The sequence below is a fragment of the Homo sapiens genome, chromosome 9 (assembly GCF_000001405.40).
Source record: "Homo sapiens chromosome 9, GRCh38.p14 Primary Assembly".
Taxonomy (NCBI): Eukaryota; Metazoa; Chordata; class Mammalia; order Primates; family Hominidae; genus Homo; species Homo sapiens.
Genome location: NC_000009.12, coordinates 21,694,094 through 21,801,004, shown reverse-complemented (window position 1 = coordinate 21,801,004; position 106,911 = coordinate 21,694,094). Strand labels below are relative to the sequence as shown.

The 106,911-nt window shown below is 38.2% G+C and overlaps 1 long non-coding RNA gene and 2 pseudogenes across 1 annotated transcript, besides 4 other annotated features; 1 reads left to right on the top strand and 2 right to left on the bottom strand.

Moving 5' to 3' along the window:
• Nucleotides 33,018-102,956, top strand: LOC107987026 (uncharacterized). Its single transcript, XR_001746563.3, has 3 exons — nucleotides 33,018-33,180; nucleotides 97,868-98,088; nucleotides 101,396-102,956. It is a non-coding gene; the product is annotated as an uncharacterized LOC107987026 (long non-coding RNA).
• Nucleotides 40,480-40,624: an enhancer, noted in NCBI's record as "145 bp 9:21760452 sequence used in MPRA reporter constructs". NCBI's record gives its function as "activates a minimal TATA-containing promoter with rs11384803 allelic activity by MPRAs in C283T melanocytes {active_cell/tissue: C283T}" and the evidence as "EXISTENCE:reporter gene assay evidence [ECO:0000049][PMID:36423637]".
• Nucleotides 40,548-40,551: a transcriptional cis regulatory region, noted in NCBI's record as "rs11384803 or 9:21760452 MPRA-significant variant associated with a GWAS melanoma risk locus at 9p21.3". NCBI's record gives its function as "allelic transcriptional activity by MPRAs in C283T melanocytes {active_cell/tissue: C283T}" and the evidence as "EXISTENCE:reporter gene assay evidence [ECO:0000049][PMID:36423637]".
• Nucleotides 80,106-80,250: an enhancer, noted in NCBI's record as "145 bp 9:21720826 sequence used in MPRA reporter constructs". NCBI's record gives its function as "activates a minimal TATA-containing promoter with rs10811596 allelic activity by MPRAs in C283T melanocytes {active_cell/tissue: C283T}" and the evidence as "EXISTENCE:reporter gene assay evidence [ECO:0000049][PMID:36423637]".
• Nucleotide 80,178: a transcriptional cis regulatory region, noted in NCBI's record as "rs10811596 or 9:21720826 MPRA-significant variant associated with a GWAS melanoma risk locus at 9p21.3". NCBI's record gives its function as "allelic transcriptional activity by MPRAs in C283T melanocytes {active_cell/tissue: C283T}" and the evidence as "EXISTENCE:reporter gene assay evidence [ECO:0000049][PMID:36423637]".
• KHSRPP1 (KH-type splicing regulatory protein pseudogene 1) lies at nucleotides 100,932-105,831 on the bottom strand (annotated as a pseudogene).
• On the bottom strand, nucleotides 101,481-101,693 carry RN7SL151P (RNA, 7SL, cytoplasmic 151, pseudogene; annotated as a pseudogene).

Here is a 106,911-nt window from a genome sequence, read left to right as displayed (position 1 = left end):
CTACTATAACTTGCAGGTTAGGGCTCAAGCATTTGCTCTTGAAGATGTGATGTCTGTGAAGAGGAAATTCTTCTAAAGTTTGAATTTCATGTAAACTTACATGTGACAAAATATTATTCTACTTTTGATATTTTCTCAACCACTTAAGATTGTAAAAAAGCATTCTCAGTTCAAAGCTGTACAAAAACAGGTGGAGAGCTGGGTTTGGTCGAGGTCTTGGGCCATTGTTTTCCGCTCAGGGTAGTGCCTGAATCAGACGACCCCTTGCTACCCAGACTTGGATAACCCTTGGGCAGTCCTGTGGGACAGTGCTTTCTTTAGTGCAGTATCTTTGAAAAGGTAGGCAGTAATATTTTTGCCTTATTTCCAAATTTTGGGTCATGTTTTTTCTTAACAAGCCCTAAAATAAAAGGAAGACAAAATTTTCAATAATTTTGAATACGCAAAAATTTTCAGTGGTCTCCCTTTTTGATTACTATGTCAACAAGACAAGGAGAGTCGGTCTATTTGTGAACATAGATTTTGCCCTGCCCTTCTGTTCTTATCCTATAAATCCCCCTCTGTTAACCTGTACCCTTGCTTTTCTAAAGATAATTATCAAGAACTAGGTCACCTTACAACAATTCTGATTATGAAACAGTATAAGGATTCCAACAGCTTCTCCCTTTTTGATAATCTCTCATAAATGTCTTCCCAACTTCTAGGTCCTAGCCAACAAAGTACTGAAATGGTTATCACCAGTAGCTGACTATGTTGGGTCTTGAGCAGTGGTTCTTCAGTGTCCTACAGTTCCCTTTTACTAAACATGTTATTTTTGAAGTCGTCTCCAAACCATTCCAGAATCATCAAATCTTCAGGAGGAAGTATTCACACAAATGCATGAAATGTATCACCTCAGCCAACCATATCAGCTTTCCCACTGAATTGTTATATTTCTGCCCCTGACCAGTATGTCTGTCCTGGATGGGTACTACAAAATGGGCCCAAGCTGGCTGGTAACCCATCCTCATCTGAAGGTATTAAAGCTGGCAAGTTGTCATGGCCTAAGAAACTCACATAACTCCCCACTACCTTGTAGATATTTGGGCCAAAATAAAAATTCTAAATAACATGGAGGTGTGCTTAGAGATCCCCAATGGTGTGTGAATCACATCTTTTTACAATACACCTGTATCACAGCCACAATGAGTAGGGACATTTTGGCCACTACTTTTGACAATGGATTAGATTCCCACATTGGAAGCTTTGTGAAAAAGCTAAAGTTCTATTAGCAAGCAGCCACTCTAGATTTAGCAGAACATTGTTGAAAAAATATCTGGGGGAACAATAAGTAAACTAATTATAATAATGACAGTAATACATTTTAAAAATTATTGCATCTTCAGATTCTCAGCCAGGCAAGCCTATGCCAGCATGAAGAAGCCAAAGATGTCTGAACTGGTATAAATTCAGGTTCAAAATCCACAACATCATCGTTGTGCACAGTGTGGTCATTGGGAAGAAAAAAGTTAAACTCAGAGACTCAATGCCCTTAATAAAATTGTATCCAAAGAAACTTCTCCACAGGCAATTATCAGAATAATCAACTTCTCTTTATCCTGCCCAAGAAGGAAAAAAAATGTACTGAAAAGAAAATAGTGGCTAGTGTTTATTAAGAAGCAAAAGATATGCAAGTATGTACCAGGCCAGTCCTAAGGTACCCTTCTGAAAAAACATTGAATATAATTGGATAAATGTATAAGAGATTTGTCTGCAATCCAAGTTCTCTTAACACTCTTGATTGTAAATAACTGAACAAATTATTGATCTAAAAAATACAGCTATGTGTCTTTACCCTGACTCTGCAGTATAGACCATGATACAACATAAACATTAACATTTTAGTAACTAGAGACTTAGATATTTTTGTCATAGAAGGCCTAATTGAACCTTTCTAAATTTCTTATAGGTTAGTATGTGACTATTACTCTAAAACTTTAAGGAAATAAGAACAAAAAACAAAGAGAAGTGTTCCATTCTCCCATTATCATAGTGATAAAACAAAATAAGTAGTATGTCACAAGTGAAGAAAATATTACTGAAATCTAATATTAAAAATGCATTTATTGCAGGTACTTTATAGAGGGAATTGCAAGTGATATACTAGGTTTCTCAAAAAATATTTACATCACATTTTAGGTGGCAATTCCTTATAATGACCTTTAATGAAAGTGGAGAGTCCAGTTATAAAGTGTAACCTGGCATCTGTGTTTTTGGTTGAGGGAAGAACCCCATGCTTTAAAATGAGTTAAGTAGGGTCAGTTTTGACAGTCTGCTTTAAAGTTGGTATGCTCCAGATAGTTGGAATTAGCCATATGTTTCTTGTTGCAATAGAATCAAGTTCTCCTTCAGTTTTCTTTATTCGTTCCTTCTATTCAAAGTCCCTTTTACCCTAGAAATATCCTTCATTGCAAATCACCTTGTCTTGTCTTCAAAGTTCACTTCAAATTGTATCTCCCCTATCATTTCTGAAACTCTACTGAAGATGACTTAAGTTGCATATAATTTGGATTTTTTGAAGTAAAATCTCACCATTTTTTCACTTTTCTTAGATTAATGCTGCACATTAAAAGCATATTCAGGTTAACAGAATGGCCATCTACCCTGGACTCCCAGGATCTTCACATACCTATTATAAATAATAATAGGTATTATTATTTCTGTTATAGGATAAGCAAAGTGTAAGATTAAGCCCTGAACCCTATACCTCCCTCAGTGAAAGAGAGAGTATGTTCAATCTTGATCTGAAGAGACATGATTCTCAGCTTCTGTGCTTTGTATAGAAAAGGGCCAAAAAGTAATAGATACCCAGATGTATTTTAATATCACAGATGCAACATAATCTCTGCTTAGCGTGTCAGGATCTAAAGCTATGATGAAAGACCCATATAATGAGCTCTTATGTGACCCACTGCTCTTTATTCCACTTTAAAAACTTAAGGCAGGAAATAAGTCTAAAAGCATTGCTTTTCTTCTCTGGCAAATCCATATGTTGTCTGTACATACAATCCTAAAAACAAATTGGGAACAAAGTCATATTTGTCTTCTGAGCATCTTCAAGAGCAACAACAAAACAGCTAATATTTATTAAGAGCCACATATTCTTCATTTAATCCTCACAGATATTAATGTCATTGCTATTAATGTAATTTCCATTTTACAGAGGAGGAGAGAGAGAGAAGTTGAATTGCTGTAACTTCATCTTTTCTGCTTATTTGCCTCTCCCCAAAGCTTCCTTGTCCGTTTGGAATCTTCAGGACTTCCCTCTCTCTAGCCCATCAAAATGTCAATCAAACCTATCAAACCTGTTAAGTTGCCAAAATCACCTTAAAATGTTACCTCACCCAGGGGTTTATGAATTTTACAGGTATTAAGCCTTAAATTGAGATAATTAAATTCTAGGTAGGATGTGATGTTTGAGAAAGGACAAGTGTTGGTGTTATTATCACTATCATTGCATGAGGAACATGAGGCTCAGAGCATTTAAGAAGTCTTCTCAAATTTATATAACTAAAGTAATTGAGATTCAGTCCTGAATCTGTCCTAATTGCAAAGTCTAAACTCTTGATTAATTATTATTTTTTCCACTGTTGAGATTCAGATAACAACACCCCAAAAAGGAAGTCCTCAGAAGCAGCCTCAAAAGCGAAAGTTTTTCTCTGACCTTCTCCTGCCTGTCTTTCACGCCCATTATCCCCCTGATGCTACCATAGAAACTAGAATCCTTCTTCCCCAAGGTGGATAATAGAAACCAGAAGATCTTTTCCCTAAAGCCAGCCGTAAAACCTAAACATATTTCTCTAACCTTCCCTCTGCCTTTCTGTGTGAAGGGTAAGAACCAAAAGATATGCGAATATGGCCATGAAGAAATTGTCTGACCTATCTTGTTTGACTGTGGGTTATAATACCCCCATTCCAGAGAGAGACCTGACTCATACCCATAAGGAAGGAATCCTACACAGAGAGGCCAAGAAGAATCTAGACAGACAGCTTTGCTGGGTTTCCCCACTCAGTCTGTTAGCAGTATGTCATGCCCTTTTTGTCCAATCATATTTCTACATGGCTGTCCATACTTTGTTGAACCTGTGGAATATAAATCATTAAGCCAAGGGAAAAAATGACTAAGCCAAGGGAAAAGTCAAGCCGGGAACTATGTTAGACAAACCTGCTTCCCGTTTTATTCCTGGAAGAGATAGCTACAAATATAAGAAGCTACATACCTCCCTCACAATTTGCCCAAGGAAATTCCTTGTGGACGAAAGACAGACAGAACTCAAAGTAATCCCTCTGAGGCTCACCTGAGACAAATGCATATCTGATTGCTTTCTCTGCCCTATTGTTTATGTAAAAATGCAGATTCACTGAACCAGACTAAATTGTGTATGCAGTGGAAGGCCGATCGTGGACCTGAGGCTGTGTCACCGATGCATCCTTAACATTGGGCAAAATTATCTTTCGAAAGTGACTGAGACCTGTCTCAGATATTTTGGGTTAACAAAGCTAATCATAAAAATGGAAAATTTTCCCTGGATCTTTGGGTCTTCATTCTGAAGGCTCCCATGTGTTCACATGAAATAAATTTGTATGCCCTGTCTCCAACGGGAAAGTTTCTCTACACCATCATGTTCTGGTCCTTAAACTTAGTGCTAAGAGGGAAAGATGTATGATCTATATAGTCTCTGAGCCCTTAAGAAACTCCTGATCTGGTGAGAAGAGTCAGAAAGAGAAGTCAAATATTATAAAACAATGTGATAAGGGTAAATTTAGATACTGTGAAAACACAGAGCTGGGCATCTTTTAGAGTTTTCCTGGAGAAAGTGAGTCTTAAGGGATGAGCTAAGAAATTAGAGAGGTGAGGGGTGTGTGTGTGTTGTTAGCGGGGAAGTTGGGTATGAAGGAAATTGAAGTGCAGGAGACAGTCATTTAGATAATGAATCATGTGGTCCATTAATACTAAGAAAAAATAAATTCGATTAGATTTGATTAAGAAGTTGTTAATGACCTTTATCCTGAGCAAAAACAAAAATTTGTTTCAGAGCCAGAAAAATAGGATGAAGGAAATGCCAAAGACAATGAGATGCCATTAAAATGACTTTGCTATTAGAAGGTGGTCTCTTCCATCTGGCTCCACCATCCTCTGATCATCCCTGTGACTTTAGAGTTGTGACCTCTTGGAAACATTAAAAGCAACCCATGATGATGGTGGTGGTAACTTCTATCTACCCAAATCAGGCAATAAAGAAAGTGAGAAAGAATTAATCACAAAATCACTTTGATGGTGTAAACTTGAAGTCCCTGGTTGATGCAACAGTTATAAAAAACCTCAGAGGTCCCCCTGCAACACAGATGGAATCACTGAGGAAGCAGATCGCTCTCAGGACCTATGTCTGGTCTCACTCACATCTCTGACCTATATAGCCATATTGTGAGCATAAACACTTGACCCACAAAGCTCTGCTCGTCCAAATTGTAAGTGATTCCCTACACTTGGATCAGGAAGGAGTGACCATCAGCCTGGTTTGGCTGGGATAGTCCTGGTTTATACCTACTGTAGATCAATTAACAAGTTTTAATTATTTTTAGTGTTCCCCTTTTCCCTCTCAAATGTGTCCCAGTTTAGAAGATATATTTTATGGTCACTCTAGGTAAGTGCCTTTCCACCATGGGATGGTTTTGAATTAAATATAGAAATGTCGAAATAAAGCAAACATAGCATTTGTGCTAAATTTAAAGAAAAACTCTGTTTCTTATTTAAAACTTTATACAGTATATAAAATACATAGAATTTCAGAGGTTATCCTCATAATTCCAATTGAATATGCAATTGATTTTAAGTTTGATTTTAAGCTAAAAGGCAAAAATAATTTGACTAAGTTTCCGTATATTATCAGATTATATAAGGTACTTTGATTTGTTATATTTCCTGAGTATAAATAATTTTATTTCAAGCATTATCTGAGTTCTCGGAAACATTTTGTTTATAGGTATTGTAAATTTGTCCTGTCAGACATTTGAAATGCTTAAAAATTAAAGTCAAATTTTTGAAAAACTGTTTAAAATATTTAATCGAATATAATTAAAGTATTGAGGAAAATTATTCTGTTCAATTTAGAAATGTTAATCCAAAAATAGCTAATACAGTAATCAATAAAAAAGTAAAGGTGATATTTCTCATTATACTCAACTTGTAAACAGTATAAAAAGATTTGTAAGTTGAACAGAAATGCTTAAGGAAGACTTGTTTTTAAATTTTCTGACTTTTAATACAATTTAAAACCCAAATAGCTTTTAAATACTTCTTCACACACAGAGCTCTCACCCTTATTTTACTCCGGAATTTTTTTTTTCAAATACCCAATACAAAATTCACATGGACTATTGCCTCAAGAGCGAAACTCTGGCAAATTGGAGAGAGTGTGAACAGCCTGTGGGTGAGGAAAAGAAACAACAAACCTGTACTTCATAAAGTCTGGATGAAAAGGGAGGAGATACTGGGAGATGAACAGCAGAGGATAGGTAGTCAATGGGGTATTTTTTTTTTCTTTTACTAAGGAGAGAGTTTTGAGCGTGTTTGTAAGCAAGTGAAAAGAAGTTCACAAAGAAGAAAAAATGGAAGACACTAAGAGAGGTATGGCTAATGGCCCAAGATCCCAGAGGAATGGGATCAGAAGCTCTGACAGAAATCATAGTCCTCTATTAGAATGGAGACATGGGGCTGGAAGAAAGGAGGTAAGAATGGGGCCTCTAGATAGTTTAAGAGTAGGTGCTGTGAACCTAAGAAAGACGACTCTTGATGGTATAATTTTCTTAACAAAGTAAGAGATAAGGGTTGCATAATGAGTTTGAGAAAAGATGACAAAGATTTGACCATGTCAGATTAGGGACCATGAATTAGAAATGGTACCAATCTGCAAGGGCGTGTAATTTTTTCTGACAGCCCTTCACCCTTGTCTGATCAGATAGGACCTCAAGGAATTGAGGATGTTGGGGAAGTATAAGTTTATCTTATCAATCAAAGAAATCCAGCCCTGTGGGGAACAATGAAGCCATGAAGGACCTGGATGATGGGGGAAGGTGGAGGATCAAGGGGGTGGAGGATCAAGGGACTGGAGGACTTAAAGGAGTCTAAGAGCCATGAGGGTAGGGTGAGGGAATGTGAAAGAGGGAAGGAGAGGAGGTCCTGGAGGGAGATATCGGAGCTCAAGGTTTTAGAAGAGTAATAAGTTCTAAAGGTTATGGAAAGATCCAAGAAGTGAGCAAGTGAATTAGTCAGATGGGGGAAAGGGGGAAGGTGGTTTGTTTTTTTTTAAATCTCCATGTGTGTATTGTCTACATTCATATTACATCTCCTAGAACTGTGGCAGATAGGACTTGGGGTAAGACGAAGACCATGATACAAGGTCCAGCTGTTGGAGGGGCTGGTAAATCAAAGCCACAGGGATGATCAGAGGATGGTAGAGCCAGATGGAAGAGACCACCTTCTAATAGCATTAGTTTTTCTAGAGGCCATGGAAGCAAACCAACCTGGAGTTGGCAATGAGAAACCAGGAGATTGCTACCCTTCATCACAGTCCCCTAGTATGTAGGGAATGGAAAAATAACAACCTCCTTAAGAGAAAGCTGTAGAGTGAAAGGATAGGCAGATTTCAGTAAAGGAAAATAGATGGAAACGGTGACTTAAAATGAGGGTGAAGTATAAAGAGGCTTACTAATTACTAAACTAGCACTTCATAAGAATGCAGTGGGAAATGTATTTGTAAAGTACTGAGGGAAAGTGGAAGAGGAGTATTTTTTGCTTGCTATATCTTTCTTAATTTTATTGTTAATTGACAATAATTGTATATATTCAGGAGACATATGTATATATATATATATCCTGAATTGTATATATTCAGGAGATGTTATATATGAACATATATGCACATTATAGAATAATTAAATCAAACTGACATATTTTCTATCTCAGATACTTAGCATTTCTTTATGTAAGAACGTTTAAAATATACTCTTTTAGCAATTTTGAAATATATAAAACATTATTCTTAATTATAGTCACCATGCTGTGCAATAGATCACAGACTTATTCCTTCTGTCTAACTGAAACTTTGTGCCCTTTGATCAACATCTTCCCTTTCCCCATTCAAATAATCACTACCTCCAAATCTCCAGCTTCTGGTAGGCACCGTTCTACTCTCTACATCTATGAGTTTGACTTTTTTAGATTCCATATATAAGTAAGATCATGCAGTACAGTATTTGTGTTTCTCTGCCTGGCCTATTCTACTTAGCATAATTTTCTCCCGGTTCATCCTCATTGTCACAAAGGGCAGAATTTCCTTCTTTTCCTAAAGGTTGAATAATATTCAATTGTGTATCATCTTTATCCATTCATTCATAATGGACACTTAGGTTGATTTCACGTCTTGGCTATTGTGAACAATGCTTCAATAAACATGAAAGTGCACATATCTCCTTGACATACTCATTTCATTTTCTTTGGATGTATGTCCAGAAGTGGAATTGCTGGATCATATGGTAATTGTATTTTTGTTTGTTTAAGGAAACTTTGTACTGTTTTCTGAAGTGATTATACTAATTTACCTTCCTACCACTGTGCACAAGGGTTCCCTTTTCTCCGCATCCCCCTCCAACACTTGTTCTCTTTCATCTTTTTGATAATAGCCGTTCTAATAGAAATGACTTGATATCTCATTGTGATTTTAATTTGCATTTCCCTGATGATTGATGATGTTGAATAGTTTTTCATGTATCTGTTGGCCATTTATCTTCTTTTGAGAAATGTCTACTTTGGTCCTTTGCCCATTTTTTAAATCAGGTTGTTTTCTTGCTACTGAATTGTTTTAGTTCCTTATATATTTTGGATATTAGGCCCTTATCAGAAGACAGATTTGCAAATATTTTATCCGAATTCTTGGGTTGTTCCTTTACTCTATTATTTCCTTTGCTGTCCAGAAGATTTTTCTGTTTGATACAGTCTCATTTGTCTATTTTTTCTTTTATTTCCTATGCTTTTTATGTTGTATCCAAGAAACCACTGTTCAGACCAGTATCACAGGGCATTTCCTCTACGTTTTCTTTTAGAAATTTTACAGTTTTGGGCTTTACATTTAAATCTGAAATCTATTTTGAGTTTATTTTTGTATATGGAGTGAGATGAGGGTCTAATTTCATTCTTCTGTGGGTGGATATCCAGTTTTTCCAACGCTGCTTATTGAAGAGACTGTCATTATACCCACTGTGTGTTCTTGAAATCTTTGTCAAAACTACATTGACCACAAATAGGAGTTTATTTCTGAAATTTCTGTTGGGTTCCACTGTTCTATATGTCTGCTTTTATGCCAGTACCATGCTAGGATTTTTAAATTCTTGTTTTTCCTTTTATTTTTAGTTGGCACAAAATAATTGTATGTATTGTGGGATACAGTGATATTTTGGTACGTGTATATCATGTTGTTTAGGAAAAACTCTCAAACCATTTTTCCTGTGCTCTCACACCATAACAATCAACACAGGAGACTTCTGTGATCCAAAAATATGTGTTTATTTTCCCCCTCCAGCAAGCAAGCAGTCAATTCTGCAGGAGGACCCAGCTGGGTGTCCTCTAATTTAATTCCAACTATCTACCCAGATAAATCATCAGATCCCACAGGTTAGGAGCTTACTCCCACAAGCCCATCCCCTCCTTCCCCCCGGTTGCAAGTCCAGGCTTCTGGAACTTCGGACTGACTGGCTTCAAATTGGGGTTCCCGTGAACCTCCTCCCCCCACCTTTGGGTTCGATTAATTTGCTGGAGTGGCTCACAGAACTCAGGGAAACACGTTTACTGATTTATTATGAAGGGTATTTGAAAGGATATGAATAAATATCCAGATAAAAAGATACATAAAGTGAAGTCTAGAAGGGTCCTGAGCACAGGAACTTCTGTTCCCATTCAGCTGGGGTGCACCACCTTCCTGGCACGTGGATGAGCTCTTCATTTCATATCATGGAGATATGGCGGTCCTGTTGTACTGGTGATTGTTTCAAGTGGCTGGACTGATGAGTAGGCATGGAGTATTGGTGATCATCTAAGAAGCATCTTATCCAACTGTGAAAATATCTCTGGAGCAGAGGTGTGCAAAGGGAAATATGATGTTGCTGAGGGCTTCCTAGAGCTCCCCAAAAGTCATGTACCAGATACACAATTTTTTCCTAGACCATCTGACAATAATTGCCACAATTAAGTTAAAGCATTAGACACAAATCTTGCTCGTAAAGTAATATATTCCCATCAAGCTCATTTATCTCTTTATTTAAAAGTGTCGGCCGGGCACGGTGGCTTCCGCCTGTAATCCCAGCACTTTGGGAGGCCGAGGCAGGTGGATCACCTGAGGTTGGGAGCTCGAGACCAGCCTGACCAACATGGAGAAACCCCGTCTCTACTAAAAAATACAAAAATTAGCTGGGCATGGTGGCGCATGCCCGTAATCGCAGCTACTTGGGGGGCTGAGGCAGTAGAATCGCTTGAACACGGGAGGCGGAGGTTGCAGTGAGCTGAAATTGGGCCATTGCATTCCAGCCTGGGCAACAAGAGCAAAACTCCATCTCAAAAAAAAAAAAAAAAGTGTTAGTTTATAATGCACTTAAAGAGGAAGCAACAAGTTGTCTGTTCTGTGTGTCATGAGTGGATTATATTATGTTCACTGATCCAGCCCATCCTCTCCCTCCTCCCCTCTCTTCCCTTCACCTTCTACCCTCTTTTCCTCTCTTCCTCAGGTTACTTATAAGGGCAGCCATCACAGATTTGCTACAACTGAACTGACAAACTCAAAGGACACTTCAAAACAGATTTCAATTGAATTTTGTCTTGAGATTCTTCATTTTTCTTTCCTTGTCATGTTGGCCACAATTTGGTATCCAGTTATCTCAAATAGAGTGTAATTCATAGGTTCATGATATAGTTATGTTCATTAGATGAATGAATAAGTGAATGACTAAATGAATGAATGAATGAAGAACACATTATTATGGTTTTAGTTTTAGCAAAAGAGGAAGTTCAGAAATGCTAAGGAACCTGAACACCAGGGGGCATCAAAAGTTTGCTTTCTTTTTTTTTTTTCTCAAACCTGCCTTTTAAAATAGTCTAAAACTTGAGTCATATTGGCTTCATAAGAGAAAGTGCGAGAGAGAAAGGGGGAAGGGAAAGAGAGAAGTTATAACTTAAAGGTTAATTCTAAAGTGGTAAGTGTACTCTACTGCAGTTTACTTAAGTTGCTTCTACAACAGTGCACGTGGTTTTTCTCATAGTTATATACCAATGACCAGCAGATGACACCACTTCTTATGACCAGCAGATGGCACCACTTGACCTTATGGGTCAAGGAGTACAGTTGTAGGACCAGATTTTGGAGGATAAAGAAACATATATAGGGGATGAAATCTTTCACAAACTTTCTGTAGAAAAACTACTAAAGTAAAGTAAATATTAAGTAGAGAATTAATCCCTGTAGGTCTCAAATACCTTAATTTTTAAAAGGTAGAATTTTAACCAGAGGTATATTGTTCATTTTGAAACAGATAACTAAAATGTTTTTACATGTCAAGTTTAAGCCTCAGAAAAGGTGAGCTGTAATTGATAGAAATAATTTGGATTTCACTGTGTACTTTTAGAATATTCCTTTATCAGATTTTTCAATGACCAATTAATTCACAGATATTAGCCAAAAGAAAGACAGTTGCACACAGACACAATACTGTTAGATTACTGATTAATAGCACTAAATGATTTCCTCCATTGTCCTTGGCTATATAATTTAAGTGTCAACAGAGTACTTCAGGTTCCCTTATGCACTATCAGTTATTTACCTTTTCTAAACATTTAACTACTTTAGTTGGATACTTATAATCAGATAAAAACCGGAACAATGTCTGTAGTTAGAGTACTTGTAGTGCAAAGGAAAATGCAGACCCACTGGTTTTTGAGAGTGACAGCACTTGACCCGAAGCTTTAAACGTGCTTGTGAAACTTCCATCTGGGTGAAGGAGTAGAGGCCAGACTAGCACTTAGTTTCTTTTTAGATCTTCCATACCTTAGTCACGCAGATAAGTAGTAACTGCTTGAATGGGAATAAAAAGCATTCCGTCGGATTTCTGTGTATAATGAAAAGTCCCTGTCTTTGGCTCTTTGATTTCCCACATGAAGCTCAGCTTGGATATTACTACGATAAGAAAGAGCTCTAGAGAAAACAAAAGGGCATATTTGCTTAAATTGCTGTTTGCATCAAAAGAAACTGCTTAATGGGGTTATCGGTAGGTCAGACTGCACCCTGTTTTCACCAAGGCTGAATCAAGACCAGATGAATTCAGGAGGGCTGGGTGGGATTAGAGTCCTTAAGTGGCAGTATTTTAATAAAATTCTTCTTGGCAAAACTATCTCTGAGCTTTCTATTTTATTAGCAACTGAAAGATACATAAGAAAGAGATTGGAAATACTGAAGTGATCAACTACTAGGAAATGAACCTTAGGTTTAATTTTATTTCCACACAAAAAAACAAAACAAAACAAAACCACTGTGCCATATGGGAGAAAACATGATAGAGAAGCAAGGTCTAGACCCATACTCTCTGACTCTACACTATTTGGTGTTGAAGCTTATGACACTCAGCTTCAGTTTCTTCATCTGTAAAATTAGGGTGATTATCCAGGGTTTGTGTGAGAGTTCAAGTTAATACTTGTAAAGCACTTGGAACATGGTAAGTACTGAATGTGTTAATTATGATGATGATGATGATGGTATACTAGCTACTGCATGAGGTGCTGAGAATAGAGATTGAAAAGATACTGTCTCTGCCTTTGGGGAACTTAGAGTCTTTTAGGAGGAGTAAAGAAAATAAATAAGAGCCAAATGTTATAGATATAATAAGGACGTTATATACAGTTTTGGGATAGGGGGTGACAAGGTAGGGTATGGTGAGTTTGGCCTGGGTAGGGGTGAGGGATGCCTTGAAGAAAGGCCCTTGAGCTGAACTGTGCAATATGTATTTGCAGGCAAGAAAAGGGAACAAGGAAGGGCTTTTGGACATGTAGTGAAGGCAGGGCTGGGCAACATGTGTTGAAGGGCACCAAAGTAGGAACCAGTGTGGTACATTCAAAGAGCTGCCGTTCTTGGAATGTGGTTAGAGCACAGGGTGTGAGTATAAGGGGGCAGAGTGAGAGATGAAGCCTTTCGGGCGGACATAGGTCAGAGTCTAGCATTGGAAACAGGAATCCAAGGGTTAATTTGGAAATTAGATGAGGTTTGTTTCGCTCATTCATTCATTATTTATTTATTTATTTATTTATTTATTAGAGGCAAGGTCTCACTGTATTACCCAGGGGGACCTCAAACTCCTGGGCTCTGGGAACCTTCCTACGTCAACCTCCCAGGTAGCTGGAATTACAGACATGTGCCACCGTGCATGGCTAGTATTTTTAAAAAATAAGCTGTCAACATTTACAACTTAGAAACCTCTACATGAAAAAATAGGGATTTCCAAGCTTTCTAGAAAATTTGGAGTGTCTTCCAATATCATTCTCTAATTCCAACACAGTATCAGTGGATGACATGCGCACTGCCCAGTTTGTCCCTGGCCTCTTCGTCTCACATTCAGTCCCAGCCTTGCCTCTAGTCCCACGAGCATTGGTGTTTCTGACCTTTACATAGCACCCTAAAGACTTCTGATATTATTCTACAGGGCACGCAGAGCATTAAAATATTTTAAGAAGGAGGTTCTACTGGAGGAGGGATTGAAGGACAAGATGGTAAATTGTTTTCATGTTTTAACAAAAGTTCTATCATGAGCAATGACTGGACACATACGAGGGCAATTGAGTATCATTGGATTTTACTATTAAATTTCATTAGAAAATATAATCTATTCTTTGAAAATTGGAATATTTAATCTTATTATGGAAGAGTGACCAATCTTCTAGTCAATCCTGTATTATTCTTATTTTTTAGAGTAAGCAAAAGGTCTAAAATTTTAAGAGGAAAGCCCATCCTTCTTTGGCAGCTCCTTTAAGGATCAACAGATAGTCCTCTTGGAACTGATAATGAAATATAATCCAATCTTAACATACCTGGAAAAGGGCTAAAGGGAATGCATACCTACATTTCAACAGGGGAGGAACTGGTACAAAACAACAGTTACTAAGAGGCAACAAAGAATTTCTGGCAGAGTGGGTTTTGCTATCTAAAACCTGCTTTTTCTAATAGAGGCAACTTCTCATCTCCAGATACTCCGTGACTTTCAGGAAGAAAGGCATATAACTTAAATTGAAGTGATAGATAATATAAACCCATGGCCTTTTTGGCTTTTGGGTCAGGCCCCTGTGAAGTTAGCAAAGGCAGCAGAAGCAGCTATGCTTGCATCAGAATGCAGAATGATGCTCATCCTCAGGAAGCATTTCACACCCACTTCCTTTCCATCCATGGAGTAAGGGGACAGGGAAGTTAATTATGAGAAGGGGGATAAACTAATCCTATACTCATTCTCTGGCCTTCTATAAAAACACTGGTTGGTTTTTAGCAGGAAAGTTATGCCAGTTATATTAGGATTCTCCAAAAAAACAGAACCAGTAGGATGTGTGTGTGTGCATGTGTCAAGTGTATGTCACATATGAACACATGTGTATGTGTGTAAGTGTATGTCACACACATGTACTTATATACATATGCATGTATATATCTATATCTATATAGTTGTAGGGGCTAAGTGTGAACTTTGTGGGGCAGGTTGACAGTCTGGAGATTCCGGGAAGAGTTGATGCTGCAGTCTTGAGTCTGAAGACAGTCTGGTGGCAGAATTCCTGCTTTCTTAGGAGACCTCAGTCTTTTTTCTTAAGCCTTCATTTGATTGGATGAGGCCCACTTATGTAATAGATGGTAATCTGCTTTATTCAATCTACTGATGTAAATGTTAATCACGTCTAAAAAGAACCTTTGCAACAACATCTAGACTGGTGTTTGACCAGAGTACTGGGTGCCATAGCCTAGCCAAGATGACACATAAAATTAGTGACCACGTTGGGGCCCAGACTGGTCTGCATGATATAGGCTGGAGAGGAGAGGAAGACCCTGCTACTGAGCTATGCTCATCTCTGAGAAAACAAATTTTATCTTGCAAGTTATATCTGATATTCATTGAACAAACGTGGAACACCTGCTATGTGCAAAGTTCTTTGCCAATTATTCTCTGCTTTTAGTGGGTCTTCTGCTGTTGTAAATCGAAGGAAGAGTACAGATGCAGACAGACACCCTGGGAAGCAACTTAGTGTGGTGGAAAGGCACTGAGTTGTAGAGACAAGAGTACCGGTTTTGGCTGTGTGACTTTGTGCAAGTTTTCACCCTTCAAAACTCATTGGTGATTCCACTTTATCAAGATCTGCAAACTGTCTAAGCCTTATATTTATCTATAAAACCATCATCATCATCAGCAGCAGCAGCAGCATCATTGCCCCAGGATTTAACCGAATAAAACATGTAACAATTTCTGATATATTACGAGTCACCAACAATTGTTCTTTGTCTTCCTTCTCTATCACATTGCTAAGTAAAAAGGGGTGTGAGAAACTATGATATGAGAGGCAGAGTGAGGGAAATGGCACCAGGCATGATGTTTGTGTCTTAAGTCTGAAGGTAGACTGGAGGCAGAAAATTGGAACCTTTAATCAGGTGTACCCCATAGTCAACTGGCCAGCTGACTATACAGGGCAGGTCTGTGGTGCAGGTGAGGCTTCATATTTATCTATTATTTGGTAAAAATGAGGTGCTGTTCCTGAAATCTAGAATCATGATGGTATGACTATACACATTTCAGAATGATTCTCACCCTTTTCAATCCCTTATGTCACAATCTCCATTTATAGTTTTGAGTTTTGAATTTTAAGCCATGTTCTAAAAATTCCGAAGTTCAACTCTTAGAAAATCCCAAGTAGTCTAAGAGTGTTTTACACCAAAATAGTCACAAGATTATGTTAGACAAGTTAAAATACATGCATTTTAGTATATACTTTGCACAACCTCTCTGAAATGTCTTGTTCAAAAACAGAAAACTCAAAGCTGCTCAGATGTTTGTTATGGTCTCTTAGTTCGATAACTGAAAGTGACAGGCTATACTTTTTCCAAAGGCTCCCACACCAATTTGTGGGTTGGGCTAACATCATATTGCTTTGCTCTCACTGCATTCTCTGGCATGTGTGTGTTCTACAGAATACCTATATTAGGTCCACAGATGTCCAGTGAAAAGAAAAAGAAAAGTTTATGGTTTTTGATGCCTTATTAAAAACATGCACAACAGGTTTTCTAGTCTGTATAAGATGGGAAAAGAGATGGTAAGGGGAATCACACACATTATCTTAGTCCTTCAAAGGTGAATTCATTGCTTCACCCGGTGATTTGATTGAAGTGGACATTATTATTTTAAGTTGAACATCAGTTTCTAGTTAATAGTACCTGCACATACTATCACTAGTGGTAGATAACAATGGGAAAGCTGATACTGGTATCTCTGTAACTTTGTTAGAGTTTTGGGCAAGTGAGCCAAACCAAGTTCTACCCCCAAGTAGATCTTCACTTATCCTCAGAGACACCAAGGTGATAAGACTGGAGAGGAGCAGGTCATGATTAGAGAATAATTATGAAGGGATGACATTAACTACATTTGGTTGGCTCAGCTGTTCATAACTGTGGGTGCAGATCACACAGATAAATGCATAGCTGATTAAGCTGGCATCCCACTCTTACTGGTGCTGTGCCAATCTGGGGGCCATTTCCAAACAAGAACATAAGAATTCAACTCAAAGGAGTCAGAGTTGTATAAATTCCAGACTATCATACATGGGAAATACAGACTTCAAAACAAGATACTTAGAGAAGGAATTGGAAAAATTAGAGATTGATAAAGATGGAGGTACAGTAAGAAATAAAGTAAAAAAAAAAAAAAAGGCTTTTTGGCACATTTCCATTACCACCTTGAGCATACAAGAAGTCCTCTGCATATGCCCATTGAATGAATGAATTGAAAGATGTCCCTCTCCTCCTGCCAAAAGAAAAGAAAAGAAAAGAAAACAGAAGGACAAAACTCACAAGGCCCTAAGAGCAATTCCAGAGAAAAACAGAAAGAAAACGAAGTTATCTGAAGCTCAGATAAGAGGGGAAATAAGAGTTGAAAGAAAAGCTTAAAAATTGGAAGAAAAGCAAGAGGTTTGATTCAATTGAAGGACTCAACAAGCTTTTCCTCCCCAAATTCTTGCTACATATAATGGCATGATATAGAGCTAAGTATATTTTATGAATTATTTTATTTATTTCTCAAAGTAATATAAGATGTCTACTCATATTATGCCCATTGTACAGATGAGATCACAATCAAGTCTGGACCAAGTCTGTGTGAGACCAGAGGTACACTTGTAGCTATTGTCCAAGATTGGACAGTAAATTATATGACACCCTAGCTGTAGGGTCCACTTGAATGAATAAGACACAGATTTTGGCCTCTAAGGAGCTTATACTCTACTAGAGGAAGTCAACCTGAAAACAAATAATTTTAATTCAAAGCAGAGTGACATGAGAGTGTACTTAAGGAGCAAAGTGGGAGGTTTATGGCCCAGAGAAGAAGCACTTAATTCTGATTTGTGGGTGGGTTTAAACAACCAGTGTTAGGGAAGAAATAAATGAGAATGTAGTTTTCCCCACCAATTTTTTGTGTGTGTGTCCTAGAAACAATTCCTGAAAAGGGATCTTACAGCCGGACAGACTGATTAGAGGTGAATATATTCTAACCTCTGCCTTACATAGAAATTAAATCCTAGCAAACCCTGTATAGGTTTAAGGAAGTAAATTTCTATTCCCACGCAAGGCAGCAGGTACTTCCTAGTCATTTCAAATCATGATCACTTTAAGGAAAACCAAAAACGCTGACTGGAATTTAAAAAAAAGAACTTTCAGCTGGAGGCCTGTGAAATCTTTCCTAAATTTTTGTTTAAATTGTTATAAATTTGATGCTGAATCATACTTTATTTACAAAAACATCCTGTGTCCCAGTGAAATCTTTCTTTATGCCATTTCCAATTAGACCCACTTTCTTAAAAATAAATTTGTAACACAGTTTTTTTAAAAGAGAAATCTCAACTAGCAGATGTATATTATATATATTATCAAATAAAATATAATGTCATGTATAAAATACATAAATTTTCTCCTTCAACATAGAAATGCCTCTTAATATATTAAAATTATTCCTTTATAAATTATATCTATATAATTTGTCTCAGCGTAGCATTAAAGATGGTTAATGTAATCTAGTGTTTTGCACTTTCTAGAAAAAAAAAATCCCATTAGGAGAAATTCAAAATGTTTTACAAATATGCCAGGGAGTAGGTTTTAATCATTGCCCTTCTCTTCACCTGGACAGGAAGTGAAAACAAGACTGTTGGTTGAAATGACTTATGCAAAGGTGAGAAGCACTAACAAAGTTTAGCCCTGACTCTGCTAACGCCGTCATTCTGTCCCAGAAGCCATGTCATCTAACTGCTGGTCAGTCATGAAGAAAGCATTTCTGGAGCCTCACCCCTAAGTGAATTTGCTTGGCAATAGGTAGAGGGGATAAATTAGTGACTTCCTTTTACCTACTGAACAACTTGCTGAGTATCTTGTACTTAACCCAGGTCACTGAGATACAATCTAAGAAAAAAAAAATCAGCACATTCCAAAGAGAATGAAAGCAGTTTCTATTCCAAAGATAAATCAATGGAGTTGTCACAGGTGGAAATTAGTTTCTGTGTATTTGTTGTTTTCTTCTTCTGTCTCAGGTCTCTTTGATTATCGCTGAAGACTTATAGGAAAAGCCCCTAAAATATTTAAATGATTATATATTGGAAAATTTTTTTAAAGAATATTGATTCTTAGGAATGAGCTAGATAAGAGGACTAGTTTGGAGAGATTAATCAGCATTTGGGGTTTACTGAAAATGTCACCACAATCCAGCGGCCCCAAACTATGCAAGACAAACCAGTATATTATTTCTCTAAAAGGAATCTAAACTGAGTGTATACACACGATGACACTCAGATTTACCTTTGTTCTTGAGTGAAAGCAAAAGAGATTGGTATGTCATCTGTTAACAATGTTCAAGTTAGAGAATTCCCTGCAGGATTTTATTTATGAAAAGGTAAAAAAAGGTTGTTACACATTTTTTTCTAACCTATGTCTCTGCAATCAAGGAAAGTATGATTTTCTATAATTTGATTGTAGTTATTTCTTTAGTGTAGGAGTGTTCACCTACAGTAGAGTGCAGTGTGTTCACCAGGTAAATGAGAACATATGATAATAATCTTTGTCCCAACAGGCACGGTAGAGCTGATAGTTCCTGGAAGCTGGTGGCATTAACTCTCTTTAATCAAGGTATAGGTGAAACTGGTTTATTAGGAATGATACTAGGATGTGGAGTGCTGATCCTTGTTTTCCCAGGTGCTTTTTAGACTAAGTAATCCTCAAAGAGTTAGAGAAATACTACAGAATTTGGTAAAGCACTACAGAGATATGTTTTCTACACATTTAGCTTTTTTGGAGTGGAAAAGATTACAGAAAATTCCTTCTTTTAAAAATAATTTGAGCAATATTTCAATCATAATATAGGACAGCATGAAAAAAATAATCTATAGTTCTATTTTCATGAGGTCACATTGCATAGGTTTGAATTCCACCTATTCCCTTTTGTAGCTGAGTGAACTTGAAAAAACTTATTAAGCTTCTTTGCACTTCAGTTTCCTCACCTATAACATAGAGATATTAATAGTAGCTAACGAATGAGGTTGTTTCAGGATTATATTAGATTAAATATACAAAGTACTTAGAACAGTGCTTGACACATCGTAAGTGCTTAGCAAATATTAGCTACTACTATTATCAATTTTGAAATGAATATATTAAGAACGTAGCTCCTTTTTAAATTATACTTTAAGTTCTAGGGTACATGTGCACAACGTGCAGGTTTGTTACATATGTATACATGTGCCATGTTGGTGTGCTGCACCTATTAACTCATCATTTACATTAGGTATATCTCCTAATGCTATCTCTCCCCTCTCCCCCCACCCCATGACAGGCCCCGGTGTGTGATGTTCCCCGTCCTGTGTCCAAGCGTTCTCATTGTTCACTTCCCACCTATGAGTGAGAACATGCAGTGTTTGGTTTTTTGTCCTTGCGATAGTTTGCTGAGAATGATGGTTTCCAGCTTCATCCATGTCCCTACAAAGGACATGAACTCATCCTTTTTTATGGCTGCATAGTATTCCATGGTGTATATGTGCCACATTTTCTTAATCCAGTCTATCATTGATGGACATTTGGGTTGGTTCCAAGTCTTTGCTATTGTGAATAGTGCTGCAGTAAACATATGTGTGCATGTGTCTTTATAGCAGCATGATTTATAATCCTTTGGGTATATACCCAGTAATGGGATGGCTGGGTCAAATGGTATTTCTAGTTCTAGATCCTTGAGGAATCGCCACACTGACTTCAACCATGGTTGAACTAGTTTACAGTCCCACCAACAGTGTAAAAATGTTCCTATTTCTCCACATCCTCTCCGGCACCTGTTGTTTCCTGACTTTTTGATGATCGCCAAGGAATGTAGCTCCTTTTAATCTTAATCCAAATTCTATATGTGTTTATGGGGTGTAATCTCTGTACACATGCAATTTTAAACTTATTTTTTCTTTTTTCTGCATAAATATCTTTTTGATTTGGCTATATAGACTTCATGTGTTACTTTTAATAGCTCCATCAAGTTGTTGCATCATTTCCTGCAATAGTGCAAGAATGCCACATACCTTTTATAGTATTATAACGATACTTTTGTTGTAATATGTACAGGTTGTTCCTACTATTATTTTATTATATATGCAAGACGGCACTCAGATTTACCCTTGTTTTTGAGTGAGGCAAAATATAATTATATTTCATAACTGTAAAGTAATATCACAAGGAACATGTTGGAAAATTTATATTAATTCTATTGTTTTTTGCTTAAGGAACATAATTGCTAAAGATAAAATGTGAACTTTTAGAAGAATGACATTTCAATAAAACTTTCTAAAATGGTTGCCCTAAGTTACAATATCGTATTATGTGAATATTTTACAGCATGTCATCACTAGAATTTGTATTATTATTTGATAGATATAAACAAATGTTTATATCTCTTCTTGTGTGAAGTCTTGCTCATATCATTTGACCACTGAACTCTTGAAATTCTTTTCTTTTCTTTTTTATTGAGACAGAGTCTCACTCTGTCATCCGAGCTGAAATGCAGTGGTGCAATCATGAATCACTGCAGCCTTGATCTCCTGGGTTCAGGCAATCCACCCACCTCAGCCTCCAAGTAGCTGAGATTGCAGGCATGTGCACCCACACCTAGCTAATTTTTTAATTTTCTGTAGAGATGGGGTCTCCCTACATCGCCAAGGCTGGTCTTGAACTCCTGGGAGCAAGCAATCCTCCCAGGTTGGCTTCCCAAAGTGTGGAGATTAAGGTGTGAGCCACCTTGCTTGGGCGGAATTATTTTCTTATACACTTAAATTTAGATATGAACCCTTTTTTTTTTACATCTGATGAAAATAATTTTCCCTTCCATTGTAGTTTTTTGATTTACATAATTGTGATTTTTCAAATCTTTACGTATTTGAAAATTTTTCTTTGAATCTTTTTTATTATATCTGGTTTCATCCAGATAAAATTATCTTGTTCTTCTATTTTTTCTTATAAATGAATTCTTAACTTTGCGGTTTATTGTGATATGCCATATAAGAATGATTGAAAAAAAAAAGTTGCAGACCATCACGTTGAACATCTGGTATTTGGTTTTATGAGATAATAATTATAAGAAATACAATAGGATTCTACTCACTGTAGAAGCTGAGAGCAGAAGGCAGATTTTTTGAAGGGAATGTCTCTTTACTTTCCTTATTGCATTAGATCTCCCTGATCCAAACAACAAGCTCTGAGAAAGGGAAAAAAAAATCTATGCCCCAAATAGAGCAGAGTTTAGAACTAAAGACAATGCTGGCATCTCATTGTCTCCTTAGGTTAGGTGATCTAATTTATCTTTTCGTTTTATGAAATTAATCTCAAGCGAACACACTGTTCACACTTTTAAGTTAAGGGATGCTTAATGTGCTTAGTGCAAGCTAGAAATATTGATTTCTTAATGTAACACTTAAACACATATATTATTGCATCAATTCCTGGCAGAAACTATTTTAACTCTTTGAACTAGTAAAAAAGGAAAGTCCTGTTTGTGGTTAAAAATATGAGTGCATTTAGTAACACTTCCGGCCTGGTAAAATTACAATCCAGAAATGCTAACAAAAAATGTTGCCTTATTTGGTTACTTCACTTTAGCACAACAAAACCTTGTCTTTGGTTCTTTAAGCAGTTAACTTCAGTACCTCAAATGTTTCTTAATCTAGGTGCTGAAAATGAAAAGATACATAAGAAAAGATTTCTGCTGGGGCAATTTAAAGCTTAGTGCAGACAGATACAGAAAATTGATTGCAACATAATTTGGTAAATCTTAAGAACCAGACCATTTAACTGCTTGTGTCAAAGATTTTAAAGGAGACTCACAGTTTACAGTTAACAGTAGAGGGGCTATTATCCTATCTCCCTTTTGACACTGCCCCCAGCTCAACTTAAAAGGGCTTCAGAACCTCCCAGGCTCCTTTCACACCACCTCAAGCACCTAGCTCCTCAACCTGCTTCATCATCACATACCACCCAAGGATCCTATCCCAAGAAGGAGGATATACTTAGAATTAATTTTCCACCTTTCCTTTAGAGGCGATGGAACTAATCATCATGTTTCATACTCCTTTTGGCCTCAGTCACCATAGAAGTCCAAGCATTCCAGGTCACCACAGGAACTCTCCTCCATATGTTTCTGTATATCCCTTGATCTGACTCAATCTCCCATTCCTTCCAAAACTGCAATCCCTTCCAATGCAGCTGCTAGAATTCAGGGCTTGGGAAGCACAGTCTCTTTTATTTTCCAACTCTTCTTTGAACAACACCTTCACCTTCTTGCTCTAAGCCCTGGCTCACCACCCAACCCAACCCATATCCTGTTTACCTTCAGCCTTTGCAGGGGGTGGTGGTTTTTGCTCCCACACCCTATGCTTCCAGGTCCTGGAGGTGGGGATAGGAATGTTCCTTATTTCTCATTGTTTTTCTTCTTTCAAAAACCCTTCATCTCCTATCTTCCAAGCCATTCCACTTCATGATGGAAGATTTTAGCAGCTGGCTCATTGCATTTCCTTCTACCATGACTCCTGTCATCATATTTAATGACTTCAAAATTTATGTATGTCATTATTTTTCAAATTTGGCTGCACATTTTTATTACCTCATGATGTTTTAAAAATCCTACCTGTGTTCAGTTCATCCCCCAAGCCAAACAGGTACTGATTTAATTTAGTCAAGGTAGGATTTAGCCACTAGATTTTGTTTTGCTCTAAAAAAAAAAAAAAAAAAAAAAACCCCACAACACCTATGATCTCAATATGCAGCAGGGTTCAGCACTACTTACTTAGATCAGTTTCTCAGTAAGCCTTTTCAATTATTTGACCTTCTGACTCCAACATCTCTTTCTTTCCCCAACCCCATCATGTTCACCCTAGTCATACCCTAGAGTTTGTCATTATAAGTAGCCTCCAATATCTAGTTTTTCATCATTCCACTTTCTGATATTCACAGCATCTCTTTCTGACTCCTCTCTTAAGTACAACATCATTCAAGTAATCCATGGACCCACTCCCAGTCTTTGTCCTAATCATCTCCCTCGCTTTTCTTTACCTTTTTCCCTACTCGTCTTAGATTCCATGGTTTGTCACTATAACTCTTCTCTATGTACCCTCAACTCTTTTGTCCTTCTCTCTCTCCATTATATTTGCCTAGCAAAACCCAAACCCTGGTTATATTTAACTCTGCTTAATCTATATCTGCATTCAGGCAGCTAAATGGGATGAGAGAACAACACACACATTTACTTTACATTTTGGCCACAAATCTCTGGTGGGTCCTCAGCACTTCAATAAATTTTTTATAGTAGAATTCTCTGGTCAGTTCTTTGTCCAGACAACTGTTTGATATCTTCCCCCCTTTTTAAACCTCCAACATTCCCTCCTTGTCTTCACTCTCAGCTGATAACCTAGATTTTTATTTCATAAGAAAATAGAAGTAAGCAGAAGAGAACTACTTCCTTTTCCCTTTACCAAATCTACCAACCTCCTTGCTCCACACCCAAGTGTTCCATCTTCTCTTTGGTCACAGACGATAAACAGCTCCTGCAGCCTGGCTTCTCACCCCCTTCCACCTGTGCCAGGGCTTTACTCCTCTAATCATCTTTTTTCTCCTGAACATGACTCTCCCTTCTTACTGTAGATCATTCCCATCAGCTTACAAATAGACCCCCATCTCAGCAAAACAAACCCAATCCTTTCCTAGACTTCTGGTTGCACTCTAGCTCCAGTTGCATTCCTCAACTCTTCTTCATAGCAAGTTTCTTGAGACTTTTCTGTACTCGCTCTCACTTTCTCACTTCTCATCTCTTTAGCCCACTCAAGTTGGGATTTAGTCCTCATCACTCTCCTGAAATTGCTCTGTCAAAATCACCAGCAATCTCCCTGTTGCTAAGAGCAGCAGTTAATTTTCAATCTTCATTTTATGCAGCCTCACAGCAGATTTGGCACAATCATCATCCACCCTGAAGCATTTTCTTCTCGAGCCCTTCTGGATACCACTATCTCCTAGTTGTTGTTCCATCACACAGCTGTTGCATCCTGGTTTTCTCTGCACACTCTACCTTTCTCAATATTAGAGCACTCCAGCTTGATGTTCTTGCTTGGTCCTGCCTTCTTCACTGCCTGTACTCACTCCCTAGACCATTTCATCCAGGCACATGGCCTCACACAGCATCTTCATGCTGATGATAATCCCCCTCCGTCCTTTCTCCTAAGCTCTAGGTTTAAATATCCAATTGCCTAGTAGGTACATTCATTTGTGTATCTAAGAAGCATAACATGTTAAAACCAAAATTTTTTTTTCTTCTCACATCTGCTCTTTATATGGATTCCCCTTGGCTTATCCATCCCCTAAACTGCACAATCAAATGTCTAGGCACTATCCTTTTTCTTTATTTTCTCAAATTTGACTTTTTTCCTTCTCTTTTCCTTCCTTCCTTCCTTCCTTCTTTCCTTCCTTCCTTCCTTCCTTCCTTCCTTCCTTCCTTCCTTCCTTCCTTCCTTCCTTCCTCTCTCTCTCTCTTTCTTTCTTTCCTTCTTTTTTTTCTTAAAGCTCTTACTCTATCACCCAGTCTGGAGTGCAGTGGCATGGTAACGGCCCACCACAGCTTTATCTTCTCGGGCTCAAGCAATCCTCCCACCTCAGACTCCCGAGTAGTTGAGACTACAGGTATGCACCAGCACACGTGGTTATTTTTTTCTATTTTTTGTAGAGATGGGGTGTCTTGCTATGTTGCCTGGGCTGATCTTGAACTCCTGGGCTCAAGCGATCTTCCTGCCTCAGGCTTCGTAAGTGCTGGGATCATAGGCAAGAGCCATGGTGCCTGGCTCACATTTGGCATATCTATCATCAACAAGTCTTGTCACCTCTACTTCAAAAAGTGCCTTGAATTTGTTAATTCTCACTGTCTCCACTTCTATCATTTTGGTCCACACTATTATTATATCTGAGTGTTGTATTAATCTCCTAACATGTCTTCCTATTTCTGTTCTTGCATGCTTTCAATCAATTCTTCACACAGCAGCAGATTGTTTTCAAAATATAAATTTGGTCAATTAACCTGGTTTAAACCGTCCCATAGTTTGCTGTTACACTGAGAACATGGTAAGTCCTTACTAATGCTCACAAGGCTGTTTGTGATCTGGCCCCTGACCCACCTTTCTGATGTCATCTTTACCAGCCCTCCCTTACTCCAAGCTGGCTGAATTTGCTTCCTGCAGTGCACCAAGCTTGCTCTATCTTTTGGGTCTTTGTACTTGATCCTTATACAGCTTATTCCCTTATTTCATAGAAGAGATACCTTCCAATTCCGAGATCTCCCTTATCTAAAGTGAGGCCAAGGCTGCACATTTTATATTCTCTTACTTTCTGATATTTCCTCCATATTACTCATTTCTCTTGCTAGAATGTAAGCCTCCTGAGGTTAGAAATTTTATGTCTTGCTTATAGTAGCATCCCCAATGCTTACCTGAGAGATCCTCCGTACATATTTGTTCAATGAATTAATAAAATGTTATCACTAAAACTGATGTTAATATTCATGAAAAGAGATTACCTTACTGATGTTACCTCATTATTCATTGAAAACAAACATGAAACTATTCATGTGTTCATGTGCCACCTAAAACCATCTTGCCTAATTTTGAATGGCACTCCAGATGCAACACTTTGATTAGCACTATTTTCTATCCTGTGAACATTTCTACCCAGGGTTTGTTGGCCCTGATTGGTTCAATCAGGCATGGGTACCTGGCCAAAGGACAACCAATTTATTATGGTTTGATTATCAACCGGATTTGAAACTGACCAAAACATGCATTATTACCTAGTTAGGCTGAAGCTTGCTTTTGGGTATGGTGGAATACCTAGCAAATGACTATCATTACTGTCTTATTTATAATATTAGAAAACTTAAATTATCTTGAATGTCCAATATAAGAGGACTGGGTAAATACATAGAATGAGATGCTATATGGCCAGTAAAATGATTCGATTAAAGACTTTTGAAAGATATGCGTACTATATACTGTGTATTTTGAGTGAAAAAAATCAGAGAGCACAATTATTTATGCAGTATGACTTTAGTTTTATTAGTTTTTTCTTTTTGTATATATAGTTTCACAAAGAAAAAAAAACCTAAAATTTAAAAGGGCTTCTTTTTTCCTGGATGCTACCAATGAGGACTCTAGGAACATCCCATTGTAGGTGGTTTTATTGCTTCCATATAGTTTTATAAATAATTTCAAATTAATTTAATTAGAATAAAAATTATGTTATTTAGAAACTTTCCATAAAAAGAGCATGCTAAAATTTTATGCATTGTTTAAAACTAATTTATATTCTTGCATTATATGTGCATTGTATATAAAACTATATATAAAGTATTATATTATTATATATGGTTATGCAGTATATATTTATATCAAGTAACAGGTTAGAATGGATTGTATATATTATTTCTACACACACACATGATTTCATAGTTTAGTGAATTATTTGGCAACACTTGAGCTACTACTTCAGTTCAAATTCTGAAGAGTGTTTTATGGTGATTCCTTTAAATAATTGCCAAACATTTGCTTTTTTTCTAAAGAAACTACAATAAAGATAAATAAGTCTAAGTGCAATTATATCAATTTATGAGAATTAAAAAGTTAAAGTCCTATTGTTTAACAGTCAAACTGTGGAGTGATGAGAGCTTCATGGTAATATTATCATTCATTTTATAAATTCAAACATATTCTGGTTAGATTATAATGACCTCCTCTTTAACCTCTAGATACTGCATGCATATAAAGTAGAAAACTCAGCTGTTACACAGTAAGCCTCTAAGAGCAGTTTATTAGAATTCAAATATTAAGGCTGAGGACTGACAATTATGTGGAAGAACAGCCTAAAGATGATGTGTAAGAGCATAATAAACATAAATTTAAAGTTGAGAAGTGAAAGTAATGGGCTGAGTTTGTATTTAATTAGGAAGGCTTTCAGTTTCTCTAAAATCCAGGCTCAGCCATAATTCTTTTGTTCATTTATTTGACAGATATTTATAGAGCATCTGCTGTGCCAACTGCTAAGATTCCAGTGGTGAAAAAGAGAAATAACTCCTACCTTTTTGAAATAGACTGTATGCTAGTCAATAATTACACAATTTATCAGAAAATTATAATTATAATCCATATGAAGACACTGAAGTGGAGTAACATCCAGTCTGAGGTGAGATGTAGAGTCTCAAGGGATCTTTCCTTAGAGAGGAATATTTAAAGCTTCTCAACCCTATTGACCTAAAGCACTCTGGCAGGGGGTGAAATCTCTTTCTTTATAGCCTAGTTGGAAACTGATTGTACAATTAGACACTGACATGCTCAAAATTTCTTACTTCAATTTCCTTTATGCTATAGCACAGAATACTGAGTTGAAGAAGAGGAATGAGGACAAAGTCAGGGACTTGCCAACCAATGAGAAAGTCCCCAATGTCATGGCCCCAAAATGCCATTGATGCCTACTGACTGTTCTAAATAAACAAACAGAAACATTTCTAGGGGGAGATGCTGGGTGAAAGGACAGGGAGAAGGGGAAAGACTAAGGGTTTAGAAGAAAATCAGTTTCCATTGTTTTCAGACCCCTATTACGTGCCAGCAGTATTGCATGTATAATATCTAATATTTGCAAGAATTCTGAAGCACAGATATTGTCGCAATTTAAAGGTGAGGAAACAGGCCAAGAAACCTTGAAGGACTTGCTCAGGGTTACTTAGCAAGTACATTATAGATCTGTGATTAAAATTTAGGCCTTTCAAACTCTATACCTAGCATAATTTATATATTCTTCAGCACTAGTAGCAGAATATATACAAAGGTGAGAAATGAGGAGAATAACTACTGAAGGCCGTGCAGATGTATTATAATTATGCTAAAAATGCAAGAATTGAAAGTGCTAGCAAATAAAACCATCTAATGCGATCTCAATTTGGAACTGCCTAATTTGCTTTATTGCTGGGAACTCATAGCTCTTCCAACTGCAGTTTTTTTCTTCACTCCCCTTTACCTCAGTCCTTCCAGGAATTGGTTCACCAAGAAGCTTAATCTATTCTGTGATATGGGCCACTGTAGATTGACTTTTTGGTCTCAATTCTTCATTGTCCCATGACAGGTTTATCTTATTCCCTCTCTTGCCTTGCTCTCATGTGAGTGAAGTGTATTTTTCCTACTCTTTGACTTTGGGCTTAAACATATAACTTGCTTTGACTATTGGATGTTAGTGAAACAGAGACTAGAAATGTGCCTGAATGGTTCTGCTTGGCCTCCTGGGCTGAAGCATTCCACCATCAGAAGCACTTGCCCTGGATAGCAGGTTCCCCATCAGTCTAGCCTCAGAACAAAAACCTTGGAACAGACTTGAAGTGAACCTGCAGTCAAGAGCCAAGTCCAGCCAACCCACAGCTTGAAAGAGAGCCTCAATTAGCCAAACCATATCAGTTACAGATCCACAAGTGTAAGAATAAATGTTGTTGTAAGATGCTGAGTTTGGGGGATCATTTGTTATGCAGCTATATTGTGGCTCTAGGCAACTTATATAGCCATGATGTCCACATAAAATTACTGGAGACATACAAGAAGAAAAATACTTTATTATTTCTGAGTCATCCAAGACAGGAAAGCAATGAAGGGCTGTGACTAAGAGATTTGAATAGATGGCCTGAGCACATACGAAAGGACTGTTTCTGAATGCTTATTTGCTGGACTAGGGGAGCTTCAGAGTAAGTGGTGGAGGGGAGCCCTGCCAGTGTGAGAGCTCTTTCCCAGCCAGACTCTTAAGCTTAGCCCTAGGAGACAACCAGAAGCTGGCTGTCAGTAGAAATAAGTTAAGGAAGAAAGGATTAAGGCAATGGTTGTCTTGGCTCTCTGCTCTGCTGCCTTACAAATAAGATTAGTAAATTGCTAAACATAGTTTTTGTGTAACTAGTTGACTTCATTTCATTTCCCTACAGAATAGTGTATTCAGCCAAATAGGGCTTAGGCTTCATTGTATTTATCAGTATATACTTTGCTTATGAAGTAAGCTAGAGATTAAAGTCACTGGAACAAAGCACTAAAAATGAAAGTGCTTGAGGCAATTTTAGTCTCAGTCTAGATCATTGCCTGGTGAAGGATTTATCACAGAAATAACTAATTTAAAAATATGCAGGTGAGGTTTTACTGTAATATTTAATAAAAACACACATGGGGCTTATCATGAAGTATGCTAGTGTGATGTGTCTGTCACCCCTAAGGAATCTGGCATCAACATTAAAGCTCTGTTATATGATGCCAAAAACACTAATATGAAGTAGTTTACTTGAAGAGATATAACTACCTAATTTATAGAGTACACATCAGAAAACAGCACTTTAGCTCAAAAACATCCACATTTTATTTCCAGTTTTAAGTTATTTTCTGATAGACTTAAACCATTTTCTGATGGACTTCGTCACTTGGGTAACTCTCTTTTGTTGACTTCTTTAGTTTTTGTACTTCTTACATGGAAAATTGTACTAGAATTGTGAGGTTTTTTTTTTTTTGGCCACTTGAGCTACATGGTCTTAATCCATTCTTGCACTGCTATAAAGAAATACCTGAGTCTGGGCAACTTATAAAGAAAAGCAGTTTAATTAGCTCATGGTTCTGCAGGTTGCACAGGAAACACAGTGGCTTCTGCTTGGCTTCTGGGGAGGTCTCTGGAAACAATCATGATGGAAGGTGAAGGGGAAGCAGGCACGTCTTACATGGCTGGAGCAGGAGGAAGAGAGAGAGGGAGTAAGTACTACACACTTTTTCGGGGGTGGGAAGATGGAGTCTCACTCAGTTGCCCAGGCTGGAATGCAGTGGCACAATCTCCACTAACTGTGGAGGCTGTGAGGCTGGCTCACTGCAGCCTCCACCTCCTGGGTTCAAGCGATTCTCCTGTCTCAGCCTCCTGAGTAGCTGGAATTACAGGTGAGCACCACCATGCCCGGCTAATTTTTGTATTTTTAGTAGAGATGGGGTTTCACCATGTTGGCCGGGCTAGTCTCGAACTCCTACCCTCAAGTGATCCCCAACCATGGCCTCCCAAAGTTCTGGGATTTCAGGCGTGAGCCACCTTGCCCAGCCAACACACTTTTATTTTTTTTAATTTTTTTAATTTTTCTTTTTTGAGATGGAGTCTTGCTGTGTTGCCTAGGCTGGAGTGCAGTGGCACAATCTTGGCACACGGCAACCTCTGCCTCCTGGGTTCAAGCATGTGCCACTGTGCCTGGCTAATTTTTGTGTTTGTAGTAGAGATGGGGTTTCAACATTCTTGAACTCCTGACCTCGAGTGACCCACCTGCCTCGGCCTCCCAAAGTGCTGGGATTACAGGCGTGAGCCACCACGCTTGGCCTGCCAACACACTTTTAAACAACCAGATCTCACAAGTACTCACTCACAAGAACAGCACCCAAGGTGCTAAACTATTCATGAAGGATCAACCCCACGATCAAATCACCTCTCACCAGGCCCCTCCTCCAACACTGGGGATTACAATTCGACATGAGATATGGGTAAGGACAAATATCCAAACCACATCATATGTGATATTTATCTCATGGTTGTGAAATAAGGGATATTTTGCAGAAAAATTCCTTTATTATGAGCAGGTTAAGTTTTTAGATTTTAAGGTCGTATGCTGTATGACAATATATGCAGTCAACCAGTGCCATACATCCATTTGGAAAGATGAGGATAGAAGAAATAATTTCATCTTAAAAAGAAAAACAGGAACTTTGTCAGATTGCCTTCTTCCTAGTCCAAACTATGAGACTGCCTTTAAACAAAGTATTTGTTTATTGAGGTAATTAACTCCATCTAAGGCTCAAAATTTTACATCTAATATTCAGGACTATTATAGTACTTGCTTGTATTAGTTACCTACTACTGCTGTAACAGATGATCATAAACTGAGTGGCTTGAAACAACACACATTTATCTTTCAGTTTTGCATGTCAGAAACCTGATGTGGGTCTAAGTGGACTAAAATCAAGGTGTTGGCTGGACTGTCTTCCTTCTGGAGGGTCCAGAGGAAAATCTGTTTCCTTGCCTTTTCCAGCTTCTGGAGGCTGCCTAATTCTTCAGCTTGTGGCTTCCTTCTATCTTCAAATTTAGCAATAGCCAGCCGAGTCCTTCTCACATTGTGTTACTGTGACACTGACTATTCTGCCTCTCTCTTCCACATTTAAGAAACCTTCTGATTATATTGGGTCCATCCACATAATCCAGGATAATCTCGCCATTTTAAGACCAACTGATTAGCAATCTTACCTTCATCTGTTACCCTGTTACCCTGATCCCTAATTCCCCTTTGCCATATAACGTAACAGATTCACAGGTTTGGGGTTTAGAATTTGGACATCTTTTGGAGGCCATTATTCTGACTACCACACTCCCCTTGTATGGTTGTTATAAAAATTAAAAATGAGATAATGCATATATAAAACTGGCTACAGCAAGTATTCAGTAAGTGTTAGTTAATATTATTGTTGCTTTGTAAAGCCAGAGTTTCAGGTGTGTTACAGCAGATTGAATGCTCACCAATCACAAATACTACAACCCTTCACACTTAGATAAATATTCAAGGAGACTGGATTTTGAAAACTCCAAAATCTTACTAAGACTCTGCTGCTAGGCATTTGGAAATCTCAATATATGCCTAGTGCATAAAGGATGGGATCAGGTAATTGGGAAATGCTATGATTTGCAAAACATGGCCTTCATTGATAGGACAGTCATCTAGAAACAAATAGTTGTACGTTTTTCAGTGCCCAAAAGGATCAAGAAATAAAATGGTACTCAATCTAAGTTGGTGTTTGATAGCCACAGGAGACAGAGAAATTTCCCAAGTGATTAATGTACTTCCAAGTGGCCTGCTTGCTTTACATCAGGGCCTCTCCCAGTAGATAAAGAAGGTAGACTCCACTCACAGTAAAACATATCTTGATGGCTGGGATCCAGCCAAAGGCAACCCCAGACCCAACTGGGTAAACAGAATACACAATAGGAAACTAAAGTACAGGTTCAATACTGAACCATAGAGCAAATAAGCCAGATTCTGGGCTAAGAAAGCATCCTGGTGGATTCGTTCTGTATCTTGACCAAGGCTTCCAGAGAGAGTTGCCTGCAGGACCTCAGCATCTGTTGCCCTGTGCCACTTCAGATTTCTGCTCTCCCCATTCTGGTGCAGCATTCCTTGACCACCCCAGCTACAATTCAAGCCAGCCTCAATCCAGCTTGTGTCACTACTTTGGAAGGGGTAAGTCATAAACTGACAGCATCTACATGGGGCTAATTCTGAAGACTCATGAAATACAAGAGCTGCGGAGTCATGGCTTCTTTCACCTAGATTTTAAAAGATTTCTCAGACAGCCTTGGTGCTCAGACAGAGACTTGTCATGAGGCAGAGCCACTACAGAAAGTTCCACTAGGGCAATACCTCCTGGAGTCACGGAGGTCAGGTTGCTGTTGAGACTCCACAACTGTAGAGCCACCATCATGGAACTCCAGCCTGGGAGGGCTGCAGACAGGAGAATCCAACATGCAAAAGCTGCTGTGTGGGCTGTCCCCAGCATAGTCATAGGGGTGGGACTGCCCAAGGCCTTGGAAGCCCAACTCCTACCCGAGTGTGCACAAAGGACATTGAGTCAAAAAAGATGATTCTACTGCTTTAAGATTCAACATTGCTTACCCTGTTGGGTTTTTTACTTACCTGGGATCAGTTTCTCATTTCTTCTTGCCTACTTCTTCCTTTTGTAATGAAATGGCTATCCTATGCCTATCTCACCATTATGTTTTGCAATTATATAGCTTATTTTTATTTCACAGGCTCACAGCAGTAGAGGAATTTGCCTCAGGATGAATTGTGCCTTGAGTCTCACATATACCTGATTTAGACTCTGGACTTTTTCTGAGTTGATGCTAGAGCACATTAAGACTTTGAGGTTATTGGGATGGAATAAACATATTTTGCATGTGAGAAGAACATGAATTTTAAGGGCCAGGGGCTAAATGCTGTGGTTTGAATGTATCCCCCAAAAAGCATGTGCTGGAAAGTTAATTTCCAGTGCAACAGTGCTGGGAAGTGGGTCCTAATGACAGGTGATTAGGCCATGAGGGTTCTGCCCTCATAAACAGATTTATGCTGTTATTGTGGGAGTGGGTTCATTATAAAAGGGTGAGTTTAGTCCCCTTCCCTTGCTCTGTCTCTCACTCTCTCGTCGTCTCACCTTCTGCCATGAGGTGACACAGCAAGAAGGCCCTTTCAAGATGCCAACCCCTTGCCATTGGACTTCCCAGCCTTCAGAACTGTGAGAAATGTTTCTTTTTATTTAATTTATTACCCAGTGTCTGGTCTGCTGTTATGGTAGCACAAAACAAAGACAGTTATTAGTTTAGCAAATAGTTATAACCATTGTGCATATATTTGTATATGCTGTGGGGTCTAAGGGAAAAGTGGTGGAAAGAGTACAGGTTTCATTTATAGATCAATTGTATTTAAATTTCTTCTAAAAATTATGACTTGTGACCTGGCACAAGTTGCATACCTCTGTGAGCCTTAGGTTCTTTATCTATAAAATTATACACAAGATTGTAAGGATTAAATGACATAACATGCTAAAGCACCCAGAATGGCCTAGCACATAGTGGAAACTCAATAAATGATAAATGTATACCAATTTAGCATCTGAGGGTAAAGTTTCCTTTTTACTTTCCAACTACTTAACCAAGAATGAAGACCTTTGTCCTCGTGGAGAAGAAAGCACTCTTTGTAGAGCTATAGCAAGCTCTGTGAAGTGAGCCTCCAACTCCAAAGGTTCCCTGAACCTCCCTAAAGCCAACTCACAATATCACATTAGTATTCATCCTGTTTGAAATTCACCGAGCTTCCTGAGCCTTTGGATCAAATTAAAAAATTTGATCCACAGTTTTTAGTCAAATTTGAACATTCTTCAGCTAATATGTGTGTACAGATATAGATATACACATATTGAAATGCATTGTCTTTCTTCTTTGCTGAAACACTAATTATACACATTAGACTTGTACTGTCCCACAGATCCTTGAAGTTTTGTTAGATTTTTTCAAACTTTTTTCTCTCTCTTTGTTTAAGTTTGGATGTTTTTATTAAGTAGTCTTCACACTCATTAATCCATTATTTCTATTGTATCTAATCCATTGATAATCTTATTAAATGATTTTTAAATTTCGGATGTTAAATTGTTTTAGTTCTAGAATTTTCATTTGTTTTTGTTATTCTTTTCAGTTTACAAATCTCTCCCAGAATTTCTCCCCTTTTCATCAACTGAAACCATATTTGAAATAATTGTCATGATTATTTTAAGGTTCTTTTATGGACCAGCATTGTAGACCTATTTCTGTTAACCAACTTTATCGTTTTATGGACACATTTACTTGTTTCTTTACATTACCAATACTTTTTAATGGCATTTGGGATATCACAGATAATACATTGTAGAGGTTCTGGATTATACCATATTTCTTTAAAGGGTGTACTGGGAAACTTTTTCTATAAAGGGATATATGGTAAATATTTTAGGCCTTGTAGGCAACCTTTGGTTATTGGTATTTCTTCCCTTTCCCTTCCTCTTCCTTTTCTTCTTCCCCAACACTTCCTCTTTCTTTTCTTCTTCCTCTTCTCTTTCCTCCTCTCCTTCCTTCCTCCTCCTTCTCCACCCTTTAAGAATGTAAAAGTCTTCCTTATCTTGAGGGTCATACAAAAATAGGCCATGGGTTTTAGTTTGCTAACTCTCACACTAAATAGAGGTCGTTTTATTCTAGCAGATAGCTAAATTATAGGCAGATGATTTTGAACTTGTGGGGTTTGGTTTCACAATTTGCTAAGTTAAGCCTGTTTTAGTTTTGTCTCAAGTTGAAGAGCAAATAATCCCTTAGTCCTGGAATGTGGTCTTTACTTCATATGTGTAACCTTTCTGGAATTTCAATGGAAAACTCACAGTGTTTTCTAAGCCCCTCTAATTTGGTTGAACTTGAACTCTAAACTGTTTCTCTGCAGTAGGTAGCAGCTGAAATATATGATCGGTTTTTCATCCTTTCAATGTTTTTTCTGTGGTTTTCCTCCCGGCTTCCCTGGAGTTGCTCCCGTGCACAAGCAGTCAGCCAAGGATTTTAGGGGATATTATTATGCAACTTTTGAGGCTTCCCCTTCTGTGACTCCTCCATCTTCCCCTTCTGTGATTCCATTTCCTGGAAAGGAAATTCCTAATTTGACTTCAATAAGAAGGCAAGTTTCATTTTGTTTTAGTTCTATATTCTAAATATTGCGGGGACCAGAGAGGGCCTCTGGGGAAAAACTATAAAACCCATGTGACTCTCTAATTTCAAGGATTAATTCACCACTAGTTTCTGTCTGCTTTTGATCACTCTTTAGTGCCTTTAAATTTTTGTTTTTAAAATACTTTGTACACAATTTATAATTGTTTTCTGAGGATGGGTTCATCTGATACAAGATATTCTGTTATTGTCATACTGGAAGTCACTGCAATCATAACATTTGAAATTCCATTACAATTTTACAAAGAAAGAATAAAAACTATATACTGAAAGAAGCAGGAATGATGATCAAGGGGTTTAGACAGAGTGTTACCTGGTCTGAACTGTGTTTTAGATTCATCTGTCTGGTGGAAGAGTGAATGATAATTTAAAAGAAAAGTGAGAATTCAATGCAGAGAGTCCAGTTAGGGGAATATTGCAATAATTCAGCTGAGTGATATCAAGGGCTAGGAGGTAGATCTATATGACAAAATTTGGACTTGAGCAATATTTAGGAATTACAATTGACTGAATCCAGAGATTGACTAGATGACAGGGGTGAGGTCTAGCATGCTTCCCAGATTTTGTTTTGGTGCCTAGTAGCTAGGGGGAACCATCAAGGACACAGGGAACATAGGAGGGTAAACAAGTTTAGGGGCAGAAAAGGTGAGAAATTTGTATTGTGTCACACATACACATCCAGGATAGATCTATAAATAAGACAGATGCCAAACTCTTTACTCAGCATAGATTTGCTTTGAATATTTTTAGAAAAAATGAAACAAAACTGTAAACAGTATTTCATAATAATATATTGATTACCAGGGCTTCACATTCATTATCATTTCCCCTAGTACTGTTGGGTTTCTAAAATATATTCCTGGCATATTAATACTGATCAGGACATAATTCAAACATTCATTTTTAATATTTTTGTTTCCTTCCATCCCCTGTAACATTCATTATACGATGAAGTAAGATTGGTCTGATAGGAATTGTTGGTATGGGACCATTTTTCAGTATCTTTCTCTTATCAATAACTTGTACAGATACAGAACATATATTACATATTTTTTAAAGCACCACATAATAAACATTGACAACCCTCCTATGCCATGAATAGATTAATATTCTATGTTCTTTTGGTAATTCTTAAGATAGAATCTAGCTATGTAAATCCATTAAGTTTTTTGTTTGTTTCAATTATTATTACATAAAATACATAAATTGTGCATACCTCTTAGAAAATATATGTCGCATAGAGTATATTCTTTTTGCTGTATAATTCAAACTACTTTGCACTCAAATTTTCTCAATCTGAACTTTTTCAAATTATGCTAAGGAATTTAATATTTATACACAGATCTTTTATAGAATGTTAAATATATAAACCTTGGATTTCTTCCTACTTGTGGGGGTGGCTAACTAAACTCTGAATGAAGATGGTTATTTCACAAAAAATACTGTGAATTGAGCTTACAGCTAGAGGTGACTTAAAAAATTAAATGGCTTCTCAGCACTGAAAGACTAGTTAATACTAATAAAATCATTGAACAAGAAAGACTCTGAATCATTTATTTTTTAGTCTTTGATAAAAACAAAGCTCTATGCTTAAATTCCTGGAATCATATTTGTTTTGTTTTGTTTTGAGACAGCATCTCGCTCTGTTGCCCAGGCTGGAGTGCAGTTGCACCATCATGGCTCACTGCAGTCTCAATCTCCCCGGCTTAAGTGATCCTCCCACCTCAGCTTTCCAAGTATCTGGGACTACAGGTGCATGCCACTATGCCTGGCTAGCTTTATATTTTTTTGTAGAGACAGGGTTGCACCATGTTGCCCAGGCTGGTCTCAAACTCCTGGGCTCAAGTGATCTACCCATTTTGGCCTCCCAAAGTGCTGGGATTACAGGTGTGAGCCACCAGGCCCAGCGTGGATTATATTTTTGGTTTTTAATAAATACCCTTACTTTCAGGCTATCATCTTAATTCCTCGTATCCATTGACCAGCTTCCTTTTTTTTCTTTCCCCTTTGCATTCAATCAATCTACGGTAATTGACCCTTTAGCAATGTCCTGATTCCCTCCAGTCCTCCCTGTGTCCTCAGCTACTATCCTAGTCCAAATTGCAACTACTTTTCATAGCCTCTTACCTGGTCTCCTTACATCCTAACTCGCCCCTAATTCATTGGTCACATTGTTGCCAGTGGTGTCCTTTCCAAACTTAAAGTGTAATAATTATAAAATAAAAAAAAAGAAGACCTTCAATGGCTATTTTCCTTAGGAAAAAAAATTACAAATTCCTTAATATGGCTTGCAATTTTCACCCCAATATGACCTTGTGTTTCATACTCATCTCATATCCCCTTCACCCTGTCCATTTGAATTTCAACCATTCTAAGTTTCTGTCAGTTCCATGTTGTTCCACCATGCTCTCATTTGCACTAGTAAATGAATGCTTTCGTGAGTACTTCAAACCTCCTTCTACCTCTATTCCTTCTTTTCATGACTAATTCCAACTCACTCACCCTTCAGGCACTTTTGAGGTGGCACTTCTTCCAGAAGTCCTTTTCTTTACTTTTCCTTGATACTAGAATATCCTGAATTTCCTCTGTCATAATATAACCCAAACTTTGTCATAACTTCTTCTCTAATTAGCTGACTGATTCCATACTGCAAGCTCCATAGGAGCAGAAACAGCGTCTTACCGTCTCTGGTTATCTAGCATTTAGTAGATTCTCAATAAATATTGTATGCAAATTGTCCCCTCTTTTAAAAAATCTCTTGAAGACAAACCTTTTACTATTCTACCAGATTTAAAGACTTAGATTCAGAAATTAGATTCTTAGACTTAACTTGAATCCCATTTGTACTGATTTGAGCCTCATCTGAATCTCCCTGGTTTCAGTGGGAAAAGGGGAGCCTCCTGACATCCCACCATCATTATCTCTTTTAATTATATCTAAAGAGGCTGAAAAATTTGGGGAATGTTTGCCAAGTGAGAGTATGTAGACTATTTTTCCTCAATGGACAATTGATCAGCATCTTTCAAAAATGTCCATTGAGAATTATGACTTGGTTAAAATGCCAAGTCATGGTCGACTAGGCTGAGATCCATACACACCAACTTGTGTCTGTAGTGAAAAATCAGAAAGAATCCCACTTAAAATTCAACACTGAAAGCAACTTTGAAAACAGCAGCTGAATGAGAGCAGGGTTTATTCATTCTGAAAGCCACAGTGGTATCCCAACACTTTCACTCATGGTGATTCAGGCAAGAAGCCTAGTGGATTTGACGTTAGCCACATGAAAGTGTCATCACAGCTCTGCTTCTTGTGGTAGGGGCTAAAAAAGAGCAATTCAAAACAGAAATAGAAATAACAAGAGCAATAGAAATATGGTTGATGAAGCCTGCGTGGCTGAGATGGAAAACTTGCATTTGCAGCTACAAATTTAGAACGGTTGCAAAGTACACAAAACTCTTCACTCTTAGATTATCCTGTTACCAGGAATTGACTAGACAGGTATAGAGCAGTGTGGGGTATAGAAACAATAAACAACAAGGGTTAGAAATATAAAAATTCAGGACACAAGTGAAGGGCAAATCCAGACTAGTACTGACACAGATCCCTACTGTGGCCACAGCTGCTTAAGAACATCACCTACACATTTGAAAAAGAATTGATTGTTAATATCGGAGCACATAGCAGTTATATTTTATAACTTCTTTTTAATTTGTTATATATTTGTATGCTTGAGAGACTCTTAAAACAACTCAAAGACTCTTATGAAAAGATTTCCAATGGTCTTGAAGAAAATTGGAAACGCCAGTCGGTCATCAATTTATTATGTTCATTACATTTAGATATTCCTGAAACTTCCTGAGATTGATGAACTGTTTCAATTTTCTTTCAGATTTTGTATTTAAATTGATCGTCTTTCAAGTATTTCACATAGATGGGTATGTTTAGCCTCTGTACTCCAAACCAGTTGCCAATAAAACATGAAAACAAGGACAGATTTGAAAACTGGATGTGGAAATAAAACTCTAAAAGTGATAGTCCCGGTTCCCATATTCCATCCCCACCCCAACCGCTGCCACAGTCTAATTCCCGCACCATCTTTCTGATAGGTAGCGGTAAATGGAATCCAAGTTAAAAATTTAGGAAAATGTAAGCATGTTTTTGTTTTATTCATAGCCCTCCCACTACTCAAAAAAAGTGAAACCTCTAAATAATTAAGACAATGTGCTGCATTTTTTCCTGCTGATGGACAACATTAATTCCTTATGATAGAATAAAAAGTCTGAAGTATTTTAGGGGAAATTCTCCATAAGCTTTTAAATAAAGTGTTTGTCAATGAAACCTTACCTCTAAAAGTTTGTTTCCTCTAATGAAGGGGCATAATACTGCTCTGTACAAGAAAATGCTAGCATATATATACATATATATATATACACATACATACACATACGCAATACATATACATATACATATGCATATACATATGTAGTAGCTTGTTGAATGAGCATCCTTTAAGACAGTGAAAAAGATGGCTATCTGCTTGGGAAAATAGAGCATTTAGGATGCATGATATATAGATATAGATATTGTGTAATATATTATATATTATATATGTCATATAATATAAATAATATATATTATATAAAATACATTATGCATAATTAAATATTATATATCTATATATGTATTTATATGGACATATCTATATATCTATGTATATTATATCAATATAAACATATTGATATATATAAATATGTTGATATATATAAATATGTTGATATATATAAATATGTTGATACAAATACACATGCATGTATATATATATTTAAACAGATTCTCAGGGTCCTAGTAATGGTGATGGCTGACAGACATCTTGAATGGACACAATCATCCCTCTGAACCTATCTAGAGGTGACATCCAGCCTTACCTCCCTGAAGTACAAACAAGTGCCTTTCAGGGTTAGAGACTAGTGCAGAAGGGAGTCCTGTGGCTAGAAATGAAGGTGCTCTGTCAGCTTTTTACAGGTAAGGAATGCTTGGTCCTTGTTTTCAGCAGATTTCCCTCCACCATGGTGACTGCCTGGATAGAGAATAGCTGAAAGCATGCGAATTAACCAAAGAGCAACTGCTGCCCTTGATGTTCAAGTAAGCTTTTCTAAGATACGCTTCCTATCACTCAGTACTAACCCACTCAAAGTGGATTCAAAATATTTTCTCCACAATTGGTTGTTCTAGAGCTTTATTTTAGCTATCATATTTTATATAGCTTTCATGTCTGATTTTAGTAGTTCTCTTGAAGAAAGGTATACAATTTAGAGATCACATTAAAGGAAAGACTTTTACCTGGGTATTGGAAGGGGAAATGTATCCAAAGAAACAAGAAGGGGATAAATATTTATGCTTCATTTACTGATGTCTAATCATGTGTCTGTGGAGCAGAAACCTGAGATTCCTGATATTTGGCTTATGAGCTTTGGGTTCCCCAGTGGAAATCTCATACAGCAATTTTTTAAAAAAGGTTTGGATCAGAGATCCCTTATGAAAAGTTGATAAGTATAATAAACCCTCTCCCCAGAAAAAAAGGGGATCCCTTAAAATTCACTGGTGGGCCCTAATTTAGAAATCTATTCTATCAAGTGTAAAGGAAATAAAATGGTATAGTTAAATCTTGGTAGCATAGTTATTCTTTCTTGTCCAAGCACGATAATCTAGGTTGAGCTTCTGCAAATATGAACTTCTATAATAATCGATCTGGCCTGCTATAACAAAATACCCTATACCGGGTGGCTTAAATAACAGAAATGTATTTTCTCACAGTTCTGGAGGGTGGTAGTTCAAGATCAGGGTGCCAGTACATCCTGTTTCCTCCTGGCTTGTGGAAGGTGCCTTCTTGCTATGTCCTCACAGTGGGGAAGATCGGAGAACTGAAGCAACACAGTAAAGGCAAGTAAGGGCAAGCAGCCCTTTGTAAAACTTGTTGATGTGATTTTTTTTGCCTCTTGCAGAAATACATTGAGAAAACCTGCTTCTTTAAATCCAGACTTTGACAAAGTTTATAAACAAAAGCCAAGAACTATCTGTGATTAGTAATAAGGTCCCTGAATTAAAAGAGGATGACCTATCACAGATTAGACTGTGTAGACAGGAAAACACTAGATTATGCAAGAGAGGGAACAGATGAGTCTAGAACTATTTTCTTGGCCTCAGTGGTCAAGATTTATCAGCTCTTTCTTAGGGAGGCATGTGTAGACATATCTTTTAGAGTTAACTGAGTGAAAGAATAAATGATAAACCATTTTTGGATTTTATTTTATTTTTCATTTTTTATTTTTGAGATGGAGTCTCTCTGTCACCCAGGCTGGAGTGCAGTGGCGCAATGTTGGCTCACTGCAACCTCCGCTTTCCAGGTTCAAGCGATTCTCCTGCCTCAGCCTCCCAAATAGCTGGGATTACAGATGTGTACCACCATGCCTGGCTAATTTTTGTATTTTTAGTAGAGACGGGGTTTCACCATACTGGCCAGCTGGTCTCAAACTCCTGACCTCAAGTGATCTGCCTGCCTTGGCCTCCCAAAGTGCTGGGATTACAGGCATGAGCCACTGCACCTGGCCTTGGATTTTATTTATAATGTAAATGTTTTCTCATTTTTTTACTGCTCTTTTTTTGTTGCCATCAAAAAGTTTTTAAGTTAATAAACAATTTTAGTAGTCACATAAGTGTGCTGAGGTTAGGTAGACCAGAATGGAATATGAGAATTATGACTCAGGTTTCTTGAGTAGGTAAAAATTTGTTAGGAGTACCTCCAATAAATATCTGTCTTTAAAAGTCTAATTTATTTCCAAGCTATAGGTTGCATTTAGAAGACTGGGACTCCAATTCTGGGCTCTCTCTCTCTCCCTCTCTTAACTTCCCAGTGCCTAATTCTCCACAGCACAGGAACACTTATATATTTCTGGGACAAAGGCAAATATATGCAGGCTCCTCAGGTTAACACTGGAATGAGATCTCCTGACAGGAAAAAGGAAGCCAACGTGTTTTAGCAATCGCTTTTCCATAATAAACTGTAATGCTTTTGCAGAAGGTGGGTCCTGACACAAGGCTTTTTGAGGATTAAGTAGATTTTAGTCATCAAGCTTGATTCCAGCTAGGGCTTTGATATGTTTTCTTTATGTCAGATAATATATGTTTTTTTTTTAAAGAAGTATGATTTCTCTAGGGCAGATGTTTGATGGAAATTTATGGGCAAATTAGATCATCACTGAACTGATTTATTCTCTTGGTGTGTAACATTTAAATATTGATTGTGAGAGTCTCTGCCTTCAAAGAACTTATAGGCTAGTTATTGAGACACACAGCAAATTACAATATAATGTTGAAAATGCTATCAGTGCAATGGGAATCCATAGCAAGGGGTGCCTCAGTAAGATACTTGGGGGTAGGGGATAGGAAGACTGCAGCTTGGGCAGCATCTGTGTTGTCCCGGTAAAGGGAAAGTTATTAGTAGGTGAAGGACCTTAAGAGTGAAGCTAACACAGCCTTGGTGCTGAGGTGAAGGGTGCACACAACTAATACCTAATGATATGTGATAAGAAGCGCAGTGAGAAGTGTGGATCAGATTAGATACCTGGAAAATAGTGGAGAACCAGAAATTATTGAAAGATTACTGTTGATCCCAGTGCTCTTCAGTATAGCTTCAATGCACTTTCAAGGAGATCAGTGTGCACATCAACTTCCTTCGTTTGCCTGCACAGAGACTTTCATCTGAGTGGGCCAAAGTTAGACTCAACCATTCAGGGCCTGAGATTCATTTCTTAAGACCAGTGCTGTTCAAGAGAAATATAATATAATGCATGCCATGTGAGCTACATATGCAATTTTTTTTTACCAGTCACATTAGAAAAATAAAAAGAAACAGGTGAAATTAATTTTACTAATATACTTCAACTCAATAGATCAAAATATCTCAACAAGTAATCAACATAAAAATTGAGATGTTTTGCTTTTTGATACTGATATATTTTATATATATGTAGATATATATATAGGTATTTATACTGTCTCCTAAATCCAGTGTGAAGTTTTACACTCACAGCACATCTCAATTCAGATTATTCACACTTCAGATACACAATAGCAACATGTGGCTGGGGGTTACTGACAAATTAAAGCTACCCAGACCACTCCCTGCACAAGAGTATAACTGTGTTTTGGTTCATCTCTTCACCAGTTAAGGATGCCGAATCCTATGATGTCCTAGAAATCATTCTGTTACTCAGGCATTTACTCATTCATTCATGCCCTTGTTCTTAGAACAAACATTTATTGAGCACCTCCTATATGTGAAATACTTCACTGTGAGAAGGGGAACATTGACCATAAAAATGAATAATACCATCTAGTATCAGAAAGAGAGGCGGAAACAAATATTCACAAGATGTTATGACAACAGTAATAAGTGGAGCAGTGAAGCAGTGATTGTCCATGGAATAGGAAGTGGATATGCCAGAGTTTATGCTGGGGTAGGGGTGGGGAAGGGGAGTTGTGGGTGTTTCAAATTAAACTCATACCCTGGAAATTTCAACCTCACAAGAGAGAACCATTGTTGCCTCACCCATAGAAAGCCCCTTCTCATATAAAACCCCACTGAGACAGCATTACTGATAGGATCATGCCAAATCCCAGGGGTGCTAATGTGCAAAGAAGGTTGCAGGACATTGAATTAAGAGGATATGCAAATTTCTATGGGACACTGGGGGGATTCTGAAGGACTTCATTGAAAAGGTGGTATTTTTGTTGCATTTTGAAGGATAAGTTTATCAATTTAAAGAAGAGCATTCTAGGAAGAGGATACAAAGAATACAATGTGCAAAGGCACGTAAGTGGGGAAGGAGGAAATGTATTATGTTTAGTAAACAATAAAGATTCATATAACTGCATCGTAGGGTGGTGTGTGTGTGTGTGTGTGTGTGTGTATGTGTGTAAAGTGGGTTAGACATGTTTGATAATATAGTTTGGGACTATATTTTGATGAGTAATGTGTACTCCATTAAAAAGTTCTCACCCTGTGTTTTAGGGAATTAACATTATTTCTCCCCACAATCAATACTTTCTTCATAGTCAAATTCAAATTTCAGGAAAATCCTTGATTAGAATTATATCTCTTTGGCTTCTCTTCTACCCCTATCTCTTTTTTTCTGGACAACTGAATTTTCAGACATTAATATGAACCAGTGACTGAAAAACATTTCCTCTGTCAACTAATTTATCTTCTTACTGAATGAATAATCAAATTCAATTGGATTAAACAAGCTGTAATACCACTGTCAAAAGCCATTAGCAATATAAGAGCTTCAAGCCATAAAGAACTATTTTTGTATATCTTAGAGTTTTCTTCATGAAAGGAAAAACTCAAACTAAAGGAAATAATGTGTGTCATTACAAGCTCTGAGTCCTTTAGGGTCTTCTCATCAGCTCTGTGGTTTATTTATTTTTTCTTTTCTTTTTGTCAAGATTAAGAGTAGTGCTGTCTACTTGATTATCTCAAAAGTACAATGTTTTCTTGGCAGGATTAAAAACCTGGATGTATCAAAGCTTGCACATTATTCGAATTTTGAAATAAAAAACAATGAGGGGACATAATGAAAACCAAGGAGGAGGGGTGGGGAACTTGATACCCCCTTCTTCCTTTTGAGAGATCATTTTATCCACTTCCTGGAGCTATTGTACCTTCCCTGAAAGAATGACACCTTACATTTCCTAAATTTGTATCTCGGCCAATTTCCTGCAGATATACAGGTAGAGAGGTTGGCTACTGTAATTGACAAGATGTCAGTGACTCATGGGACTGTCAGGAATACAAAACATTGGCAAAGCTACATAAAAACTGTAAATGAGCCATAAATGGACCTACACTTAAACAATCCTACTGCCACTTTCAACTGATCATTTTTCTTTAAAAAATACTATTGCAGACTAAAGCGATGCATGATGTGTTCTATTTAATAACTTTACTAAAATCCCAAGAAACCAGAGGCTACTTACGCCTGCCTGGTGCATTTTCCAATATACATACCATCACTGCTACAATGGTCAATCAAGCCAGATAGACAAAATGAAATATAAACCCTGATATGGCTTGGCTCTATATCCCCACCCAGATCTCATGTCGAATTGTAATTCCCAGTGTTTGGGGAGGGACCTGGTGGGAGGTGATTGGATCATGGGGATGGATTTCCTCCTTGCTGTTATCATGATAGCGAGTGAGTTCTCATAAGACCCGTTTGTTTAAAACTATGTAGCACTTCCCCTTTCCTGCTCTCTCTCCTACTCCTCCATGTAGCACATACTTGCTTCCCCTTCACCCTTCCGCCATGATTGTAGGTTTCTTGAGGCCTCCCAACCATGCTGCCTGTACAACCTGCAGAACTGTGAGTCAATTAAACCTGTTTTCTTCATAAATTACCCAGTATCATGTAGTTCTTTATAGCAGTGTGAGAATGGACTAATACAAACCCATACCACATTTTCCCTTCTCTTTTGAACCTGATCATCTCAGTCACATGATGATCCTGGGTTGAAGTAAATGAAAGTAGAAAAAAATACATAAGAGAGTTTTACTGCCTCATAAGACTTCATTTCAAAAACTGCTAGAGGGCAATATTAAGAATAACAAGGGTGTATCAATCAGGCACTCTTGCTCTCCAGTGCCTCTGAAAGATTTTCTCTCTTGTGAAGTTTAGGCATAAGGATGTGAACTCTAGCCTTAACTGAATCCTCTTGTATTAGAGATTTGGGTAAATCCCTCAAGTTTAATCTTGACCTTTGTTTGGAAAATAAATGGTGGGTCTCCAGTGACAACTTCTGAGAGCTCAGTTTACAAGGAGCTCTGTCAAGGATCCTTAAACACTACACATTTATTTCTTGTGAGAAAATGCTTTAACTCATTGAAGCACAGGGGAAATAAGTTGTTGATAGACCTTCTTCTTCCAAACTGTGTCATGGCAACAACCCTAGACAGGAATCTTGCTTAAACAGCTCTGTTTATCTTCCCTGCCCTGCTCAGCACTGGAATCTTGAGCATAATGGTCAGTTAGAATTTTTCTGACTTGGCTTCTCATCTTTGATGCCTAAAGGGACCTCCTATACTCTAGACTTTATGAACAATACAAGAGTTTTAGTTGAAATAATTGAAACTGGACATTGGGATGGAAACTGTATAGAAGTTATCGTACCTTAAGCATAATTATTTATAAACTCTAAATAAAATAATTGTAGGTATCTGTCAAAATTTCTAACCCTTCCTTTCCAACAGTTAGCCAAGTGTGTGTCCAGTTTGGTTTCACTTGGGATTCTTTTCCTTTGTTATCTATAGCCCATTTATCTCCATAATTCTTGCTGTCCCCAACTGACCTTCATTAAAATGGTCATTTCTTTTTATACCTGTTTGTTAGCAACAGCAAAAAAAAAGAAATCTTGGTTATTGAATTATTTTACTTAGATCTTGAAGTGTATTGAAGGAAGGTGGTGGTCCCTCACACTGTTGGCCTCAAGACCCCTCCAGAATGATTTGCCTTTCTGTCTCTCTGGATCTACTGTTTTTTGCCACTCTTGGGCATCATCTGACTGCTATCTTCCATTCAGTCTGTTCTGTCTGCAATCTCCGTAATAGTAGAACTAGGCGGAATTGTTAATTCTGTTCCCTTTGGAAGGAAGAAAAACTTCCAGACTGAGTTTGAATTGAAAAGTGGATCTTGTACTTGGTAGAGAAATGGACGCCAAGATGGCTTCTATGTAAATACTATCAAATTTCTTCCTGCACTGCTGGGGATATTCAGGGCTATTATTTTTTAAAAAATCATATGTGACATCTGCAGTGTCACAAAGCATTTTAAAGAACATCCAGACATACTCCCCAGAAGCTCTTAAAATGTATAAAAGAATTTAATAGACATATTCTGATACTTTAAGAAGAAATGCATGGAGCATGAAATCCAGCAAACTTCAATAATCAATCAACACAAATACATTTATTGAACACCTGTATCATACTTCCATTGACTTGCCTATATCCTATTAGCAATGATGGATTATATACAAAGAATTATTTTTGCTGTTTGTCATATCATCATTTGTCATATAAGGTGATTTTCATGCAGTTCATGCACACTTTAAAAATGCTTACTATTCAGGTTCTGTCAGATAAATATGGCACAATAAAGAAAACATTTAGAACACTGATAGCAGAGCATATATTTTTAAGATAAATTAGAAGCAAGTGTGTGTGAGTGTATACCTTTTAATCAAGAAGGCCTTGATGTTTCCCTCAGCTTGACTAAACTTGACAGGCTTCTCTCAGATTCTGAGCCCCTGACTTCTTTTTTTCCTAGAGCATTTACAAAAGAAAAAATTGTAATTGTAAATCCTTTCTCTGCCCCTTTGAGATGTAAATATTTTTAAAAGCCTCTTGCCTGTTGTACTACTCAGGGAAGTCTTTCTCAAGTTGCTGGGAGCCAACCCTTTGAAATGTAATCATCATGAAAAATAGCACCCCTGTCTACCAGTCTCTAAGGGAGAGTAGGAGCCTAACTTCAATGGGTGCCAATTAGCCAGCAGAGATGACCTAATCACAGAGAAAAGTATTTTGCAAACTCAGTGTGCTTCACACAACCCAGTGATCAACCTGCCCCCATCCTCCAGTGTTCTCTAGTTCCCTTCCACTAGCTCATACCAGTCCCTAAAGTTCCTCCCACCCCTTGTTATAGTGGAGTTGAGCAGGCTGATTTCTGGCCTCTCTCTCCTATTGTAATTGTCTTGAATAGCATTTGTCCTTGCTGCTTAACTTTGTCGGATGCAATTTTTGCTTTCACAATATGTATGTATACTCACCTTCATATAGCTAACATACAGCTACAGATTGAAAGCCACTCGGAAAAAACAAAAAAAATTAATGCCTCATAATATTATAGTCTCTAAAGGGTTCAGGTTTATGTATGCATTCTGGGGTACATATTTTATGAGAACATATACCACTATTTTGTTTTTAATTCTTGTGTTGCCTTTCTATCTCACTTGTCTATTTTCCCACAGCATTTATCATTACCAACATACTATGTATTTAACTTATTTATTTGTTATTTTCTATCTTCTCTGCCTAGAATGAAGCTCCATGGGAGCAGGGATTTTTATGTGTTTTGTCCACTGCTGTATCTTCAGTGCCTAGCTCATGGAGTTGCTCAATAACTATCAGTTGAATAAATGAATGAATTAGCTATTAGTACTTTTGTTATTGTTAGTATTAGCTTCTGTTTTGTCTAGGAATTCTAAAAGCTAACCCAAGATTGAGCCAGAAGGCTGCAGACTGCTTCAGAGTGGGCTCTTTTCAGGGTTATTTTATACAGTCACACTCTGGTATGTTGTCATCAGCCTATACTGAGGGAAAAATGCATGTATTGCTAGAATATTATTGAGGACATTATTCATTATTTTTGTGATGTCCTCTCTGTGCAGACCAATAGTGAAATTTCTCTCTGCTGTCAGTTTCAGAATGTTTCAGGCCATTGGTTCATTTTCAATTTGTGGATACTAGAACTCCAGTAGCTGATGGTGTTTTCTTCCTTGTGTCAGCTGCCAGAAAGCATAGAACAAAATGTGTGTTCTATCGCTAGCAAGGATGGCATTTACGCTATGCACTGATCTTGTCCTTACCTGTTTGCTTTGCAACTTTTCTTTTCCCTTTGCCTTACTTTAGTTAATTATCTTAAATTCATGTTATATTTGTCTCGTGTCTTCAAAAGTCCTTTTTTTGAGATGTAAAAGTTGATCTAAATTTTAGTAACATTAAAGTTTGTAAGCTTTTTATTAACAAAATTACTCTAATGGTGATAATAGTAACAATTTAGTATTTAGAAATGCTTTCCTAGATATAATGTATTCAGTTCTTACACAAGTAATGAGAGACAGGCAGCTTAGGAATTGTATTTTCATATAGTAGCTGGGGAAACTGAGGCATAGAATGATCATGTGATTTATCCAAATTTAAATGGTTAACTAAACTGAGGAAGCCAGAGAGAATCCAGACCTTTGAATTGTTCCTCCAAATATCTCACCTCTGGTTGATATTCCTTCACTTGGTTCAACTTTTCTGGTTAGATAAACATTTTTCACATTATGTCTGGCTTAGCAGTACTTCCGTTGGATGACATGTAACTTCCATTTTTGCCATGGAATTGCATCATTTATGAGTATTTAACTTAGAGATAGACTTGAGAATTAAATTCAACTGCAGAAACAGAATAGGGCCTGAGCTCTGTAGTCAAGACTGTCTGCGTTCAAATCCTAGATCTGCTAATTACTAGCTGTAGAAGCCTATGAAAGATGCTCAACATTTCTGTGCCCTAGTTTCTCATATCATCTATAAAACGGAAATGAAGATACTAAGAATACCTATGTCATTGGATTGTTTGGAGAAGACAATGAAAGGATACATTTAAAGCTCCTAGAACAGCACTGGGAACATAGTAGGCACTGAATAATTGTTAACTGTTTTCTTAGGCTAGGTCCCAGGGAAATGAGCCAAACCTCAGCTTGTGTGCTAAAATATAAGACAGTTATTTGCAACTGTGATTCCAGGGAAGCAAGAGAGAAGAATAAAAGAGAAATGAGGTTGGGATAAAAGTAAAGAAAATGCAAGGTAGTATGTTTTTAAGCTGGCCATAATGTCATAAGAAAACAAAGATGAATGCTTAATCTTGTGGGACTTCATCTATGTAGGCTATACTGAACCACTGCATTCAGGGACAGTCCATTGAGGACAAAGGAGTAGAAGATATATATATTGTCTGCTTAATCCTTCTTATCTTCTGTTTCTCATTTATCAAAGTTCAGTCCATGGAACATTAACTCTCCTCTACTTCTAGCAGGTTGTGATACCTGGCCAGATCTCATGTCCTCAGATGTAGCATAGCCTCATCAGAGCTCAGAAGTATAAAGAACCAAAGACTTTGTAAGTTTGGCTGCCTGGGATGAGCATCAGAGCTGCTGCAATTTCTGCCATGGGGAGTGCAGTAAAGGCTGAATATGAACCTATATCTCATCCCAGGGGAGCTGAAACAGTTGCTAGTGTTAAGAGGTACAGGGGTGTTGAAGGTGGCTGGGACTCTTCTTTAAGAAAGTGGCTAAAGTCCAGGGACTGGCGAGGCTAAGAAAATCTAGGTAAGTACTAAATTAGGTCCATTACTACCATTACCTCCTGAAATCTTCTGTAGCAGACACAGACACGCACTGTTCAGATGTCCCTTCAAGAAGGGACTTGCTGCTATGATGAACTCCATTAGCTGAAGGCCATCAGCTATGATCACCTTCACAGTCCATCTTAGTTCTCAAGTAAAAGGAAAACCCATCTGGGGGAACTCTGGAATAAGCAAGGTGTTGGCGGCCAAGGTTTTATACTTCTCAGGATAGCTCTGGCCAAAAATTGAGCAAGGCAGTGGTAGCAAGGACTTAGCCTTTTCCACCAAGCTCTTGATAACATTACCAAGCAAATCTTGCTCTACAGCCCCGCTTCGGCCTAGACCTTGTCAGCCTGCAACAGGTTTGATGGCTATCTCTGCCCAATCCTGCCTTCTTTTCTTTCATTTCACCTCCCAGTAAATAAACCTTTCACATTTCTTGATACATCACAGGGTCTGCTTTCCAGGGAAGCCAATCCCAACACTTCCCTAAAGCAAACACATATATTAATAGATATTAATTATATGAAGGCTAAATCCTAAAATAGAAAGGAGGAAATACTTTAGTCAAGCAGAAGCTACTCGGGAAAATTTTAATACAAATGAATAGTCATCAGTGTATATTTACTATACAAAAGGGCCAACCATAGGTTCTTATTAGATACCAATAATGTATTCAAAATTACCCCAAAATTAATTTTAAAAAGCTTAGAAAATATGACTATGAGGAAACAAAATTTTTCTTATTGTAAATTATATAATATTAACAAGAACTGCCTTTTTGAAGACCTATGTGCTAGGTATTGTGGTAATCATATTATATATACTTTCTTGTTTAATCTTTGCAGTAACTGTGCTATTTTCTCTTGGTTTAGACAATAAAATCAAGGCATAGAAACTAAGAAAATTTTCAAAGATCTGACAGAGGCAGGATTTAGATCTAGATAAGATCTAGGAAGCTCAGATTCTTCACCATTACTTTATAATAACAGCTTGCAAATGCCAATGTTGTACATGCACCAGGCTGAACACTACATGTACTATTTAATCCTCACAATAGCCCCTTAGAGCAAGGGCCGTTGTTATCCACAATTGAGGTCAAGTGACTTTGTATGACTCAGGAAGGTTAAGCCTAACAGGTAAAAGAGTTGGGGTTTAAAACCAAGACAATTTTATTTAGGAACTTATCACTATTCTATGCTGCCTCCATCAGATGTAAATAGTTTGCCCTTGACCTGCAGTAATCCATCTTACACAAATCCATGGTAAGAGCATTATTGGTTATACTCAAGTTAAAGTCATCCACAGTAAAACTGAGAACTGCCTGTCAATTATGCTAAAGGACATACTGTACTTCCTTAACTTGATTCTCAACTTAGTGTTGACATGGGGGATCCTATAAGTCAAGATTATTTACCTATTAAACCTGTCATCTGCTTTTATAGAAATTCAAGTTTAATTTGTGGTAAGCCCCAGAAAGCCATGCATGCTTTTATATGCTTAGAGATTTTCCAGGTGTTCAAATGATAGTTAAGACCGATAGACCAGTCTTAACTTTTCACTGAAACATTTAACCAGAATGGTCTCTGGGTCTGAGTCTTTCCTATTTGGGATGTAACAGGGAAACGAGTAGACAGAATGTCTGTCTAACTGCCATTTCTCCAAAGATCACTGTCATGTCTCTGGGTCATTCCTCAAGCTGTTCCCTTTTACTAGAATTCCCTTCGCTCCTTTTACTATTGGACTTAAATCCTTTTAAGTCTTGAAGATCTGGCTCAACCCTTACTTTTTCCTGTGAAAACTTCCCAACCCTTTTCCTCTGGACTACAACTAACCATACTCTTTGCAAGAATGAGTAACTTCCATGCTCTCACTTTTTTATACCTCTATTCCAGAATCTCTCATTATGTATATGGTATATGTACATCCTTCATTGTTGGTTCTTTGAAGGCAAGAGCCAAATATTTTAATGATTCTTGAACTTGCTGTGCCTAGTGTAATTTGTACATATGGGTGCTCAGATTGTTCCATTACTATTTAAGAGTCAGAATATTCAAAGGCATAAGAGAAACACTACTTATCTAACCACATTCTATAGGACTGGAATTTCCAATAGGCATGTCGGGAACAATTCACTAACCACAAGTCAGGAAATAATTTTTTCTGGGACAATGTGAGGGCAGGGACCACGCCTATCTTATTTCACAACAGCATCTCCAGCTTCTAGTGTCACATCTGGCACATAGTAAGTTGCTGATCCAACACTATGAAACTATTGTTTTCACAATACTGCCATAGACACACTATGTACACTTCCACCAATACATTATTACTATGAGAATGCCCTTATTTTAAAAATTACTTTCCCATGCCAAACTAATTGGGAGAAACTCTTAGTTTAGACATTGACTTGGCAACCTACTATATCAATGTACACACAAACTTCTTTTTTCAGGCTCTCCATGATGTAATTTTGTAACAATCAAGATTTCCATGACTTTTCCACTCTCCCATTCTTTATTGGCTCGTATTACAACTAATTGTAAAATAGAGTTCCTGTAAATCACTCCTTTATGTGAGCACTGAAGAACAGCCTAATGAACTAGTGGGCTAGGTTTACTTACCTCACTTAAATACCTCTCTTTGTCTGGCAGCTCTTCCACCACTACATTCAAATCGAGCATAATTTGGCCAGCCCTCCACAGCTGGGGAGTCTTTTTATGCTTCTGAACACAAATTCAACCCTTTACACCCACACCCACCCACTCATTTGCCCATGTCTTTTCCCAGCCTAAACTTCATAATGGATCTGATGCCACATCTACAATGACCCTTTCCTTCTCCCCTGAGGGTCCTCATATATCCTTCAGTAAACTCAGTGCCATGTAATTGTTGAACAAATAGGTAATGAATCAGCCTGCAAGTGTGGATGGTGATAGCTTGTTTAAAGTGAGAATGAGGGAAGGGCCCCAGAGAAAATAAGAAAGGTAGAAATTTGCCAGAAGTCAACTTAAAAAAATAGTGAGGAATTTTCATCACTATGTTCTGTTAGTACAGGTTTTATCTTCTCCTCAAAACATACAGCTTTTCTCTTTATAAAGTAATTTTCTACATGAATATTTATAGCAACGTTGTTCATTATAGCCAAGAGGTGGAGATAACCCAAATATCCATTAACTGATTAATGGATAAACAAAATGTGGGATATTCGTACAATGGAGTTGTAATTGGGCCTGAAAAGGAATGCATTACTTCTTGAACAATACATAGGACAACAATGAGGAATCTTAAAATCACGCTAATGAAGAAAGCCAAGAATACACCACACGTTATATGATTCCATTTATATGAAACATCCAGAATAGGCAAATCTAGAAAGAAAATAAACTAGATTAGTGCTGGGGAGGATGGGGTGATAGGATGTTGATAGCTAAAGGCACAGAGTTTTCTCTTGAGTGATGAAAACGTTCTAAAATTGACTAATGGTGATGGTTGCACCTATTTGTGAATATCCTAAAACTACTGAATTAGACACTTTAAACGGATGACTTGTATGGCATATTCATTTGCAAGGGCTGCCATAACAAAGTGTACCATAGACTGTGGGTGGATTAAAAAACTGAAATGTATTCTTTCACAGAATGGGAGGCTAGAACTTTGAGATCAAGGTTTTGGCAGGGTTGGTTCCTTCTGAGGGTTATGAGGGAAGGACCAGTTCCAGGCCTTTCTTTTTGACTTGTCATTGTCTGTCTTCTTCCTGCCTTCACATTGTCTTCCCTCTATACATATCTGTATTCAAATTTCCTTTTTTTATAAGGACAGTAGTCATATTGGATTAGAACACCATAATAACCTCATTCTATCTTAATTACCTCTGTAAAGACCATATCTCCAAATACGGTTACATTCTGAGTTACTGGGGCTTAGGACTTCAGCATATAAATTTGATGGAGTGAGGAGGGGAGGGACACAATTCAGCTTATAGTATAGGGTATGTGAATTATATCTCAATCAGACTGCCACAAAAAGAAGAAAATTTCCCCTAAACTTTGAGCCTGCTTCTTAGATAGGACTGACCTGGGTAAGAAGCAGTGAAGTAAAGAACACACTTGTTTTCCATAGAGCAGTCCTCTGTGGCTTCTGTGATTGGTCTGGGATCAGTTTACTTCTAAGTCCAAAGGTGCACAACTACAAGAATGCAGTAGGAATAAACCAAAGTTCATATAATACAGCCTATAACTTGAATCCAATAACTGACATTTCACTTGGCCTACACCATGTTTTCACAATTTTTGAATAGAATCTCTGGATTAAATGCATGCAGGCATATTCCAGCTTGCCATAGTCCCCACCATTGCCTACTGTCTCATCCTTAGCTTGCTTCACTCATTTGGTAACTGTCTGAAAATTTGAGCTTGAGGCCACAGGAACAAACACATTGACAGATTACAACATCTCTTGGCACATCTAACACATAGCATTATTATTAAAAATGGCTGTTTCATAACTTCCTGATTAAAAGTCACAGTGCAGAGGGACACTTGCACAAGAGTTCAGATTCAAACTTATTGTGTGGAGTATGTTTGTTGGACTGTATGCAGCAGTTATAAATATAGGCAAGATCTAAATCTGTAAAAAGTTCAGTTATGAAGGGAGAATTGGGTAGTTGGAGGTTTCAGACATAAGAAAATGATTATCCTTTAATCTGTAACTCTAAAGGTCTTTAAAATGAGAAACTAGCGTACATTCAAGACATTTTCCTTCTGTAGTTTAATAAATCATATGTATGAGCAAGTAGTAGAGGACTTTGTTGTGGTAGAGCTACAAATATTTGGATATACCACGGGTTCCATTATTTTTCTTCAATAGAGAAATTTCATATGATGAAAGAGTTATGTATCTGGGTTAGTTTGCACTGGTGGTTTACAAAGTTAAGTGCACCAGCATCACCTGAAAGGTTTTTAAAAATAGATTCCTGGACTCTGTCCCCAGAATTTCCCACACAGTTCGGTTTAGGGTGATGCCCCCAAATTTGCATTTTTAATAAGTTTCCAGATGATGCTGATGCTGCTGGCTTGGGACCATGCTTTGAGTGTCATTGATCTACACAATGAATGTGAGCTCTGTCCCTCAAATTCAGCTCAAATATACCGTCAAACTAATTTTTAAAACTTTTGAAAGATTCTGGGGAAGGAGTGTGACCAGTTTGTCAGTGCCCAACCCTTTGATCAGTGAGGCAGGTGAGTCTGTCTGGGGAAACACACAAGGCAGGCACGCTTAGCAGGCTAGGACAATGTCCACCACATTCTTTCTTTCATTAGGGGAGAATAGAGTTTTTAAAGAAACTCTTTTTTCTTTAGTGTTATGGAATCTTCTGCTTATTTTCTGTGTGATAACATAGTTTGAGATTGTCAAACTCAAGGGCTTGATCAAATGATTAGTGATGACTAGACTTTTGTGTTTGGCATTGTGATCTAGGAAATAAAGCACGGACAGATTACATTTGTGAAATATGTGATGCCCTGCGTGGGTCTTAAAAATGAGGGGGAAAAACCCAGGAGAAAAGGAATAATGCTACTCATTTGTTCTTAAAAGCTAGGCCTTATTTTATGATAGAGTAAAATTTTTTTTATAAATTTGGACTAATCTCAAAATTGTATTTCTTTAAAAATTTAGCAATGTCCACTGAAGTTTTGTTTCTATAGCTACTGAAAATGCTGAAAGTAATAATTATTCATATAAATTCCACATTTTTACATAGGTGCTTTGTACATGTTAACTAATTTGAGCCTTACAACAACCCAACCAGGTATCATTGTCCATAATTATCCAATAATATTATCTATTACTATCTTTTATGTAAATTGAGGCTTAAAGTGTTCTAGTCACTTCCCCATGGTTACACTTCCAAATCTGACTTGCTTCAGTCTGGGGTTTTTTCTACTTTTCCATACCTCTTTCACATGATATCAAAAATGTTGTACCAGATAGTTACAACAAGGAACTGACTAAGGACATGAGAACAGTAAAGCAAAATAGCGATCCTTGAAATTCTCAGAGATTTGTATTTCCTTGGAAATAGAGATAAACATTGGGATTGTTTTTGGAAAGCATAAGGCTAATTGTTGGGGAAAAAAGAATAACATAATTGACATATTTTGTTAACTTTTGCCCACATTTTTAAGCCAAATTTTTGTTACCTTGCCCACATTTGAGAGCAAAAAACTGCCGAGAACTGTGGGGAAGAAAAAAAAAACACACTGAAAAAAAGATATTTATGACTAAAATTTTACAACAGGATAAACTTATTTTTGCACTAAATCCTTAACTTCAAAGTAATTTGCTATATTATTTCATTTCTGCTCATGCATCCAAGTTTGCATTTCTTCTTTTATAGTTCCTGACTTTAGGTCAGATAAAAGCATACATTATTTTTTTAAGGCTGAGAAAACTCAGTGGCATTTTCCCTGCAAGACTCAACCACAGGCTGACTGAGGGTGATGTCAACTCCCAATTAACCATACAGGAATAATGTTTACTGTTGTTAGACTTAAATGTGTGCAGACCATATCCTGTCCTTTAAATGACACACTCCAGTAGTTAATTCATGCTGATGTATGAAAGACGTAAGAAAATAGCCTCATGTCACCTTCTGTTTGCATGTGAGCATAAATGTATAAATCCATCTTGTATCTGCCTTGGTTTCTTTGCTAGGTGATTCTACTTAAAGTCTACAATTTCTCGGTCCAAAAGCATCAGGATCCAGCTTGACTCCTCTTATTCTCCTCCATGCTATGACCTATCTATCAGCGTATCCTGTCAGCTTTAGCTGAAAATATATTTGAAATTTGACCATTTCTCGTCACTTCGCTGCTTCTCTTCTGGCCCAAGCCACCATCATCTCTCATTTTGGGTCATTGCGATGACTCCTGACTGAATTCTCTGCCTCTGCCTTTGCCTCCTTGCAGTCAATTTCAACAAAGCAGTGGCTCCTCTTTCCCTCTTTGAGCTCCTCTCTATGCTCCAGCTACACTGGCCTCCCTGATCTCCATGCAACCCTTTCCCTCACCTTCTTCAGGTTGTTGCTCAAATGTTGACTTCTTTTCTATAAAGTTTTCCTTCACCACCTTATTTAAAACTGACCACTACCTGTCTCCCTGACACTCCTTTTTCTACTTTATTTTCATTACTCTGGTCATCATTTTATATACTTGACCTATTCTAAGTATTTTTTAAAACATCTTTCTTCTTCCTCTGGAATGTAGGCTTCATGAGGGCAGGGATTTTTTGTTTGTTTATGTTCATTGTTGTATCCAAAGTGCCTAGAATTGTGCTGGACATATAGTAGGCTCTCAACAAATGCCTGTTAAATTGAATACCTTTCAGACAAGAGTTACTTCCCACTGCAATTAAGACACCTCAAGTGAATATTTATTTTGGAACAAAGCCAGAGATTAAAAGAAACTTCCTGCCATCTCCCCTGGACTAGCAAGCAAATTGACTGAATATGATATGGTGTGGTATGGGAAGGTGCAGTGTGGTGTTCCAGATCAGGACAGCAAACACTCAGGAACACTTTTGAGAGAAATTATGCTAGTCCATCTGCACCCTGGTGTCCCATCTCTGCAATGCATTTATGAGTTGGATGGTTAGGTTAATGGCTTTAATCAGATCATGAAAGATAATGAGTTTAAAATTTAAATAGATTTAGCCATATCTCTGTCTTTGGAGAACTATTTTTGTACTAAGCAATCAACTGGTCACTGATACCATTGATTTAAAGGTGGTATTAAACACTGGGCATCTGATTTAGATCTAGAGAAACCGAGAAGAAACCATCCCTGACAATGCAATAGCATGTGAGTAAGATGTAGGTAAAACGGTGATTTCCCTAAGCAGAAGTCTGTATGTTAGTTTCATGGGTACATCTGTGCTATGCATTCTACCCACCACAAGGTCCTGAGCTGCCAGCTATGTCCCACGACTGCTAAGTGCCAGCCTTCTTGATCCTGTTGTAAATTGTCACAATCACTGAATAGGACCTTTTCTCTTTTAAAAGAGGCATGAGTTTTTGTGCTTCATAACTCCTAACAGACATGCCAAAAAGCTTAATAAATTATGCTGAATCAGAAGCAACATGGACTGCCAATTCACACATGTCAAAGGTTTCTTAGCACTACTTAAAGTTTGCTTTGACTACCCAAGCCTATGATGGTGTGAGTTTCCAGCATGTCTGGAATGAAAGATCTGGCAGAAAGTTATTTGTTTTCTTTTCCTTGACAAATATCCCCCCTACATTTTCCTGACCTTCCTGACACTCATTATGCCATGCCTCATCATGTTTAGGCCAAGCAACATCCCACATGCTGAAAAAAAATCCAACAATTTTAAGAAAAATAGAGGATTAGGTATCTTGTAGAGGTTGTCCTGAAAACTCAAATAAATAGCTGGTAGGCACACAGTTTGCTATGGTCATGGGTGCTAACACTGAAGGCTTCTGCAGTGCTCACTCTACTGGGCTATTAGTCTAGTAGTGGAGCCAGGTATTAAATCAAATTGGTGTGATATGGATGGAAAGCCAAGAGCTAGAATTGTGGAATAAGAGAAGAAAAGGTTAGGAAGAGTCATGCATATATACCTAAGGAAGAATGACAAAACCAATAGGAATTCTTTTATAGAAATATTAATATAAATGAGTTTTTGATTACTTGCCCTTGTTAAGCATCCTGTATATTGGCCCGCCTGTCCTCTGGCTCCATTATCCACCTTTTCTGCCCTGCTGTGTGCCCACGTTCTCTTGTTAAGACCCTGCCTGATACAGTAGTTGGTACCAAGAGTAGCCTCATGAAACAGACATTCTGGAGAAGATTCTGAAACTAGAGTGGCTCATATGTTTTATGGACACATGAATAAACTCCTTGCTAGACAGAAATCGCACCCTGTTAATGGGTGACAGGTAGCAGTGCCACGATTTCTAAAATTATCATTGGTGATGGTTTTAGGTGATGGAGAGCAAGGTTTTGAGTGATCACATAAAGGTGGCATCTGATTGCTATGCAACAATGGTGGTTACAAAGGTTATAGACACAGTGTGTCAACTGTGCCTGACTGTGTTAGAGAGCTTATTAAAAGAAAACAATAAGTTTAGGGCCTTGAACTGAAAACTTACATCAGGAATCAAGAGAAGACTTTTATAACGTCACAAATAAGGGTATGTACGAGCTCAGCCACAGCACATCAACAACGCTGATCTGGCTATGACCATTGCTGTAGCACAGAGGCCAGCAATGAGCCCCTGATAGAATATGATTCCTGGGAAAAATAGCTGGCCACCTGGAGAAGGCAAAGATGTGTCCACGTGGAACAGAGATGTATTCCAAATTCAAATTTGCTTTCCACGCTTGCAGTGCCTTTGCCCAGACCACTATTCCTGGATGACAGTGTGCCTTATTCACTGCCATCATATCCTTCTTCATAGGGCTTTTATCCAAGGAACTTATTTTACAGCAAAAGGAGTGGCAATGTGATAATACTCATGGAACTCACTGGTCTTAGGACAAACTACATCACCCAAAAGCAAACCGAAGTGGAGAGGAATGGTAGCAGTAGAAGTGATCTGCCTGGGGTGCAAGGAATAAGGGGATGAATTGCCTGCTGAGAATTAGAACCCACTAAAAGCCAGTTGCTTTTCATAAACACTAGGTACTTGCAATCCTAAACAAAATCAGTGAAAAGAGACTCTCCTCAAAGTTTACTCCTTCCTCTTTCCCTTCTTGGTTCTCCATTGAACACTGATTAAGATACCATTTATATTTTCAGATAATTCTTCACCAAAAATAACGTGCTACTGTCTGGGCTATGGGGTTTCAAAAAAAGGTTTTTCTGTAGAGTCTTCTTCCTGTCATGAGATAGTCTCTTACATTCTTTTACATTATGAAGTAGAAAACTTTACATCTGTACCTGAGGATTGCACTGTGAAAGGAATCAATTGGAGGTGCAAGTGTATTATAAATAGGGTGGCAGCATTATTCTTGGAATTGGATTCAAATCATTTAGTAAGAGAGTGAGAACAACTCCAGGTTACAATGTTGGAAGCTATTATTGAGTAAGAACAAATCCAAGAATGAGAGAGGTAAATATGAAATTATAACATTAAAAATAGACAATCATTTTTAAATTTGTGTCCTTCATTTTATCAGATAGGATGTGAAAACACTTATCTCTTCTGTTTAATACTGAGGACCTAACAGATTCTTTAGGTGTACCAGATATTACAAACAATTTTCAGAAAGTCTTTGGCAAAGGATGAAAAGGGGGAGTAAAAGATAGCATTGGGTTAGAGGAGAGAAAAGAAAAGTCTAGCAGACCTGTGATATGCCAGAAACCATCTGGATTTCAAGGCTTATTTCATCTTTTCGGTGCTCCAGGCATGGTGCTTATGATCTTTTCAATGACTGCTGTAGTGAACACTCTGTCCTGCCCAGGTGCTTCCCTCTCCAATTCCTTTCCCCAGCACTATGCCCTGTCCCCTCAGCGTCCGTATTCTCTTTTGCTAAAGGCTCCCTTGCCTCTGCAGAGGACTGTCTTTGGATATATAAACTGTCTCATCACTGAGGGAAGTGCCTGAGAATATTCCTATCCACTGACTGACAGCTGGTGATTGACTGATGGAAGGGTACAAAAGCCTGACTTATTTGCCTCAACAAGTGGGACAAAGCTTGCCATGTGATTTATACTCTAGAGCTCCCCATAGGATTAGGCTGAGATTGCAACTTTATCTGCAATTACAGCCTTGCTTGGGTTCTTCCCCTTCCCAGTCTTGCCCTGACTTCCCCACTACTTCTTTCAAATCCTTATCATTTTCTCCTAGGAATCCTTCTGTAATAAACCACTTGTTCATGAATCTTCATGTCAGGTTTTGCTTCTAGGAAACCTGACCCAAGACAACTAATAAAAATATTAGACAGCTAAAAACAAATTGGCATCAAAATAAGAAAACTACCACACTGAAATAAATAAATACATTAAAATAAGTAAAATAAATAAAGCTACCAAATGAAACAAATGTCTACAAAATTTGACAATATATCAAAGCATCAAGTGTAGGAGAATTTAGTCAATATAATTACATATACTATATTTAATCTATGTGAATATATTTTAATATATTAACTGTGATTGGGAATGTCATCTTCAAAGGCAAGAAGGCCACAGCCCTACCTAATTTTAGGAGCTGGTGGAGAAGGGCAATACCTTCTTACTGACATTATTAATAGAAGCTAGGCATGGTGGCTCACATCTGTAATCCCAGCTCTTTGGGAAGCCAAGGCAGGAGGATCACTTGAGCTCAGGAGTTAGAGATCAGCTTGGGCCACATGGGGAGACCCTGTCTCTAATAAAAATAAAAATAATTTCCAAGTGTGATGGTACATGCCTGTGGTCCCCGCTACTCAGGAGGCTGAGGTGGGAGGATTGCTTAAGCCTGGGAGGTCAACACAGCAGTGAGCCATGATCACACCACCGCACTCTAGCCTCGTCAACAGAGAGAGACCCTGTCTCAAAACAACAACAAACAAAATAGGTCTGCTCAGGAAGCAGGGACCATCTGGGTTGGGGAGACCAGATATTGTCCTTGAAGAAAAGATTTTCTCTTTTCAAATGAGAGAGACTGCCTATGGCTTGCAGTTATCTGAAGTCTACTGAATAGGAAAAAAAGAGCTTTCAAGCTACAATTATAGATCAAAGGCAAACACTACAAATACTTCTTGAGAAGTATATAGAGTGTGTATAGAAGCATATACAGTCACACTAAAGTCTAATTGGTTATCCATCAACTTGGGTAGATAAACCAAGTCATATCCTTGCCATTTTGAGTTGAGTTGAGACAAAGGCTGGCAGGCAGACTTAAGGGAATTGAATCCTTGAAAAAGAGGTGGTTTTAAGGAACATAGCAAAATGGCACTTGCAGGGAGGTTGTGGGGCATAAGACAATCTCAAAACAATTATTCTTGAGCATGGTCTAACTTTTCTTCAACTGAGTAATAGTATTTTGGAAACTATCTCTAAGGAGAGTCAACGTTACCTCTAAGATAGGTCAGTACAATGATAAAACTGTAGCCTTCTTCTGTTTCCTAATTTGGCCCTTATTTTGTTAGATTAATGATGTTAGACTAGTTTTTAGAGAGTCTTTCAGCAGGGTGCTCAGGTAGAAACTTAATTAAATATTATTAATAATAATATTCACCCACTTAATGCCAGAATTGTTTCAGGCATCCCAGCTGCGAAAGCTTCCTTTAGGAACAGCACTCAATTTGTGGTTGTTCAAGTGTGGTCTACAAATTATTTTCATTGGTCTTTGAACTGGAAAAGACTGAGGCCTAAACATTTGTTTCAGGCATTGTAAAGCTTATATGAATGCAAATGGTTTTCTAGAGATTTTCTTCTTCTTTTGCAAAAAAATAGGGTCACTTGGAATGTATTGTATTGATTACCGATACAGGTTTTTTTAAGATTATGAAAAACATCATATTCAGATGTTCTTGAAATAGAGCTGTTCTCCAACCATCCTTCTTACATCAGCAACTTCAGGATATTTTTTTTGGTGTGTCTTCTTATCCTGTAGATCACATTGCTTTAGGACTTCCCACTCATTGAAACAATGGGTTTCCGTGCTTCAGGGAAAAGGTGTCAGAACATAGTCCCCACCAGAACACAGGGGAGTCCTTGTCCAGCTTTGACTGTCAAATTAGATTTTAGCTTGCATCTACAACTTGAAAATAAGTTCAAAATCCAGGCTTTGTCAGGAAAAGAAGTCACATTTTTGTAGCATACCCAGACTCAAGTCTGGTGAACTCCTTATGTTTCTTCTGTGGTGCAGAGAGCAGGACAGAGAGGATGTCCCTTCCATCAATGATCCTCTTCCTTAGGCTTGCTGAATAGAGAGCAGATGCAATGAGGAGCAGTGCCTCTCAAACTATCTGTGGGAGAAACCACTTTTAAAAAGTTTCTAACACATCTTGTTCTATTGAAAGAAGTAAAAATATTTCACTCCCATAGACACTTCTTTCACATATTTTGAGACGGCTGTTCAGAGGGCCTGCAAACGGAAGTAGCCTTGCAAAGCTCTTTTGTGGAGATTTGCATCTAAAGAGAAAATTTACATTGATGCATCCAGGCTTTCTCTGAAACCTTCCCTTGACTGGATCTAGGAAAGATTAATGGGAGCCTGACACCTTTAAAGGTCTGAAAGAAATATTTACCATTTATTCTTTTGGAGGGATATTACCTGTGAGGTTTCACCTAGGTAACATGACCATCTTTGCCAGCCAAGTCTCTCCTCTCCCTCTTACCTGTCTTGCCAGTAAATCCTGATTTACCACCATAACCTTTTTGGCCATGCTCTGAGCCTTCATTCTTTCTGTAACCTCAAGATGGTAAATAAGCTTTTGCATCCCATTGAGGGGTTGTAGGAGTCACTCTGTGGTTCTCTCCGTGTACATGTTAATAAATCTGTATGCCTTTTCACCGATTAATCTGCCTTTTGTCAGTTGATTTTTTTAAGCAAAACTTTACAGCAGGGGCCCCAACCCCTGGGCCACAGACGGGTACTACTTCATGGCCTGTTAGGAACCGGGCTGCACAGCAGGAGGTGAGCAGCGGGCTAGCGAGCATTAACGCCTGAGCTCTGCCTCCTGTCAGATCAGTGATGACATCAGATTCTCATAGGAGCACGAACCCTATTGTGAACTGCACATGTGAGGAATCTAGGTTACACTCCTTACGAGAATCTAATGCCTGATGATCTGAGCTGGAACAGTTTCATCCTGAAACCAACCCCCAGCCCCCCTTTGTGGAAACATTGGCTTTCATGAAACTGGTCCCTGGTGCCAGAAAAGTTGGGGACTGCTTCTTTAGAGGTTGAAGAGGAAGTTTTCCCTGGGCTCCCACACTATCATTTAAAAAATACAATAAAAGTGAGTTATGAGAAAAATGAAATAGAAAAACAAAGACACATAAAATAAAAGCCTAACATTTTAAATTACATTTGGTAGATATGAAATTACCCTGTTAAATTGTATCTAGAAATTTACTCTTGATTTTTGTGTGTATCTTATTGTGGGCCAGTGACAGTCCATGGCCTGGCACTAGTCTGGGTAGCACTGGTGTAGGGAAATTGAAAAGCCAGAAATCTGCACCCTCTATTTCTAGAGATGTTGGAGGAGAAGAGAGAAAAAGAGCAAGAAGACAGAATACAAGGCTCTTGCAGTCTTTCTACTCCACCATCCTCCAAACTGGCTTTGTAGAATTCTACCTTGGTGGCACCTACTTCCTTCAAGGCCAAGGAAAATGCCACACTTCATTGGCTGAAGGTAGCAAGGAAGGCAGATGAAGAAGTCAGGGATGACTGCATGTTCCTTGCAGATGCTGAAGGAATCTGATTTGTGGGCAGTGAGTTACCACTGAGCTTTGAGGCAAGGCATCAAGTGACTGGGTTGGGTAGCCTAGGCCAAGATAGAAATGAAGAACATGCCACAGTCTTAGAGGGGTCTGCAGTATCAGTGTGATCCATGGTGAAGCTAAATCACTCAGTCATAGTTAGATGTGACTGAGAGAGGGACTATTTGGAAAGGGAGAGCAGTCCAGAACAGCCATGCATCAGCAGAGAAAAGAGAGGACAACACAAAGTGTGACTTCAAGAGCACTGCTCGCCCAGGGTATCATGAGGTCATGTAAACCCCATATCTTTCCTATTCATCCAAAGGTCTTCTTGGGGAGGAGCTGGGCAGGGGTAGATGGAATCTGAAGGACTGAGCCTTTCACCTAAAAAAGATTAAACAATTACCAAATAGACTATTTATTGAATCAGACTATATTTATGAAGTTGAACTAAAGTATAGTGTCCCCATCCCTGGTCGTAAGGAAAATATGATAGGTTACAGAGAAAATAAAGAAGTTGTATCTTGTCTGCACATCTGGGATGTAGTGTTTAAAACTGCAACCACTACTTCCAAAGAATATACACATCTGTGAACTGGAGAAGCAAGCCCTTGGTAAATTAACCATCCTGGTCCTACCCTGACATGTTTCTTTGAAGCAATGTAGAGACAATAACTTTACTCACAGTTGTATCATTCCTGGGATAGGCCTTGTCAGCAAAGAGAATTCCAATATCCTAACGTATGTATAATTCATTTTCCTTAAGAATGTCTGAAAATGATGGTAAACTCAAGGAAAATAAATCATCTGCCTTCTAGTCAAGTCATCTGCTCTTCCTCATGCCATTCATTTAGAGCTTGCCTACAAGTGAAAGTACATTGGTAAAAGGGAGAGAAGACCAAATTTCCAAGGACTTCATAGGCCCTTAAATGACACAGTCAAAACCTCACCCTTAAACAGAAAACGAAAGAAAGTATATCACATTGGCAAAGGATCCAGTTTCTAGATTTAGTAAATGTAATTTTTAGTGAATGGCACATGTCTTCCCAATCTCCAGGGAAAAATGGGGGCTCACCTTTTTTTCATTATCAATTTCTTTCAAGAGTATATTTTTAAAATATTCATTTTATGAAATTGTGTGGAAAAGTTGTGAGAGACATTCTAAAAAATTATTTGACATCTGGAACTTAGAGAAGTATAGTCAAATAACTACTCAGATATCAAAGAGACAATATTTAATAAGGTTTTCTAGTACAGTACATCTCAAAATTCAATATACAAAAGAATAATTTGATTCAATAGTCTGAGATGGGACCCAAGACTCTGCACTTCACGTTTCCAGTTGATGCTAACGCTGCTCGTCCAGGAGCTGCTCTTCAAGTAGCAGAGTGTAGAGGAGTCCAATTTTTCCATAATGCAGAGCTACTTTTCAAAAGTTTAGACTTCTCTGAAATCTAAAATTGACCAGTGCAGTCAGGGGTCCTTGACACAAGTTCTTGAACAGACAAGGAGATACACTTCATTTCCTTATCTGTCAATCTTTGTATATTGTTCGGAGACCTTCTTGAGGAAGGAAGGGCTGAACTTTAATTCCCTCACTGTATTTCCTCTGCCTCTACATTCTCCATTATCCTAAGATTGATTCTGCTGATTTTCTCCATGCTCATGTTAACTTCCTTTCCATTTCTGGCCTAGGTGATTACAGAAAAGCAGTTAATTATAACAGATCTGATTTCAAAACTTTAATGCCTCTTCTTCATGAAGGAGGCTGTCTATCATAGAGGTCTATATCTCACTGACAGATCTTAGAATAGTGACCACTTTTAAAATATCTTAATATGTATTCTGTGACTCACAATGTTCAGTAGTTTATTTTGAATTCAAGTAGGTTTACCTGACATAGGATTTAACTTTGCTTTTTTTCTAGAAATTTCAAATAGATATTGCTATAAATAGTGGAATGGTTGCTTAATTCATTCAATCACTTATTAATTCATTCCTATTTTGTTGAGAAAACCGTGTATGTTAGGAAGTTGGGAGAAGAAAAAGATAAGAAATGGTTTGGTTGATGTTCTTGAGGAATTATTTATTCTGAGATTAAATTTCAGGTAAATGTAACTAAAATCTTTAAAGTTTTGGTTTGAAAAACACATTTATTTTCCTCACATAGTAAGTCCAGTCGTGTGCTATATTAGCATTTGCTTTATACCTTGGGAGATCAGAACAGAGATTTCTGCAATGTTCTTGGTACTTTCCTTATAGTTAGCTGATGGCTGTTGAAACTCCAGCTTTAGTAATTGTGTCTATATTTTTCAGACGGGGGAAAGAAGAAGACAGTAGTGTTTATTCCAAGAAAAAAAAATGTCAGAAGTGTGCACTTGATTTCTGCTTACATTCATTGGCCAGACCTGTGTCACATGACCTATCCTTAGCTGCAAGAAAGATTATGAAATGCATGTGTTTTCTTTTTGTTTTGTTCTGTTTTAAGCTGAGCACATTGAGATCTCCAAGAAAATCATTAATTTAAGAAATGGAGAATAGATACTAGGTAGGCGTGTAGTTGGGTCTACCCAAGAAACTTAATGGGATATGTTATTAATCCTGTTTAACTTTTCTTCTAAGGAGTACAGAAAATTTACTCGTTGCACATATGCCAAAACACATCTTTCTAAATTCCCTCAATTAGAAAATCAAGACTCACTTCTGAGAATTTTGACCTGCTTAGATCACCTGCTTGAATATTTACCAGAAAAACATTGAAAATCTTACATGCGTTCCATTAAGGAGGTTTGTTTCACTGTGCACGTGCAAGTTCAGGCAGTGTTTCTCTTTTAAATTGCTGGTGTTCAAAATGAGATACCATCTCACACCAGTTAGAATGGCGATCATTAAAAAGTCAGGAAACAACAGGTGCTGGAGAGGATGTGGAGAAACAGGAACACTTTTACACTGTTGGTGGGACTGTAAACTAGTTCAACCATTGTGGAAGACAGTGTGGCGATTCCTCAGGGATCTAGAACTAGAAGCACTATTTGATCCAGCCATCCCATTACTGGGTATACACCCAAAGGATTATAAATCATGCTGCTATAAAGACACATGCACACGTATGTTTATTGCGGCACTATTCACAATAGCAAAGACTTGGAACCAACCCAAATGTCCAACAATGATAGACTGGATTAAGAAAATGTGGCACATATACCTCATGGAATACTATGCAGCCATAAAAAAGGATGACTTCATGTCCTTTGTAGGGACATGGATGAAGCTGGAAACCATCAGTCTCAGCAAACTGTCGCAAGGACAAAAAACCAAACACCACATGTTCTCACTCATAGGTGGGAATTGAACATTGAGAACACTTGGACACAGGAAGGGGAACATCACACACAGGGGCCTATTGTGGGGTGGGGGGAGGGGGGAGGGATAGCATTAGGAGATATACCTAATGTAAATGATGAGTTAATGGGTGCAGCACACCAACATGGCACATATATACATATGTAACAAACCTGCACGTTGTGCACATGTACCCTAGAACTTAAAGTATAATAAAATATATATATATATATATATAAAATAAGTTGCTGGTGTTGGTGGCAGTTTTTATCTGTCCATGACTGAACATAGATTAGTTTTATAAAATTCATCTATCTTTATGCAGGCCTGTGCATTCCACAAAGAAAAACTTGATATTTTGTTTTCATTTTACTATGGATATTGTTTATTCTCTCTGTACTGATTCAGACATAAAACAATACAGAGAGATTAATGGATTTCAAGGGCATGCACTTGTTGAAGTTTTACTCTGCAAATTATAAACCAGTTAAATATATTAGAAAACTCTGTTCAATATTTCCCCTTCATCAAACCATAATATTAACAAGTTATCACTTTTCCCTTAATAGTATGTTTCTAACTGGCTTCAAGATCAAAAATAGTTACTGAGAATTTTACCAGTTTGGATATGTTTCTGCTGTAGCATTTGATGATTCAGCAACTGTGTGATTAAAACCAGAAAAATGCAGGAATGGAGAGAAAATGGCATGTTGAGCCTTGATTTATAGTTAAGCAAGTGCCAAGTCAGAGCAAAATTTATACTTACCTGGAGGATTGTCCTAATGGCCTCCCCATCTATCTGGCCATCTATCCATCCATCCATTGATTCGTTATTCAACAGATGTTTATTGGAGGGTAAACAATGGTGAATAAGACAAAATGTTCCTGAAGAACCTAAATCCTAATAGGAATGATAACATAAACATACATTCCTTATAAAAAAGAAAAAGATTCTTGAATTTTGGGTTGGGGTGCCAGGGATGGTGGTGGAACATGGCCAGAGAAGGCTTAAAATGATAGCGGCACAGAGCTTTAAACCTGAAAGATTTGAATCTATGGACATTGGGAGGTGAGATGGAGAGGATGTTTGCATTTTAGAGAAAACAGAATACGCAAACATCATGAGTAAAGAAATGGCAGAATACGTGTAAGAAACTGTGGACTATTCAATTTGCCAGGAGCAAATAACTTACAAAGGGGAGTAACCAGAGATCATAGATATATATCTGTTACTTTCTCAGGAAGATCTTTCCTGTGTCTCCAAGGTGTCCAGGTGCCCTTGTTGTCCTCACATAGTATCCTGTGCTTATCTCCATCATAGCCCAACAACTAAACTATGGCATAAAAGTCTGCATGGGCAGTGTGTTTCAATCTGCAAGTTGTAGTTTGAAATCATTTTATCTATTTTTTACAGTTAATATTCATTTCGGTTTACCTACCTATTTATTTTTTCTTGTGCTCTTTGTATCTTCTTGTATGATTAACCTTCCATCTGGAGTAATTTTCCTTCTGCTTAAAGAACTCCATTAAAGATAATATTTCAGTAGTGGCAATAAAATTCCTTTTTTATTTGTCCAGACATTTTTATTTTGTCCTCAGTTGTCCTAGATGAAAAATTATAAGTTGGCAATTATTTTCTTTTAGCATTTTAAGAATGTCATTTTATTTTCTTCTGGTGTTCGACATTTCTGTTGTTCGACATTTCTGTTGAAAGATTTGAAGAGTCAGCTGTTGGTCTTTTGTTATTCCTCTGAAGGTAATAGTATTTTCCTCTGAGTGGTCTTAAGATTTCTCTTTGTTTTTAGCTTTCAGTGGTTTGTATCATAATGATGTCTGTAAGCATGGCTTTCGTTGTAGTTATCCTGCTTGGAGTACAAAGAATTACTTACATTTCTGGTGTCTTTCATCAGTTTTGCAAAATTTTTGCCCAGCATTCCTTTTCTTCTCCTTTAGGAATTTCGATTACACATATGTTGATCTTTTCTCTCAGTCTCAGATATCCTTTATGCTCCTTTTTGTTCCTCCTTTTGTCTTGCTATACATGAATTTTGATACTTTATATTGAACTCTGTTTCAGGCAATTGCTTCTGCATTCTGCTGTCTATGGCATTAAACCTGTTTCTTGAATTGAATTTTAACTATGGTTATTGTATTTTTAAAGTCCATAATTTGAATTGCCTTTTATTATAGATTCTAGTTATCTAGTAAAATTTTATATACTTTTAAATCTGTTTTCTTGAAAATGTTAATCATAGCTGTTTTAAAGTCTGTGTTTGATAACTTCAGTATCTGTATTATTTGTTGATCTATTTCCATTGTTTATTTTTGCTTTTTGGCTTCAGTAATGTGATTCTTTGTATAGACATACCTGTCAACTTGGATCGAATGTTGAACATTGTGTATGAAAAATTGTTGGAGATGTTAATTTTCTCCAAAGAGAATTTAATTTTCTTTTAGTAGGACAATATAGTACTAGCTGGATACCTTGGTTCAGTTAGGGAACTAATTGATTTGAAACTAGATTTCACAATTTGTGAAAACTGATAGGTTTATAATTTGTCTTTATTCCTATGGACTAAGCCTTTAAGGCTTTTAGGTGAAATCCTGGAGTATCTATCAAGCGGTATTTCCTTGACATGGTAAGAACTTCATTTCTTTTGTCTCCTATCACCAACGCATAGCTTAGGGATTAACAAATGCTTTAGAAATAAAATTTGTGCCAAATGTTGGGCTCACTTTTCTTAGTTCCTTCAGTAATGACTAATCTTTGTAGTCATGAAGTCTAAGTTTTGATGTCCCCCACGGTGAGACTGCCACAGAGTTTAAAACATGACTTTCCCTGGCTTTGGCGCACTGAGCTGTGAATCAACAAATGCCCAAGAGGAAAAAGTAGCAGCAAACGTAGACTCACCACAATGAATTTTGAGTCCCTCTGCATCCTCTATTCTTGGCTGCTTTGAATGCTCTTCCATGTCTTCAAACTCATAGTTAAGTTTTAACTGCCAACTCATTGTAAATGTGAGTGGACAAGCTATGCATACTCCATAGTGCGAGAGGAGCAAGAAATTTCCTATGGCTGCTGATATAAAGCCTCATGGCATTTGGCATTTTGTGCTTGTACACTTCACTTCTGAAATGTTCTGATCAGGAAAATACTTTCTTCACCATTTAATGACATTTTAAATACATATAAAGGTAGTTCCCATAAAACCGGGAGGAAGTGAATGAGAATTCCTTTCTTTAATTTTTTTCCCACCACTTTCATTTAAAGAAAGTAACAAATATTGTAAGATGCTACTTAAGACAAAATGGGGATAGATAAGTAAAACACAAAAAGCAGTTCTTCAAACTTGGATATGCGTTTTCTTTTTTAAAATAGATTTCTATTGTTTTTTGGTATCCTTCCTTCAATATGGAGGGTAAAAGTTCTTATTGATTTTTCAACGCTAGGAATTTATCAGAGTTCTTATGTGAGAATTCGTGATAGTTCTGCCAAATCAAATTTATTTTCAGAATATGCGTTGCTATGAGCTGTTTTAATTTTTTTTTTTTTTTTTGAGACGGAGTCTCGCTCTGTTGCCCAGGCTGGAGTGCACTGGCATGATTTCAGCTCACTGCAACTCCACCTCCCAGATTGACGCCATTCTCCTGCCTTAGCCTCCTGGTAGCCTCCCGGCTAATTTTTTGTGTTTTTAGTAGAGACGGGGTTTCACCATGTTAGCCAGGATGGTCTCGAACTCCTGACCTCGTGATCCGCCCGCCTCGGCCTCCCAAAGTGCTGGGATTACAGGTGTGAGCCACCATGCCTAGCCAATTTTTTGTATTTTTTAGTAAAGACAGGGTTTTGCCCTCTTAGCCAGGATTGTCTCGACCTCCTGACCTCGTGATCTACCCACCTCGGCCTCCCAAAGTGTGTTTTAATTTTTAAGTCACTTTTAGGGGTCACTTTTTCATGTTGCTAGTTTCGATTCCCAAAATAGCCAGGCACGGTGGCTCATGCCTATAATCCCAGCACTTTGGGAGGCTGAGGCAGGCGGATCACTTGAGGTCAGGAGTTCAAGACCAGCCTGGCCAACATGGTGAAACTGTTACGGGGAGTGGTGTGAGGCAGTCCTTGCTCCCAGAGCTCCCAAGATGGTGGACGGCCGCTTCCAAAATGGCTGTGGGCCACTTCCAAGATGGTGGCAAGCCTCATGTTCTCTGACCTGGGGTTCTTGGCCTCACGGATTTCAAGGAATGGAATCTTGGGTCATGAGGTGAGTGTCATAGCTCTATTAGAAGCTGTGGGTCACGGAAGAGAACCATGGAACCCAGTGACTAGTGTTCAGCTCTATTAGGACGAACCTGGGCACTTAGCCTTGCAGGAACAATGGCAAGCCTTTAGACCTATCGTGAGCGGCAATGGGCGCCTGGCTGGGTCAGGAGCACAGAGGACACCCTGCCGGATCTGAAGGGATGGAAGTCAGTGGTGGTCTGCGGAGGCGGCAAACAGCAGTGGTGGACAGTGAGCCAAAGCTCAGCTGGAGTAACAAACATGGACTAGAAGAGAGTGCTGTTTCAAGATCTAATAGAGTGAAAACATAGCTCCCATAAAAAGGGAGGGGACCCAAAGAGGGTAGCTGTTGCCGGCTCAAATGCCTGGGTTTATATCCTAATCATTGTCCCTCCTGCTGTGCTCTCAGTCAATAGACGATTGGCTATTTTTTTTTACCTCCTGTTTTTGCCTAATTAGCATTTTAGTGAGATCTCTTTCCTACCTGATTGGTCAGGTGTGAGCTAAGTTGCAAGCCCCGTGTTTACAGGTGGATGCAGTCACCTTCCCAGCTAGGCTTAGGGATTCTTAGTCCGCCTAGGAAATCCAGCTAGTCCTTTCTCTCAAAACCCCATCTCTACTAAAAATACAAATAATTAGCCTGGCATGGTGGCACGTCTGTAACCCCAGCTACGTGGGAAGCTGAAGCAGGAAAATTGCTTCAACCCTGGAGGCCGAGGTTGCAGTGAGCGGAGATAGCCACTGCACTCCAGCCTGGGCCACAGAGCGAGACTCCATCTCGAAAGAAAAAACGAAAACAAAAACAAAATTAGTACTACTTGGGCATCATTTAAGATGCAGTACTTTCTGGAGTTTGTTTGTTTGAGACAGGGTCTCACTCCGTTGCCCAGACTGGAGTGCAGTGGTGGGATCTCAGCTCATGGCAACCTCCACCTCCCAGGCTCAAGCAATTCTCCTGCCTCAGCCTCCTGAGTAGCTGGGATTACAGGCACATGCCACTACTACCCGGCTAATTTTTGGATTTTTAGTAGAGACAGGGTTCCACCATGTTGGCCAGGCTGGTCTCGAACTCCTGACCTCAAGTGATCGGCCCTCCTCAAGCCTCCCAAAGTGCTGGGATTGCAGGCATAAGCCACTGCACCTGGCCAACATGTAGTACTTTCTTGAAAGGATTTCATTGTTTTAACAAACCATTCCAAAATGGAGATAATAGTTGTTTAATTCAGCCTTGTTACTTGCTATAAACACCAGCTGCTATAATTGTAGGTCTTCCCACATGGAGGGTTTATACCAACTGTAAGAAAAAGATCTTAAGAGGTGCATAAGGCAATCTGGAAGTATAAAACAACACACAATGCCTTTAAAAAGTCAGAAAATTTAGTCCGTCTATAGCTCACAATTTATATTTGTTTCTGCCTGATAACTATAGATTTAGTTTTTCTTTTATTTAATCAAAATATATATTTAATACCAAGAAAGCCAGGATAATGCCCATTAGTTGAGGATTAGAAATAATCTAAAAATTTCTGAAAGGAGCAAATATTGTTTTCAAATTTTACTAACTTATATCAAAGGAAGTATCTACCATTATGTTTATGTGTAACAGTAGTATGACAATATGACACATTTTGCATATACATTTTGCATTTGGTTTATATGGAATGCTAACTTAAGAAATATGATCATAAAAGTCTCCTCTTAACCTATCTGTTAATATATTGTTATTTGTCCTTCTTCAAATGTTCTCTTCCCACTGGCGTTCTTACTCTATGAGTGGTCTGTCATCTCTAGTTTATCCTTTACTTGCTTCGTTTCACCTCTCTCAACGTGTCAACCACCAAGTTCTGCTAGTTCACCTCACACTCTTCTCACTTCTCCCTATCCACACTACTACTTCCTTAGCATAGGACATCATTATGTCTTCCTAAGATAACTACAATAGCCTTCCACCCGTTTTTTTCTGTTCTTATCGGTTCTCCAGTCAGCACCCCAGTAGACCTTTCAACGCAGAACTCCTCTCCTTAAAACAGGCCAGTGGTTCCCCATCCCATCACTTCAGCACCCCAAATCTCTACCAGCAGCATTATCACTCCAGCCTCACCTCCCACCCTTTCTACCTCAGACACTCTCCGTTCCTCAAGCATATCAATGTTCTCTCTCTCTCTCATCTTTTTTTTTTTTTCTTGAGACAGAGTCTTGCTGTCACTCAGAATGGAGTGCAGTGCTGTGATGTCACTGCAACCTCTGCCTCCCGGGTTCAAGCGATTCTCCTGCCTCAGGCTCCTGAGTAGCTGAGATTATAGGCACCCCCCCATCTCCACATCTGGTGAGTTTTTGTATTTTCAGTAGAGCCGGGGTTTCACCATGTTGGTCAGGCTGTTCTGGAACTCCTGACCTCAAATAATCCTCCCGCCTCAGCCTTCCAAAGTGTTGGGATTACAGACTCCCCACCCGACCTTCTCTTTAATCTTAGGGCCTTTGAAGATGTTCTTTTAGTTTAGAGCCCTTTTTGTTGAGCCCCTTTCACCTTCACCTAAGTCCTTCTCACCTTTTAGGAGTCATCTTGAACATCATTGTGAAGTAGTATTCAACCTTCTCCCTTTCAAGTCTGGGTTAGTTGTCCCTCATTTGTGCTTTCACTTCAACCTATACCTATATTGCATTGTTGCATATTCACTAGTGGGTATCTCTCATTAGACAGTAAATTCCATGATGCCAGGAACTGTGTTTAATTTGTTCACGGTTTTAAACTTAGGGCCTAACACAGTGCCTGGCATATGATAAATGCTCAACAAAATTTGTTGAATGATGTGTTATTGCTATTTGTTGTATCTTTTGCCTGGGACATATTAGGGCCCTCCTTTTATCTTCTATTTTAACAAAATTAGAGGTCCCTTGTACTGAGCCCCATTTACAAAGTTCCACATTATAGTAACATTTACTCTTACTGGTCACTAGGTCTACATGGTCCATTGATTATTATAAGAACCAAGAAAAGGGTGTGACTGGACCCACATAAAAGTATTAAAAACCTGGGTGTGCAAAAGATTACTCAAGGGTTCTAGTCTACCAAATAGACCCTGTATACCTATGTTCTACCATATATATCTGAGGAATTCTGGACAAGTAACTACTACTCTCTAGATCTTATTTGAGGATGTTATTAGTTACCAAAACATATTTCATAAAATACTGATCCCAAAGGGTGTTCCAGGGAAAAAGTTCCTATGAGCACACACATTTGGAAAATGCTGTGTTCTTTAACCCTCTAGGAAATCACAATTTTGTTAGCACATTAAGGTTTTCAGAATTCTTGCAGTAAAGCAGTCCTTTTTCTATCAAAATGCCTAATAATAACCTGTATAACATGCTTTCGAAAGCACCAGACCTAATCGCTAACATTAACTGTAATTTCCTGTAGAACTAAAAGTCTGGGTTCAGGGCTATGAAATATGTTGAGAGAATACAAACATTTTGCCTTATATTAATATAAAAATGAAAGCTGGGGGCTTTATTAGGAGAGGCATTGCTGCACATTTCCTAGAAATATTATCAGTTCTGGAAATGTATGAGAGACCATTAAAATGGGAGAACGTTGCTAGTGTTGGTTGTAGATGGATGACAAGATTAAAGAAGATGAGTGACAAATTTTTCCAGAGTTAACCCAGCCGTCAATAGAGCTGTGAGTTAGAATAGTTATGGGTTCAAACTTTGAGAGGTTTGCTCTGCTCTTTCTGAAATTTGAGCATTAAAGTAACAGGATGAGATATCTGGGTGAGAAAGAAGTGAACAAAGTTTGATCAGATGAGATGGTAAGAGATGGAGACAATGTTGTAAATCCTTCCAACTTGTGCTAAAATGGTTTGAAGCTATGAAAACACAGACTTTTCCACAATATTAATAATCAATACATTTCAACTTCAAATCAGGCTGATAGTTATCTGTCCAAAGACTCGTTAGTGTAGATGGTGCTAAGAACAATTTAATATGCTCTCTCTATATAAATAATATTTTGTTAGCTTTCTTTTAATATCTTTTATAAAGAAAATTTTAAGCACAACTAAGAGAAAAGAGTGTTATAAACACCTGATGTCCATTAATCTTCCTGACAATAAAAGCACATTATGAAAGTACAATGTGAATCTGGTCAATACTGCAATGGATCAGACAATCTCTCAGGTCCCCTCCAGACTGAATATTCTAAGTTATATTTTTAAGTTTATTTTTAAATCCATATTCTCTCCCTTGTGGGTATATATTATTGAATCCAAAGTATAATTTCCTCAAATGGAAAAAAGTATTACAGAAAAGTTGACCTAGCCTTATAAACTCAGGATAATAAAGGAAATTTAACTCGACCTGGAAAGGGGTTATGGAGAGGGAGAAACAGAATGTCTTATGAGCCCCCAGTACAAACTCCTTAAGAACAGTGCCCCCACTTTCCAGATTATTGTTGTTTCTGGACTGTCAAAGAGCGACAAAGCAAAATTATTGAATGGTTTCTGGATAAAATGCTTTTGGGGGATGATGACACTGCTGCTCCACCTAATGAGTACTGGTGACATTGCCATCTTCCCACAAAAATGTTTCTGTCCTTCACCTAAGTAGCTTTCTCTAAACCATCAGTCCTATAACAAATTCCAACATGAATGTTGGTTAATATTTTCATTTACATTAGTTAGCAAGATGAAACTGAAGTAATGAAGATGTAAGTCAGAGCCTCCTCACCTTATTGGTTAATAAATTATGTCAGTGACTTCTTTGCTGAATCTAATTCTTGACTATCGAAAGAATATTTTCAAATTATGTTTTTAACAATGTAACCATTACAGGCATGACATACTTTTTAAAGTTAAATTCTCATTATTAATGTTTTCTTTATCTCTAACATTAATATTATACATTGTATAATATATAATATATAATGTATATACACATTTTATATATAATGTGTATATATACATATATTATATATAATATATACATTTATATTAAGTATATATTATATATGCATTATATATGATGTATATTACACATGTATATATGTATAATTATACATTTATATGTTATACAATTATATGTACAACTGTACATTTAACACATATAATACATATAATTAGCATTATACACGTAATAATGTTAACAATGTGTAGGCATTCTTTTTTTTTATACTTTAAGTTCTAGGGTACATGTGCACAACGTGCAGGTTTGTTACATATGTATATATGTGCCATGTTGGTGTGCTGCACCCAGTAACTTGTCATTTACATTAGGTATATCTCCTAGTGCTATCTCTCCCCCTCCTCCCATCCCACAACAGGCCCCGGTTTGTGATGTTCCCCTTCCTGTGTCCAAGCGTTCTCATTGTTCAATTCCCACCTGTGAGTGAGAACATGTGGTGTTTGGTTTTTTTGTCCTTGCTATAGTTTGCTGAGAATGATGGTTTCCAGCTTCATCCACGTCCCTGCAAAGGACAGGAATCATCCTTTTTTATGGCTGCATAGTATTCCATGGTATATATGTAACATTAATGTGTAGGCATTCTTAAGTCTACGCAACCTATAAAACAGTAAGTCAGGAATAATGATAGTTCCTACCTCAAAGAGTTGTTGTAAATATTAAATGAGTTAATTCATGTAATTTAATATTTACAACAACTCTTTGGGGTAGGAACTATCAATATTCCTATATTACATATGAGAAAATTGAGGTGGAAATAGATTAAGTAACTTACTCAAAGTCATTAAGCTAGCAAGTATCAGAGTTTGAATTCAAACCCAATCAAATGGCAACAGAGTTCATGTTCTTAAGCATCATCCTATACTGCTGTTTTAGGCAATTTCAATACAAGTCGAACTTAAAGCTCATTTTAAATTATTCCTTTTGATGGAATGTCCGTCCTGCTTGGCTAGCTCAGGGTTAGTTCCTTCGCATAAGAGCTGAGTTCAGAAGAGCTGCACGTGGATATGGGAGATGTCAACATGGGCAAGGTACTTATTTATTGTTGTGCCTTTAAAATATTTAATAGTATTTTTAATGTTTAATTTTGGATTAAAGTAATATACATTTAGGAATAAAACAACAATTACAGTAACAGTAGTGATTACTATGCAACAGGCAGATGTGTCAGTCTACCAGAATGTCATCTCAATGAAGGTAGGGGCTGGTCTAGCTGATGCCCTGCTAAATATTGAGCACTCACATAATGCCTGGCATATAGATGGCAGAGTAAACATTTGTGGAACAAAAGAATGGACAAATGCATGTCTTATATACATTATTTTATTTAATCCTCAATATTCTCCTAAGGAAGGTGTTATTAGTGTCATTGCAGATGACAAAACTTATATTTGCCCCACGTTACGTAGCTGGTAAGCCAGGATTCACATGCAGGTCTGTCTGATTCCAGTGCTTCTGCTCTTAATAAGTATATCATGCAGTCATGATACATAGCAAGAAACAAGTATAACAAAGTCTTTTATAAGCATAGTACCGTAGCAGCTGCTTAAGTGCAGCGTTCAGGGAATGTTTAACAAGAATTCTTCAAAGTACAAGTGGTCACTTAGACAAGCCTTACTGTAGTTTAACAAGCGCTTTTTCCTTCTTTTACTCTACTTTGGGAAATGTAAGAGGCTATGAAAACAGACTTCAGAGGGTTTTTTTTTCATTCTAATTAACTCAGCAAATGTATATGAGATCAGATCATTTTTCATATACAGATATTTAAAGGAACTATCTGTTCAGCTTGCATGTTCCAGTAGCTCATTGAATTTTACCGATTTCTTATTCACTAGTGATATTTGCTGAATTGTTCTCACTGCAAGTGAAACCTGTGAGGCTCTACTTTACCATTTTATTGTCATGCATTTTAGATGAGCTCAGTGGGTAGTTAAATTAAGTGGCTACTATTAAATATCTCAAGTATGGGTCTTTATCCACACCCATTTATTTCATCTGCATCCACTTAACGAGATAATTAATAGACACATGGGGTTTAATTGTGGCAGGCTACTTATCTTAAATATAAGTATATTTTACACTTATGGTGAAAGTAAATTTCTCCAATAAAATGTTCTAAATTCATTTTCACTAGAAATAGTTATAAGGGAGGAGTTTGCATGTGTGATTATAGAAATAGTTATAAGAGAGAAGTGTGCATGTGTGATTGCAAGGAGATGACAAATTGGAGAGGAAAAGAAAGAAGCCAGGCGTATGGAAACACAAATATATGTTGACTTGACAGAATAATGGAATCATGGATGTCAGAGCTGGAAGGGTTACCAAGGGACAATCTGGAGCAATGCCTAACCTTCTGGCAGGTATCATTATCCTCATTTCACAAATGAGGCAAGGAGACTCAGACAGGTTACAAAATCTGCCCAAGGCCAATAGCTAATGGTAGAGAAGGCACTGGAAGTAATTATTGTAGTTTTTCTTGCATTGCCCTTTTTCCTAAACTAGGCTGAAAGTCTTTAGCATTCTGTTATGAATTTAAATTATATTTTGGAAGTAAATTTAAGAAGCATTTTCTGTAAAAGACCTCCAAGGAAACAGCTAGAGAGAGGTTTCCTGGTGGCTCTTTGGGAAGGACTTTTACATTCAAGATATAAAAAGCCCTGGCAACATAGTTTTCATCCACTTTCAACCTTCTCTAATCATTGAATAGAAATATAGGAAGACAGGAAAAGCCTGTAAGGATAGCCCAAAAAGGTTTTCCAAGTGTAATGAGCCCATCTATGCATTGAATAGCCTAAGAAGTCATGATGAGGTAATAACAGAAACGAAGGAAATGCAACAAACACAATTAAGTACAGCAAACTCAATAACCATGTGATTATGGGCTTAGAGCTAAATATAAATAAAGCAGCAGACGGGTAAAAATATTGAAACACAAAAGTGCACAGAACCTTGTTCATCATGCTTTAATATGCATCACAATCACACAGAATATTATTTTAAAAACTTGGATTCAAAGGACCTATTAGATCTCAGGTGGGATCTAGGAAATGCATATTTGGCAAACATTCTAGATGATTCTATTACAGATAGTCACTGGTTCACTTGAAGAAATTCTGTGAATTAGAATAGTGCTTCAAAAGCTATAATGTTATACAAATCACATTGCATGATGTTAAATGCAGATTCTGATTCAGTAGAGCTGGGCAAAATCTGAGATTCTGCATTTCTAGCAAGCTCCCAGGTGACATCTGTACCGCTGGTCCATGAAACACATTTTGAATACTAAGGAATGAGAATTCTGGTGTTTAATCAAATAATGTAGTTATTAATTGATATAGAAAATACTGATGGCAGTTTAACTGGTTGATAAAAAATTTGTCTACCATGAAAATTATTTTCCTATAACATATCTGAGTAGCTGGTCAAAAGATAATGAAGGAAATGTTAACGGTACTAAGTTTTTGTTGATTTTTTATATTAGTGATAGTATAGTCGTTATAATACTTTTTTTAATAAAAAATTCTGAGTTCTACCCCAACTCTAATACCAGCTGTGTTAAAATTCCGTCAATAAGATAGAAAACAATATGAAGGTAACATTTTTTATTTTATTTTAAAATTTCAATAGATTTAGGGGTATGAGTGGTTTTTGGTTACATGGATGAATTGTACAGTGGTGAATTCTGGGCTTTTAGTGTGCCCATCACCTGAATAGTGTACATTGCAACCAATAGGTAATATTCCATCCCTCTCCCCCATCACACTCTCTCCACTTCTGATTCTCCAGTGTCCATTATACTACTGTGTATGCCCCTGCATACCCATAGCTTAGCTCCCACTTATAAATGAGAACATATGATATTTGGTTTTCTGTTCCTGAGTTACTTCATTTAGGTTAATGGCCTCCAGTTTCATCCCAGTTGTTGCAAAAGACATTATTTCATTCTTTTTATGGCTGAGTAGTAGTCCTTGGTGTGTGTATGTAATATTTTCTGTATCCACTAATTGGCTGTTGGGCACTTAGGTAGATTTTATATCTTTGCAACTGTGAATTGTACAGGTGTCTTTGATATAATGACTTTTTTCCTTTGGGTAGATACCCAGAAGTAGGATTGCTGGATCAAATGGCAAATCTACTTTTAGTTATTTGACAAATCTCCATACTGTTTTCCATAGAGGTTCTGACAATTTACATTCCCACCAATGGTGTATAAGTTCTCTTTTCACTGAATCTGTGACAACATCTGTTGTTTTTTTGACTTTTTAATAATGGCCATTCCGACAGGAGTAATGTGGTATCTAACTGTGTTTGTAATTTGCATTTCTCTGATGATTAGTGATATTGAGCATTTTTTCATATGTTTTTTGGCCATTTGTATGTCTTGTTTTGAAAAATACCTGTTCGCGTCATTTGCCTGCTTTGTAACGAGAATATTTCTTTATTCTTGCTCATTTGAGTTCCTTGTACATTCTGAATAATAGTCCTTTGTTGGATGTATAGTTGACGAATATTTTCTCCCTTTCTGTAGGTTGTCTATTTACTCTGCTAATTATTTCTTTTCTGTGTGGAAGCTTTTTAGTTTAAGTCTCATTTGTTTATTTTTGGTTTTGTTGCATTTGCTATTGGGGTCTTCGTCATAAATTCTTTGCTTAGGCCAATGCCCAGAAGAGTTTTTCCTAGGTTTTCTTCTAGAATTTTTCATGATTTCAGGTCTTACATTTAGGTCTTTAATCCATCTTGAGTTAATTTTTGTATATGGTGATTGATAGAGATCCAGTTTCATTTTTCTGCATGTGGCTATTCAATTATTGCAGCACCATTGACTGAATAGGTGTCCTTTCCCTGATGCGTGTTTTTGTCTGCTTTGCTGACGATCAGCTGATTGTAAATATTTGGCTTTATTTCTGGGTTCTTTATTCTGTTCCATTGGTCTATGTGTCTACTTTTACACCAGTACTATGCTGTTTTGGTTATTATGGCTTTGTAGTATCATTTGAAGTCAGGTAATGTGATGCCCCCAGATTTGTTCTTTTTGCTTAGGATTGTTTTGGCTATTAGGGCTCTTTCACGGTTCCATATGAATTTTAGAATTTGTTTTTCTAATTCTGTGAAAAATTACAATGGTATTTGGATAGGAATTGCATTGAATCTATAGATTGCTTTGGGCAGTATAGTTATTTTCACAATACTGATTCTTCCAATCCATGAGCATGGGATGTTTTTCCATTTGTTTGTGTCATCTACAATTTCTTTCATCTTGTGGCAATCATTCATCTCCTTGGTTAAATATATTCCTAGGTATTTTGCAACATCCTTGAATTCCTAGAATGAAACCCACTTAATCATGATGAGTTATTTTATTGATGTGCTGTTAGATTTGGTTTGATGGCATTTTGTTGAGGATTTTTGCATCTATGTTCATCAGAGATATTGGTCTGTAGCTTTCTTTTTTTATTGTGTCATTTCCTGGCATTGGTATCCAGGTGATTCTGGCTTTTAGAATGAGTTAGGGAGGATGCCCTCCTTCTAAACCTTTTGGAATAGTTTCAGTAGGACTGGTGTCAGTTCTTTCTTGAAAGTCTGGTAGAAATTGGCTGTGAATCCATCTGGTCCATGGCTTTTTTGTTTGTTGTTGGAATATTTTTTATTACTGATTCAATGTCACCACCCATTATTGGTCTGTTCAGGATTTCTATTTCTTCCTGATTCAAACTTGGTGGGGTGTACTGGGCCATTCTTGCATTGGTGTAAAGAAATACCTAAGACTGGGTAATTTATATGAAAAGAGGTTAATTGGCTTATGGTTCTGTAGGCTGTACAGGAGGCATTGACTGCATCTGCTTCTGGGGAGGCCCCAGGGAACTTTTACCCATGGCAGAAGACAAAGAGGGAACAGGCACTTCACAGGGCCAAAGCAGAAGCAAGAGAGCAAGGGGGGCAGTGCCTTACACTTTTAAATGAACAGATCTTGTGAGAACTCACTAACCATTGTGAGGGCAGTACTCTCTCCTTGCTCTCTTGCTCCTGCTTTTGCCATGTGAAGTGCTTGCTCCCACTTTGCTTTCTGCCATGAGTAAAAGCTTCCTGTGGCCTCCCAAGAAGCATGTGCTACCATGCTTCCTGTATAGCCTGCAGAACCATAAACCAATTAAACCTCTTTTCTTATAAATTACTAATCTCAGATATTTCTTTATAGCGAAAAAAAAAATGGCCTAATACAGAAAATTGGTACTAAGGAGTAGAACATTGCTATAAAGATACCCGAAAGTGTGGAAGTGACTTTGGAACTGGGTAATGGGTAGAGGCTGGAATAGTTTGGAGGGCTCAGAAGAAGACAGGAAGATGAGAGAAAGTTTGCAACTTCTTAGAGACTGGTTAAATGGTTGTGATCAAAATGCTGATAATGATATGGACAGTGAAGGCCAGGCTGACCAGGTCTCAGATGGAAATGAGAAACTTATTGGGAACTGGTGCAAAGGTCATGCATGTTATGCCTTAGGAAAGAGCTTGTCTGGCTTGTGTCCATGCCCTAGGGATACGTGGAAGTTTTAATTTGAGAGTGATGACCTAGGGTATCTGGCAGGAGAAATTTCTAAGCGATAAAGTGTTCAAGAAGTGACACGGCTGTTTCTAACAATCTATTCCTATGTGCAGGAGAAAAGAAATGACCTCAAGTTGAAACTTACATTTTAAAGGGAAACAGCATAAAAGTTTGAAAAATTTTCAGCCTAAACATGTTACAGAGAAAAAAACATTTTCTTTTGGGAGAGGAATTCAAGCAGGCTGTGGAGGAACCACTTGCTAGAGAGATTTGCATAACTGAAAATAAGGCAAGTGCTGATAGATAAGATAATGAGAAAAATATCTCAAAGGCATTTCAGAGATCTAAGAAACAGTTCATTGCATCACAGGCCCAGAGGCTTAAGAGGGAAGAATGGCTTCATGGGCCAATCCCAGGGCCCCACTGCCCTGCACAGTGTTGGGACACTGCTCCCTGCATTTCTGCTGTTCCTGTTCCAGTCATGGTTCAAAGGGGCTCAGATACAGCTCAAGCTGCTGTTTCAGAAAGTGCAAGCTATAATTCTTGGCAGCTTCCACGTGGTGTTAAGCCTACAACTGTGCAGAATGCAAGAGTTGAGGCTTGGGAGCCTCCACCTAGATTTCAGAAAATGTATGGAAAAGCCACGGTGTCTAGGCCGAAGCCTGCTGCAGGGATGGAACCCGTATGGAGAAACTCTGTTAAGGCAGTGCAGTGGGGAAAGGTGAGGTTAGAGCCCCTTCCCAGAGTCCGCACTAGGGCACAGCCTAGCAGAGCTGTGAGAAGAGGGCCACTGTCCTCCAAACCCCAGAATAGTAGATCCACCAAGAGCTTGCACTCTGTGCCTGGAAAAGTTCCAGGCACTTAACACAAGCCCATGAGAGCAGTTGTGGGGACTGAATCATGTAATGCTACAGAGGCAGAGCTGCCCAATGCTTTGAGAGCCCACCCCTTGCAGAAGTGTGCCCTGGATGTGGAACATGAAGTAAAAGGAGATTATTTTGGAGTTTAAGATTTAATGACTTCCCTTCTGGGTTTCAGACTTGCTAGGGCCTATAGCCCCTTTCTTTTGGCCAATGTCTTCCTTTTGGAGTTGGAATGTTTACCCAATGCTCGTACCCCCACTGTATCTTGGAAGTAATTAACTTGTTTTATATTTTACAGGCTCACAGGTGGAAAGGAATTGCCTTGTCTCAGATCAGACTTCAGACTTTGGGCTTTTGAGTAAATGCTGGAATGAGTTAAGACTTTGGGGGATTATTGGGGAGGCATGATTGTATTTTGAAATGTGAGAAGGACATGAGGTTTGGGAGGTATCAGGGGCAGAATGATATAGTTTGGATGCATGTCCCCACCAAAATCTCTATTGAAATATAATCCCCAATGTTGGAGATGAAGCCTGGTAGGAGATGATTGAATCAAGGGGGTGGAGTTCTGGTGAATGGTTTAGTACGATCCCTTTGATACTGTCCTCACGTTAAAACAACCAGGTCTCACATGAGTGAATTTTCATGAGACCTGATTGTTTAAAAATATGTGGTACTTCCCCCTCACTTTCTTGCTCATGTTTTGGCCATGTGAAGTGCCTACTCCACCTTTGCCTTTCTTCATGATCGTAGGTTTCCTGAGGCCTCCCAGAAGCAAGCAGATGCCATCATGCTTCCTGTGGAACCTGCAGAACTGTGAACCAATTAAACTGCCTTTCTTTATAAATTATCCAGTCTCAAGGTTTTTAGTTAGATTTTTGGAGATGGAGTCTCGTTCTGTCACCCAGGCTGGAGTGCAATGGCATGATCTTGGCTCACTGCAACCTCTACTTCCTGGGTTCAAGCGATTCTCATGCCTCAGCTTCCCTAGTAGCTGGGATTACAGGCATGCACCACCACACCCGGCTAATTTTTGTATTTTTAGCAGAGATAGGGTTTTGCCATGTTGCCCAGGCTAGGCTTGAACTCCTGGCCTCAAATGATCCACCCACTTTGGCCTCCCAAAGTGCTGGGATTATAGGCATGAGCCACCAAGTCTGGCTCAACTATTTCTTTATATCAATGATAGAACAGACTAACAAAGCAGATTACATTTTTTTTTATTATTATACTTTAAGTTTTAGGGTACATGTGCACAATGTGCAGGTTAGTTACATATGTATACATGTGACATGCTGGTGCGCCGCACCCACTAACTCGTCATCTAGCATTAGGTATCTCTCCCAATGCTATCCCTCCCCCCTCCCCCCTTTGCTTCTCTTACTTCTAATAGTTTGTTTTGTAACCAATAGATTGAAACTGCCACAATTAATAACAATACATGAATACCAGCTGCCATTATGGGCTGTGTCATTTCTGGCAAGAGAGCTTTAATTTTACCTTTTTCTTCCTACTTATGGAAACATAGCAGAGTGCAACTGAATAAAAGTAAGGTTACTCTGATTTATTAAAAATATGTAAATTTTTATTGTTAGTGATCTAACCTAATTAAAGCTTAGCCTCTCAGTGGTTCTTTCTCTGCAAAGAATCACATTCAGAGAAACATCAGTCTGGGATTCAAAATGATTGGGAAGCAATTTATTCTTTAGTTCATTTATCTTGAAATGCTAAAAAGACCCTGCATTCATAATGCACAGGAAATATCATTAAAATAAATCCTTGTTCCTCATCTCTATTTTAGTTTTTCCAAAATATCCCCAGATGCCTCCAACTATCTCTCTTTTCATATTTCCCTCAACAACTCTCACAAGCCCACTCTAATTAAATTTTTATCCCTCTCCCTTCTGCTTTCTGGCTTAGCTCTTTAGACTGTAGATCAGTTTTGCTTGTCTTCCTTCTAGTAATTTTTAAGTCTCCTCTTTACCTGCATTCTGTAAAACAAACGGGCAGGGATTCAAAGTACTGATTCAGGAAGCAAGAAGCCTTTCTCTTTAGAAGTAGGGGCAGAGGGGGAGAGAGGAAACAGTTTTACAAATCTTATAGCTTAATATTTTTCACTCTTGTCATATTAACGATTTGTCATGTACCTTGCAAGTGATCTTGACACATTGCTTGAGAACTTATGCTATACTCCTCCACCATGTAAATCTTCTACAACTCTAAGGCAGTATGAGAAAACCTGATGTAAGTAGTTTTATATTTCCAGCCAGGTAGTTTCCAATACTCTTAAGGGGAGTCAGTAGTTTCCTAATCTACCAACTTGCTCCCCACCCTAAAAAATCTGATGACAGTTTTGAAATTGTGCCTAATTTTAGTTTACTTTGAGCTAAAGATATGCCCTACAAACGTTTTATTTTGTTAAAAAGGGTTATGACTCAATTTTTAAAGTAAATTTTTAGTCAGTCAGCAGAAAGTGTGATCCTTTTAGTTTAGGGGAGGCATTCTATGCCACTGTAACATTAGCAGCACTTGGTCCCTAGATTGGGATAGTAGTATTAATTTTGAAGCTAGCAATTATCCTTTTAATAAGTGGGATTGTTAGTCATATGTTACTGGTAATTTAGCTCAATTATAAAAATGATGCATAGTTTAACATACGAATACATAAGCCAGAAGTTATTATTCAAAGATGTCAGAATTTCATAGAATTAATCAATCTATATAGCATTCAGTTTAATCAGAGATCATGTACCTCAATTTGAAAATTATAAAGATTATCTAACAGATTCAAGAGAGATTAACCAAAAATTTTTGACTATTTTAAAACCTCAATTCAGTCTAAACACTATTCTAGTTTGAGCTTTTGTTATGAAAGTATGTTGGCCACGAAATTTGTTTTACAGACTTCTTATACAAAGCCTATTTTTAAATGCTTGGGGCCAAGTGAATTGAGCACATTTCCAATAATTCTGGGGCTACAGATCCTCTGACATTCTGACTGCTCAATCTAGATTAAAAACTATTGCTTAACAATTATACTTTTCCAAAATAATTTCAATTTTGGAATCATAGGTAAGGTTTGTACAAGTATTTGGATTCTAAAATAGATTTTCATTCATTCAAGCAAGGAAAACACCATGTAAACTTTTTATTTGGAACTCTGATTAGATTCAAATTTTGGAATCATCATTTTTGAAAAGTACAATTGTGTGTTGACAGTTATTGTGTCTACATTCAGAGGAGAATCTCTTGGTTACATTGGCAGTTTTGATCTGGTTTTAATCAAGATTTCCTGGATGTAATTCCCATAAGAAGAGATGAATGTGTACATTCATTTGACTTAGTAGCTGAGTCTTCTAAGAGACATTCACAGGGAGATGAGTGTGAAACAAGAGCACTCTTGCAGACAAAGGCAGCCATGCAGAACCTTCCCCAGGCTATTGTGACAGTGCGCCTTTGAGTCAGACTTTTAACCCTCCCACGTCAGGTTTGTCTCTCCTGCTTCTGTTAGGAGAGCAGTCATAATCCCCACCACAGGAAGGAGATTATCATAAAGCAAACCCTGTTGAAGCATACATGGAGCTACTGGAAAACATTTTTAAGCAGAGGAAATGGCAAAAATTGAGGTCCCAAGTGCTTGTGATGTGTGTGTATGTGTCAAGTTGGCTAGGTCACACAGCACCCAGGTATTTTATCAAACATTATTCTAGATTTTTCTGTAATGGTTTTTTAGATGATATTTACATTTAAATTAGTAGAATTTGAGTAAAGCAAATTACCGTTCATTATGTGGGTGAAACTCATTCAATCAGGTTAGGGCCTTAGTAGAAAAAGACTGAACTCCTCAGAATAAAAGGGAACTCTGCCAGCAGCCTGCCTTTGCACTCAAACTGCAACTCTTCCCTGGATCTCCAGCCTGTTGGTCTACCCTTGCAGATTTTGGATTTACCAAGCCTCCACAACTGTGTGAGCCAATTCCTTAAAGTAAGTCTTTCTTCTTATATGTATGAAGATATGTGTACTAACAGGATGTGGTACAGATCCTGTTGGTTCAGACACACACATGCCTACACACACATGAACACACACACATAGATATCCCCCCCCCACACACGCAAGCACACACATCCTGTTGGTTCTGCTTCTCTGGAGAACTCTGAGTAATACAATGCCTAATGGGCTGTGATGAGCAAGTGAAAGGGTAAAAAAATCTAAGTTACAATAATGAAAGAAACATACACTTAATATATCACAGCAAAATAAACAGATAAGCCAGAATAGAGGTTCTCAAGCCTGACTGCTGCCCAGGGGAGCATTAAAAATATCCTGAGGCATACGCCCTACCCCCACCACTAAGATTCTAACTTATTAGATCTGGGTGGGACCCAGGCATCAGAATATTTAAAGAGCTCCTCAGCTCCCCAAGTAATGCTAATCTGTAGCCTCATGCTATCAATCTTGCAGTAGAAGAATGGCCATACCTTAAGGCTGTTCATAAAGGAATGCTCCTCCGGCCTACGAAGAAATATCTGTAAAAAAAAGTAACTAATTGAAGGAACTTAAAATGAGAAAAATACAGATTATTTTGTATTTTTGTAAGGCAAACTCAATGCTCCATGAGAATACCATTAATTTATTCATTTACTCATTTAAAGTTATTTATTAAGTAGATATGTGCTTAAACTCTAGGCTAGAGTCTGAATGACAAGAAATTCAGTAAAACTGGGTATCTGGCTTTTAGGGGCTCAAAGTTTATTGGTGTAGACAGATACTTAAACAACTACAATAGAATAAATGAAATTCTTCTTTTAAGCAAACATTTATTGAACACTTAGGTGCTAGAGCCATATATGTATGATTTAAAAAAAATCCCCACAATAACTCTCTAAAGTAAATATTATCCCACAGTTAGTAGAAGGTAGACTTAAGATCTACCCAGGCAATCCAGCTCTGGAATCTGTGCTCTTAATCAATGCATAGTATATAATTATGTATAGTATAATCTAGGATTATATAATCCCAAAATTATGAAATTCTTAAGAAAGTTCAGCAGAAGAAGCCATTAGTGTACTTCACAAAGAACACACGATTAACTTTTAGAATGGTAACCTTATTCATTCCTATGATCTTAGGACACTAAGCAAGTTATTTGGGAAATCACAAAAAGTGCTGTGATACTTTGAGCATTGCTGTGCTAAACTGCAAAAAAAATTCTGGGAAACTCTGATTTTGTTGTGTAAGGGTCGTTTTCTGAGCATAGTATGAAATCTTATGGATTATATAATAGTAAAGTAGAAAAACATTTTGGAAAGGACTTCATCTAAATTTCTCATTTTGATATGAGGAGACTGATGCCTAAAGTGGTTAAGTGCAATCATTAAGACTACTCAACAAGTTAGCCGCAGAGCCAAAACAAGAACTCAAGGCTCAGTCTTGGTTTTAAAACTCATGTTCACATAGTGTACCCTCTAGTGGCCACTTTGTGCATGACGACTTAACCTCCCTTATCAAAGTTGAGTGTATCAAGGGTAGGAGTTGACCCACTGGTTCAATCCGACTCTGATTTTTGAAAATTTGGAATTGAGACCAATTGAGAGAAGGCTTTTTTTTTTTTCTTGTTGGTAGAAGGCTGTATTTGTAAAGCATAAGCTCTGAAGCCACAGGCTCCGTATTTTCCACACAAGGAAAGAAGATTTAGAGTGATACTAACTGCAATAGAAGATAAATCTTCAAATCTTAATAGCTTAACGGAATAGGTAGAACTTAACAGATAGCACTTTACTTCTCAGTAACATCAAGTCCATGGTGGAGGAGGGAGGTGTTGATGATAGGGCAGGGGGCATGCAGTTATTCAGGGACCAAGCTCCTTTTATCCTGTGGCTCCTAACCTCCTCCAAGGCTTTAGTTTTCATCATTCTGCCGGTAGATTAGGAGAGATAGAAAGTACAGAATTTCATGGGAGCTTATAGGTCAGAATTTGAAGTGGAAGCCAGAAGTGAGCTACGTGGTTACATCTAATGGCCCATGTGGTCTAGTTACATCCCCAGAAGAAAAAAAAGGAATTTGCTGAACAACCAGCCAATGCCTGCCACGTGGAAGAAACCAGTTGATAGACAGCAAGAGGAATGAACAGATGGACTGAGAGGAAGAGAGGTAAAATGGTGAGAAAATCTCGATGGCTTTCTAGGCTCTGGTGTCAGCCCCTTCCTGAGGCCCCACTGCATCCCTGCAGCTGGATTCTGTAAGACATTTAGGACATTCTGTATCCTTCTAATTCCCCTATTCTGCTTAAACTAGCTGATGCTGGTTTCTGTAGTTTACAACGAAGACAGTCCTAAGAAATACTCACATTCAGGAAGATTGTAACAGCTTGGAAGATACATATGTCTTCAAAATCACCCACAGTGTCTATAGAAATGTACTGTGAGTTTCATTTACTTGTATCTACTTCCGTAATGACATTGGCAGCCTGGAGATTAGTATTTACAATTGTGCTAAACCCCTTCATACAGATGCTGCAGCTTAAGTCAGCATAAAAAAAAGCAAACCAAGACAGTATGAGCAAGCTGCGCCAGAAAGAGTTGGTTATTAAATCACACACATTGATTTATAGCTTCAGTTTGCCTTTACCTAAATGTCTAGTTATTTAACAGCTGTTATGAATCAGCCAGATAGAGGATTAAGAAGGACTGGGGGTTAGGGGAGAAGTCGATGAAAAAATGCTTTAATCTTATGCTACAATAGAGGAACAAGTTGAGTCAGGTATCATGCAGTAATTTGGGTTCTCTGATGCTTCTTAAAGGGGAGTATTGTTCAGCTGGAACGTGAAACAGTGTAACATAGACCAGTAGGCTATGTACATGTTAACCACATCTGTGAGTGAGGTAAGTAATACTGGGTCCCAGGTAGGAAGCAATGTATCAATAAATATTGGAAGTAGCTGGCTCTGTCAAAATGTTCCCACTCTCATTGGCTGTAAATAGATAATTGACTTCAGAAGTTTGTTTGGGAACATTAAAATTTAACAAGAAGTAATATAAGTTAAGACATAGGTGACCAAATAGAAATCAAGGCAGAATTCGGTTAGGGTGGTTCCTTAGCTGATTATGTTTAATCTCCACACCAAAGTCTTGGATAATAATCAGGAAGGATTTACCAAGTGGAAGTATCTCTTTGTAAAAATTTCTTTTACACGAGAATTCATAAAGGCAAAAAAGGACTTGCTGAGAATATCTGAACCTCCATCTATTCTCAGATGAGGTCAGGGTAATGTTTACTCTTTGTATGCGTTCTGCACACTAAGAAGAGCATAAGCTGGCTGCTGAGGTGACACTCCACTCCTCGCCTCTAAAGATGATGCTAGGGCCAGATGCGGTGGCTCACATCTGTAATCTCAGCACTTTGGGATGCCAAGGTGGGTAGATCAGCTGAGGTCAGGAGTTCGAGACTAGCCTGGCCAACATGGTGAAACCCCATCTCTACGAAAAATACAAAAATTAATTGGGTGTGGTGGTGTGCCCCAAAATCCCAGCTACTTGGGAGGCTGAGGCAGGAGAATCACTTGAACCCAGGAGGCGGAGGTTGCAGTTAGTGGAGATCGTGCCACTGCATTCCAGCCTGGGCAACAGAGTGAGACTGTCTCAAAAAAAAAAAAAAAAAGAAAAAAAGAAAAAAAAAAAAGAAGCTAGGATGATGCCACTCCTTGCCTCTGGGGAAAAGATGCTATGCTGGTCCAGCAAGGATCCTCTTTGTGTCCTGACTTGCTTTCTCCTTACTTTATTTGGTCCGTGCTCAGACATTTTTCTTGCTGAAATCTTGGCTAAAATATTAAACTTGCACAAAGTATAACATCTTCATTGTTCCTTACTTGACACCTCCAAAAATTTTGCTTCCTTTTGAAATGTTTTACAAATTCCCACCTAGCGCTCTTACCTGAACTTTCTGTGCTGTAAACTATGTTGTCTTTGGAGGCCGCCTTTTCTCTGTAGACCAGTACCCTCCTGTGCATATTGTGAAGGAGGAGACTTTTAAAGACCACTCCTCTCCTTCAACACACACACTGGCTTTGTGTTGTATTTGAAAGCCAACACATGGCTGCTTTCTTGTACAGACTCATATACCTTGCCTTAAAGTTAAAAACCTCCTCGCCATGTCTAGCCCCTCTCAACAACAGAAGCCTGTGGTTGCCATTTAATTATTTTATGCCGAACATTGAGCAGGACTCAGTTTTAGAAAAGCTGATTTAAAAGAGAAATACCACCTCCACCACAGACATTATCACCACCACCTATATCCACTATACTTTGTAAGTCTCTTTACAACTACCTCAAAAAGCTATTTGCTAAAATGTTCCTGTACGGATTCTCCCAATGAAAACAAGACCTGAGAAGTTAGTAATTGTGTGGTTTGTCCAGAAGCACACAGCTTCTGGTGGGCAGCTCTTCTCATGCTGAGATCCACTGCTCTTCCTTCCAGCTAAACATATTCCTCCACATCTAGACACAGAAGGAGAGGAGCAATTCCAGTCTAAGGGGCACCTTGAGGTCCTAAGTCTGTGATTGAAAAAGTACATAGTAGCAAAAATTATATGAACTACAGCTGTACCTGTAACTAGTTCGCTCTCTAGGCATAGGGCCTTTGTACAGGCTATTCTAGCAAGACGCAAATATCTGAGCACAGAGTAAGGCAAAAGCTAGTCAGGACACAGGCTTTTGTATAGGAATGCTTTTCTACTCCTTTCCATTCCACCTGGTTAACTCTTTCTTCAAATTTCAGCATATTCAATTCCTTTTTTGACCTCCTGACTTGTCCGACAGGGCAATTATATCCTTTCATAGCTCCATGTAACTCTCCTCTGTAGCACTATGATTCTTGTAATTATTTGTGATATTCTTTTTGATTACTGTGTATCTCTCTCAATAGACTGTCTGCCCCATGAGGGTAGGGACTCTGATTTTACTCACTGGAACCCCCCATTATAGCACTGTGCTAGGGATAAAGTAGGAGCTCAGTAAGTATTTGTTAAATAAATGCATAAATAATGCTTTTGACATGTAACACAAGGCTATCACTAAGTTACAGATTCAGAAAGCAAAAATATCATAGAGAGAAGCATTCATCAAATCATACCTGCTAAAGATTTTCGCAGTGTGAATAAAAAGGAAAAGAGTGCAAACAAAAGATATTTCTCACTTGGTTGTTATTTAGGCGAAATGTTATCCCAGGTAAAGGAAGGGCAGAAGTTGGGGTGAGCTGAGGATGACTTTCCAAGGCAACCCCAGCAGCAGGCAGTCCTGCTGAAGCCAACCGGATACACAGGCTTCACTGAGTCTCCAGCATCTACGAAGCCTATTATAAAGCTTGTGTTAGGCACCAAGAGGTCTCTTAACTTCCAAAAGAATCTGTATTTTTGTTAGAGATAGCCGGCCATTTTATTTTATTTTATTTTTTTACTTTTTATTTTTTCTCTTTTTTTTTATTTAATGAATTCTTTTTTTTATTATTATACTTTAAGTTTTAGGGTACATGTACACAATGTACAGGTTTGTTACATATGTATACATGTGCCATGCTGGTGCGCTGCACCCACTAACTCGTCATCTAGCATTAGGTATATCTCCCAATGCTATCCTTCCCCCCTCCCCCCACCCCACAAAAGTCCCCAGAGTGTGATGTTCCCCTTCCTGTGTCCATGTGTTCTCATTGTTCAATTCCCACCTATGAGTGAGAACATGCGGTGTTTGTTTTTTTGTCCTTGCGATAGTTTACTGAGAATGATGATTTCCAATTTCATCCATGTCCCTACAAAGGACATGAACTCATCATTTTTTATGGCTGCATAGTATTCCATGGTGTATATGTGCCACATTTTCTTAATCCAGTCTATCATTGTTGGACATTTGGGTTGGTTCCAAGTCTTTGCTATTGTGAATAATGCCGCAATAAACATACGTGTGCATGTGTCTTTACAGCAGCATGATTTATAGTCCTTTGGGTATATACCCAGTAATGGGATGGCTGGGTCAAATGGTATTTCTAGTTCTAGATCCCTGAGGAATCGCCACACTGACTTCCACAATGGTTGAACTAGTTTACAGTCCCACCAACAGTGTAAAAGTGTTCCTATTTCTCCACATCCTCTCCAGCACCTGTTGTTTCCTGACATTTTTTAATGATTGCCATTCTACCTGGTGTGAGATGGTATCTCATTGTGGTTTTGATTTGCATTTCTCTGATGGAGCTGGCCATTTTATACTATTTGTGCCCCTAAAAAGTGATTTGGAAATTGGATTTCAAAGACAGTTAAACTAAATTCTAAATACACTAGGGAAGTGCTTCTTGACTTGGGATTCATGGAGCAAACTTCATACTCCAGGAGTTCATAAGACTATACTCAAAATGTGGTTTATGTGCAAATATAAGTGTTATTTTCTGGAAAGAAAATTTCAGAGCTTTTAATTAGATCGCAAAGGGATTTATAATTTCAAAAAGGTTAAGAATCATTAGTAGGAGAACATATTGGAAATGCTATAGCAGATTCCTCTGTAAAGCAAAGACTAATTTATCTATATTACATATAATTGTTTATTGTTAGTCTATTGTTTTAGACAAAGCCATTAGACTCATTTCTATCTAGAGTAATATGGGCATATTCATGGCTCCGTGGAACTTGCATATGCAGGGAAATGAAATTAATCAAGTATTATTCACAGGAAATTTTTAAAAATTACATTTATGCTTATAAGGAAATATTCATTATTGTTATTACTATTATTTCTTAGACCAAAACTGACTCAAAACTGAAAACTATAAGCTAACCACTAAGTTATGTTTTATATTGAATATTTTTATATCTAATACATGAAAGCAATTTTGACTGATTAAAAAAATCAAATTGAACAGTTATCTTGTGTGATGACCTTATAATATTTTTATGAGTATGAACTTAAGATCATTGAAAGAAGTGGAAAATTTTAATAAACTATTTTATCATTGTTTTTATCTGGAGCTAAAAATGTTGATTTATCCCAAATCAAAGATTTTTAACAGCGTTCCTGGGATAAGTGAGGAACATAGCCCATCTTCGTAGATTAGCAATGTTTATTACATGTTAAATAAAAATATTTTTATATTCAAACACATACCAATGTATTGATGAAAAAAATTTGCATTATTTTTTAATACAAGCCACAAGACCAAGCAATTTAAATATTGCAGTGGGTAATTTCTGTTTTATCCTCTTCACCCCAGAACACTGAAGACTCTTTGGATACAACATTGGTTGTTAGTAGCACTCTAAACATAATATTTTTTAAAAAGGTAAATCATTTGTCTCATGACCTAGAATGAAACTAGTACAATAATTACAAATAATTTTGTTTGTCTACATACAGAATTTTAGATTGGTGCTGTTTTACGAACAATACTGCACTTTTATGGTTATTTTGTGCAATTTTATAGTAATAGATATTTCTAGGTTCTCTGGTTTTCTTATACATGTTGATTTCTTGTTCTACAAACTACGTATTTGCAAAAATGGAGTAGAGATTTTAATTTGTAATCCACATTCTCATGAATTAATACCTATCCCCTTCTATTTTTCCCAAAGCTAATCAGAAAAGTTATTTTCTCTCTCTACAATACCTAACCTTTAGATACTTTTCTTTCATTCCACATGCAACCATTTAATCGATCAATAGCAATAAGAATGACAATGGCTATCGTTTGTAGAATATTTATTATATTCTAGGTACTGTGCTAAACTCTTCTGTATACGTGATTTTAAAAAATCCTCACACGTATCTTTTATGGTGGAAATACTTTTACTTCACAAATGAGGAGACTGAGGCAATAAACATGAGTAACTTTCCTGAAATAACACAGCTATGTCTAAGAAATTGGATCTAAAACTCAGCTATGATTCCAAACTCTTAACTATTACCTTGTAATCCTATCAATTTTTTAAATCTTTAATGTCTCACTTTTTTTTGTAGAAATCAGTCTGCATTGTGCTTTTACACATAATCTTCTTGTTATGACACCTGAGGAGCAAGAAGTGGAGAATTCTTAAGCAAGGAGGTGGTCTTTGTTCTGCATTTGGAAGGAGCTAAGCTTACTGCAGGTGTAATGAAGGCAAGTGGATGTCGGAAAGCGGTACAAACTTGTGTAAAAGTACGGAAGGAAAAGTGACAACTTGGTGTGCCTGGAGTGAAAGGTATGTGGTATGATATGCAGGAGATGAATGTGGTGCCAAGAAATTTAGAGGGCTAATCTATAACAGGGCTTGGTTGCCATGCTGAGGAATTTTGGAGTCTTAGTGATATGAGGGAGCCTTTGGAACCTACTAAGGGGGCAACTTGAGCAGGGTTTTTTTTTTTTGTTTGGTTGGTTTTTTTTTTTTTTTTTTTTAGGAAGATCATTCTGGCAGTGTTTCAGACAGTAAAGGGGACTGCCTGGTGTGTGGATGACAAGTTAGATGGTTTTTGCAAGAGCCACGGTGAGAAATGATCGGGAGCAATGAAATAAATGGCAGAGGGAATAGGACACTGGGGACAAAATTAGAGGGAAATCCTGAAGGGATCATTGGCATAACCTGGTAGCTAGTAGCCTCAGGAGTTTGAGGGAGAAGGAAGAATTGAGGATGTCCTGAATATTTGAATGAAAGTAATAACGTTTCCACAATCATTCTGTCATAAGTATGGACACAACTGTTGGCTTCCATTAAATTTAATGTGATTTCATTATTTGAAACCGATGGCCTCATTTAATTTAACATGCTATCATGCTAACATGTAAAAAAATTATGTATTCTGCAATTTTCAGTTATCATAAAGTCACAAAAAATTTCTGATGAAATTTTTCTGTCAAAAATAGCCAAATGAAGTATTTTAAAACAAATTTATTTGTTATAAAGTATAACAATATACCTAGAAGACATTATGATTGTGTAATAATATACCTAGAAGACAATTTACAGTAGAATCCAAATGGTGTTTATTGTGTGATCCACTGCGTAGTGGTTAAATGTGAGATCATTTGAGGGAAAAGATTGACTCTAGATTTTGGGGAATTTTTTATTGAAAGCAATTTATTAAAATAAGAAGTGATAACATTTGGATTCATTTAACATCCAACTGGACTGTAATCTAGTATACCATCCAGAATATGCCATGCTTTACTCAAGTTTCAGCTCTAGCTTGTACCAAAATTGAGACAAAAGGGTCAAATAGAAAGTGACCCAAATTCAACACAATTGTCAACTTATTAAATGAGTGAGCATGTATGAAACAAATTTGTCAAACAATGTTAATTCTTATCTAGAAGGACTGGAGAAAAGAAGAGAAATATGGGCCTGAAATGTGGCAGAAAGTAATAGTTCTCTGACTGCATCTGGCAAGTTTTTCTAAAAGCTGATACATTAAGAAAATGAAAAGTAAAGGCCAGACTGGGAAAAAACGTTTGAAATGCAAAGGATTTTTATCCAGAGCATATAAAACTGTTTTGAATGAATAATAAAAAGATAAAAACCCTAATTTTAAAAGAATAGGCAAAAGACTTGAATATTATAAAATAGAGGATGCATGCATGACCAATAAGCACATGAAAAGATAAATCCAAATGAAAGCCACAGTGATACCATTTCATACCAGCTAAAATGGTGAAAATTAAAGAGCCACCATGACAGTGAACAAAACAACATGGAGCAACTGGATCTTTCATACATTACTGCTGAAAGTGTAAAATGACACAGATGTTTTGGAAAAGTATTTGGCAGTTTCTTTTAAACCTTCATCTGCCCTATAGTCTAGCAGTTCCACTCCATGGTATTTACCCAAGAAAAACAAGTAAGTGTGCCCATAAAACAACATGCGCAAAAAAGTTTATACTAACTTATTCATAATGGCTGCAAACTGGAAACAATGCAGATAATGGATATACAAATAATGATATATTCATACAATAAAGTACTAGATAGCAATTAAAGAGAACAAATAAGAATGCAACAATATAGATGAATCTAAATTATCAAAATGAAACTAGACACAAAAGAGTACATACTGCATAGTGCCACTTATATGATTTCAAGAATAGGTAAAAATTAATTTATGGTGAGAAAAATCAGAAATATGATTGCTCAGAAGGAAGGGGGTTTCTTGGAGGAGGAAATTATAGAGATTTCTGTGGTGATAGAAATATTCTGTATCTTGTTTGGATAATATTCATATGGGTCTATATATTTATCAAAATTCATTTAATTATATTAATCTTTAGATTTCATTGTGTATAAATTTTGCCTCAATTAAAATATATGCATTGGGTAACTCAGATACATTTCGGATATAGATGACTGAATAAAGTACATAAAGTCACTTTTTTTTCCAAATGAGCAGCTCATCAATAACAAAGACAACAGCAGCAAGAACAAAAATGCTAATGTCCAGGCTTGATCTCAAATCAGTTAAATCGAAATTTCTCAAAGTGGGCCCTAGGCATTGGTATGTTCTTAAAAGTTATATAATCTATTTGAGAACAACTTAAACAGGCCAATAGCTAGGCAAATTAGTAGAAGAGCTACCTAATTTAATAAATTAAAATAATTGTTGTTATGGACTAAATGTTTGTATCCTCCCCAAATTTATATGTTGAAGCCCAGCTCCCAGTGTGATAGTATAGTATTTGGAGCTAGGGCCTATAAGGTAGTGATAAAAGTTAAATGAGGCTGCAAGCATGGGGCCATAATTCAGTAGAACTGGTGCCCTTGCAAGAAAAGGAAGAGACACCAGAGCTCTCTCTTTCTACCATGTGGGGATACAGTGAGAAGGCAGCCTCAGCAAGCCAGGAAGACAGCCCTTACCAGAAACTGAATCGGCCAGCACCATGATTTTGAACTTCTCGGTCTTCAGAACTGTGAGAAAATAAATTGCTGTTTAAGCCATCCAGTCTGTGGTATTTTCTTATGGCAACCTCAGCACAATAACATGATTGCCATGCTTGGAAATGAAAACTTGAGTTGTCAAAGTAGAAAATAAAATCAATGTTAACTGTGTTTGATTTTTTTTTTTTTTTTGCTTTTTAGAAGTTTATTTTAAAAGCAAGAAGTGGGCTAAGGGTGGGAGAAAATGAATTGCTTTATCCTCAGAGAGGCAGGTTCAGGAATGCCGAGGGGTGGAGAATAGAGACTTTTATATATACATACAAATTAAAATCTCTACCCCACTTTTACAAATACGTAGTTTGTAGAACAAGAAATCAACACGTACAAGAACACCAGAGAACCTAGAAATATCTATTACTATAAAATTGCACAAAATAACTATAAAAGTGCAGTATTGTTCATAAAATGGCACCAATCTAAAATTTTGTATATAGACAAACAAAATTATTTGTAATTATTGTGCTAGTTTCATTCTAGGTCATGAGACAAATGATTTACCTTTTAAAAATATTTTTTATATATAGATATATAACTTAATAACTTCTGCTTTGCTATTTGTTTTTGTTTTTTTTTTTTAATTTGTAAGGTTTCTTTTTTGGAGAGATTTACACCTCGCTATCTTCTCTGGCTGGCTCAACCTGAAGGATCCCAATTTTGAAAGAAAAAGCATGTGATCAGCATGGGAGTTTCGACCTGCTCCGTTTCCGACCTGGGCCAGTTCACCCCTCCTTAGGCAACCTGGTGGTCCCCGCTCCCAGGAGGTCACCATATTGATGCCAAACTTAGTGCGGACACCCGATACGCATAGCACACTACAGCCCAGAACTCCTGGACTCAAGCGATCCTCCAGCCTCAGCCTCCTGAGTAGCTGGGACTACAGGCACAAAGACCTATTTATGACAAACCCACAGCCAATATCACACTGAATGGGCAAAAACTGGAAGCATTCCCTTTGAAAACTGGCACAAGACAGGGATGCCCTCTCTTACCACTCCTATTCAACATGGTGTTGGAAGTTCTGGTCAGGGCAATCAGGCAGGAGAAAGAAATAAAGGGTATTCAATTAGGAAAAGAGGAAGTCAAATTGTCCCTGTTTGCAGATGACATGATTGTATATTTAGAAAACCCCATCGTCTCAGCCCAAAATCTCCTTAAGCTGACAAGCGACTTCAGCAAAGTCTCAGGATACAAAATCAATGTGCAAAAATCACAAGCATTCTTATACACCAATAACAGACAGAGAGCCAAATCATGAGTGAACTCCCATTCACAATTGCTTCAAAGAGAATAAAATACCTAGGAATCCAACTTACAAAAGAGAACTACAAACCACTGCTCAACGAAATAAAAGAGGACACAAACAAATGGAAGAACATTCCATGCTCATGGATAGGAGAATCAATATTGTGAAAATGGCCTTACTGCCCAAGGTAATTTATAGATTCAATGCATCCCCATCAAGCTACCAATGACTTTCTTCACAGAATTGGAAAAAACTACTTTAAAGTTCATATGGAACCAAAAAAGAGCCCACATTGCCAAGTCAATCCTAAGCCAAAAGAACAAAGCTGGAGGCATCACGCTACCTGACTTCAAACTATGCTACAAGGCTATAGTCACCAAAACAGCATGGTACTGGTACCAAAACAGAGATAGAGACCAATGGAACAGAACAGAGCCCTCAGAAGTAATGCCACACATCTACAACCATCTGATCTTTGACAAACCTGACAAAAACAAGAAATAGGGAAAGGATTCCCTATTTAACAAATGGTGCTGGGAAAACTGGCTAACCATATGTAGAAAGCCGAAACTGGATCCCTTCCTTACACCTTATACCAAAATTAATTCGAGATGGATTAAAGACTTAAATTTTAGACCTAAAACCATAAAAATCCTAGAAGAAAACCTAGGCAATACCATTCAGGACATAGGCATGGGCAAGGACTTCATGTCTAAAACACCAAAAGCAATGGCAACAAAAGCCAAAATTGACAAATGGGATCTAATTAAACTAAAGAGCTTCTGCACAGCAAAAGAAACTACCATCAGAGTGAACAGGCAACCTACAGAATGGGAGAAAATTTTTGCAATCTACTCATCTGACAAAGGGCTAATATCCAGAATCCACAAAGAACTCAAACAAATTTACAAGAAAAAAACAACCCCATCAACAAGTGGGCAAAGGATATGAACAGACACTTCTCAAAAGAAGACATTTATGCAGCCAACAGACACATGAAAAAATGGTCACCATCAATGGCCATCAGAGAAATGCAAATCAAAACCACAATGAGATATCATCTCACACCAGTTAGAATGGCAATCATTAAAAAGTCAGGAAACAACAGGTGCTGGAGAGGATGTGGAGAAATAAGAACACTTTTACGCTGTTGGTGGGACTGTAAACTAGTTCAACCATTGTGGAAGACAGTGTGGTGATTCCTCAGGGATCTAGAACTAGAAATAGCGTTTGACCCAGCCATCCCATTACTCGCTATATATCCACAGGAATATAAATCATGCTGCTGTAAAGACACATGCACAGGTATGTTTATTATGGCACTACTCACAATAGCAAAGACTTGGAACCAACCCAAATGTCCAACAACGATAGACTGGATTAAGAAAATGTGGCACTTATACACCATGGAATATTATGCAGCCATAAAACATTATGAGTTCATGTCCTTTGTAGGGACATGGATGAAGCTGGAAACCATCATTCTCAGCAAACTATCGCAAGAGCAAAAAAGCAAACACAGCATGTTCTCACTCATAGGTGGGAATTGAACAATGAGAACACTTGGACACAGGAAAGGGAACATCACACACCGGGGCCTGTTGTGGGGTGGGGGGAGGGAGGAGGGATAGCATTAGGAGATATACCTAATGTAAATGACGAGTTAATGGGTGCAGCACACCAACATGGCACATGTATACATACGTAACAAGCCTGCACGTTGTGCAGGTGTACCCTAGAACTTAAAGTATAATTAAAAAAAAAAAAATATATATATATATATATATATATATATATAAGAAAAAGCATGTGAGACTCAGAACGGGCGAGAGAGTGAGGGCCCGGCACGCTCCCAAGTCCCTGAGCCCCCAAGCTTGCCGCAAGGGCTCCCCTATACTCCTCACGGCAGCCATCGCTCTCTCGCCAAACAAAACCGAAGCCCCCAAACAGAAAAAAATGAAAAAAAAAAAAAGATTTTTCACAGATGAAGAAGTTCACATTCATTCCATTCATTGAGCCTGCTGCTGTCCCTGATGCATGGCTGCCGGGACCTGGGATCTGTCCGTAGTAAGCGGCTTGCTGTCTGTAATATTCTCCCCAGACTGCATTGTAGTCTGGCTGGCAGCCTGGGGGAGTTCCTGGACTCCCTCCGGTGGCCACTTGGCGCCTGCTTCTTGAAGTGCTCCTCCCAGGCCTTCGTGTAGTCCTGCTGCCGGGCGCTTCCGGCTGCTGGGGCTGCTGGGCCGATCTTTTTGTAATACTCTTCCCAGGCCTTAGTGTAGTCCGACTGGCCGGTGGGCGGGGACTGAGGGGGCTCACCTTGAGCGGGTGAAGCCCCGGGGACCTGCGCGGGGCCGACGACGGGGCGGGGACTGCTGGTAGTAATGTGAGTAGTAGGCGGCCCATGTGGCGTTGGCGTCCGCGGTAGACGCAGCTGCTTTGCTTGGATCGTGAGGAGCAGGCGGTTGCCACTGTGGGTAGGTATTGCCCCAGCCCTGGTAAGGAGGGAGCCCCCAGGCACGCGGGGGAGCCCAGGTGGCCCCTGGTTGAAGGGCCCCCTCGATAAGCTGCTCGGCGTGTTGGATCTGCTGGGGCGAACCCTGGATGATGAACGACTTGAAGTTGGGATCCCCACTGGATGGTAGCTGCCAGGAGATCTCTACGAAGGCTACAGTCTGCTGGTTTATGACTTTCACGTTCTGGCCACCTCGGCCGATGACCAGCCGGCGCTTGTGAGTGGGGATGGAGAAGGTCATCTCCCCGCCAGGGGGCCGCCAGTTGCCTTGGCCTCTTCCTCGGCCTCCCCGGGGGCATGCCTGGACCCCTTGGAGGGCCTGGGGGACCACTCCTGAGGCTCTGGAGGAGGTCGTTGATGATCCGGGCTGCGTGCTCGCACCTGTCTGGGGACCCCATTATATGAGCAATCTTCTCGGGCCCTGTCCCATCATCTTGCTTGAACTGTATCGGCACGCCAGCGTCATTCTGGATCTTCTTGATCATCTCTCCTCTCAGGCCAATGACCACGCCGACAGAATGCCTGGGCACCGGCACATCAATGTCCCCGCCAGTCCGAGATCCGTAATCATTCCAGTCCCCAAAGCCGCCTTGGTCACGTTCCCGGAGGATGTCCATCACCATCTGGCAGGCTTGCTGCACTTTGTAAGGATCCCCAGGGATCCGGAGAGGGTTGTCCACATTCGTGTTCTGAGAACCATCTTGAATTAAGATCATCTTCACTCCAGCGTATTCCTGCAGCTGCTTCATGGTCTCCCCGCCCTTGGCGATGACCAGGCCGGCGTTGCCCGCAGGGATCATGTCCTGTACAGTGCCATTCTGGCCCCCTTTGGCGGTGTCGTGGAACTGTCCTGGGGGCCCCCCATGACCCCGAGACACAATGTCATCCAGCATCATCTTCGCTTTCTGGAGAGATTCTGGGGCTCTTGTCAAGGACACACTGTGCTTGGGTAGGCCACTGCTGCCTGGAGTAATCTATACTTTGCAGGCTGAATCCTGTTAGATTTTGTCAATTTGTTCGCGCCCTCTGCCAAAGATCAGGCCCACCACACCGTCTGGGACCCTGCACTCTTCTGTCATTGAAGTCCTTGGGGGACGATGGATGGGTCCAAGTTGAGAACTGATTGAGTCTCCCTGGGAAGCCAGCTTCTTGCTCTCCGGTTGATCTCCATCTTCCAACTGTCTCTTATGGCCCCCTAGACCAAAATCTGGAGTGCTGTTATTCACTGTCGTTGCAGCATCACCTACAATTTTGGCTGCGATCTTGGGAGGAGCCAGTCTACAGCCCCAGAGGCATTGAGACAGCCCAGGAGCCGGTCTGTTTCCTGAAAGGAGGCAAAGTCCTCCCATTCTACAGACCTCCACCCCTCCAGGCCATGGGGAGGCTGTAAATGGAGCTGAAGAGGTCAGTCCTAGCAGCACGTGACACCTTCTTGTCATCATGCCTCAATACACGGTGGTGGGAGACCCTCTCCTCTTTCCCCCAAAGAGACAGACCACCTTTCAAGCCACCAAAGCTTCCAAAAACCAGTTCCTATACTCATTTTCCCCATTTCGCCCAAGTGCTCAGCCCTAGATAGTTCCTCTATACACTTTCCTGACTCAAGAGGAAGGACTGTCCGTCCCATCCCCACAATGCCCCTTCCTCCAAGGGAGGGAACAGAAATGGGATTGGGTTGGGGGCAAACACTGCCCTTTGCCCTGATATGGAGAGGAGAGTAAAGACCCTCGGCCCGGGAAGGTGGACCCTGCCTCCAGGCATGGCCTAAGGCCGGGTGAGGAGTGGGGGGCTGTCCCAAAAGTGTGACCTGGAGCTCCTGGGCACCTGAACACCCACGGGCTGCTCCTGGTGACTCCCTGTGTGCCCCTACCCCCTGCAGAGGGTCACCTCCAGGAGCCCACTTGAGGCACTGAAGGAGGGCCAGGCACCTGCCTACGGCCCCAACTATATTTGATTTTTATACCATGTTGGAAAGTTCACATTTCTACTCACTAAATACAGCAGTTTGATTTTGCATCATAACCTAGGCTTTATTTTATAAGTTCTAATTTATAAGTAGCATATTACTTGGGATTTTAATTGAGTAATAAACACATTATTTTAAATGTGCTCAGATGCAGCCAGCATTTCACACTCATCTGAGTTTGCAGGTGTTTTACTAAACTCAAATGGCCTTTCTTAAATTCAATAGAAACATGCTCAGAATTATAATACAACAATAATTTAATAGTTAAATATAAATTCATCAGTAACAGCACAAATAAATAGGTTTCCTCCTTAGAAGAAAATTAATTTTTATGAAAGTCAGAAGCTTGGTTTTACTTTTCTTTTTAATGTGGAATAA